The sequence below is a fragment of the Macaca fascicularis genome, chromosome 5, assembly GCF_037993035.2.
Source record: "Macaca fascicularis isolate 582-1 chromosome 5, T2T-MFA8v1.1".
Classification (NCBI taxonomy): domain Eukaryota; kingdom Metazoa; phylum Chordata; class Mammalia; order Primates; family Cercopithecidae; genus Macaca; species Macaca fascicularis.
This window is the reverse complement of record NC_088379.1, coordinates 79,145,584-79,289,762: the sequence shown is the minus strand read 5'-3', so window position 1 is coordinate 79,289,762 and position 144,179 is coordinate 79,145,584. Positions and strand designations below refer to the sequence as shown.

At 41.3% G+C, this 144,179-nt stretch overlaps 1 protein-coding gene across 13 annotated transcripts; it reads left to right on the top strand.

Moving 5' to 3' along the window:
• Positions 1–41,949: 41,949 nt before the first annotated feature.
• Positions 41,950–132,056, top strand: KIT (KIT proto-oncogene, receptor tyrosine kinase). Of its 13 annotated transcripts, none has more exons than XM_074040958.1 (21): positions 41,950–42,016; positions 80,484–80,753; positions 83,295–83,576; positions 84,643–84,779; positions 88,292–88,460; positions 91,679–91,868; positions 94,338–94,453; positions 108,414–108,528; positions 117,165–117,346; positions 118,572–118,678; positions 118,770–118,896; positions 119,177–119,281; positions 119,365–119,475; positions 120,689–120,839; positions 122,695–122,786; positions 123,239–123,366; positions 124,438–124,560; positions 127,846–127,957; positions 128,069–128,168; positions 128,522–128,627; positions 129,774–132,056. In XM_074040958.1, the coding sequence occupies exons 5-21, from the start codon at positions 88,400–88,402 to the stop codon at positions 129,900–129,902; spliced, it is 2,055 nt and encodes a 684-aa protein (XP_073897059.1). In that variant the 5' UTR covers positions 41,950–42,016; positions 80,484–80,753; positions 83,295–83,576; positions 84,643–84,779; positions 88,292–88,399; the 3' UTR covers positions 129,903–132,056. The 13 variants fall into 13 exon arrangements, with proteins under 13 accessions (XP_073897059.1, XP_073897058.1, XP_073897056.1 ...); XM_074040957.1 differs by having other exon boundaries at positions 117,165–117,358; positions 122,698–122,786; XM_074040955.1 differs by having other exon boundaries at positions 117,165–117,358.
• Positions 132,057–144,179: the final 12,123 nt, after the last annotated feature.

Here is a 144,179-nt window from a genome sequence, read left to right as displayed (position 1 = left end):
TGTCTACCTGCCTTCTCCCAACCAATTGTTTGAAGCCCTCATCCCCAGTGTGATGGGTATTAGAAGGCAGGGCTGGCCGGGCGCGGTGGCTCAAGCCTGTAATCCCAGCACTTTGGGAGGCCGAGACGGGCGGATCACGAGGTCAGGAGATCGAGACCATCCTGGCTAACACAGTGAAACCCCGTCTCTACTAAAAATACAAAAAATTAGCCGGGCGTGGTGGCAGCGCCTGTAGTCCCAGCTACACGGGAGGCTGAGGCGGGAGAATGGCGGGAACCCGGGAGGCGGAGCTTGCAGTGAGCTGAGATCCGGCCACTGCACTCAAGCCTGGGCGACAGAGCGAGACTCCGCCTTAAAAAAAAAAAAAAAAAAAAAGAAGGCAGGGCTTTTGGGAGGTGATGAGGATGGAGCCTTTGGAATTGAATTAGTGCCCTAATAAAAACAGACTCTGGAGAGCTCTCTCTCGCGCGCGCTCTCTCTCTCTCTCTCTCTGCCATGTGAGGATATAATGAGAAGGCAATTATCTGCAAGCTAGGATGTGGGCCCTCACCAGATACCAAATCTGTTGGCACCTTGACGTTGGACTTCCCAGCCTCCAGAACTGTGAGAAATAAATGTCTCTGTTTAAGCCGCTCATTCTATGGTATTTTGTTATAGCAGCTTGAGCTAAGACAGTGGCTGCAAATGGAAGAGGAAAGCCTGATGGTGACAATGGTAAGGGGTTTCAGGTGAGTGAAGACCAACCCCTGGGCCACGGAGGAAGGGTATCCAGAGCCCAGATGAGAAATTCAGCCCTGGAAAGGGGTAATGACAATTGTTCCCTGAAAGAGAGGAAAGAAGAGAAGAATGGATGGAAAACACTGGGAGATTTTGATGTAGAAGGAAGAAAATTAAGGGACTGTGAATTTGACCTAATCCAAATGGAAGGGAGAAAATTTTGCTGATGAAAATGGAAGGTGAGGTGCTGGGGGTAGAGGAAACTAGGAAAAGGGGGCCTGGCCTCCATGGTGGTTCAGGACCAGGAAAAGCGTGCACTCCAGATCTTCTGACACAGCTTTGACTTCTCTCCTATTGTCCCGCATACTACATGCATAGGCACTGGCTACTTATACCCATTTTGGGATCTGAACAAACTAGTTCTACCAGAGCTGACTGATGCCATCTTGGAGTCCTGGTCCTTTTCACTTCTTAATGCTTCTGGTAGACTAGTTTGTATTTAGGATCAGAATTGATAAATGCCAATAGCAAATTTAGTGGTCTTCTCTAAATCCTCTAGGTATCAGTAACGCAGCTCCCACCCACCCCATTCTATGAATGAGAGATAAGTGCTGGATATTAGAAGGCCTATTGGTCTAAAAGACAGAAGGTTTGGGTCCAGACTCCTCCACTTACTAGCTGTATGACTAAGGGCAAGCCAACTAACCTGTCTGAGCCACAGTGTTTTTTAATTATAAATTTAAAATGCATGTATCAGTTCCACCAAGACATCTGGTCCCAGGAAGCATTAGTGTCTCCTTCATCATTTCCCATAGACATGCTATTATCTTTCTTGGAGGATTCATCTCAGGAATGAATTGGCGTTGTTCAGATAGGTGAAAACAGGGTTCTGTTTTGGGGATGGGAGTGAGGGGAAGGAACCTAACTCAACAATCCTTCAAAGCCTCACACTGGAATAAGGCCATTTCATTGAGCCATCTCCCTTTCCTTTAAAGCTAATAGAAGGACCATTTCTTCCATAAACTTAGTACTTTTTTGTGTCATTTCCAAACCACTGATACCCTTTCTAAATTGATACTCATTTTATGTTTGAGCAAGTTTTTAAACTAAGGTTCAATGCATGACATAGACTTGGAGAACTGGATTATTCACAGAAAAATCAGTGAAGCTGGTGATATATCATGAAATAGAGGTATTTTTTATTCTCAAAGATATAGCAAAATTCGGGATAATTTCATATGTACTTGAATCAGTGATTATTTTTTGCATTAAGCATATAGTGCTAAATGAGAATATAGATAAATATTTAAATATTCCCGTGTCCTCAACCCTCCTAGTGGGAATTGAAAAAAAAAAAACTGGCAGGATAAAGTTATTGTACTACTATTGCATAGTTCTTTTCTCCCAAGAAATTCTAAGAGTTATGCTAATAATGCAACTTGTCCTGGACAAGGTGAAGTGATACCCAAAGTGTCTCAATTTAATAAATGGGAAAACTGAGGCCAGAAGAGGTATATGCCCAGCTTTCAAATATGCACAGAAAAGCCATACTGTAGGTTCAGATTTTCTGACTTCCATCCTGTAGCTTCTGTTTTGTTTATTCATTCACACTCACATCATTCATTCACTTATTACTCATTCAGTTGATACAATGGACATAGCAGTAAAAGGAGCTATAAAGAATACCAAAGAAATAGAAAATAATTCTTGGAGTTAAGGATCGTAATCTAGCTGAAGAGATAAAACCAACACAGCAAAAACAAAACACAACAAAGCAAAGCTAAAATGACAATGTGCCTGGTACTCTGGTTGGAAAAGTACTTTAAAAATTCAAAGAGTCCAGTACAGTGTGAAGCCTGCCTGTTAAGGTTTCGCAAAGAGGGCGGAACTTGATGTCAGAAGTGACAACAGTTTTCTTGCCATGGGAGTGGCAAGGTGAGGATGGTGACAGGGTAAGTCTTTTCAAAGAGAAAGTTATGGTCCGAATATCTGTGCCCCCTATGATTCATATGTTGAAATCCTAACCCCAGGCACTGATATTAGGAGGTGGGGCCTTTGGGAGGTGATTAGGTTATGGGAGATTAGTGACCTTATAAAAGAGACCCCAGGCCAGTCACAGTGACTCACGCCTTTAATCCCAGCACTTTGGCAGGCTGAGGTGGGCAGATCACCTGATGTCTGGAGTTCGAGACCAGCCTGGCCAACATGGTGAAACCCTGTCTCTACTAAAAATACAAAAATTAACCAGGCGTGGTGGTACATACCTGTAATCCCAGGTACCCAAGGGGCTGAGGCAGGAGAATAGCTTGAACCCAGGAGGTGGAGGTTGCAGTGAGCCGAGATTGTGCCACTACACTCCAGCCTGGGTGACAGAGCAAGACTCTGTCTCATGAAAAAATAAAAATAAAAGAGAGAGACCCCAGACAGATCCTTCATTCCTCCTGCCACACATAAGGTTACAAGGAGAAAATACCTGTTTATGGGGAATAGGCTCTCACCAGACACTGAATCCTCTGGCTCCTTGATATTGAACTTCCCAGTCTCTAGAACTTTGAGAAGTAAATTTCTGTAGTTTATAAGCCACACAATCTATGGTATTTTATTATAGCATTCTGAATGGACTAGACAGAGGAAAAGCATAAGCAAAATAGTAGGAAGGCAGAAATGAATATAGTTTATTTAAAAAAATAGTGGGGTTGTTTCGAAATGAACATTTCTTTTGGAAAAGAAGAAGGTGAAAGGAAGGAAAAAAAGCCAAAAGAAGAAAAGAAACCCTACAAGGGGAAAGGAGCTGAGGATCTGTTGCATATGCAATGGATTGGCATTCAGAATCTATTCCCCTTGCCCCTGGTATATGTACGTACTGCAGAAGCTAGATAGCAAAAAAAGACATTTTCCCAGCCCCCTTGAAGTAGGGATTGTGGATGTTAATTAGGTTCCACCAGTCAGGCCAGCTTCCAGGCACATAACCTGTGTTGCATAGACCCCTTGCTCAGAAGGGCCCCAGGTTTGTTTTAATGCTCTGCTGCTGCAGTCTTGAAATCCTGAATAATTTTAGCTTTGAATTCATGTTTTGTAAGTGAAGTCCAATGGAACAATGGAGCATGAGCAGAGGGAATATATGCAAGATGGGTGTCCACTGTGGTCCCTGCTGCCCCATTCCCATGCAGCTTCAGGGGTGCCCCCGAGCACAGAATGTGGTGGACCTAAGATGCAAGAGAGTTCAGCCAGGCTCAAAACCAGCACAGAGTAAGTGTATCAGAGAAACAACTGAGTCCACAGGCTGCTGAGGGCATGAGAGGCCACGCTCTCCATTTGAGACAGTATTTACTTGGAACACAAAAAGGTGAAGGTATTCTAAGACACGTGAACCACTGAGGTACCCTTATCATATGTTTTCCTACTTGTGTATTTCTTATCTCTCTGTATTAGGCAACCACTTACACTGAAAATAAAGACATAGAAGGAAAGCAAAAGATGGGGCAACGCGTAATTCCTTTCCCTTTCCCTTTCTGTCTTTCCTTATTCATAAGCAAAGCCAAAGGTAGAGAACATTAATGGACTGTCAGCATATCAAGAAATAAAATACAAATAGTTGAGTTTGTTTTATGCAGTGTTTTCGCTGTTCTGGTAAGAACAGAATATCTAAGTACGTGTACAAGCTACCAGGTACAAACTGTGTGCTTTTGATGATTCTACATATAAGTGAAATGCTATTATATTTGCTTCTGCAACTGGTATTGTACAATGTAAAAATGAATGTTAAAAGTCATACTAATAATTTTAATGTTTAATTTTTCCTTACTTAGAAAGACATTAATACCAAGTAAAAAACACCATGACAAGAGAAATACCACAGAAAAAAGGAAAAAGCTTTCTATTTTAGTACCTTCAGTGGCACTTTTTTCCTCCTTTGTGAGCAAGATGCCCCACATATTATGTAGCAAACCCTTTTCACAAGTTTGTTTCCCATGTGTGAGATCTGGAAGGCAACAATAGTGTGGGCACGACCTTTCTTTCTACCCACTACCTGCATCAAGGTCATTGCCACTGCCTGAGGCCAGCCATGTTTCATGATTTAAGACACTTTCATCACAAGATGAAAACAACGTGAATCCCAAAGTAATGTTTAAATTAATTTTGGGGTTCTTTTACTTATCCTAAAACTAATTCAGGGTTTTGAGAATAATATCATTTTTAAACTCATTTTAATTTTTATTGCGGTAATACTATTGTGTAATTTAACATTTCAAATAGCATATGATTTTTTAAATTTAGATATAATTCGCAAACCCTAAAATTCAGCTTTTCAAAGTATACAATTTAGTAGTTTTTAGTATACTCACAAAGTGATGCAACCATCACCACCATTCTAATTACAAATATTTTCATCATCCCAAAAAAGAAACCGTGTACCTTATTGGCAGTCACACCCCATTACCCCTCTCCCAAACTCCTGTCGATTACTAATCTATTTTCTCTCTCTGTGGATTTGTTTATTCTGAATATTTTATACAAATGGAATCAAACGATATGAGATCTTTTGTGTCTCGCTTCTTTCACTTAGCACAATGTTTTCAAGGTTTATTCTTGCTCTAACAGGTATCAATACATCATTCATTTTTAGGGTTAATACTCCATTGTATAGATATGCCACGTTTTGTTTATCCATTCATCCACTGAAGTATATAAAGTTTTGTGTTTTGTGATTTTGTGGCTTTTGTTTGTTTGTTTCTTGAGACAAGGTCTCATTCTGTTACCCTGGTTGAGCAGTGGTGCAATCATGGTTCACTGCAGCCTCCACTCCCCAGGTCAGGCCATTCTCCTACTTTAGTCTTCAGAGTAGCGAGGACTAAAGTCACACACCATCAGTCTTAGCTAATTAAAAAAAATTTTTTTGTAGAGACAGAATCCTGCTAAGTTGCCCAGGTTGGTCTCAAACCCCTGGGCTCAAGTGATCTCCCCGACCCCTACCCCACTTCAGACTCCCAAGGTGCTAGGATTATAAGCATGAGCCACCGTGCCTGGCCTGCAGTCCATCAGGTTTTAAGGAAATAAGAGTAGTTGGCCAGGTGCAGTGGCTCACGTCTATAATCCCAGCACTTTGGGAGGCCAAGGCAGGTGGATTACCTGAGGTCAAGAGTTCAAGACCAGCCTGGCCAACATGGCGAAACCCTGTCTCTACTAAAAATACAAAAAAAAAAAAAAAAAAAAAAAATAGCCAGACGTGGTGGCAGGTGCCTGTAATCCTAGCTATTCAGGAGGCTGAGGCAGGAGGATCGCTTGAACCTGGGAGGGAGAGGTTGCAGTGAGCCGAGATCTCGCCACTGCACTCCAGCTTGGGCGACAAGAGCAAAAACTCCATCTCAAAAAAAAAAAGAAAGAGTAGTCACTTGCTCCATTCTTTCCTACTTTTCCTACTCCCCAAAGGAAGTCACTTTCTAGGCTTTTGGTTATTTCTCCTGGTATTTACCTGTGTTTCTATATATCATCTTTATACTGCTATTTATTTATAATTTATATATATTTATTCTATTCTTACTTTGGAAGATGATCATGCATCATTTTTATACCTCTTTACATACTTATTCTTTCTTCTTCCTTTCTCTTAATATAGTTTCCTCGACAATTTTCGGTTAAATTACTATTTCGTGACCATGTCAAAGAATAGTCACTGCTGAGCCAAGAATTATATTCCTGTTACTTTTGCTTTTCTGAACCGGGAGAATCACCTCTTCTCCTAATCTCGCATGGGGAAATGCCACAGGGCCCAGGACTTGTGCTGCTGCTTTCCTCTGTCTACGCTCCCTCCCTAGCCATCCTCATGGCTCAAATAATAACCATGTGCTTTTGACTGCTAAATTCATACTGCCAGCCTGGTCTTCACCTGAATTCCAGTCCCTTCTTCCCTTGCCTGGTCTTCACCTGAATTCCAGTCCCTTCTTTCCTCCCTCCCTCCCTCCCTCCCTCCCTCCCTCCCTCCCTCCCTCCCTCCCTCTTCCTTCCTTCCTTCCTTCCTTCCTTCCTTCCTTCTTCTTCCTTTCTTTCTTTCTTTCTTTCTTTCTTTCTTTCTTTCTTTCTTTCTTTCTTTCTTTCTTTCTTTCTTTCTTTCTTTCTTTCTTTCTTTCTTTCTTTCTTTCTTTCTAAACAGAGTTTCTCTGTTGTTGCTCCAGCTGGAGTGCAATGGCGAGGCTTTGGCTCACTGCAGCCTCCACCTCCTGGGTGGAAGCGATTCACCTGCCTCAGCCTCCCAAGTAGTCTGGATAACAGGCGCCTGCCACCACGCCCAGCTCATTTTTGTATTTCTAGTAGAGAGGGTGTTTCACCATGTTGGCCAGGCTGGTCTCAAACTCATGACCTCAGGTGATCTGCCCTCCTTGGCCTCCCAAAATGCTGGGATTACAGGCGTGAGTCACTGAGCCAGGACTGAATTCCAGTCTCCATTGGTTTTGCCCAAAGCTGACTTGACATTTGCTCTTGGATGTCTAACAAGTATCACGTACTTAATTTGTCCAAAACAGACCCATCTCCCCTCCTGGTGAGCCACAGCCTTCACCATCTCAGCAAATGGCACTGCTATTTTTCCAGTTGGTTCATCTCCAAGCCTTGAAAAGATCCCTTGTTTTTCCTTTCATACTCCATATCCAATCCACAGAAAATTCTGTTAACTGTATTCTTAAAATATATCCAAAATCCAACCACTTCTCACCACCTCTACTAGTACCTTCTCAAAGCCAGAACAGCAGCATCATTCCTTACGGTTGTCACTGTGATAACCTTCTGACGGGTCTCCCTCCTGCCCTCCTGGCCCCCTGCAGTTTTAGACACCAGTCATTTTCACATGATCCCTATAGCCAAATCTCCCCAGTGATTTCCTATGTCACTCAGATAAAAGGTGGTGTAAGATCTGGCTCTGCTGTCTTCGACCTCATGTCCTTCCACTCTCCCCCTCCTCACTCTGTTCCAGCAGCACTGGCTTCTTAGACATACTTGGAAATTTCTAAGTTCATTCTTTTCCCCTTGCCATTCCTGCCTCTTGGAATGCTTTGCTCCCAAGTAGCAGCATGACTCGCTCCCTTTCTTCTCAAAAGTCCTACTTTTTTTGAAGTGGCTCAAATGTCACTTCACTGACGTGGTTGTCCCTGATTAGCTTGTATAAATGAACACCCTACTATGACTCTCTCTATACCTCTTATTCTGCTTTATTTCTCCCCATGATATCTATCACCTCCTGACATATTACTTATTTATCTACTGTCTGCCTTCTTCCCATGGAAGGCAGGGATGTTGTCTGTTGTGTGTGCTACCATATCTCTAGTTCTAGAATGTGCCTGGAATACAGTAAGCACTCAACAAATATTTGATGAGTAAATGAGTTAATAAGAAGTGTCAATGAATGCATGTATTCAATCTACAAGTTGAATTTAGAAGCAGAGTTTCATATTCTGCATTAAATTCCATGTAGCTTCTCCTCATAAATGCATCCTTAGTCAGTAGGACTCTGTGTTTAAGTATCTTTCTCTCCACTAGAATGAAGATTTTCAGAGGAATTCTCAATGCCTGCCTCAGAGGCCACCCTCAATAAAATGTTTGCGGGACTGTGCCACCTTAGAGATTTAAAGAATTAATGGACATAGCTGCTCATTAGAGTCACATGTTGCCCATCCCTAAAATATGTTTACGAGTGAGTGCAATACATCAAAGAAAGATGATTCCAAAACCTCATTCATCCATTCATTCGTTCATTCAACAGTTATTGATCACATATGTATTAAATACCTTCTCTGTGAAAGTTTCTAGTTCCTGAACACTTTCTATTCTTGTGTCTAAATTACCACTTGATTTTCCCCCTCCTAGTGATCTAAAACGTTGTTTCTTGTTCTGACCTCAGTGGAGCTAGGGAACAGCTGGGTACCAGCATCTACCTAATCACCCTTCATCCCTTGGAAATTGTTAAGACATGCCAGGATGCTCTTTGCTGATGCCTCTCAAATTTAAAATGGGAATACTGGGTATTCAATACAGAGGCCTTGACATTTAAAATACCTGACTCTTCTTTCTCAGCCTGAGAGAAATGCCTGGTTGTTGACATTCAGGGTCCAGCACAGGCCAGCCATCCTTCCTTGGGGCTGGTGTTTGGTTTGATGGGTTGAGTTCACAGATAATGGATACATTTTCCTAAGTCATCAAAGCAGGAGGAACCCACATCTTTGGAAGCAAATTATGGTAGCATGATAAAAGAGGGATAATATTTTATATGAAAATTGAATTCTTTTTTTTCTTTTTCTGTTTTTTTTTTTTTTTTTTTTTTTTTTTGAGATGGAGTCTCGCTCTGTCACCCGGGCTGGAGTGCAGTGGTGCAATCTCCACTCACTGCAACCTCCACCTCCCAGGTTCAAGCAATTCTCGTGCCTCAGCCTCCGTACTAGCTGGGACTACAGGTGCCTCCATGGTACTTGGCTAATTTATTTGTATTTTTAGTAAAGATGGGGTTTCACCATGTTGCCCAGGCTGGTCTCAAATTCCTGGCTTCAAGTGATCCACCCACCTTGGCCTCCCAAAGTTCTGGGATTACAGGCGTGAGCTACCGCACCAGCCCTGGAGCTTGAATTCTATTCAGCTGATATGGAGCAATTTTATTTTATTTATTTTTTCTTTTTCTTTTTTTCTTTTTTTTTTTTTTTTGAGACGGAGTCTCACTCTGTTGCCCAGGCTGGAGCATGGTGACGTGATCTTGGCTCACTGAAACCTCTGCCTCCCGGGTTCAAGCAATTCTTCTCCCTCAGCCTCCCGAGTAGCTGGGATTACAGGCATGAGTCACCATGTCCGGCTAATTTTTTTTGTATTTTTAGTAGAGATGGGGTTTCACCATGTTAGTCAGGCTGGTCTCGAACTCCTGATGTCAAATGATCCACCCGCCTTGGCTTCCCAAAGTGCTGGTATTACAGGCATAAGTCACCATGCGTGGCCACATGGAGCAGTTTTAAAATGTGGGGAAAGAAATGAGGCCAAATTGGAAACAAAGCTTCTAAGTCATATAGGAGGACTGTTTTGTTGTCAGGACTTTGCAATTTCTCTACAAAGTCCCTTGGCTCCTCACACATTCTTCCAAACTTCTTGCTTTAGTTGGAATGAAAAGGTGTCCTTGGAATGAGTTTCCTGAAACTCTGCTCACTGTGTTATGTAAACAAACCAGTTTTATAAGAAAGTGCCATGGGGGCCTTTTCCAGAGGGCCTTATTTGTAGGTCAGAGGTCAAGCAAGGAAGACAATTAACAGTATTTTGCAACATTTCTTCACTGTTTTTGTTAGCATCATTTTAAAAAGCTGAGTACTTGCAAGTTAAAGATATGTTTCACTTCAAGAAAACAAGAGACAAAAGTTTATTCTTCAGAAAAAATTTTTTTAAAACCCTCAGAGCCTAACTCAATTTTAAGTCAAGGAGGCAATCTGAAAAAGCAAGTTCCCCTGTTGTACTTGAGGGTTCAGTTTGCACATACGGGTTTACGTACACACACTCTCTCACACAATTTGATTTATACCCGGCTTTTTGTTTGTTTGTTTTTCTTCTGGTTCAAAGGTATTGTGTAAAAGGAAGCTATAGCCATTGATTTGCCTGTGGGACATTAGCAGGGGAAATGGGCTCATCTGCCTGGAAAGGTGAGCCGGGATTTCAGGCTATAGAACGGACTGGGACCTGATTCCTATCATATACATTTGCCCGTGAAATGACCCATTCAGCTGTAATGAGGTAGAGTTATTGCCCGTAGCCAGATTGTTGGGAGATCTCCCTGGAGCCGCTCAGGGACCTGCGGGTGAGATGAGTTGGATGGTTTCCCCACACAGCTTCTGGGTGAAACTGGGGTCTTTTGTTTTCCTCTGGGAAGTTGGCTTAAGCCTTCAGAACCCTGCATGTGGCCAGTTCCCCTGCCAAGTGACTCGTCCTTGGGAAGGAATGGGCTGTAAACACAGGGACAGCCCAGGTAGGACACATGGTTTGTAATTTTTAACTAACACTGTGCTTCTCCCAATATGCCCAGCCTTTCTTCAGAATCATTCTTTCCTTTTGGCTTCTTTCTTCTAGGAGTGACTGTCTTTTTCTCTCTTTAAAGTATTTTCAAAATCCAGTGTTCTTTATCCTGATTTTCCAAGTTTTACACTGTTCCCCATTATTTCAGGGAAGAACACCCTCAAACTGCATTTTTCCTCTGCTCTCAAACCACCACCACAGAAGACTTCTGTGATCAAACATGTGGGGGGTTTCCCCACACCCCAAGCAACAGATACCAGCTCGGCGGCCTCCAATTCAGTTCCGACACTATCTACCCAGAGATAATGTCAGATTCCACAGGTTGAGGGCTCAGTCCCACAAGACCTGTTCCCCCACTCCCCCAGTCTCAAGTCCAAGCCTCCAGCACTTCTGAGTGGCTTCAAGTTGGGGTTCCCACAACCCCCTCTTCAGGTTTAACTAATTTGCTAGAGCGGCTCACAGAACTCAGGGAAACACCTACTTATGTTTACCAGTTTCGTAAGAAGAATATTTTATTTTATTTTATTTTATTTTTTTAACAGATGGGGGTCTCACTATGTTGCCCAGGCTGGTCTCAAACTCCTGGCCTCAAGCGATCCCCTCCATCTCAGCCTCCCACAGTGCTGGGATTAAAAGCATGAGCCACTGTACCTGGCCCAAGAAGGATATTTTAAAAAGTACAAATAAACAGCCAGACAAAGAGATACATCAGAGAAGGTCTGGAAGGGCGCCAGGCACAGGAGCTTCTGTCCTCATGAATTTGGGGCGTGCCATCCGCCTGCGTGGATGAGTTCTGCTATGCCTTCCTGTCAGCCTCCACGTGTTCAGCTCTCCAGAAGCTCCCCAGACCCCGTCCTTTGGGCCTTTTATGGAGACTTCTTTTGTTGTCTGTGATGGAAGCATGGACAACTGTGAGGAAATGAGATTGGGCAAAAAGAGTATGATCTAAACCCAGCAAGACCTGTCTGTTCAGATTCTTCTTAGCCTCTTTGTGCAGGATTTCTTCCTCCAGAATATAGCGCAGGACCCTCTTTAAAATGAGGGTCGTAGGACCCATAATCAGGTTAGAGTTCTGCCTTGGGCAGGTGAAAGGAGGATAGGAGAAGGTCAGAGAGAGATATTTTGTTTCCTGAGCCTTGAAGTGCCCCCAACATTACAACAAAAGACTGTAACAATGGCTATGAGAGTTAGGAGCTAGCAACCGTGGACAAAAAACCATATATATTAATATTATCATAATATCCCATCCATCCTACCCACAAGTTCCAGATCAGAATGTTCCACCTGCCTTGTGCCCTCGATTTCTACTGGAATCACATTTCCTCTTAGCAAGAATGCAAACAGGTTGGGGATCTTCTGGACTGAGCCCTCCAAAGAACATGAGCAGTCAGGTCAGCCACTGATACCTGACTAGACAAGCATTGTTTTTGATGCAGACAAATAATAAAGACAACAAAAGCAGCACATCTTAGGGAGTTAAACAACAGAAACAGGTGGCTGCAAATTCCTTTCTTAACTCTACCATCAACTCCCTGTGTGACCTTGAGTTTCTCAGACTTATCATGAATATAGAGAACCTCAGATAATTTCCTAGGGCTATTTTGAACAATACATAATAATTAATTGGTTAAATAATGCAGTGATTACAAATCATTTTCTGTATGCAGAGCTTTCACTAAGTAATTCTGCATGACTTACTAAATGACTGAACTGAAAGCAATGAAAGCAATGGAGTGAAGTTCACATTGTTTTTTTTTTTTTTTTTTTTTTTTGCTATGTAATGAAAGCTAACAATTATTAAAAGGTTTATTATATACCAGGTGCTTAGCTTAGATGATCTCGTTTAATTTTTCCCAACAACCCTAAGTTGTCAATACTTTTGTTTTTCCCATTTTAGAGATGAGGACACTGAGGCACAAACAAGTTAAATAACTTCCCAAAGTCTTGCAGTCAAAAGGAGCCGGAACGAGGATGTGGACTCTCATAGTTCATTTTTAGAGTTGATGCTTTTACTCATTCTGCCATAATGCTCACATATGTCTGTAAGTCTCTCAAACCATTGCAGGAAAGTTTTGACAATTTTTTCTTTAAAACATTCAGTCCCACGGATGAAATAATGAATAACTAACACTTATTGAACAATTACTATGTACAACTGCACATATTAAACCATTTAATTTTGACATTAACCCTATGAAGTTGGCACCGATATTACTGCCAGTTTAAAGATGAGGCACAGAGATGTTAAGAAACTTGTCCAAGGTCCCACAGCTAGCAAGTGGCAGAGGTCACAGCTTTGAACCCTGGGCAGTCTAGGTTTCGAGTTCATGCTCTTTATCAAGAAATATGCCCAATAAATGACTGAAAGTGTAGGGAAGCATGTAGAGTGCTGTTAAGGACTCAAGGAGTAGACTTGGCCACCAAACTAACTGTGTGACCTTAGGCTTGAGTTTCTTCATCTGAAAAATAGATGTTCTCCCTAACCCTGCTAGCTTTATAATTCCATAACTTAACATGTATGCATTTATTTATCTTTTCTTTTTTCTTTTTTTAAATTTTCTATTATTTTTTTTAGACAGGGTCTCACTTTAATTGCCCAAGCTGGATTACAGTGGCACAATTTTGGCTCACTGCAACCTCTGCCTCCCAGTGTCAAGCGATCCTCCCGCCTCAGCCTCCCGAGTAGCTGGAATTAGGTGTGTGCATTACCACATCCAGTTAATTCTTCCATTTTTTGTAGAGACGGGGTTTTCCATTTTGCCCAGGCTGGTCCTGAATTCCTGAACTCAAGCAATCCACCTTCCTTGGTCTCCCAAAGTGTTGGGATTACAGGCATGAGCCATCACACCCAGCCACGTCTGCATTTAGTAATAAGAGTCTGGAGACAACCATTGCAGTTTCAGAAACAAATTGGGTAGAAAAGATCAGTTTTAGGAATTTGAAAAGAGGCAGGAAGGATACACAGGTTTAGAGTTTCATTCAGGAGCCCTGGGATGCCGGAATCCAGAAGTGCTAAGGAGACTTCAAGGAGATGAAGCCACTTGGCAGGAGAACAACATTTTGATTCCAGCAGGAGAGCCAGCTGGTGTGGCTTATGGAGATCTGAGCAGAGGGGCCCCACAGGATTCACCTAGAACAGAGGTGCCAATGGAGAGGAAAGGGAAAAAAATTACAGTTTAGTAGACAACACTGCCATTGTGTTTTGTGAACTGGGATGTAATATTGGGGAAAGAGTAGTCACAAATCCATTATTCTTAAAATTCAAGGTTTTATTTATTTTTATTTTATTTTATTTTTGAGACAAAGTCTTGCTCTGTTGCCCAGGCTGGCATGCAGTGGTGCTAACCCTAATCCTACTCCAGGTTCAAGCAATTCTCCTGCCTCAGCCTCCCAAGTAGCTGGGATTACAGGTGCACACCACCACGCCTGGCTAATTTTTGTATTTTTAGTAGAGACAGGTTTCGCCATGTTGGCCAGACTGGTCTCGAACTCCTGACCTCAGGTGATCCACCCGCCTTGGCCTCTCAAAGTTCTGGGATTACAGGCATGAGCCACTACGCCTGGCCTAAAATTCAAGTTTTATGGTCAAGGCAGCATATAAAGAGCGCCCCTGAGGGCTTTGCAGTGGGCGAGACATGGTTCGTATCCGTCCTCCACCACTTTTTAGCTTGGGATACTGAGAAAGTGCCTTAATATTCTCCTCGGTAAAATAAGGATCATACAGACACCAAAGAGGGACTCAATAAATGCTATTTTCCATCCCAGCAGGCCAGGATGGTTTCTATCCAACCCCACCATAAACCTAAGAAAATCAAAACCCAACTAACTCCTAGCAGTGAGGAAAATCTTTGATCTTGAAGAGGACTGAAGATGTTATGTTTACTCCTGTTGCTCTTTTCAAGTTGCTGTAGATTTCTCAGAGAGCTTAGCCCTGATCTCAAAGAGGCAGGGATGGGAATACAGTGATAGGCAGCAAAACAAGCAACCCAAAATTAAAAGAGATGAACTTACTCCCAAAGGTAAGTACAGGAGGGTTCTACCAACAGCGTCGGAACAGGGGTTTCCCTTCCTCAGTCCTGTTTCCTCACCGCCACCCCAGGTAGAATCAGCTAGGCAGATGCTGGCCAATGGCTGACCCACTTCAAGGGGCTATTCAGAGAATGATATTTGCTTATGCAACTTCTCAGGGTCCCCCAAATGGAAGAAACATCAGGCTTAACGTCACTCCAGGGCAAAAGTGGGGAGATGAGGTGTCATGTACATAGATGCGTGAGAGCAAGAGGGAGACAGTGGGAAAAGTCGACCTACATTTGCTTCCTATCGTTGCTACAACAAATTACCACAGACAGTGGCTTGAGACAACACACATTTATTATCTCATGGCTCTTGAGGTCAGAAAGCTAAAATGGGTTAGCAGGGCACCACTCCTTCTAGAGGCTCTAGTGGGTAACTCGTTTCTTTGCCTTTTCTAGCTATTAGAGGCTGCCTGTGTTCCTTGACTATGGTTTTCAACCATTCCTACCTCTACTTCCTCTTCACATCTCTGACTCTGACTCTGACTCTTCTGTTTCCCTCTTGCAAGAACCCTTGTGATTCCTTTGGGCCCACCTGGGTAATCCAAGATGTCTCCCTATCTCAAGATCCTGAATTAAATCACATCTGCGAACTTCCTTTTGCCATGTGAAGTTAACATGTTCACAGGTTCTGGGGATTAGGACACAGACATCTTCAGGGTACCATTATTCGGGCTACCACACTACCTACATTTTGGTATCCAAAAATTTGGTTCATCTCCCTATTAACTTTATGACCTCAAACAAGTCACTTCTCTCTAACCTTGCCATCTATATCAGTAGCAGTATTTTACTTGATTTCTTTACTTTGAGGGTTTATGGGGCAATCCATATAAAATGTCTACCACTGAGCCTTGCATGGTGTGAGTTCTACTTCCCCTTTCCCTTCTCTACCACATGAGTAGACATTGTGGAGATGATGGTTGGAAAAGAGCACTGGGATTCTTGCCAGCTGTCACAGGCTGAATTCCTGAGAAAATTGACTTTGCAATGGAGATACGCGTGCAGAAACTTTATTAAGACCTGGTCTTAAGATGGACACCTGTACAGGGATATGAAAGAAGCAGGTCTGGGCAGAGGGAGAAGTTGGGCTGCCATGAAAATGCAACAAAGGCCCATGGGGAACCCAGAGTTGACTCAAGTTAGGACAAGGGGCCAGGCCTTTTATATCCCTCCATGAACTAGTCATTATATGTGAGTTGCCCAGAGAGGGCCATGACATTGGCCAAGGTGGCTCTCTCCCATGGAGACAATCCTGGGTGGGGGGTCTCATCCGTGACTCACACTTCCAGCAGCTGGGGGAATGCATGCCCCAGTCATGCAGCAAAGACCTGGAGAGTGTCCCATGGCATCCACTACAGCAGCTAACCCTCTTGGCTCATTAAGTGCAGATCAGAGAGAAAACAGAAGGTAATGTCCTAGCAAGGCTATATACCTCAGAGGCTCAGCGGTTTTGATCCCAAGCAGGTAAACCTGAATTCAAATCCCTTCTTCCCATTGTATGAGTTGGGGCATGCCCTTTAACATCTTTGTGTCTCAGCTTCCTCATCTCTAAATTAGAGGATTTATCTCTTAGAATTATTGTGAGGATTAAAAGGATAGTCAGTATCTCTGCACCCATGAACAGGGTGTCCCGTACATGTTAGATTTTGTGGTTAATAATATTCTCAGAACCCCTTGCCTACTCATCCTTTTTGGCTCAAATCTAGATGTTTAAAATATGGACTGGAAAGAAAAAAGAAGACTCCTACAAGAACACTCATCATGATTTAAGACATGTATCAGTAAAGACAGGGATTGGGAGTTGGAAGGTGGGAGAGGGGGTGTTAAGAGCACACAACCTGGAGCCAAGCCGCCTAGGTGAGATTCCCAGATGTGCCACTAACTAGCTGGATGACCTCGCAGGTCATTGTGAGAACTAAATGAGAGAAAGCAAGTAAATCTAGTAAGACACTACCCGACACATACTAGGTGTCATATGTGTTGTAATAGTATTCTTAAACTACAATATAATCCACAAAGGCAACATTGAGGGAAGACTCCAACCTCAAAGATTCTCCAAGAAGTTTAAAACACTCCAGACACACAAAGTGGATTCCTAAAGTTGGCTACAGACCCTCTGTTTCATCTGTTACCAGGTTAATCCTTTGCTACACCAATTCTTTGGATTATGTATTTAGTCATTTACAATTACAACAGAACAGTCAAAGAGGATGATGTTTTCTACAGTTTCAGGGGGGTATTGAGTGAAGAAAAGAGGTTCAGGAAAAATGATTCCAGGTATCAGCTAAAGGAATTTGTATTCCTTGAGAATCCTGCCAGCCCCCACCCCCATAAAGGTAAAATAAAAGTGTGGTAAGGTAGGTTCAAGTCTCCATGCATTATGTATCTTTTCATAATTGTTTTTTTCTACGTGAAAAATTAAAACTTGTAGGCTGGGCGCAGTGGCTCACGCCTGTAATCCCAGCACTCTGGGAGGCCAAGACAGGTGGATCACCCGAGGTCAGGAGTTTGAAACCAGCTTGGCCAACATGGTAAAACTCCGTCTCTACTAAAAATACAAAAAATTAGCTGGGTATGGTGGTGCATGCCTGTAGTCCCAGCTACTTGGGAGGCTAAGGTGGGAGAATTGCTTGAACCCAGGAGGTGGAGGTTGAAGTGAGCTGAGATTGTGCCACTGCACCCCAGCCTGGGTGACAGAGTGAGGCTCCACCTCAAATAATAAAAAAAGAAAATTAAAACTTGAGGAACTGAATTCAAACACCCTTACAAACCTGCCATTTGCCCCAGTATTCGCTGTCTCCAATCTTTTTTCTCAATCCATCCCTGCCTGGCATACCCATGCTGGACAGGGCTGCAGAAGATATGAATTATCAGAATAGAGCTGGACCTATACTACTGGAATTGACAGACATAGAGAACGGATTTAAGAGAACACTCTCCTCACAGATGGCCCAGGCTCCAAGCTGAGAGCACTTGCCCTAGCCACTCTCCTCATCTTGCCCTTCGTTCTGCAACAAGTTGAAAAAAAAAAAATCAGATGTTCACTCTGATTTTCCTTTTCAAATGCTCTTAATTTTCAAGCCCAGCTTCTTTGGAATACTAGGCCCAGGCTGGCTTTGTGGACTTCCTACTCCACAGAGTGAAAAAACAAGTCACAGGAATCCCAAGTCACATAGCAAGTCAGTTTTTTTTTTGGACTCATTTAAACTTTGTTCAAGATTAACTTCTCATTCATTTTATTTGGTTAACATTTGCTATGAAGTTTCTTCTGCAACTATGGTGTCATTTTTTTTTTTTTTTAGCAAGTAGGTAGTAGAACGCATGCACTAAGTACTTTCTTAAGAGGGGCAACTATGCTGTTTCTATCTTTTATAATCTGAGTAACTCCTTGTGACACAGGGTTTGGACATTAAGGGAGATATTTAGCAGACAGGATCACACCCCTGACTTTCATCTGTATGGACTTAAACTCAGTGAAAGTCAGTTCACAGAGATGTTTTTATTAGGCTGGAGTGGACTGTTCATTTCCTGCACTGACTTTTCATATCAGAAGACATTGTTGACTTTAAATCTTGTGATTTTTATTTCCTAGAAAAAGTCAAGAACAGCCTAACAGAGAGTCATGGGACTTGAGGAAAAAGCTCCTAAACAAACTACATCTGACATCTGTGCCCTTCTCACTATCTGCAATGTCACCATCCTAGGGCAGTCAGCCTTACCTCTTCCTGAGGTCACTACTTATGATGGCCTCCTCATTGATCTCCCTGTGTCAATGATTGCCTGATTCCTGTGTGCCTTCTGCACACACAACAGCCAGGAGGATTTTTCAAAAAGTGTGAATTAGATCAAGTCATTCCCCAAGTAAAACTCTCTAGGAATTTCCCTTGTGCTTAGGGTAACCTGAAGTTCTTACTGTGGACACGTGGCCATGTGTGGTCTGGTTCCTGCTTGTCTCTCCATCTTCTAGCCCCACTGGATTTCAAGTCCTTGAGTAGCTCTTTCAGACCTCAGGACCTTCACGCATGCTGCTCTACTTGGAAACTTTTTCTCCACCCCATCCCTTTTCTCCAAGTGACTTTCTCCTTATTCTTGAGACTTCAGCTTAAATAACATTTTCTCAGGGAGAACTTGCCTGATTTCCTATTTCAACTAGACTTTTCATTCTTGTCATTAGTCTATTTTAGACTTTTTCAGAGCATTTATTATGATTGTCATCATTTTTACTTTTTCTTTTTTTCTGATTTATTTTCTGATTCCTGTGGTTGAATGTAGAGAGCCAAGATCATGATTTTGTCTTTTGCATTTGTACCCTTTTTGTCTAGGAAGTCACTTGGCACAAAGTTAGGGACTCACCAAATAATTGTTGAATAAAGAAACACTTTATTCTGATAGAGAAAACGGCTGCATTTTCCAAGAAGTAGTCTTATTTTTATTTATTTATTTAATTTTTATTCTTGGTTTTGTTGTTGTTTTTAGAGAGAAGATCTTGCTCTGTTGCCCAGGCTGGAGTGCAATGGTGCAATCATAGCTCATTACAGCCTCGAGCTCCTGGGCTCAAGCAATCCTCCTGCCTCAGCCTCCCAAGAAGCTAGGACTACAGGTGCGTGCCGCCATGCCCACCCATTTTTAAAAATTATTTTGTACAGACAGGGTCTTGCTATGTTACCATAGCTGGTCTTGAACTTCTCCTCTCAAGCAATCCTCCTGCCTTGACCTCCCTAAGTGATGGGATTACAGGTATGAACCATCACGCCTTGCCTGCTTTTAAAGCTTTAATTTTATTAAACTCTATATGACATTCTGAAGTGTCAAAATCGTCTAGTTATAACTTTCTTTGAGATTTTTCCCATCCAACTCCTTATGTTTTGTGGTCTTGTCTATTGTGAATTCTATGAATATGAATGTAAGCTTCATTTTGTCTGCCGTATCTCCAGTATCTATAACAGCGCTTGGCATATAGTAGGTGTTATATATGTACTGATGCTACAGAAAAGCTATCCAGGATGAAATTTCTAAATTGATTTAGCACTAGGACCACAAACTCACAGGGCAGTGATTCTTAGAGAATTTGTAAACTGGTAGCCTAACGGCTAGCAGTGTCCCAGAAAATTGTGTTATTTGACCTGGGTAATATTTTAACTTATATTCAATCAGTTGCCAATATATTAGAATTGGGAGACTTCATATAAAAATCCTGATGTGACTTTTCTTAAGAAGCCAGAAGATCTGGTCATATGGGGCCCTCTGTGCCATGTGCCACAGTGGAGTCCAGCTGCCCCTTTTGGAGGTGCATCTCCTCTTCATTTGCATTTTCTATCCATTTGTGTTGATGAAAGAATCATACCCTGTTACGATCATCCTGAAAATAATAGTGGGGGATTTTAAAACTAGGTAAATATAGAATTCCATCAGAAAATTCATCAGAAATGAAGAACTAACTCGGGGAATATTTGTGCAAGACTGAGATAGCGTCAGGCCTGATTAGCTCTTCAGAGATTTGTTCGAAGCGCTCTGCAAGTGGTGCAGTAGGTAGTGGCTGGAATAGAAATTATTTACCCTTGAGATCTTCTATCTTGTTAAATTCTGGGCATGGAGTAAGAAGTTAAACCAATTTCTTCCTCTCAGGAAAAAACTAACTTGGCTCATAATTATTCAAGGACACCACACCCCCAACTTCCAAAGAAAGGAGGAAACAATATAAAGGCAATATTCAAATCTACTCAAGGTCACATGCCTTGAAAGTTGTCAAACAACTAGTGCCTTGACGAGTCAAAGTGCACATTCCATCAACTGAGGATGAGTTAGCAGGAGCACAGAATCACCTTCGTCACCATCACCATCATCATCATCATTATCATTTTGGAAATCTGAGTTTTAATATGGACCTTTGGAAACAAGTTGCTATAAAAGGGGTGAAGTTTTGTTTGATCAGAAAATATTTTGGCCATGTGGGCAATAGGGTCAAAATAAGAAATGATCTATGAGAACTGGCGATGAGTTATTGGCTCAAGTAAATTTAGGCTGACTTCAAAATGATAATTAAGTTTATTATAATTTTGCTTTTAGAATTTTATTTTTTGTTTCCATTTACTTGTTTTGGTCATCGTGGGAAAAAAAATAGGCCTGATGAGGGTAAAAACATCCAGTAATGCTGAATTTGATTTGGCCTAGCAATTAGATACATTCTTATAAGTGCTACTAATTGTCCCTTAAAATAAACTGGAATGTCACAGTCTAAAATTACTCATCTATTTTGAAATATAATTCATAGCTTCCACTGAAATGTTTACAGATTATAGTAAAAAATAAGAACTATCAAAATTATAAAATGTTTAAGTATAACTTTGAGGAATTTATCATTCATGATTTAATTAAGCAGTTTTTTGCAGCTGTTCAGATTCATTCCTGGGTAAAAATATCTTGCTCCAGCAGTACTACTGAAAACCAGAATTTTTCCACAACAAGGTTTGCTCTTTTTTTTCTTTAAAAATGTAAGAAAACAAGAAGTTAGGAAATTAGAAAATAATTCTTTTTAAATGTGGAAAAAATTAGCTGGAATAGTAGCACACTGCACCACGTTAACGGACCACTACCTTGGATTGGGATTAATCTGCAATTTCTGGTCCACCTGGGCCCTTAGAGTAGAGCCGCTGAGCTTCAGAATCACTGATGGAGTTAATTAAAAGCATGTGTGTCCCTGGAGCCTCTGATTCCTTCATTCTAGGTTGAAACCTGAAAATCTGTATTTTTGTCAGGTGTATCTGAGGATCACCCATATTAGGCAAGTACTAGGCTAGTTTCAGAGGATTTCGAGACACTAGAGGGACCTGAAATGGATTTGTCAACTTGTTCTTCAAACTCAAGTGAGCCTGGAACCCATGATCTGAACCAGACAAGAGCCCCTCAGTCTGATTTGGTCCTTACATTCCAATAGTCTCGGATTCAAATGCTTAATCTGAGTTGAATGATTTCAGGGGATTGGCAATCAGAAGACTTGGTTCTAGGCATCTTTTTGCTTATAACTGGCGGTATGAAATCAATCTTTTCTTTGGCATTACCATCTTGTAACTGTTATAGGTTTGTTGGCCAACGTGCAGTGATTCAACACACTAAGACACCAGGGTTTGCAGCAGAGAAAGACTTTCATCGTCGTAGGGCAGCAAAATGAGGAGATGGGAGGCAACCTCAAATCCACCTCCCTGAGAGGCTGGGGTATGAAGGTTTTAAGGGGTCTGGGTGTGTAATGGGCTAAAGTGTAAGGATTGCTGATTGGTCACAAAGTAAGAGGTGAAACTGTTGGAGAGAGAGATATAGAATCTGCATTCTTATGCTGAGTCAGTTCCTTGGCAGGGTCTTCAGATGGGTTGGTGTTTGCTGGAATTCATAGTCTGAAAAGCAATTTTGGGGAAAAAGGTCCAGTCTAAGATTCCATCTATAGGAGCAATGAAGGACCAAGTGCTCAGCGAGCTACGTGACTCTTGATTAGTAGGCAGCTGCAAGGAAGTGGGTCAAAGTGTATCAGCACAGCCTGATCAATGCCTAACTAAATCTGCCTAAAGCCTGGATTGTAATTCTCATTAACCATGTGAGGGTAGTTTCAATCTGTAAAATGAAGAAGGTGGGATAAATGGTCCCTATGAAAAGGATTACAGAGCAGGGTCCCGAGGGCATATCCAACCTGCAGACTAATTCTAGTTGGGCCTACATGGTCTTTGAAAATGAATTTCAGTTATGTTCCAAATAGGGATATCTCACCCTCTAAAAATCTGGATTTTCAGATTCTCTTGGAAAATTTAAAATTCTGGGCAACACTGGGCCTCCTGTTCTTATCTTGTAACTATGCTGGGTAGAGTAGTGTTTGTTCCCTTGAAATAGGCCATGAGTTCTTATATTCCAACAGTAGCTTCCGCTCTTTCCCAGCAGCCTGCTCATCCATTTATGTTTCCTGCTCAGCGCCTGGAGCTGCTGGAACTATTGACTTGCCCCTAGGTCAATTTCAGGGTTAAGGTTTCTGGATTCTCCAGCTTACATCTAAGAGCTGGGTCCTTTAACCAGGCCTGGCCTGATTGGCACCCTCCTTAATTTTTGAGTCTGAAAAGCAATTTTTGCTGTTTCTTTTTCAGGGTACAGTGAGTCTTTAAAGAAGAGGTGGCCCTGTGCGGTGGTTCACACCTGTAATCCCAGCACTGTGGGAGGCCGGGGTGGGCGGATCATGAGGTCAAGAGATTGAGATCATCCTGCCCAACATGGTGAAATCCTGTCTCTACTAAAAATAGAAAAATTAACTGGGTGTGGTGGCACGCACCTGTAGTCCCAGCTACTCAGGAGACTGAGGCAGGAGAATTGCTTGAACCCTGGAGGTGGAGGTTGCAGTGAGCCGAGATTGTGCCACGGCACTCCAACCTGGAGACAGAATGAGACTCCGTCTCAAAAAAAAAAAAAAAAAAAAAAAAAAGCGGAGTTGGGGGGCAAGAGAGTAGAAGACTGAAGGAACGTGGTTGCTGCTTTTTCAGAAATGATCCAAAGAAACTAGAAAATTTCTACGTTTACAAATTCCTAAGTACAATATACCCAAGTGGGTCTTATTTGGGCCAAATGTTTGTACCATGGGTTATATGAAGTTCTAGCAAGAGCAAAGAGATTAGTTAATTGCCAGACTTTTGCAAGTTATAATGAAAATTGTATGTCACTGAGTCTAAAATCTTTGTACCAACATAATAATTGCTGGATGACTAGAATTACTGAAAGGAAGTGGCTTTTCTAGGGAAACAAAAAGTGGGAAATTTTTTTAGCTTTTTCAGAAGCATCTTAAGCCTAAAGGTGGGGCAGTTAGGGTTGAGGGATATGTGTCTGAGATGCTATTAAACTGATATAGACCTGCTTGTGAATTAATCAGATCTCAGAGTTATCAAAGGGACTGACTTACCAGGACGTGCCCTTCACACCACTTCCACTTAAACTCAAAATATGCCAAATGCAGAGTGGGTAGAGCAGATATTCTTAGCTTCCCCAAGGGAAAGTAGTGTCAAAAGTACACTTTCTGTCATCTCTTACCTCAAATGAAGCATCCCTGGTCCCCAGTAATGGGCATGATTCTGCATTACAAAAGATGGATACAATTTGAGCCCAGAGCTAGTGTATGTTACAGATACCTACGCACGTGACAAATTTTTTTTTTTTTTTTTTTTTTTTTTTGAGACAGAGTCTCACTCTGTCGCCCAGGCTGAAGTACAGTGACGGCATCTCGGCTCACTGCAAGCTCCACCTCCCGGGTTCACGCCATTCTCCTGCCTCAGCCTCCCAAGTAACTGGGACTACAGGCACCCGTCACCACGCCTGGCTAATTTTTTGTATTTTTTTTTAGTAGACATGGGTTTCACTGTGTTGGCCAGGATGGTCTGGATCTCCTGACCTCGTGATTCGCCTGCCTCGGCCTCCCAAAGTGCTGGGATTACAGGCGTGAGCCACTGCGCCCGGCCAACGGTTGAATGTTTTAAAGGAGCCCATTTTTGAGAAATAAACAATGTGTTATGTAAATAAGAGAAGGATATCATTTAGATTGGGCCTGGAAGGATGAGTTGGGTGGTGAAATGACAAGGAGCATTTAGGCAAAGGATCTGTCAATAGCAACATGTGTTTGGGGGACCCCGAGTGATCTGCTGTGATTGGAGTTGAAGCTTCTTGGATGATGAGAGAAATAAAAAGGAATGAGAATTGGCAAGAAACAAGGCTAGAAAGCTAATTTATAGCCAAATTGAGTACAGTCTTGAATGCCATACTATGGCATTGGAATAGTATTTTTAGGTAATAGTGGGTGTCATTGAATGTTTTTGAGATAGGCATCAGAAATACATTGTTTTTGTTTTTGAGGTGGGGTTTCAGTCTGTTGCCCAGGCTAGAGTGCAGTGTTGTGATCATGGCTAACCGCAGTCTTAACCTTCCAGGCTGAAGTGTTGCTCCCACCTTAGCCTTCTGAGTAGCTGGGACCACAGGTGTGTGACACCACACCTGGCTAATTTTTAAATTTTTTACGTAGAGACAAGGCCTCGCTATGTTCCCCAGGCTGGTCTTGAATTCCTGGGTTCAAGCAATCTTCTCACCTTGTCCCCACAAATTGCCGGGATTGCAGGTGTCAGTCACCATGCCCAGCCTGAAATATCATATTTTTATTTTAGAAAAATAACTCTCCCTGCAGTGTGCAGCATGGATTGGAGAGGCAGGTATGATGGAAGATGGGTGGGGCGAGGAAGAAGCAACGTTCTATTGAGGTTTCTGACTTGGGTTTGTCATTATCTTTTGCATTAAATCTAAAAAAAAAAAAAAAAAAAAAATTCATATTTCATTCATTAACATTTGCTAACTGTTAATTTAAGGTTAGATTTGAATAACAGTCCTTCCAGTAAATTGAATTATTCTGTTAAAATAAAAATATATATTATTTTATTCTAATATACTCTTTCATTAAAAGCATACATAAAAAATAAGCACAGCTTAATTATTTAGGGATTCCTCTCACCCCCTTTATGAATTTCCCCTTTATGTCTTTCACTGTAGTCTAAGCAATTTTTTGGTACTTTATGAGCAATACAACGAAGTTTGGCCACTGAATCAGTAATGGGAATTCGAGGTTTGGGCTGGGGAGCTGAATGATTCTGGATATCCCTTCTCTCATTTGCTGCCAAAGCTGCAAATGTTGTAAGACATATAGAATGGAAACTATTAAGTCATATGTGGTTATAAACCAATAAGCAAGAAATCTTATTATGACAAGAAGTAACAATGAAAAAGATGCATAACCCATTGAGAAGGGGATGAAACATACATATTACTATTTCCAGCATGTTTTACATTGGTCCATTATATATGGGACCTGTTTCAGCCTCATAGAAAATGGATGATTTTCAGCAAAATCTACCAATGGCAGGCCTTTGGGGACACTGGAGGGAAAGGGAGCCCTTGTGTATAAAATGCAATTATAACCATGCGAAATGGCTTATTGTTGGGTCTGGTATTATTGTACTGCTCTGGTAGAGACATACTTAAATGTTCTATTTCTATAAACTGTGGGAAATGATGGCTGATAAAGAACATAAGGCTGTTTCATGAATTTCACATAACTTCAGACACATTCTGCCCACCGATATGCATGGGAAGAAGAATTCCATGGAATGAGAAAAGACTGAATTTGTTATTTTTTACTTTGCTAATACTTTTATTATTTTGGAGAATTACTTATAAACTTTATGCACGCCTTTATTAAGTAGGAGTGTTACTAATTATAGATTAATATTATCTTAGTAAAAATAATACAATCTCAGAATATTTTGGTTGGAAAGATGGCAAAGAGCAATTAATACACTCATAGAAATTACACTTTGAGCTAAGAGAACAGATGGAGTTGAAGACACCTGCCTCCAAGTTCCTATACTGTGACAGTGATGGACTCTAGGAATTTATGGCAGCAATTCTCTGTCATGTAATCATAAAAGTCACAGTGTAGCACAAGATTATTTGCTGCTTTCCTGCCAATACAGGGCGGTCAAGGTTAAGACCTCCAGAGTCAGACAGGATTGCTCTGGAAACTGCTGTGCTGCTTACTAACTGTGTGGTCTGAAGCAACAGACCTACCTAGCCTTTCTGTAACTCAGTTTTCTCGTCTGTAAAATGGAAATGACACTATTCTAAGGTTGTTTTGGGTTTTAAATGAGATAGTTCATTGAAAGCAGGATTTATCAACTTCAGCACTATTGTGATGTGGGGCTGGATAATTCTTTGTTATGGGAGGTTGTCCTGTGCATTGTAAGATGTTTAGCAGCACCCTGGCCGCCATCCACTGAACGCCAGTTTCACCTCCCCACTCTCCTCCTCCTCTAGTTGTGACAACTGAAAATGTCTCCAGGCACTGCCAAATGTCCTCTGGTGTGCAAAACCACTCCTCCACGGTAACCAGTGATTTTAGGAATCTACCTGGCACACAGTAAATACACACAAAAAATTAGCTCTCACAATTATTATTATTTTGTATTCCTATTAAGGAGCAGTAATTTTGTACTTACAAAATCTTTGTTTCTTTTCTTGGCCTTCATGAAAATGTGTAGAAAAATGGTAAAATGCAAGGCATAGGGAAAAGATGAGCCACAAACTGTAGAACCAGCTTCTGAACAGTTTTGTTAAATGTAGTGATTATCTTTTTTTCTCATTCTCTAAGGAGAAGAAGGTGACCTCATACCTAACCCTTGGGTACTTTCTGATGTGTTCCAAATTTTACCATGCCCTGCAGATGCCTGAGTCAAGGGAATGTTGTCACCATACCAAGCCTGATGTATGAGGAAAAGAGAAAAAGATAACATGGTTAAATCACTTGCATGCTATTAATACAAGTTGCGCTCTGGTGAGCCAAGCCATCCCCGAATGTAATTTCTGTGTATTTCTTCACCTCTCACCTTCTACCATTGCTATTACTTAACCCACTGACCCAGATAGCTGCTTATTAACATTTAATACATGTTGAAGTGTTAGTGGGCTTTGAACAAAACATGAAGAAGTTTCTGATTTGCTTTTAGCTCATTGCCCTTGAACCATTACATGAGTCATTCTTTAAAGTCCTGCTCTGTCATTGCTATAACTGTGGGATGCATATTTTCTTTAAGATAAAAATGAACAATTATGAAAAAGAATTTCCTCCCTCCCCCATGCATGCAAGCTTTCATTCATTTAACAAATGTTGATGAGTTCCTATTATGCTAGACATTCTAGGCTGGAGAGGTCACAATGAACAGACATGGTGTTTATTTTCCAGTTGCTTGTAGTAGGGGAGGTTGGAGGCTGGGAGACAGGAGCACATAAGAGGGGGATTACAACACAGTGTGAGAAGTACAAAGACATTCAAGGTGTGTGTCTGTAAGCACACAGGGGACAAGTGGAACCTGTCCAAGGGCCCCTAACCAGTCTCAGGGGTTAGAAATATTTTCCCCATTTAAAAACAAATGAAAATAGAAGTATCCTCCCTCCCCTCCTAAATAAATAAATAGTCACACTGAGAAAAATACAGGATTCAATCATGTGGGAACCTGAAAGTCTGTGACATCTGAAGTGTGTAACCCTCATATATGCAAAATGCAAGAGCATTTGAGAATAGGAATGTTTAATTTGACATAAATATTTATTAATTCCTAAGTTCATTCCAGAAAATATTTGCCATAGCTAAATTGGGCAAATAGCAACTTATTTTTTTATTTCTTAAAACATAAAAGTAATACACGAACGTGTTTGAATAAAAGTTCAAACATTACAGAAACAAACAAAGGAAGAAGTGAACTCCTCTACCTAGCCCCCTCCCCCTCATTCCTTAATGTTACCCTCCTAGCCAAAATGAGCAATTAACAGTTTGGTTCATGTCTTTTCAGAGATATATAAAGTCACATTATCAGCATCTTGGTACGATTCAACCTAATATTTAATCTAATTCAAATTATCCTATGCATATTAATTTTGTGACTTTCTCTTTTCTTTCTTTTTGAGACAGAGTTTTGTTTTAGTCACCCAGGCTGGAGTGCAATAGCGCGATCTCGGCTCACTGCAACCTCTGCCTTCCAGGTTCAAGCGATTCTCTCGCCTGCCTCCCAAGTAGCTGGGATTACAGCTGTGTGCCACCATGCCTGGCTAATTTTTGTATTTTTAGTAGAGAGGGGTTTTCACCATGTTGGTCAGGCCAGTGTCAAACTCCTGACCTCAGGTGATCCGCCCGCCTCAGCCTCCCAAAGTGCTGGAATTACAGGCGTGAGCCACCTCACCTGGCTGACTTTCTCTTCTTCTTTAACAACATATCTTTAAACTTTGTGTGAAAAAATAGAGATTAATCTTATTTCTTTGGCACATAACATCTCTAAAAGCATTATTAAAAAATACTCTTGAGAAGATAGATTAGTGCTACAGCAGAGATGCCAATGATGGAAGAGCTGCTGGAAAAATTACGAATAATAAGGGACAATTTGAAAAATAATTCCTGGTCACCTGAGGTCAGCCCAGAGGCCCAGTTCTTTCCAAAAGGCCCAGTGTACATGGTTAAGAAGCTTTTCAGTATGCAAACAAAAGAATGCCCCTGTCCCCTTCTCCCTGCTGGGCTGGCTTTTGCTGGCTGGTGTAATTTACCTTCCAGCCACCCAGCGCTCTCCAACTGCACTGTGCCGGGCTCCAAGCTGTCTGGGAGCTCGGCTGGCTGGCTCCAGGACCCAGAAGCCGCAGTCTGAGACTCAGATGAAGTTTTTGTAGTTAACAACAAATGTTAACTTATTTTCTGATGACTGCTGGAGTCTTGGGATATTACCTGATCCTCCTAGATTGTTGTCTAGTATAATTTTTCATAATTTGCTATTTTTCATAATAATGCCCTAAGAGGGCAATTTGAGTAGAAGTAACATTGGATTTATGGTTTAAACATTGCGTTTAAACATCCACTCTCTCCACTGTTTATTAAAACAGATAGACTGGCTAAATCGCATATCCTCACTGAGCCACGATTAGTTTTAATAGCTATAAAACTAGAATAGTAAAAAAAAAAATGTATCTGTCATTTATTGGGTGCCTCCTATATGCCAGGCACTGCTTTTAGCACTTTACATATATTAACTCATGTAATAGTCATCATAGCCCTAGGAGGTGGTTATGACCCTATTCTCACCCTATTTTACAGATGAAAAAATTGAGGTACAGGGAGGTTAAATAACTTGCCCAAGGTCACACAGCTAGGGAGTGGAAGCAAAAGGTGCAGTGTTTGAAGAGGAATGAAGAGAAAATTAGGAGTGGTTTCAGTAGCTCCACTTGGCCACCAGAGCTAGCCAGGACAAAGAGGGAACTTTCTTTTTTCCTTTAACTTTTCTTTCTTTCTTTCTTTCTTTTTTTTCTTCTTTCTTTTCTTTTCTTTTTTTTTTTTTTTGAGACAGATTCTCACTCTGTTGCCCAGGCTAGAGGGCAATGGGGTGAGCTCAGCTCACTGCAACCTCTGATTCAAGCCATTTTCCTGCCTCAGCCTCAAGCCATTTTCCTGCCTCAGCCTCCTGAGCAGCTGGGACTACAGGAACATGCCACCATGCCTGGCTAATTTTTGTATCTTTAGTAGAGACGGGGTTTCACCATGTTGGCCAGGCTGGTCTTGAACTCCTGACCTCGGGTGATTCGCCTGCCTTGGCCTCCCAAAGTGCTGGGATTCCAGGCATGAGCCACCGCACCCTGCCTTTTCCTTTAACTATTGCCCTCATATCAGATAATTAAAATTTTAGAGCTGGATGGAACCTCAGAGATAAGAGATCGTCTGGGGCAAGCCTCTCATTTTAAGAGGGACAACAGTAAGTCCAGAACATTGAAGGGACTTGGACAAGGCTCAAACTTGCTGACATGAGTGCAGGGCAAAGATTTTGCTGACTATGGTCCTGTCATTCCCTTGGTTTTCTCCATCTGGTTAAATACGTCAACAATTTAAAACTACTGTTTATTGTGGAAAAAGTTAAACATCTAGAAAAGTATAACGAACCTCTGCCTCCTGCCTCCCAGGCTTCAGCAACCATTTGGCCAATCCTGCTTCATCTATCTTCCCTGTCACCCCTCATCCCTGCTACACTGGAAAATTTTGAAGTGACTCCCAGGCACCACAGGATTTCATCATAATTACTGAATATATCACCAAACTATAAAGACTCTATTTTTAATGTTAGTACAATGCTACTATCACACCTTAAAAATTATCTTGCTTAAAATTATCAAATATCCTGTCAGTGTTCAAATTACCCCATTTGCCACACGTATTTATTTTTATAGTTGGTCTGTAGGAAGCAAGTTTTGAACTTGTATTCAGTACAAGACACCGTAGAGGACACAGATATGGCTAAAAAAACAATCCCTTTGGTTCTAAACAGTAAAGTGTGAAGTTGAAAACCTACTATTAAAATGGAACAATAGTGCACTATAGTCCCATGGTGCAGAGGGAGGCAGCAGTGTGGAGGTTTGCCTGGGTCTATTCTATTCTTCTTCTTTTTTTTTTTTTTTTTTTTGAGATGAAGTTCCGCTCTGTCGCCCAGGCTGGAGTGCAGCGGCGTGATCTCTGCTCACTGCAAACTCCACCTCCTGGGTTCAAACAATTCTCCTGCCTCAGCCTCCTGAGTAGCTGGGATTACAGGTGCCCACGACAATACCCAGCTAATTTTTGTATTTTTAGTAGAGATGGAGTTTCACCATGTTGGGCAGGCTGGTCTCGAATTCCTGACCTCAAATGATCTGCTGGCCTCGGCCTCCCAAAGTGCTGGGATTGTAGGTGTGAGCCACGAAGCCCGGCCTATTTTACTTTATTTTATTTTTGAGATAGAATCTTGCTATGTTGTCCAGGCTGATCTAGAACTCCTGGGCTCAAGTGATTCTCCTGCCTCAGCCTTCTGAGTAGCTGAGACCACAAGCATGGTCCCAGCTGGCTACCTGGGTTCCAAACCTACCTCCACCACTTCCTAACCAGGTGACCTCAAGTAAGTCACTTGACCTTTCAGTGCTTTCCTTTCCTTATCTGTAAAATGGGGCTAATGATAGACCTACCTCAAAGGGTTGTTTGAAGGAGAAATGAGATAATACAAGGAAACACTTCCATCAGCACATGAACCATCAGGATTAATTAATAAACATTAGCTAGTATTATTTCTTGATATGGCTATGGCCCATAAATAAGTCTTAAAGTCACTTGTGTAGTAAAAAGATGGGTATTCTGATCATTATACCATGAATATACAATTACGTATTATTATAATGATAATGAGAATGATGATTATTTTGGCCAGGAATTTTATTTTTAATATGCAAGTCAATACTATGGTGTTTTTCTTTCTTTCCTTTCTCTCTCTCTCTCTCTCTTTTCCTGGAGAGAGTCTTGCTCTGTCGCCCAGGCTGGAGTGCAGTGGCATGATCTCGGCTCACCGCAACCTCCGCCTCCTGGGTTCAAGCGATTCTCCTGCCTCAGCCTCCCAAGTAGCTGGGACTACAGGCACGTGCCACCGCGCCCGGCTAATTTTTGTATTTTTAGTAGAGACAGGGTTTCACCATATTGGCCAGGCTGGTCTCGAACCCCTAACCTTGTGATCCGCCTGCCTCGGCCTCACGAAGTGCTGGGATAACAGGCGTGAGCCACCATGCCCGGCCCCCTATTGGTGTTTTTCCACTGGCTTAAGCTCTCTCTCTCTCCCTGACACCCCATAATCTTCACAACTTCCCCCCAAGCTGAGGTCAAAAGCATCAGTACTTGCAGCCACATTTCCAGGGCATTTCTGTCCTAAAGGGCCTTAGGGATAGAAGAGACCTGATTCCTAAATGAAAAGGGTGGCAGCAGAGAAGTTTCCACAACCCCTATCCTGAGGATAACCATTCATCTTGGAGTGCCTAGTTTATGCCTTTTGTTCTTTTTCACTACTAGAAGTGTCCTAGTATGGATGATAAATTATATGATCATCCTACTTATACACAACTCAAAATATCAGGAGTGTTTTAAAAAACACAGCTTGTAGAGTCAGCCTTTCCTTATTTATCTCCTTCATCTTGCCTCGGGGCCGTGCCAAGTAAATATCCCCATCTCGAGAATATCCCCATCTGGAGGCCTGTGGTCAAGCGATGATCAGAGACTCCTTCTGTCGCTGGGAATGGTTTATGCTACAGCACCTGTATAATAAAGGCCATGTTCCTAGCAGGAAGGGCTACCGAATTTTGTCAAAGGCCTTTTCTGCATCTATTGAGATAATCATGTGGTTTGTCTTTGGTTCTGTTTATTTATTGATTTGCATATGTTGAACCAGCCTTGCATCCCAGGGATGAAGCCCACTTGATCATGGTGGATAAGCTTTTTGATGTACTGCTGGATTCGGTTTGCCAGTATTTTATTGAGGATTTTTGCATCGATGTTCATCAGGGATATTGGTCTAAAATTCTCTTTTTGTGTGTATGTGTGTCTCTGCCAGGCTTTGGTATCAGGATGATGTTGGCCTCATAAAATGAGTTAGGGAGGATTCCCTCTTTTTCTATTGATTGGAATAGTTTCAGAAGGAATGGTACCAGCTCCTCCTTGTACCTCCGGTAGAATTCGGCTGTGAATTTGTCTGGTCCTGGATTTTTTTTGGTTGGTAGGCTATTAATTATTGCCTAAATTTCAGAGCCTGCTATTGGTCTATTCAGGGATTCAACTTCTTCCTGGTTTAGTCTTGGGAGAGTGTAAGTGTCCAGGAATTTATCCATTTCTTCTAGGTTTTCTAGTTTATTTGCGTAGAAGTGTTTACAGTATTCTCTGATGGTAGTTTGTATTTCTGTGGGGTTGGTGGTGATATCCCCTTTATCATTTTTTATTGCATCTATTTGATTCTTCTCTCTTTTCTTCTTTATTAGTCTTGCTAGTGGTCTATCAATTTTGGATCTAGAACTAGAAATATCATATGACCCAGCCATCCCATTACTGGGTATATACCCAAAGGATTATAAATCATGCGGCTATAAAGACACATGCACACGTATGTTTATTGCAGCAATTCACAATAGCAAAGACTTGGAATCAACCCAAATGTCCATCAGTGACAGACTAGATTAAGAAAATGTGGCACATATACACCACAGAATACTATGCAGTCATAAAAAAGGATGAGTTCATGTCCTTTGTAGGGACATGGATGCAGCTGGAAACCATCATTCTTAGCAAACTATCGCAAGAACAGAAAACCAAACACCGCATGTTCTCACTCATAGGTGGGAATTGAACAATGAGATCACTTGGACTTGGGAAGGGGAACATCACACACCGGGGCCTATTATGGGGAGAGGGCAGGGGGAAGAGATGGCATTGGGAGTTATACCTGATGTAAATGACGAGTTGATGGGTGCTGATGAGTTGATGGGTGCAGCACACCAACATGGCACAAGTACACATATGTAACAAACCTGCATGTTGTGTACACGTACCCTAAAACTTAAAGTACAATTAAAAAAAAAAGAAAATAAATGATTTGACATTTAAGAATTGCAGAAGAATTCATATGGGAAGAACCATAGACTAGAAATAGATAATGCTGGATGTGGAACTCTGCAAGACGCTATAAAAAATAGTGTGATAGGATACGTAAGGATTTGCTAATTGGACTGGGAATTTGTGAGAGAGAGGAGTTGATAACTCTGAAGTGATTTGGAAAAGAATATTATGTCAGCATTATAATAAAATGAAAAAAATGGGTCAAAAACAAAATAAATAAAGGCCATGTTCATGTTGCTATTTTTCCATTGTGTTAATAGTCTGTCAATCAACAATGAGGGACAGGTGGCTCATGCCTGTAATCCCAGCACTTTGGGAGGCTGAGGCAGGCAGATCATGAGGTCAGGAGTTCGAGACTAGCCTGGCCAACATGATGAAAGCCCATCTCTACTAAAAATACAGAAATTAGCTGGGTATTGTGGTGGGCGCCTGTAGTCCCAGCTACTCGGGTGGCTGAGGCAGGAGAATTGCCTGAACCTCGGAGGCGGAGGTTGCAGTGAGCCGAGATCACACCACTGCACTCTAGCCTGGGCGACAGAGCAAGACTCCGTATTAAAAAAAAAAAAAAAAAAAAAAAGAATGAGAGGCAGTCCCTAATCTGAGATCATTTAGTTGCAAATGTTAAGAATTGCATAGAGATTATAAATAGTTCTGTCTGCCCAGTCCCCCACCAATCAGGAAACTTGATTTATCTTTACTCTTTCTTGTGTTAAACACATATTTACTCCTTGTATTTACTCAATCACTTAAGACTTTTGTTCTTAAGAATAAAAAGAAGGGCTGGGTGAGGTGGCTCACACCTGTAATCCTAGCACTTTGGGAGGCCGAGGCAGGTGGATCACCTGAGGTCAGGAGTTTGAGACCAGCCTAATCAACATGCAGAAACCCCGTCTCTACTAAAAATACAATTAGCTGGGCGTGGTGGCACATGCCTGTAATTCCAGCTACTCAGGAGGCTGGAGGCTGAGACAGGAGAATCACTTGAACCTGGGAGGTGGAGGTTGCGGTGAGCCGAGATTATGACATTGCACTCCAGCATGGGCAACAAGAGCCAAACTCCGTCTCAAAAAAAAAAAAAAAAAAAAAAAAGAAAACAACAACAACAACAACAAAAAAACTAGAAAAAAAGAATAAAAAGAAGAAAATCAAGTTTTTCTCCTGCAGCAATGTAATATAACTTCTTTATCAGATCAGAAGGAAAATAATAAAAAGTAAAAAGAGTCATGGTGTTCACTACGAGATTAACATAGATTTGGATTATACAAATTTATGACAATAATAATAATATATTGGATTTCCTGGGGCCAAAACAAATCCTGATGAAGTAAAAACCACAGGGAAAAGCCTCCAGATGCATAATTTGTCAGTAATTATGGTTTTATAAACACAGTGCCTATTGGGTGCCTGGCTTGTCTGGCTGTGTTTTGGGCAAGCCCTTTGTTTGAGACTCACGGTTGACTTATAGTACAATTTCCTCAAATAATTTATTATTTAGTAAAGATGCTGTGACGAGATTACAAATAATTGTTATATAAGCCAAAAAAAGATATATGACTTAAAAGATGTCTGAACCATGTGCTAAGGAGATTTATGGAACTCTAAAGTTTAGAAATACTCCTAAATCTGGGAAGCAACACGGATTTAGATAAGATGCCCTATTACTTTACATATGTATGTATGTATGTATGTATGTATGTATTTCTGTGCAGTGCCTCTGTTGTAGGAAGTTCTCAGGAATGATTGTTGATAATTATGAAAAAGTTACCTATTAGTATCATATTTTAAATACTCATATATATATATATATATATATAAAATGGGACTCTAGGATTTTTAAATTCACCCTACACACTTCTCCCATTTCTCACTGGCCTTGTTCCTTCTGGTGTCTAATGTTCATTCTTCTATCTTGGCTTTAGATTGTGTTTCCATTTCCCTTTTCAAATCTCCTCCCCCCTTACCTAGATCTTCGAGATTCGTTTTTTTTTTTTTTTTTCCTTTTTCTTTTTCTTTTTTTTGAGACAGGGTGTCACTCTGTTGCCCCAGGCTCAATCAATTCTCCTACCTCAGCCTCCTGAGTAGCTGAGACTATCAGCACACGCCACCAAACTCAGCCAATTTTTGGATTTTTTTGTAGAGACGGGATTTCGCCATGTTACCCAGGCTGGTCTCAACTTTCAGGCTCAAGCCATCCTCCCACTTCAGCCTCTCAAAGTGCTGGGCTTATAGGAAAGAGCCACTGTGCCAGCCCAAGATCTCTTTTCTCTGGTGCTTTCAGTAGAGCCTACAAACGCACAGGGCTCCCCAATCTTCCCTTAACCTCTTTCCTCTTCCCCTCTTTCCTCATACCACCAAACTTGAAAACTTTCCAAGGAATAAATCCCTGGGCCTAACTCTTCACTTCTAACATATTGCTCAACCCCTTACATTCTGAATTCTGGCCCTACACACTGCGTATGTGTGTAGATGGGTATGTAGGTGTGACAATATGTGTTTAAAGTTACCAAAGACTTGTAGGTTTAGGGACGTGAGATATTACAGTAATTAAGCACAGGGGCTATGTCAAGGGTTCCAATCCTGGCATAGGATTCCAATTTTGTGCAAGTTACTTAACTTCCTTGTGCCTCAGTTTCCTCATTTGCAAAAGGGGAGAACAAGAGTATCTACCTGGTGGAGTTCTTGGGAAAATTAAATGAGTCAGTGTACATAAAAGAATTTAGAACTTTGGTAGACCTTGTCAGTTCTTATTACGATGACAAATTCCCACTGATGCTTTTCTGCCCTTATCTTATTTGACCTCCCTAAGAGATATGATACAGTTGAACACTCCAGCTTTCCTGAAAATCTCCTTTTGCCACAGCCCTTTTTTGCCTTTCTGACCCCTGCTTATTGGGATCCTTAAAGGAGTATTCTTTGTTTTTTTGAGACAAAGTCTTGCTTTGTCGCCCAGGCTGAAGTGCAGGGGTGCGATCTTGGCTCATTGCAACCTCTGCCTCCCAGACTCCAGTAGTTCTCCTGCCTCAGCTTCCCGAGTAGCTGGGACTACAGAGGCCTGCCACCACGCCCAGCTAACTTTCGTATTTTTAGTAAAGACAGGTTTCTGCCATGTTGGCCAGGCTGGTCTCAAAGTCCTGATGTCAAATGATCTGCCGCCTTGGCTTCCCAAAATGCTGGGATTACAGGTGTGAGCCACCATGCCTGGCCCCTTTATGGGGTACTCTTTGTCTGTCCCTTATGGGTATTTCCCAAGGAGAGGACATCTTTCCTCTGCTTTCTTTGTAATGTACATTTTATCCGGAGTGACCTTGTGCAAATCTGAGGCTGCAGTCTCCTCTCTGCAGCCTGGTCCAGTGCTGAGCCCCAGGCTTGCGGATCTAGTGTTAAGAAGTCTGGCCTGACCCAGTGGCTCATGTCTGTAATCCCAGCACTTTGGGAGGCTGAGGTGGGAGGATCACTTTAGCTCAGGAGTTTGAGGTCAGCCTGGGCAACACAGTGAGACCTCATCTCTTTAGAAAAATTAGCCGAGTGTGATGGCATGTATCTGTACTCCCAGCTACTCAGGAGGCTGAGGCAGGAGGATGGCTTGAGCCCAGGAGTTTGAGGCTACAGGGAGCTATGAGGGCACCACTGTACTCCAGCCTGGACAACAGAAGGAGATTTTGTCTCTGAAAAAGTCAGCTGGGCACAGTGGCTCATGCCTGTAATCCAAGCACTTTGGGAGGCCGGGCTCAGGAGACTGAGACCATCCTGTCTAACACGGTGAAACCCCATCTCTACTAAAAATACAAACACAAAATTAGCCGGGCATGGTGGCGGGCGCCTATAGTCCCAGCTACTCGGGAGGCTGAGGCAGGGGAATTGTGTGAATCCGGGAGGCAGAGCTTGCAGTGAGCCGTGATTGTGCCACTACACTCCAGCCTTGGTGATAGAGCGAGACTCCATCTCAAAAAAAAAAAAGGTCCATGAGCATCTCAAAACCAACAGGCTCAACTCCAAATCCTTGACTGTCCACTACCAACTACCTCCATGTCTTGCTGGATGGGAGCACATGTAGCTCTACAATACTTTTGGTCACACAGGCCTATTGAGTCTTCTTAACTTTCTTATTCATCCCCTTTCACTATTCTCACCTCTGTGGACTTAATTCAGTTCCCCGTTTCTCCCGTGGATCACTGCATTAGGCTCCTTACCGTTTTCTTCCTGCCTTAAGTTTTGCCCCCTTTCAAGTCACCCTTCACTGAGTTTCTTCACTGTCTTTCCAAAAACGTAAATCTTATCACAACAGGCCATAGCTTAAAGTCCTTTAGTGACTCCCCATAGCTCAGAGGATGAGGTTCTCATTTCCGAGTATTTACAGTTCTTGTCTGTGTCTGTGGCCTCGACTCTCCCCACTCCCCTCCAAGCCCCGTTTCCTTGACTGGGCAGCACTCCTTGTTCTTCCTATTCCTCACGCTGTTTCCGGCCTCTAGCCCTGTGAGTTTGTCCTTTCCACTGCTGGAACATTCTTCTCTCCTTTCCCTTTCCCCTACTCCTGATCCTTCAGAGTCTAATGGCCACCTCTCTGGGAGGCCACATGAGCTCACCGGACAGGTGCTCCTCTGTGTGCAAACATTACTGTGCATAGCTCTGTTAGAGTACTTCATGCCATGTAATTTTTGCCCCTTTATTAATCTCTCCCCTCATTTGCTGGAAATCCCATGAGGGCAGCATCTGTGTCTTGTCTAACTTGGTATCCCTGGCACCTAATATACTACATCTGACACAGAGATGTTCATTCAATTAATACTGAATGAAAGCTGGAATGAAGACCATACATTATCTCCTTTCAGACTCACAAACTGCGAAGTGGCTATTGTTAGTATAGAATCTAAACGGGGGATTGTATTAATCTATTCATTTCTTCAACTTTATGGACAAAAGACTTTCAGATGATTGCTGAAAACCAAGAAAAGCTATTAAAAAGCAAACTTGAAAAGGATTATACTCTTGGTGTAGTAATTCCAACCCTGGGTAGGAATGCATACTTAATAACTAATCAGGAGCAGGCAAGTTTTATTCACCAAGACATTAATCATCAAGTAATTTATGATAGTAAAAAAATTGGAAAAAAAAGAGAAATGATTAAACACCCAGAATTATGGTACATCCATACAACTGAACATTATACTGCCATTAAACAGTATGTTTCCAAAGGATTTTTAATGATCTGTAATAATGCTCATGTTATTTGTGAAAAAGCTGGATAGAAAACTGAAAATATACTAAGATCTTAAATTATGTAAAGGGAAAAAAACCTCACAAATAAATAGAGAAAAAAGAAAGGAACATATTAAACTCTTCAGTGATTGTATCTTGAGTGCTTTCTTTGTTTTTTATAATTTTTGATATTTTCCAAATTTTCTACAATAAGTATCTTTACTTATACTGTCAGAAATATAATAAAATATTTTCAAGTTCGAGATTTTAGCTGTGTTAGTTGTATTTGGGTGGCATTATTCCTCTTTCTTCTGTTGATGGTGCATCAGTTTTTCTTTGGGGATGCACCCCTCCCCATCTCAGGCCACTGGTGTGAAGTGGACCCCTGACCCTGGCTTCGGGGGTGGGCACATGACTCAGACATGGCCAATCAGCATACTCTATCCCTCTGGCTCCTTCCCAATGGGCACATGACTTAAGCCAGGTCAGTGAGACTCGGTTTCTCCCGTAAACTTTTATAGGAGATGTTTATGGGGGCAGGAAAGCTCTACTTCCGTTGGTACTAGTGAGCTGTAAGCCTAGAGCCGCCCTGAGTGTATACAAGGATGGCAAAACAACACAGGAAACTATTGTTGAGGATAAAGGAGGAAAGTGTACGTGCACTTGTGCACACATGCATCCACACACACTCACCCTTCAAGTCCTGAAAACTTTGAGTCCTTGGATCTAGGAAAGTCTGAAACACTATCATCCCTGGACTTTCTGGTTATAAGAGCCAATACATTTTAGGCTTCTTTGTTTGCTTGCTTAAGTTAATTTACGCTGCTTCTATAAGTTGCAATCGAGAGTCCTTGCTAAAAGAATTATGAAAACAATGAAATACATAAAGCACAATCCCTGAACATGCCCAGGACTATCACAAAATACAGTATAGAATTAATCCATACATCCTACCTGAGATATACATTTCCATCATTGCCCATGTTCCATTGGACACTGCTGATCTATAATATAGTTCCTTATATATTACAGCACATATGTCCACTCATAGTGCCTTATATATATGCTTCCTTTCTTTATGTAACAGGCAGGGGTTATTACTAAAAACAGCTAACAACCCTAAAGGTACAAGTACTGGAGGCTCTCTGTTGTGGCCAGCATTAAAATTTTAATTCCTGGATCTAAGGAGATGTAGTGTGTCTCAAGGTTGGGTTGGGAGATGTTTTAGGGGATGGTTTTTTTTTTTTTTTGTAATCAGTACACAAGGATTTCAATATTGTGTCAACCAATAAGGCCAAATTGGTGTGTACCGGCTGAACACAAATTCTGTTAGCAGATATTATAGTTTCTTATTTGAGTACCTATTTTCCCTGCTGGACTGTGAATTCCCCTAGGCAGAGACTTTGTCTTACTCATTTATGTAGGTCTTATGCCTACCTAGATGCTCAAAAGATATTTGCTGAATGAAAAACTGGAATGACAGTCCAACATTTTATAACTCCCTATTGAGGTTTTCTTTTTGTTTTTTTTTTTTTTCCTGATAGAAGTTTCTTGCCTAGAATTAAATTGCAATATGGTCTCTTTTCACCCACTCTTTTGAAGATGTTATCCTCTCCAATATCAGCTGATTGAAGAAGAAAATTGTAAATTTTCTCTCTCAGGCATAATGTTGATATTTTAACTCATAGTGATTTTTTCTCAATTCAAAATGGATTTTAGAAATAAATCAAGATCCCAGAAACTTATGATTGCTTTGAGTGGTATCTTTCATCTGTCATCCTAAGAAAAACATGAGATCTGATGGCCCAGAGCACAGAGACCTTTTGTATTTCAGTTCTCCTACAGCCACATGACTCGAACCTTTTGCTGGGAGACTGGGATGTAGGTCCCCATACTTGATTATAAGGACTGTGAGGGCAGGGGCCACATCTGCTTATCTGTCTATTAATAATAGTACTCCTGGTACCTAGCTCCTCGTTGCTCCACAGCAGACACTAAATAAATGCTTGCTGAGTGAATAAATACTTACATTTAAAGAGAGGCAATTATACACATTGATCATTTGATCATCCTCTAGTACTGATAATTTTTAAGTGATTAACTTTAAAAATCATTTTTCTTACGTCAACCTGGGTCCTCACACTATTAAACAACAGGAGAGCTTTCAACATTAAATGGAGTGGGGCAGCTGGGCAACTATAAATTTTGGATGATACTTCAGAGAAGAGTCTAGGTGTATCTGTTCTATCCCTTTTTCTCATGGGCATCTGCCACTTATTTTCCATTCTTAAGCTCTCAGGAGGGATGTCTTTTTAGTTTATCAGAATCCATAGGGAAAGCTCATCTTTCTTGGAGTAGGTCTTCAAATAAGGGTTCAAGCCCTGGGTCTTCCCTCACTACAATAATAAACATACCTGCTCTACCCTCCTCACAAAGCTGTTATGGTGAGCATGAAAAGAAGAGTCGGTGTGGGGAAGAACTATTAACCCCTATACAGATACCGTGTTGCTTTCCGTTCAAGGATCCACCATGAGACTGTGGATAAAGCACTTTCCGGGCAGTGAAATCTGGCTTAAGAGAATCATTGTACTTTTATTCTGCTCCTGGGACCGGCAAGGGCAGTTAAGAGGGACACAGGGATCCCTAGCCCTAAAACTGTCGTCTGATACAGAGGCAGATAAATCATTACTGGGGTTGGCAGCGTTGGGGGGAGAGGGGGAAATGTGTATGAAAACCTGGGCTCCCAGAGCAAACTTTGCAACGCGCCCCTCCCCACTTCACCGCCCCAATCTCCACACAAGTCCCGGCAGGGGCTTCTTGGGCGGAGGCCACGCCGACCAATAGGAACCCACTGTATTCTTACAGGTTACGAAGCAGGTGGAGAAACTGAGCAGAAACAATTAGCTAAGCCGGGCTCAGCCTTTACCGCGGTGCCACGCGCTCCTAACAGGCCTGGAGGGTAATGTCGGGGCTCAATTTCCTAACGCTCCCCTCCCCATCCCCGTGTCACCTCCACCAGCAGCGGCGTCCAGCCTCCTCCCGCCCGAACGTGCTCGAGGGACGGGCAGCCGTCCTTTATTGTCTGGGGAGCACCTGGCAGGTGGCGGGCCCGTGCCCTAACGTGCGCGTGGTGCCCAGCTTCACAAAGCGAGCGGGCAGCACCTCTTTGGTCCGGGAACGGCCTCGGGCGGGCCGACCACATCCCAGGGGTGGAGAGGTGGAGAGAGAAAGGGGCTCCGGGGTCAAGAGCTGGGAGCTAGGGCGCGCGCGCGCCCTCCTCCTCCCCGCGGGCACAGCCCCCCGGCATTAACACGTCGAAAGAGCAGGGGCCAGACGCCGCCGGGAAGGAGCGAGACCCGGGCGGGCGCGAGGGAGGGGAGGCGAGGAGGGGCGTGGCCGGCGCGCAGAGGGAGGGCGCTGGGAGGAGGGGCTGCTGCTCGGCGCTCACGGCTCTGGGGGCTCGGCTTTGCCGCGCTCGCTGCACTTGGGCGAGAGCTGGAACGTGGACCAGAGCTCGGATCCCAGCGCAGCCACCGCGATGAGAGGCGCTCGCGGCGCCTGGGATTTTCTCTGCGTTCTGCTCTTCCTGCTCCACGTCCAGACAGGTGGGTCACCGCGGCTGGCACCCCGACCGTGCGACTCCTCGGCGAAGCCTGTGCCCGGGAGGGTGGTACACGCCGGAGTGCATCCGGAGAGAGGACTGCGGGCCCTCAGTGCCTGTGCGTTCCAGTCTCCGGGGGAGACTCCAGGTGTCCCTCGGACTCTCCTGCGCCTTGCCTCGCTCACCTGCGCGAGGAGACCCCAGCTGCTAGTGGTGGGGACGCGAAGCCGGGGTTCCTCGGGAATGGGGACAGCGAGGGGAGGTTAGGCGTGAGCGAGGTTGCAGGCTGCGTGCGAGTTTGGGGTGGCTTTTGTGCCGAGGTTGCGCGGGGGGCGGAGGCGAGGGGCTCAGGGGTTCCCACCGAGCGCCTTCTCTCGCTGTGCGAGGCGCGGCCGCAGCTTCCTTTTGTTAAAAGTTGCGTGTGTGTGACCGGTGCCCAGGAGGACCTGCCTGCAGGTTCTCCGCCGCGCGGAGGGCAAAGTTAGAGAGCCCTTTCTCTCCTCTGCGGCTGCTGCCTTCCAACCGCAGGCGCTCTTTGTGCCCAGAGCTGGGGACCGACCCGCTGCCGCCTCTGCTCACGGCGCCACCCGTGGAGACGAATCGAAGCCTGCGGATTTCCCCGCCTCCGGGTTAGGGTTTTGCTCTGGGAGTGCGCGGCGTGTGGCTGTGGGGCCGGACTCCCGCGAGCCTGGAGGTGGTGTGTACGGGGACAACTTGGGCAGGGCGTGTGGAAAGCAGCCGCTAGGTTGCAGACTTTTTGCTTTCGTATATCCTGTGCTCGTCCCTTTCGGCCGCGGCGCCGTTTCATTCCTGCCACGCGCCCCGGGGCGGCTGGAGGCTGCGTTTGCCGCCTGCTCCGGGAAGGCAAGGGACAGCGTGCTGGGACTATGCGTGCCCTGATCCCGGCTGCCTAGCACGCCGGCCAGTGTGCCCGGCCTGCCTGGCGGGCTCTGGAAGCCCGTAGTCCCGGTATCTGCGACCTGTATTCGCAGGTCCTGTTTTCTTCGGAAATTTTTGAGATTAGTGACCGCCCGCCTCCCTGTCCCCGGGGAGGGGACATCTATACTTCAGGGCTGCCTGGGGGTGGGGTGGGAGATGGAGTGGAACTTTCTGCAAATCCTACTCAGTTCTTAAAGCTATAACAAAAAACCAGATATATCCGCGCGGGAACTTGGGTCTTAGGTGAAGGATTTGCCGGCTGCTGGAGCCCCTCGGTCAGATTTCTGCCTCTCGTTCCCTTTTTTCCAGGTGTCGCTGGTGCGCGCGAGTGCAGGTCGCCCAGCTCACTCCTGAAGCACTGCTCTCTCCCAGGTCATTTTTAAAACAAACCTTTAAGGTTACCTTGATGGTGTAAGGATAGAAAGTGAGTCTTAGCTGGAATCAAGCGCTTGAAAGGAAGCGGCGCAATGAACGGTTGTGAGACTGTCTACTACTGGTCAGTTTCTCTATAAAGTCTCCAGGCGCAGTCTCCCGCGTCCTGGTCTTGTAACTATTGTGAGGGCTTTCCTGTGGGGGCAGAGAGGCCTTGCATCTGGACCCCTGTGCAGCAGGAGGGGTCAGCAGGGGTCACGAGGGAGTGTTCAGATTCCCTGGAGGATTTGATCACCTAGCTTAAAACAACACATCTGGTCTTTATGTTTTTGTGCCTTGACCTTTTTAATATCAGTTAAGGTATGTGAACTAGACCCCAGTAGGAGACTAGAAAGACCACATCGAATATCTCCCTTTTACAAAATTAAAAGAATCAATGGTTTTCTTCTTCCCAAAAGATTTTTGGCAAAGGGAATTTTAAGTCTGTCTCCTGGGGGGGCAGTGTGGTGTAACGACAAAGCCTTGATCTGTCCCCTGGGTTCTCCTTTTCTCTGCCATTTCTTGGCTGCGTGCCCTTGGGCAGGTTGCTTAAGGCAGGTTGCTTAAATTCTGGGGAACCCAGTGTCCTCCAGAGTACAAGGAGGCATCTGCATCATGAAGGATCCTTTGGGTCCAGAATTTTCCAATGTGCTGAGTGTAGACTCAGCACTCTTTTCAACTATTCCCCTGGTCCCTGTCTGCCACCTTGAAATTCCTCTGCCTCTCCTGCTCACGGGGACCTCATGGAGTATGGGTGCATCTGACCGTCTGCCCCTGGCTGCAGCAAGGAGCTGTGGCTTATGCTTCCCACCCCTCAATTCCCATATATTTCTCTGTATTGCCCTTTGAGGGCTAGGAGGTGCCCACTTTGTCCTAACCGTCATTCTTCTCCCCCACCACCACCCCATTATTACAGCTCCTGTGCCTAACAGGATGAAGCTGCAAGGAATGGTGAATCATACCTTCCCCGCTTCATTCCTGCAGGTGTGAGGCTGGAGTCATTCTCAGCAGCTGGACGCAAGGCAGTCTAAATTATTTTCCTGCTGGAAATATCCCAAATAAATATCCCAGATAATTCATTTATCCCTATTCTGTTTTTTCCCCCACTCATCCCCATATTTTTTCCTCATGACTCTCTAAATCATGTATGCTGTGCATTTATAACATGCTTTCTAATGGGCCTTAAATTTTGTATGACATGTGTGTTATACATAGTTGTTGCTCTTCAGTTGGAAACTGTGTGCCAGGCCTGTTGCTTGGGGCTTTACCTGCTATTTCCGCTAGTCTCAATGAGCCTAGGAAGTAGTATTATTATTACCCCTAACATTTTACAGCTGGAGAAACTGGCTAAGGATAAGCGCCAAGTCATCAGTGGTGAAGCCTGATGAGATTGGCTCTATGTGCCCAGCTCTATAACCATTCACATGATTCACCGGAATCTGTAGTAAGACTCATTCAAAAATATTTAATGAGTTTTTACTATGTGCCAGGGATTGTTGGAAGTTCTGGGAATGCAGAATGGCCAATGTCACTGCCTTCCCAATTTTGGTGAAAAATATTTAGAATTGGGTGTCTTATGAAAGGGGAGTATTTGTGGAGGGAGGATTAATTAAATTTTAGCTTGGAGGAAGGGTTGTAGGCATTTGACCCTGTGGTATGCTGGCCTTAGTTGTTAGCTGTCTCATTCTAGTTAGCGTCCCTCAGAAATGAAGGTAAGCTATTTCTAAAATGATGATGCAAGCCAGTTAAAAATTCATCTCCCACTCCAAAACATAAAAATGGTCTTGTGCATAGGTGTAAAAGAGAACACCCCCAATAATGGCTGATGCCATTGGCTATTTACCCTGGACAGCATGGTGAGAAATAACGACAATATACCATCCAAAGCCATTTTTTCTCCCAAAAGAAATTCTCGTCAGAAATGTGCCAAGTATTGTGCAGGCTTCCCTTGGAGCACATTTATGTACAGATGTTGTTGTGGTGATGAATTGTGCTGCTGTTGTTGACAGCCCTTCGAAGTTACCCTTAGGGTTTTGACTCATTTCCTCAAGTCTCTTCCAGCTGATTAAAGAAGGACACAAGGAAATGAACCTCGGTGTCTCTAGCGGAATTCTCAGAGCTAGACTGCAGTGTGGGGACCCCTTCAAAGTAGTGGTCAAGGCTGTGGCAGCATTTTCTTCAGAATGAATTTAGTTTAAGAGTTGGCAGGCTAGGATGTGGGAAGTGCTTTCTTTTGCTGCATTAATGTGTGGTAACTTTTAAAAGTTGAGATTAAATGACATTTGCAGGAATCCAAATATGCAGATTTCATGTGCAGTTTTGGTAACTTGAATAGATATTGCCACAGCTGTAAGTCCAGAATGAGGAAGGCCTGGGGGTGAGTTAGAGGAGGTAAAAGTTTGCCTGGAGGGCAAATCCAGTGTAAATGTTTGTTGTATATAGAGAGGAATTGAGTTGAGTCAGCTTGGCGCAGCAGCTCTGATTTCTGACATTTTTTGGACATGATCATGTAGCTCATCTTTTGACCTAAGACTCTTAATAAGTAAAGAGCAGTTGTAATCTGATAGCCCGCGGAGACATGTTTTCTTTGGCCTACATGATGCTTTTCAGAAAACATTGAGGCAGTATTAAGCAATCTAGAGATTTTTTAAAATCAAAATCTCTATTTATGTCTCCTCTTTAAGAATTATAGGTCATGGCTCCTGCAGATGAGGCCTGTGCTCTTCAGGTTGCATTAGGCTCTAGGGCCTGCCATCCCTTAGGCATTTCTCACTGGGCAATGGTGAGTGCAGGAATCCAAATATGCCCCTGGAACCAGGCAGATGACAAGTGGGAGGAGCACAGGCCTGCCTACCTTGTGTTGGTCTGATGGCTTCATGACTAACAGCTCGGTGGCCTTAGAGCAAATTGCTTAATCTTTTTGAGCTTTCATTGTCCATCCTAGTTTTGCCACTTATTAGCTCTGTGACTTTTGACAAATTACTTAATCTCTCTGTGCTGGTCAATGTGTTGCTACATGTAAAACTTTTGGAATGGTGCCTCATAGTAGAGGCTCAATATGTGTTAGCCGTAATTATCATCTGTAAAACAGGAATTATTATTGTCCCTAAAATGGGAATAATGCCCCCTCTTTTAAGATGATTGCCCTAAAAATTAGAGATTTTTTTTTTTTTTTTTTTTTTTTTTTTTTTTATTTAAGAAAATGTCTCGCCCTGTTGCCCAGGCTGGAGTGCAATGGCGCAATCTTGACTCACTGTAACCTCCGCCTCCCGGGTTCAAGCGATTCTCTTGCCTCAGCCTCCTGAGTAGCTGGGATTACAGGCACCTGCCACCGTGCTCGGCTAATGTTTGTATTTTTAGTAGAAATGGGGTTTCACCATGTTGGCCAGGCTGGTCTTGAACTCCTGACCTCAGGTGATCTGCCCACCTCTGCCTCCCAAAGTGCTAGGATTACAGGCATGAGCCACTGCACCTGGCCTTACAGATATTTGTAAAGGTTCTTAGCACAGGGTTTGGGATGGGATAGGCACCTAATAAATGAGTGAATGCCTCAGGTATATATAGAACTTGACTACTTCTCTATGATTCTTGAGCATGGGTAGCAGTAAATATGAACTTGACAGTTTTTTTGTTTGTTTTCGAGATTGAGTTTTGCTCTTGTCACCCAGGCTGGAGTGCAATGACGCAATCTCTGCTCACTGCAAACCGCCACCTCCCGGGTTCAAGTGATTCTCCTGCCTCAGCCTCCCTAGTAGCTGGGAGTACAGGCACCCACTACCATGCCTGGCTAATTTTTGTGTTTTTAGTAGAGGCAGGGTTTCACCATTTTGGCCAGGCTGGTCTCGAACTCCTGACCTCAGGTGATCCACCTACCTCGGCCTCTTAAAGTGCTGGGATTACAGGCATGAGCCACCATGCCCAGCCGACAGTTTTTAAAATAAACTTTAATTTTTTTCGTCTTGTTTTATTTAGCTTTTGATAAGAGGAAATCTCTAGTCTTAGAGATTGAATAGATCTTGAACTTTTCTTTCTCTGGGGGGGAAAAGAAACAAACTACACATCTTATAAGATTTCTTCAACACAAACATTTGTGTCTGGTACTTTTCCCATTCATCTTATGTTTTAACTGTCATGCTTACATTTTGGTTATGACACACTTGTTAGACATCTTCCCATGCATACCTTTCTGACAGGTTTTCAACATTTTTGCAAAATTTAAGGTTTAAGCCAAATTATTATTCAGGACATGTGGCATCAGTTAATTTTGAGCTTGGGCTCTGAAATTGACACCCTGGATTTTTATTCCAGTTCTGCCTCTTCCCTGCTGTGTGCTCTGGGACAAGACACTTAACCTCTCCTTAAGCTTCATTTCCTCATCTGTAAAATGGAGATGATGACATAGGGCCCCTGTGAGGATTAAATGAGATTCTGCATGTAATGTGTTTAGCACAGTGCCCCTCATAGAGGAAGTGTGTGGACTCCACTATCGGGCTGATTTTCTTATGTTCCCCTTTCAGCTTTGCCTCTTAGAAAACGTTGAAAATGTGTAAATAGAATATGTAGAGTGTTTTTTTTTTTCCATATTAAGATGAAGTTGTTACATTTAATTAATATACTGCAATTAGTGGTAATGCATATTTATATGCTTGGCCCTTTGTTTAGCTGTATTCTTGGGTTACTTTCCACCAAAAGAGATACAAATTTCTTGATAAAAGTTTAGATGGGGGGAATATCTGCAAGTGGCCATTTTCTCTAGGTGAATAAGTTCATGTAGGCAGTCGAGGAGCTTTTCCTTGACTGCTCTGTCTAGGAGTTCAAGGACCAAGCTGAACTTGGCCATTGCCCCAGGCTAGACACAGTGGTTGGTGTTCAGTAAGTATTAGTTTAACATCTTTTCTATTCTCCAGCACTTATACTAAGTTTTGAACATAATAAATGCTCAGTAAACATTTTGGATTCAGTTTAACAGGCTTATCAATCCCCATGCCTTGGTCCTCCGTTACAGGCTGGGGGTGGAGGAGGGCCAGGGCAAGAGCACAGCCCCTGATTTGAGGTAGAATTTGGTTGTCTTACGTGCAAAGTGCTCTGGGCAGGATTTTCAAGGAGATGAGCTTAAATCTTGATGGGCAGGTAATAGAGATCAGGAATCAGTAAAAACATCCACATAGGAGATAATATTTGAGATTAATTTCTGAACCTTAAAGGAAGAGGGCAGTGTAGTTGTGGCTTCAGCTGGAAAAAACTGCAGTACATGGAGCAAGGCATTAGGATCTTACTTGAGGATTATCAAACCTTTCTTTTGGTATGATGGCTGGAGGTAGGGAATTGGCTGGGAAGGTAAGACTCCTCTTATTAGCCTCAAGGAGCATGGAGGGAATGTGTATTTAGTGCTGAGTTTGGTCTAGGTTATGAAGAAGGCTTTGAAGTCAAGGCTAAGGTGAACTTGACGGAGGAGTGGCCCCCCAGGCTTTGCTTACTAGTCCAGGGCTGCCTATTCCACCATTCTGTCCAGTTAGACACACTCCCCAACCTGTTTCAATAGTCTGACGAGGCCAGAGGCCACGCCCTGCCTTAAAACTTGGACACTCCCTTGCTGTGGGCAACCAAGACTAAGGGAGAGTCTGTTTTTATTATTCATTTATTTATTTATGAGACAGGGTCTTGCTCTGTTGCCAGGCTGGAGTGCAGTGGCACAATCATGGTTCACTGCAGCCTCCACCTCCTGAACTCAAATGACCCTCTCATCTCAGCCTCCTGAGTAGCTGGGACCCCAGGCGTGTGCCACCACATCCGGCTAATTTTTTAAATTTATTTTTTGTAGAGAGTAGTCTCGAACTTCTGAGCTCAAGCGATCCCCCAGCCTCAGCCTCCCAAAATGCTGGGGTTACAGGTGTAAGCCACCACACCTGGCCTGTTTTTTTTTTTTTTTTTTTTTCTTAAATAGTAAAACATACATAATGTGAAATTTACTACCTTAATCATCTTTAAATGTATAGTTCAATAGTGTTAAGTACATTCACATTGTTGAACACTTTCATCTTGCAAAACTGAAATTCTGTACCTATTGAAGAGCAGCTCCCTGCTCCCTCCCCCAGCTTCTGGAAACCACCATTCTACTTTCTATCTCTGAATTTGACTATTCCAGGTACCTCGCAAATGCAGAACCATACTGAATTTGTCTGTTTTTTTTTGACTGGTTTATTTCACATACCGTACCATAACATCCTCAAGGTTCATCCCTGTTGTAGTATAAGTCAGAATTTTCTTCGTTTTTAAGACTGAAAAATATTCCATTGTATGTATAGATCACATTCTGTTTACCTATTCCTCCTTTGATGGACATTTGGGTTGCAAACAATGCTGTAATGAACATTTGCATACAAGTATCTAAGGGAGATTTTTTGTGGAGACTGTTTAGGAGCGTTAAATTCACGGCTACGAGTTATGTGTTGGGGAGCTGGGGAGAAGATGGGCTCTTTAGATTATCTCTGGGTGAAGGGGTATAGGACCTGGGTATTAGGGTGCATGCTTTGGAAAGAAAGTGCCTTTAAGACACAAGAGGAGGATAAAGGTGCAGGTCTTCACTCACTCGGACTATTTATGGGCACCTTCATCAGGCACTGTTGAGACTGAGGGGAAGGAGAACTGGAATTATCATGGGTGTAGGTAACTGAGAGTAATGTTGGTACTATGGAATTAGTGGAAATAAAGCCAAGAGGAGTGGCCTATTTGAGGGAGAGAATATGATGTTGGACTCTGCTGTTTGTTCATTGATTATTTGTGAGCTGCATTTTCTTGAAACTCAGTTTCACAGACACGGAGGGAAGATGTCAGTGAAATTCTTCTTAGGGTCAGGTCTCTGTAAGAAATAAAACTAAACCCCAAAGTCACAGAACATGGCTCTATAATATTATGGTAGCATTGGGGATTATAAAGAATGGTGTGTTAACTGTGAACCAGTCATACGGTGAAAAGTAAGTTTTCATGAAAAGAAGTGTATACTAGGAAGAGAATCCTGGATTCTTCTCTGCATTAGGCCATGTTGAAGGTATGTTTTTTGTTTTTCTCAGAATAAAATGGCCATATTGGGTATAGAGGAGGACATAGAATTGATGAAAGCTTTGGAAAATAGGTCCTTTGAAGGCAACTTAAAGAAATTGGATTTATTAAGCCTGGAGAAGTTAAGGTGAGGGAAGTTTTAGTGAATGACAGTCTTAAAATATTTTTAGTGTGTGAGTGAAGAGCAGAACAAAATGAGAGTCATTTAAATTGCCCCAGAAGGAAATTGAAATTTTTTGTTTGTTTGTTTGTTTGTTTGTTTTTGAGACAGAGTCTCACTCTGTCGCCAGGCTGGAATGCAGTGGTGTGATCTCGGCTCACTGCAGCCTCCACCTCCCGGGTTCAAGTGATTCTCCTGCCTCAGCCTCCCGAGTAGCTGGGACTACAGGCTCACGCCACCATGCCCAGCTAATTTTTGTATTTTTAGTAGAGACAGGGTTTCACCATGTTGGCCAGGATGGTCTCAATCTCTTGACCTTGTGATCCACCCGCCTCGGCCTCCCAAAGTGCTGGGATTACAGGCGTGAGCCACTCCGTCCAGAAATTTTTTTTTTTAATGGGAAAATTCTTTCATTGGAAGAGTTGGCAGAGACTTTATTCGGTTATAGGGCCTTTGCTGGAGCTGTGAGGAAAACCAAGTAATTGTCATTTTGAAATGGTTCTTAGGTCCTCCCCAACTCAGTTGGTTTGATGGCCCTTTAAGGGCCTGCCTGAAATCGTTTGGGAATAATTCAGAAATGGGAAAATAACCAATCGTTTTTCTTTCCTCACTGCCTTGGCTGTGGAGCAGAGTTTCTCATAAATGCTGACTAGATTCTAACATAATCCACTACTATAGTCACAATTTCGGCTATATTGAGAACAGCCAGTAAAGAACCCACAGCCTCAAAATGGGTTATCGATCTGTTAGGTGTGGCGGGATCTAACCACAGAAGAAATTGTACTGTGTGATAGCTTAAACTGAGTGTCAAAATAAGACAAATAAAAGGAAGCTCAAGGTCTACAGAAATCCATGATTAATCACTTAGCCCTACCCTAAGAATCGCTGTGCTGGAACGCAGCACGTAGCCAGAAAGTCTGTAAGGATGAAGGACGGCTCCCAAAGTCCTTTTCTCTTGATTACTCAGGGGTGGATTGGTTACCCACCACTCTTGACTACCCTTTCCATCTGTCCTTTCCCTCTGGTCATTTTGTGGTCATGGCTCAGTGGCACGTTTGAGATCAGCCCGTGGTCCAGTGGGGAAGGTGGTAGAAATGAAATTGCAATTCAGCAGCTACTGGTTGATAACATTTTATTAATACCTGTCACTTCGAAATTGATATCTAAGATGGGATCCCTGCCTTTAAGGAGCCTAGGACCTATAGGAAGATGGTCCTGGGTAGGCGCCAATGTTACAGGATTTGTAATAAGATTTAAATGAACAATTCGGTCCTATTCATTACCATTGGTTTGGAGGACATAGGCATCACTTCTTGAATTGAATGGCCAATTCAAAGGAAGATGGGGGCCTGAATTAAATCTTAGAAGAGTGGGGTGGAATTTGGTCAAGATGTGAAGAAGAGAAGCAAAGGTTAGAGGTAGCCAGAAGGCTCTGCTCCCACTGACGGAACGTCTGTAGAGACTAGTGGGAGATGAGATGGGATAATTTTTAGAGCACCTGGATTTTTATTCTTCAATAATTGAAGTCTTTTCTGCAGTGCTATATGTGATGAGAGTTTTGTAAATCTAATCTGGCTAAGTAGTTGCCTATTCAGAGAAATAACTTAAAAATGGAAAAGTATGGATATCACTTTCGCATGTATTACCTATTCAATGTGTTCAATGTACATCCAGTATAGATATGTATTTTTAGTTGTTTTTAAGTCCAAGGCTAATTCTGCTCCCTTCTCCCTACCCACCTTCTCCACCCCAGCCAAGATTAGAGATTTTGTGGGCTCAACTTCTGATTGTGGCAGTAGATGACCTTTCATTTGCTTATTAACATATTTTAAATATTTAGCAAAATAATACACCTTATTTATGTCAGTTCATTCATTGAAGCAAAGACAGCAATAAACAAGCCTGCAAACCTTGATAAGGGGCCTGTGTGGTTTGGAACATTTTGAGATTCTTCCCCGGATCCCCCCAGTCCTGTTTTAGAAAGCTATTAGGGACACACTGGTGGCCGCCCTCCCCAACCCAGGGAGTCTGGGGAGGGAGGAGGAGGCGGCTGTTTGTGGTGGGCAGAACTCTGTCACTTAAGGAAAAGGCGTGTCTGATAGCACTTGCCAGTAGTGAATGCCTCATTCTTGACCGAGAAGAAAAAGATAAGAGGGAAAATGAAAAAGGTGAAACGGTTCTCCTTTACCTTGTATTTTTAAATTGCTTAGTGAGGCAAAATATCTACCTTCATTTGGCTTTACCCCAGGTAACTCATTTCTGAGGGTGTTAGAAAATTCTTCCAAACAACTCCGGGACTCCAAGTAATTTAAATATAATGGCCTACGTAGGTTCTTAAGCAGAGGAATTAGTTGACAGAGTTAGAACAAAGGAGAGCATTATCACAAAGAGCTCTGGAAGTTAATGTGTCTCTTTTTATTGGAAAAGAAGTATTTCTAGAACGGGATTCAATTGGCTTCTGGGGAAAATATTTACTGGAGATTTTAGAAGTGTGAAAGGTGGCAGGAGACGTTGGCTGTCTATTATTCTACCTGGCTAGTGCATGCTTAAAAATAAGACTATGTTAAAAAGATCTTGAGAATTCTACTTGGAAAGACTGAAGTAAAGATAGTACAGGTACTTTTCAAAGGATATAAATTTTGGCTCATAAAGTATTTTGAATGCAATTCTATCCTAACTTTCACAATGCAGACTTTCTTTTTGTGGCTGATGTTGAGAGAAGGTACCTGAGAAAGATTTTCAGTTCAAGAAATGGGTGATATTTATTTGGTTAATAAAACACCACAGGGACTGGTTTTTAGAATTTTTGTCATTGTTAAGCCAGTATTCTTAACCTAAAATATATTAGGATAGTTAATGAAAATACTTAATTGGAATGTTTAAATGTTTCTCTACTTATTTTAGTATAGTCTGTATATGTGCTGCTGGGAAATAGTATATACATTTTTAGCCAAACCAAAAAGCATCACTTTGATAAAAGAGGACCCCCCTCCCTTTGCTTTTTTAAAATAAACCAGCATATGTAGAAGGGTTTGTGAGTTTTTTTAGTAGATCTGAATGTGTTGCCCAATTTACATTCCAGCATTTTCAAGGGATATTATTTAACAAGATCATCTTGGTTTCAGAACCACTGCCTTTCAAAGAGGCTGGCTCAGAGCATGTGTGTGTGCCTGCAAGTGAGGGGGGTCCCCCACGGGGGCTAGTGGCTTTGCACCATCCTGGCCACTGGGAACACCAGCTCTGGCCGTACAGCGGGGGCACTTAACATTACAGCGTCATTCTCCATTCTTTTGGTCCCGTCTCATATGTTTAATCTGACCTTATACCAGAAATCCATAGATTTATTCACAAATGAATAAATTTGAAGCATCAGAGGTGTAGCAGTGAACATACCAGGCAAAAGTCTTTGTCCTCTCTTGAGGCTTATGTTTTAGTGAATTATTTTTCTCTCCAGGAGAGAGAAAAGTCCAGGAGTCCAGAAAGAAAAAAAAAAAAAAAAAAAAAAAGAAAGATGTAATTTGAGGTGCTCTCATAGAAAGCAGTTTAATTTAGACTTATTTCAGTTCCACATTATGGTTAGTTAAGGAAGAAAGAGAAAAGAAAGGTTATGCAGAAGGTCCAAGGGCACCAGTTCAACAAAGAGGAAAGCCAGAGAAGGCAACTAGAACAACAGGAAAAGGAGATTCAGGGGCTGGGGGAGATGGGCAGGAGTGGAGTCAGGGAAGCTTTGTGAGGCGCTTTTCACTACCTGCCACCAGTCCTGCCCTCCAGAGGGCTGAGCACCAGCTCCATCCCAGCATGTCCCTGCCCCAGTTTCTGTAACTTCAGAGCAGCAGGCCTCTTGATTCAACAGGTGTTTTTGATGGAGGATTTACCAAAGAGGATTGACTAGTGACAGGTGTCTTCACTTTCAGGACCTTTGGCGCCTTTAATGTGTTTTAGTCTGCCGGTTTGGAACTGTTTGTTCTGGAATGTGCTGGAATGCTCTTTCACAGCTGAGAGAGATGCTTCAGGGTCCAGGCTAGATGCTCTTTGGTATCTCTCCAAGGACTGGAGGTTCTGCACCTCTTTTTAAAATTCATTCATGTTTTTCTTAAAATATGACCGAACTCCTAACTCTTGCTAACCTTACCTCTGGGATTCTTAGGCCCTCAGCTGAAGAACTTGATGAATTTCAACTTTAAAGAGGTTCTTCTAACACTTGGCCATTTCAACCAGGCTTTGCTATAAAGTCCTGTGGAATTTGGGGACTGAAAGCCAATTACTTAGATCACAACTTTCCTGTGAAAACTGCAAGGACCGGCTGTCAGGGCTCATTAAACCCCAAAGCATGGCACCCTGGCATGCAGACTACCCTGACCAAGAAGAGACTGGAAGCCAGGTCTTTGTCCTCTCCTGGTTCCTGCACCCTTTTCTCCCCCAGAGTGAGTCACAGAAACCAGAATTCTTTTTACCCAAGGCAGGTCATAGAAACTAGAACTCCTTTCTCCCAAAGCCAGGCATAAAACCTAGCAAGGTCCCTCTCTCCCTTCTCCCTGGAAGACCCTCATTCCCGAGGGGTCCTGCCCCATCCCTGGGGGAGGGGGAATTGTCCAGAGCAGTCTTGCCGGGTTTCCCCACTCCATCCATCACCTTTAGGCCAGATCCTTTGTGTCCAATCACATTTCTGCATGGCTGGTCATTCATCAAACCTAAATATAAAAATAAAGGTTTTCCCTGGGGGAAAAATATGACAGACTTCGGTTTTAATCATAACTGTTGTAGTAACTGTCGGTCTGTTTGACACGGTGCTGTTTAGCCACCATCAGCCCTACTGCATGTCAAGTTTCGATGCTTCTGTTACTGTAGCTGGCCTGGGTGAGGTGCCCGCAGAGAGGTGACGGGGTGACTTCATCCGACTTTTTGCATTTTCGCTTTAGGGTGGCCTTTCACAATTCCATGAAGTGATAAACTCTCCAGTTTCAAATGAAGGACGCCTCAAATTGAGAACTGACAGCATTGCATTCCTCAGGAAGGGAAAGTTCCTTCTCTGTCAATTCTTGGGCACTGGAGTAGGACTCTTGCTGCAGACGGTGTTGTTCTGGTTCTCAGGAAGGAATCCAAGATGAAGTCTGTCTGGGGATAGAAAGTGGTACCCTCTTGGAATATGGGCAGGAAGGCATCCCCAGTGACCATAGCCTTGGTTGAAGGTATTAAAGAGGAATCTTGAGGTGCTTGGCAGGGTGTCAGTTGACAAGTTCAGTGAAATGAGCAGCATTAGGTCTGTAGGTGGCTGCTTAACTAATTATGAACTCAGCTGCTTAACTGTATTTGCTCCAGGTTTCACAATTCCTTTTGTCTACAGTAATTATCACTGGTTAGCACCTATTGTTTTGGGTGAGAATTTCAGGGTCTACCTTTAAGTAGACCCTATTTAAATTTATTATCAGTTGACTAGGGAAGGGTTAAAGAAGCAGTAGGGAGTCTATGACTTCTAGAATATTCCCTGGCTTGTTTGAAAATGTGTTAGCAGCCATTTTATTTCAATATGAAAGAACTGAACTTTAAAAAAAAGTGTATTTTTATTTATGGCAACATTTCAAATAGGATAGTGTAATGAACCCTCATATAACCATCTAGCTTCAACACTTACCAATACGGCCTCTACCCACTTTATCTCCCATTATTGGGAAGCATGTCTCAAGCATCATAGAATTTCATATATAAATATTTTCAGTATGTAGTCCTCAACTACAAAGACCTTCTTTTCTGAACATAATGATGATGCCAATATCAAACCTTTCCAAATAAATACAATTACATAATGTCATTGAATATCTAGTATTCACATTTTCCTATTGAAGGTAAATAAAAATATAAACAAATGTTTGCACGTTTAAAAGAAAGCAAACAAGATCTACACATTGTACTTAGTTGATATGTCCTTTAAGTCATTTCTTTTCTGTAGGTGTTAGCTCCTTTTTTGTTAAGGAAACTGCGGTTGTCCTGTGCACCTTTTCATTCTGATTGCATTCCTTGGTCTTCACCTGTACCATTTTGAATATGTCCTGTAAATTAGTGACTTAGACGTTTGATCATATTCAGTTTTTTTTTTTTGTTTTTTTTTTTTAATGAGGGTACTGCGTAAGTGGTGTGTTCTCTTGTTTTGCTTTCTCTTTTTGGTGTACCTTTGGTTATTTGTGAAGATTCATATTTTTTGTTAGATTTGTATTTTTGGTTTTAATGATTGCCTTCAGACTGATGCCTTTCAATAATATCCTTGTCTGCTCTTTCTGAGGGGGCTATTTTTCACTGGTTTGCTACCATAACATTTAAATTAGCCAGCGTTTGTTCTTTGCTCTCTCTTTACTCTCCTGAGCTGGGGATTGGAAGTAATATTCTTTCACTTCCAGTTAATATCTAAAAGGCAATCAGCAAGCATATTCTACTTTTCGGAACTTCACCTATTCTCCATTTTTCTGATGGCTGTACTCATTTTTCAGAGCATACAGCAGTTATATATTCTGCTATCTCCCTTGTTACCATCATTTAGTTTTAGCTGTACAGGTAAATATCTGTTTAATGCTGGGGGCCAGTCCTCATATCATGGCTTTCCTGGCATTTTCGTTTTCTGAAACGCACCCTCTAATAGATGCCTTATGGGAAGTAGTTCCTGAATTATATGTCCACAACGGCGAGTGTGTGGTCTCTATATTTAAAGGTCAGGTTGGCTAGTATAAAATTGCTGGCCCATCTTATCTTTGCTCAGATACCTTTATTATTTTACTGTATTGCCTTTTGCCATAAAGTGGTGTCAAAAATCTGATGATGATCTTATTTTCTTTCCCTCACATTTAACTTGGTGTGTTTGCCTAGATACCCAAAGGAATGTTTTTCCACCTTTATTCTTTAAAGTCCACTAGTTAGTTTTATAGTACTGGCTGCTGTAGGTTGATTTTTTTTCCCTGTAGACACAATGTGCTGCTTTAACGTGTAATTTTAAGAGTTCTTTTTTATTTCCTCTCCAGTAAAGATTTCATTTACGATTTGTTCTGTTCTTTGTTGGCTTTAGGAACTCCCGTTATTCATGTTAGACCTTCTTTGCCTGTATTCTGTATCTGCCACTTTCTCTCAAATCCTTCCAATCTCATCATAATTCGTTTGAATTAAAAAATTTTCCTCCTTTGTGTCTTCTGGTTCATTTAAGGCACTGTTCATATTTATTTGCTCTCGTGTTATCTTTACCTGTCATTTCTGAAATGATTATTTTCTTTATTTTTAATTCTTAGTTCTTTTGCCTCCATTTTTAAATCTTCATTTTCTTCAATCATTTCTGAGTTTTAAAAATTCTGATTTATGCTGTTCTTCATGGCATCTTTCATTTAGTTAATTTCTCTTAGCTTCTTCTGAAATATTAGGTCATAGCTTTCCTTTGTGCCCTTCTGGCCTGATTTTATTGTTTACACGATGGATGTCATTCTGCTCCTTAATTTTTCTTTAAAAATAACTATGTGGAATTCAACTGTGATTCTTTTCTGTTGTTAACTGAGTTTTTCTATACTTTTAGGAGAGCCAGTGTAGATTTCCTAGCATCAGAGATCTAGGAGACTCTTAGTTGTTTTCATTTTATTTTATTTTATTTTTGAGACAGAGTCTTGCTCTGCCTCCCTGGTTCAAGAGATTCTCCTGCCTCAGCCTCCCGAGTAGCATGCGCCACCACGCCCAGCTAATTTTTTGTATTTTTAGTAGAGATGGGGTTTCACCATATTGGCCAGTCTGGTCTTGAACTCCTGAGCTCAGGCAATTCGGCCGCCTTGGCCTCCCAAAGTGCTAGGATTACAGGCATGAGCCACCGCGCCCGACCTCATAGTTGTTTTCATAAAGTGGTAATAAAAATATGAACTCTACTTTCCTATATCCTAAGACTTTTTTTTTTTTGGTCCCTACCCACACTGCTCACCTGAGCAGACTTTCCCTTACCGTGCCCCTATTTCCTCATCTTAGATCTCATCCCCAGGAGCTTCTCCCCAGGGTGGGGCTTTGCCTTGGCTTGTTAATTCATAGGAATCGGACCTCTCCCACTCCAGAACATTCTGGCACATTGGACATACAGGTGGCACAGCCCTCTCCACACTCACTAATTAAACTGGACCTTTTTTCTCCGTCTGCTCTCAGGACGAGCCTCTGAGCTTTCCAGTGAGTGCCTGACGGTGGTTCCTGCAGCTGATGGTAGTTTGTCATCTAGAGTTGTTGTGGATGTTGTCCATGGTTTTTGAGTCTGCTCTTTGTCAGTTTTTATGGTTGGGGAGAGTCAATAATTATACTGCCACCACCATCTTCCCAGAATCTATATTGACATTTTAACATAAAATTTGGCAACCTTTGGGTCGACCAAATCTGGACTGAAGTCCTGTCTTGAAATCTCAGCTCACAAGTAGCTGTTTTTCAAAATAATTTGCTTCCAAAATAAGTTATTAAAAATTTCTAACTATCTGAAAACTGATTACCATGGAAATGAACACTGTATGGCCTACCTAACATTAGCTTTCTAAGCTTATTGTTTATGACAAAATATAGTGGCTGAAATCATCCGAGTGCCAGGAAACTCACTGCTGAGCTATTATTTCTGAGGAAAATTTGTAAGAACTGACATGCTTTTGTCATCATTTGTTTGGTGTGAGATTCCTTGAGTTCTGAAGGAGAGAGTGCTGTTTTACAGTTTTAAAAGTATTAAACCACATTTATACTTAATGCCATCTAATAAAGATAACAGCATTTCTTAATTAGGTGTATTTTTCTCTGATTTTTTTTTTCCCCACTGAAAAATTTGCATATCTCTAATTATAATCATTTCTGGAAAAAATGCTGCTAGGGATTGACATAATATTAATTTAGATTTCCAAAAATACTAAATTTCCTTCCTCCAACTTGAGTTTTCCTCCAATTGGCCATTGATTTAAATTACCTACTAAAAGGTTACAGTTTTAGAATTGACCTCTTTACCCCTTGGCCATATAAAGAATAAGGAAAGATTTCTCAGTAGAAATAGTGGAAACTTTTGTTATTTAAATTCTGGAAAATAGAGCAAGATTGTTTTTAGACATTTCCTCTTGTTTTCCACAAAGAGATTGAGAAGAAATCATTTCAAACACAGGGCTGGTCGTTAAGAATTCTTTGCAAAGGGAAACAGGCTTAATGTATTGCTCTAAGTGAATGTCACCCAAGAAAAATTAAGGGAAAAGTGAATACTCATTAAGCAAATTGACCAGCAAGCGTTCTGATGAATGTTGAAACAAATTTGAATAAACTAATTTTGTCCATTAGTGTGCTTTTAAACCAATGTGATTGTTTGGCCTAATTATTTTCTATTTTGCTTATTCAAATGTAGAATGGTTGCAGAATTAACTATTGCAGCAATTATCTGATTAGCAATTTGGAAAATTGGTGAATGGTATCTGACTACTCACCAAGAAATATCTGGTATTTCATAGGGCTGTGTGGAAGAACAGACTGTCCAAGGAGGATGGTTGCTGTTTTTCACTCACTACAAATGGCAGCTCAGAGACTCTTGCTGGATTAGTATGGACTGTGGATGTGGGCTCCGGGCTCTCAGATGTAGTGCACCAGATTGAGGTCTGATGTGCTGCAGAAGTTGTATTTGCCACCCGGTGTCACTATTCTGGAGTCCCGTAGCTGTGACTGGAGAATTCTGCAACATTTCCCACTTCTAAAGCTTGGGGATTCGAGAAATCTGTGCCCGACTGGCTGCCAAAGCTTGTCAGGGGGACCCAGTGCTAGGCCGATTTCTAGGTGTAAAAGCCAGGCAGATTTGCTCACTCAAGAAAATCTGTTTTTGCAGGTTTGCTTTGAGTTCCAAGATACAGATCCTGGTAAAATTGTTTGCTGCGTTAATGCCCTGGGTTTCTTCTGGTAACCGGGTTCCCGAGTGTGGTCAGGACCAGCAGCATCAGGGTCACCTGGGACTTGTTAGAAATGCAAACTCTCCGCCCCTACCCAAGACCCGTTGAGTTGGAGACTCTGAGAGCAGGGCCCAGCAATCTGTTTTAACAAGCTCTCCAGGTGATTCTGCTGCAGGCGAAAGTTTGAGAACCACTGGCCTTGAGTATAAAAATTACTGGGCTTTGTCACAGCTGTCAGCCGTGCTAGTTAAAAAGTTAAAGCCCTCGTGGATTCTTCAATCCTCTTAATGTCAGAACGTCAGACCAGGGTGCAATTCTCAGCTCTCCTCCTGTCAGACGGAGAAAGATAGATATGCGTTTCGGTTAGTCCAGACAGGACAACAGACAATTGGAGTACTGTAGGACTGCGCTGCAGTAGAGGCTTCGAGAAACCTGCATGGGTGGAGGGAGCAGGGGAAGAGTGGTATTTTAAGAGGACAAATACAATAGTGTCCCACTCTGATTAAAACCTTTCAGAGACTGCCCAGTGCTCTTGGAATAAAGTCTGACCCCATAGATCCCTTTCAAGCCTCCAGCATCTCCTTTTGATCTCCATTTTGCACACAGCACCTGCCTCATTCTTGGCTCTAAGTGCACCCTCCACCCCCGAAGGTGTCCAGCTCCTATCCACCCATCTGTGGCCTCTGCAGGAGCTGCCCTTCTGTCCGCTGTCAGAGGCCCCATGCTTCTCCCTGGCCTCCTAGTGCACTTCACAGCCCAGCTCCCACCCCTCCTTTGCAATCTTCTCTGACCTCCCAGGGTAGGTCAGATCAGTTCTCATTGTACAGTGTGCTTGTTCGAACGCATCACATTGTAATTATCTAATTGTAAAATTATTGGTTTATTGCTGATGTGGAGTTAAATATAAACTCGATGGGTGAGGGGTGGGGAAGTCTTGCCCTCTTGACTATCCCAAGGGTCCAGCACACAGCAAGCTTTATTATTGGATGAATGAATGGTGGGGCAGTCCCCATCTTTGTTCTTAGGACACATGGGCTGGTTAATATATTAAATTTTGAAGTGTCACCTGAGGTTTAGACCTCTCCATCCCTCCCACCCCCGTCCCCACCCTCGTTCTGGGAGCGTTTGCCACCACCATTTCATTCTATGGGAAAGGCAGGTCCCTGGCACAGTGGCAGTGAAATTTCATAACTTGGTTCTAACTTGGGGTCTGCCCTGTGGGACACCAGAGAGAAGTTCTTGAGTGTCAGTATTTCAGGGATATGGGGAAGGAAGAACTCCTTTGCTTTTGCAGACATTTATAATACATGGATCAGAAGCCAGCAGCCTGAAGAGTAAAGGTGGCCCCTGGAAGGTTTTCAGGGAGAATGACTGTTGCCTCCTCTTTCCTCAGGGCTTCCAAGAAGTGCTGCCTCCTTCGCTCACAGAAGTTGATGGCAGGCAGGGGGTTGTGGGTTGTGTTTCTTCCCACCCACTTCCACATCTATTTGATAGAAGATATGCACTCCTTTGCCTATTTTAGTCAATTTACTTTGGCCTGGTTAAAGCCAGTGTTTTTTATTCCTGTTCTAGAAGGTAAAGGCATGGAAGTTGTCCTTCAGAAGCAACAGCTGTGCAACATTGGGACATTTGTCTAAAATAAGAAACTCAGCCTTGCTGATTTAATAGAAAGCTTGACAATAGCTTATAAAAATACATACATTGAGAATGAGGGCTCATTTTTTGTGAAAGATTGGGGTTTCAAGACCTAGAGGGTAAAGAGGCTGATGTGTTTATGGGAATCTTGCTTTTGATGGAGGAACTGGTAATCTGTTGACTATTTACACGTTGATTGATTGTTGTGTGGTTTTTGTTTTTTACATTTGAGGCTCAACATACTCTCTCATACCTATTGTAAATTAGATTAAGTAAATGTAATAAAACAGTAAATTTGGGAAAAATTATAAACACAATTCCTCAGTCACTGTCAGAATACTGTAGCTACCATCTGCCAGCAGTGTTGATAGCAGGAAGAACTATAATTTTGTGCTTTGTTATCTGTTTCCTTTATCTTCATCGGGTGCCATTTTTCTTCATAGCTTCAATGCATTCCATGGCTGGCTCGCTCCTTCCTTTCTTCCTTCCTTCCTTCCATCCCTCCCCCAATCCCTGTGAGGCAGTCTCCCTTGCTCCTTCATGTTGCCTCACCCCCTTCTCTTCTTGCTGTAATTATAGTACAGTAATTATAGTAGTAGTAACAACAGGACCATTTTATTTTAGTATAAAGCATTTTATTTTGAAGCATGGATTTGAAGGTGACGTGAAGATTCCAACCTATTTTACCCCCATAGATGTCAAAACTGAAGTTTGTAGAGGTCAAATGAGTTTTCCCAAAGTCTCACATTGCTTAAATTGGAATCCATGCATGTCTGACTCCAAAACCCACACCTGTTTTCATAATATTCCTGTTGTTTTCACCTGCTCACCCAAGCTCAGAGAGACACCATAATTTCCAGTGTCTGATCCTCCTCCTAGACTTTCCAATATTGCTGAATAAAGTTACAAAGCTGGACCCACTTTTTGTTTTAAAGCTCCTTTTTTGGAAATAATTTCAAACTTACAGGAAAATTGCAAGATTAGTACAGAGAACTCCAGTACACCAGTTGTTAACATCTTACCACATTTATTTTGTTTTATATACATATTTTTTTCTGAACCATTTGAGAGTAAGTTGCTAGCATGACCCCCTCCCCCACCTTCCCTGTGCCCCTTTGAAGACCCACCAAAGGAGACAGCCTTGTGTTCCATGAGAACACTGAGACCACCCAGGGTGAGTTCCTCTGTCTCCACCCAAGTGCAGCCTTTACCCTGTCCCTCTAGAGCTGAGGGCCCTGCTCCAAGGAGTGACATTGTGAGCTGCTCACTTGTGAGCCCTTTAAATTAAACTCATATTCTAAAACACGTGCACTGCCTTCCTGGAATTGGCTCTCTTTAGCACTTAAAAAACAGATCCTCCTCTATGGCAAGGTAACACAAAGGCAAGTGAAAAGGGGCTCCCTGAACGTTTCTACCAACTCCAGAAGGAGGGGAGAAAGGACAGTCGCCTCTGCTTGTTATCCGGAGCTGTAGGTAAACTGTTCTGCTGCTGATAATACAAGTCTGTTTGCAGAACAGTTATCAAGGGCAGTAACCTTTTTTCTAGCAACGGCCTCAGATAAAACTTGTTTTTCTTATTAATAATTTTGTTTTTACTTCCTTTGGTATAAACCATCCCTGTGGCTATAAAGTGACAGTTTTGAAAGTGGAAATAGACGGAAAAATGTCCTCTCTGTTCAGTGTGTGGGATGGAGGGGAAGGTGCAATTTTCCCTATTTGACAGGCCCATTAAAAGCAGGATTTCAGAGTATATTCACTAGCAAAATGTACTGATTTATCCATTATAATGAAAATTAGCTGAAGTATCTAAGTCAAGTATAATTTCTAGCATTTTTAAGAGCTAGAAAATCAGGCCTTTCCAAAACGTAGATCATAATTGAAGACAGGTTTTAAAAATGCCTTAGGGAAATAAAATGTCAAGACGAATAGATAAACAAAAATATAGCATCCACACAATGGAATATTATTCAGCCTTAAAAGGGAAGTCAACTTTTACAAATGATACAACATAGATGAATCTTGCAGACATTATATTGAGTTAAATAAGCAAAGAAAAGGACAAATACTATATGATTCCACTTATATGAGGTACCTAGAATAATGAAATCGTCCAGACAGAAAGTAGAATCATGGTGATCAGGGGTTGGAGGGTGTAGAGAATGGTGAGTCATTATGCAATGGGTACAATGTTTCTGTTTGGGATGATGAAAAGGTTCTGGAAATGGATAATGGTGATGGCCGTACAGCAACATGAATGTACTTAATGCCCCTGAACTGTATACTTGCAAGGTTAAAATGGTAAATTTTATGTCATGTATATTTTACTATAGTAAAAAATTTCTTAAATGCCCCAGTTGCCAGATATATGTGTATATATACATGTGCACACAAATACGCATATGTGTATGTATAAATGTTAATCAGTCTCTCACTTATCTATATTTCATTTGATATCATTCAAATTAGATGCCATACGTTAGAACTAGAGTTTAGGATTGTCACACTTTTTTATGTCTTGAAGTTTTCATTCATTCGTCCTTTTTTGTTGTTGAGAAGGAGTTTCGTTCTTGTCGCCCAGGCTAGAGTGCAGTGGCGCGATCTCGTCTCACTGCAACCTCTGCCTCCCGGGTTCAAGCAATTCTCCTGCCTCAGCCTGCCGAGTAACTGGGACTACAGGTGCCCGCCACCAAGCTTGGCTAATTTTTTTGTATTTTTGGTAGAGATGAGGTTTTGCCATGTTGGGCAGGCTGGTCTCGAACTCCTGACCTCAGGTGATCCACCTGCCTCGGCCTCCCAAAGTGCTGGCATTACAGGTATGAGCCACCGCGCCAGCCTTACTTGTCTTCCTCAAAACCCCGTTTTCCCTCCTGAGTCTGCCGGGAATTGACATTTTGCAGAAGTCTGCGTTGCCTGATAGGAGGAAATTTGGTGATTAGTGAATATTGGAGCTCACACTCGCTCACACCCGCACACGTCCAGGACAGTGCTAACATGAAGGCAGTTTGCATTTGACAGGTCCTCCTGCAGGATCTTCTTGCGAGGATCCGGCTACCCCCATCTGTTTGTAAAGCGTGCAGCCAGGAGGATCTGCTGGGAGGTGAGACTGCACCAGGGCTCCCTTATTGTATGTCCTAGGTCTGGGGCGGGGGTGAAGCCTTTGACTAGTGTGACTGACCTCTGCCATGCTCTTTTGACCTGTTTCTTTTTACTTTGTTCTGAATTGTTCTTTAAGTGAAGGAAGCGAATGTTCAAAGAAGGGACGAGCTCTCTACCCCCACCCCAAATTTCACAGATGGTGAGGGCCTTGTTCTGGTGTTTATTGGATTCCAATCCTTAGTGCTTTTCTGGTTCACGTTTCAATATGTGCTTTCCAGAAATCAAAACACAGAAATCTACGTATTTACGGCGGCAGCGGGCAGGTAGAGAAGACTGTGCTAGGCTCGGAGCGGGAAGAACCCGCTGGAAATGGGAAGGTTCCTCCTTTCTACTTGGGTGGATCCCAGCATGTTTTCCTTGTCACATCCAGACCTTATGCAACTCCCCAAAGACTGACTTCATAACGGCAGAGAAAGGTTTCTTCTTAGTCTGTCTCTGAGATCAAAAGGGAAGGTCTTTCCTCAAGCCTTAGGTTGTATTTTTGTTAGGATGAGTGAGTGAGAAGAGAATATATTTAGTAGTCCTACGAAGGTCTTTGCTGCTGGTAATGTGTGCGTATCTAGGAGAAGTTTGACCACATAATTAGCTGAGAAAGGTACGTCTTTGAGTGTCGAATGATACTTGCATCTTCACAGTTAATTATAAGATGTCAGAGCCATAAGTCAAATTTCATGTTTAGGTCCTTATTCTAATTTTGTGTCCAAAGAGTAGTGTAAAAACAAAGTAGGCCTGGCATGGTGGCTCACATCTGTAATCCTAGCACTTTGAGAGGCCGAGGCGGGTGGATCACCTGAGGCCAGGAGTTCGAGATCAGCCTGGCCAACATGGCGAAAATCTGGCTCTACTAAAGATACAAAAATTAGCTGGGCATGGTGGCGGGTGCCTGTAATCCCACCTACTCGGGAGGCTGAGACAGGAGAATTGTTTGAACCTAGTGGGGACGGAGGTTGCAGTGAGCGGAGATCATGCTACTTCACTCCAGCCTGGGAGACAGAACAAGACTCTGTCTCAAAAACAAACAAGTTATATATTTTATATATATATTATAAGAAATGTAAAAAAATTTATATATTATAAACACATATATATTTAGCTGTATGTTTATATTATAAGGGAATCACTGCTACTCATTCTTGCCACAAACATTTCAGTGCTTTCTATGTACAAGAACTGAATTTTCTTTTCTTTTTCTTTTTTTTTTTTTTTGAGACTGGGTCTATCTTTGTTTCCCAGGCTGAAGTGTAGTGGCATGATCACAGCTCACTGCAGCCTCAACTTCCTGGGCTCAAGCGATCCTCCCACCTCAGCCTCCCAAGGAGCTGGGAGTACAGGCACATGCCACCATGCCTGACTAATTTTTGTATTTTTTGCAGAGATGATGTTTAGCCATATTGCACAAGCTGGTCTCAAGCTCCTGGGTAAGCAGTCCTCCTGCCTTGACCTCCCAAAGTTCTGGGATTATGGGCGTGGGCCACCATGCCTGGCCCAAGCACTGAATTTGTATTAATGTAAGAGATTTATCTGTTTTTTTTCTTTTTTTTTTTTTGAAATGGAGTCTCACTCTGTTGCCCAGGCTAGAGTGAAGTGGCACGATCTTGGCTCACTGCAACCTCCACCTCCCAGGTTCAAGTGATTCTCCTCCCTCAGCCTCCTAAACTGAGATTACAGGCACATGTCACCATATCCAGCTAATTTTTTTGTTTTTTTTAGTAGAGATGGAGTTTCTGTGTTGGTCAAGATTGGTCTTGAACTCCTAACCTCAAGTGATCCATCTGCCTCGGCCTCTTAAAGTGCTGGGATTACAGGTGTGAGCCACTGTGCCTGGCTGATATTTCTTTATCTTGATGGTTTTTTTTTTTTTTTTTTTTTTTTTTTTTAAGACAGAGTCTTGCCCTGTCATCCAAGCTGGAGTGCAGTGGTACAATCTCGGCTCACTGCAACCTCCGCCTCCCTGCAACCTCCGCCACCCTGGTTGAAACAATTCTTGTGCCTCGGCCTCCTGAGTAGCTGGGATTACAGGCATGTGACACCACACTTGGCTAATTTTTATATTTTTAGTAGAGACAAGGTTTTGCCATGTTGGCCATGATGGTCTCAAACTTCTCAAGTGATCCTCCTGCCTCAGCCTCCCACAGTGCTGGGATTACAGGTATGAGCTACTGTGCCCAGCCTATCTTAACCTTCCTATGGCCTATATGTTAAATTCCAAACATACAATGTAGAATGATTAAATCAGGATAATTGGGGTTATCCCATCACCTCAGCATTTATTTCTCCTAAGCATTTAATTACAGATCTTAGAATTGTTGGTGGCTTTAGACTAAATATTTACTTCGTCAGATGAGAAAAATGAGGCCTAGATAACCTAAGTAACTTGCCTAATGATTTAGAATCCAGAACTGCTATGTCTCTACCAGTATATTTTTCCCCTTCACATCCTTCACTAATTGCTTAAAATTGTGCAGTTATGACCGGGCACGGTGGCTCACACCTGTAATTCCAGCACATAGGAAGGCAGAGGCAGGAGAATAGCGTGAGCCCAGGAGTTCGAGATCTGCTTGGGCAACATAGCGAGACCTCATTCTCCACAAAAAGGCAGGGGGCGGCAGCGGGGGGAGGACAAAAACCCCCAAAACCCAAGTGTAACTACCTGCAAAAGTATGCTGTTATATATTTCATCTAATATATACAGATATTAAATATTTACCAGACTCCAAGCATTTAATAATTTTGCTTGTCTTCTCCAGCCTGAGAAAAGCTGTGACAGATGTCCTGTCTCTAAAACTCACTCATTGGAAGCTTGAGTCCTTGCTGCTGGGTCCTCTTAGTAAGTTTCCTTAGAAGCACACAGAACATTTAACATGTTCTCTCTCTTGGGAGTGCTGTTCAAAAAGCAGAAGCAGCCTGAGGGCATCTTCTCTTGCCACCAGGTGGCACGCTTGTGAATTGGGAACTGGTGGAAGGAATGAGTCAAGGTGAGGGTTGCACTAAAATGAATATCCTAGCTGGGCAATTTTGAGGAATCTGAGTGGGAAAATGCTTCATTGCAGAGAATGAAGTCCATCTGATTTGCCCAGAGATCACAAAAATAAAAGACAGAAAAGCACAACATGAAAATGCTATAGGAAAGGTGGGATCGACACAAACGATACCTTGGCACTATGTCCGTGTGGTTTAAGGCAGAAAATTGAAGGGCTGACTTGGCCCTTCAAAAAGCCCTGAGGAGGAAACTACTCAGTAGCAGAGGCAGGAAGGGCCCAAACCACACGTGAATCCACCCAGGTTGAACGCCCACGCAGAGGTGCGCGGGTGGGGTGGGGTGGTGCAGCCTGACTGCCTCCACTGCAAAGGATGTGCCTTTGTGTGCAGTGCGACATCCCTCTCTAGCCTTGGGGAGCCTGCGAACCATTTCCTCTCACATGTCCTTGGAAACGTGGGACCCACATGTACCATGGGCTCCTTTGTACCACTGAGAGTCTCCTGAAAAGAGTAGGTCCAAAAAAAGGGGGTCTTGAGCCCAAAATGAGCTTCTGCACCTTATGGACACATGCATCAGCTCCTGAGGCTAGCTGCAGCAGCCTGGGTCTTGGGCAGGTCATCTTAGGAGCCCTTCTAGTCACCCCTCTGGCTATCCCTCCCCTCAGTTCCTTCTTTCTTTATTGCCATCTTTCTCTGTGGATGTTCATCTCCCTAACTCTTCATTCTGAGCCCTCTGGGAGCACCCTGTGTCTTCATGCCACCACCAGGCACTGTCCCCCACACTCACTGATTTTGAGGGTCCTCCCTCTACCTCTTCCCCCAACCTCTTCCCTGACACCAGCCAGCCCCCGCGGTTGCCGCTCCCCCAGCAGCACGACAAAGCTTCCTTCTTCCATGTCCCACTTCTGCCATCCCAACGGCCAGGCCTGATTCTACTGTACCAATCGCCACGCCCTGCATCTAGAGATCCTGGTGTGACTACTGTAGGCAAAACTCTGGTGGTTCTGACATGCAGCTGGGGTTGCTAATGAGTGTATGAGTTCTGTGATTGTCTGTCCTCACTGCTGTCAATGGCCAGTCCTGTGCCCTGGAGACTTGGGGGTGGGTTCGCCATCCTTCTCTGCTCCCCCACCTGCTGCCTTGTCCTCAGAGATTCTAGTGTCCATCTGTTTTGCCATTAAAAGTAATGGCAAAAACCGTAATTACTTTTGCACCAACCTAACAGAAGGCCCTGTGCACTGTCTGATCTTGAATTTCCTGGTTCTCCTTTAGCAATGTAGTCATTGTCATCTCTACCCTACTTCAGCCACCCTGGGCCTTGTCATTTCCCTCTGGCCCCTCTGTTCTTTGTAGTCTCCACTCCCTCCCTGGGGGATTTCACGGACACCACTACCACCCTCTGTGTGCCAGTAAGACTCCAGAGTATATCTGTGGCCTCGACCTATCCCCACCTCCTGCCTCCAGTTTCCAGAACCTTTATGCTGCTGCCTGCTGGGCCAAATGCCTCAAAATCTGTTTTACCCCTCCAGTCTATTGGCACCCCATCTCCCCATCATGTAAGACAAAACCGGGGATATTTTTCTCCTTCTTCCTTTTTCACTGTCCAGGGCCAGCCCAACCAAGGTCCTAGGCTCACCTGGCATATAGCCACCCTTCCCCTTCACCCCACTGCCTCTGGTTGATGCCCTTGTCAGCTCTTTTCTGGATCACTGACTGGTTGTCTCTGACTGACCTTGTCTCCGGTTCTTTTCCCCTTGCACTGTCCTTCACTGCTCCCAGAGGAGTCCTCCCAAAATGTACATCTGCAGCTCACCCCCTTACCATGGTGGAGGAGGCCTCCGGGGGTCCTGCCCTCCGTCCCTCTCTGGCCTCACACCTGCAGCAACTCTGAATGATTTTGTGACTCCTAGGCACTGACTCTACTAGTTCTGTGATATTTGGTCTTGAATGTCTCTCCCTTCTCCCCCAACCCAAGTGATAGACTTTTCTCCTCTTCTACCCCTCAGCCTGGCCACATGCATCACTTGTTTTGAGCCCTAGGAATCTTTTTCTGAGCCCTCTCCACTTGCCCACTGCCTTAGGTTCCCAGCTCAGTTCTCCATAATACTCTGCCCTGTGTTTTAGCCTATACTTGCTTTATTGTATGGTAATCAGATGAGTCTGTCTTCCCCACTGGGCTGTGAGCCCCTTCTTTGTACTCCCAGGCCAAATGATAGGAGCTCAATTCCCATTTCATCAATGAGGACATGTTACAGAAGTGCTTGCTTTGTTACTGATCCAGCCTTGTTTGCCATTAATTACTGACACTCTAGGTTTAGCTTTATTTCTCTGTTCTGTGATTCCCCTGTGTCAATTAGTTCATCATCTTTAGACCAACCTTGAAATATACTTAAGGAGCTATTTAAAAAAAAAAAAAACTAAGTATGCTGTAATGAAGTCTGTTATTTTGTGAATTTTAAATGGCTAATCATTTTAAAATGGTATAGTGCTATTGCTTGAAACCTTAAACTGTCCAAATTCTGTAAAATCACTAAATATCATGTACATAATACAGTACTGAGACCTGGCATGCAGATAGAACATTTCTTTAATTTTTAACAGCTAAACAGAAATTTGCTTTGTCTAAGGGAACTGGTTTCTCAGGCCTGGACGTGGGAGTATTACAATGAAAGGTAAGGAGGAAATGATGTCCAACAGTTACCTATCATTCACCTCATGACTAAACCTGAGAAGGTTTTTTGTTTTTCTTGAAATGGGGCCTTACTCTGCTCCTCAGGCTGGAGTGCAGTGGCACAATCTCAGCTCACTGTAGCCTCGACCTCTTGGGCTCAGGTGATCCACCAACGTCAGCCTCCTGAGTACCTGCAACTACAGGAGTGTGCCACCACACCCGGCTAATTTTTGTATTTTTTGTAGAAATGGGGTCTCACCATATTGCCTAGGCTGGTCTATAACTCCTGGACTCAAGTGATCTGCCTGCCTCCGCCTCCCAAAGTGCTAGGATTACAGGTGTCAGCCACCACGCCTGGCCCTAAGCAGATTGTAATCATGAGTTCTGCCTATATACGTGCTTTAATCTCTGTGTTACTGGATTAAAGATAGATCTGAACTTTCTCTTACCCAGAAAAATCTTTGGAAATAGAAAGTGTGATCCATCCAGGCATGCTCTCAAACTTTTCCATGGAATACTTTTAAAGATTGGAGGGACCAGGGGTTTGAGTGGGACCTTTGGGAATGTGTAGTTGTAAAGTAATTCAATTTCTTCGAAAACTCATGTATTTCCTCCTGAAAAAAATATATTTGATTTTACCTTCTATATTACAATATGTAAAACAATATGAAAGACTGTTTAAAATTATTTACCACTGAGTGAAATCGACCTTCAAGAAGTCTCATAATCAACTTTGGGAGGCCGAGGCGGGTGGATTACCTGAAGTCAAAAGTTCAAGACCAGACTGGCCAACATGGTGAAACCGCATTGCTACTAAAAATGCAAAAATTAACCGGGTGTGGTGGTGCACCCCTGTAATCCCAACTACTTGAGAGGCTGAGGTGGGAGAATTGCTTGAGCCCAGGAGGCAGAGGCTGCAGTGAGCCGAGATCGCGCCACTCACTCCAGCCTCGGCAACGACAGAGCAAGACCCCGTCTCCAAAAAAAAAAATAAATAAAAAATAAACATCCTCAGTGAAAAAGCATTGCTCTGTAGGGTGATGCCACAAATTATTTAACCATTCTTTCCTTTCTGCCCCTTTGCATTTTCTGTACTGTAGGAGATTCCTTCCCTCTGCACTTACTGAGCACGTGCCATATTCCTGGCACTGGACAGAGACCTTACTTTGGATTGTGAGAGCTCAAAGCTTGGTTGGGTTGGCATCCCCATAGGACTAGCTTTTCCTGAAGCACTGCACCCGTTCATGCTTTGAGAACTTTGTCTTTGCCTTCCTTTTCCTTGAATACACGTAGAAACACATACACATGCAAATACATATACAAAGTCTTCCTGGCTCAGCTCTCCCCTCCACCCTTTCATGATTCTTCTGGGCAGCACAGGCCTGTAGCATGTGCATCACCTCTTGATATTTTTATTTCATTAGCAGTTTGTCTTTGCACAAGGCTGTGAGTTCCCCCATGAGCACTCGTTCCGGTTACACAGTACATGCATGTTGAAAGGTCACACTTTAATGATGATGGTGGAGTGGGCTCCCCACAGTAGAACAGGGACAGTTTTGGGACTCTGTTGCATGACTTCCTTTGGTTCGTGTGGGTGATCCAGAGTTGATTTAGTCTCCTCACTTCTGGGCAAGAGCATTTTGAGGACTCGTGTGGTTTTCACTGAGTTCATACTCCCCCTCCCCCATCTGCACGCTATTTCCAGTATCATCTCTTTGTTTGTAAAGCCTCATGGGAGTTGTGGGCGATTACTGGGATCCTTCCATCTTGGTTTTCATCCAGTTTATTCCTATGGGGATATAAAAGTATATCAGAAACAGTATGATATACAAATCATTAGCTTTTTTATTACGAATTGTGGTTAAACACTATGTGAACCAAAGAGTAGTTGAACTGCAATGCACAGGCTGTGCCCTAGTCACAGTTCTTCCTGCTCTACTTCCCCAAAACTAGAATAGGTCTCTCTAATGTAGTGGATTTTCTTTTCTTCCCCACCATTATTTTATCTAGTTCCTTATATCTGTGTCTAAAGGAAGACAGGTTTAGAAAGGACTTCCTTACTTTTAACCTCAGCTATCAATCCAGTTGTTGGAGCTTTAGCCTTTTGTGAAGGATAGAAAGACCTTGCAGTCATGGTTGACCTGGGCCAGCCACTGCTGAAATTGCCTGGGAGCACCCTTGGGCTCCATCAACAGGTCTCTCCTACTTCCACAGATCACTGCGCCCAGAATTGCAGTCTCAACTACTCTAGGAATTGACGTGTTAAAAAAATACTACAGGTATGCTTGAATATTTTATTTTTACTTAAAAACAGAAGATGGACAGTTGCCTATCTTTTGATGGAGGTCCAAAGCCGCCTCTTTGAGTTTTGGTTGAGCGATGGTCTTTCTCAGGAAAGTTCTGAGCTGCCATTCTTTCCATACACCACACCCACAGTGCAGGATTTGTGATTCCTTATTTTTGTGTCCTTAAATGGAGTACTTGTGAAACAATCCAAATGCAGAACCCCCGCTAAGGAGGCCCTCCCCTGATTTGCTAATGTTTGCCACATTAATTCAATAGTAGGCTTTCTTCAGTTGAGCGACCCGTAGAAAGCCTTTCTTAGTTATGGAAGAATTAGCAGCCTTCTCCCCGTAAGCACACGCTCATTTTTTACCCATTTCTTTAATGTGCACTTTATACATACAATTTATACATAATAAAATATCAAATACAACTTCCATAAGCAGGTTTGGGGATAAAACCACATGACTCATGGTATGAGTAGAAGAGCAAAGATACACTAGAGAAGAAATTAAGAGCATTGGACATTAAAAATGCCTTGGGCAGCGTCAGTGTGGTTTAAAATAAGAGCTAGGTCTTTCCGCTCAGAGAGTTAAAAGACCTTCCCCTGCCAATGCTTATTTAGTATAAGCTCAACTGTATAGAAAAACTAAATAAAAATAGTGAAGCAATTAATTTTTTAATGACATGATTTAAAACAACATTGAGGTGTTCACAGAGGCTAATAATAGAGGCCAGTGTGATGAGATAAAAAAAAGCGTCCAGATACCTGAGGCAAGTTTTAGGTTTAGCTGGGCATTAAAGAATTGTTGAGTTTTAAAAAAGCTAATTGCGGTAAAATACATGTAACTTAAGATGTACTATTTTTAAGTGCCCCAATTCTGTGTGTCACCAAGTATCTTCACAATGTTGTGTAACCATCACCACTAACCATTTCCAGAACTTCTTCATATCCCAAACAGAAACTTATTAAATAATAACTGTCCATCCCCCTCTGTACTCCCTCCCCACACCTTGGTAACCTGTTCTACTTTCTGTCTCTGTGAATTAGCCTATCCTAGGTACGTCATATAACTGGTATCATACAATATGCCTTTGTGTCTGGCACATTTGACCTAGCATACTGTTTGCAAGGTTCATTCATGTGCGGCATGTATAGAGTGCTACTTTTTTTTTTTTGGCTGAGTAACATTCCATTGTATGTATATGCCACACTTTATCCATTCATAAGTTATTGGACCACATTTGGGTTGTTTCCACCTTTTGGCTATGGTAAATAATACTGCTGGGAACATTGGTGTACAAGTACGGGTTTGAGTTTCTGCTTTCAGTTATTTTGGTTGAATTTTATACTACTAGTGATGAGGGAGACATAGCAAGTATCTGAAGAGGTTATAAGCAGAGGGTTTGTTGGCATTTCTTTTTTTTGAACTACCACTAAAATCTTGCATTGTTGACTGTTCTTAAGTGTCCCCTTCCTCCTTAAAGCTCTTTGAAAGCAAAGGCCATTTTCTAGGTTCAGCACTTATCAAGTACCTGTATTTACTGAATAAGTATTTATGGAATAGTTTCTGGAGTTCCTAGCTTAGAGCCATCATTCCTTATAGTACTAGCTGGTCTCCAGAGTGTTGGGTTTTGCCAGCTATCCTTTTTTTGGGTTCATTAATTAACCTATGTTCAGGGAACATAAAACAAACCTTAATATTAGCCTCAGCCAAACATAATTGGGGAAGTACATTTGCTAATGCAAAAAGTCCTGATGCAGATAAAACACAATTCAACAAACATTTGTTAAGAACTTGCTGTCTACCACACACTTTTCAAAATTTGGAATTTCAGAGCAATTTCAAAGCTAAGTTGGAATACCTTTTTGAAAGGCATTCTCTTAATATGAAGCTCTACTCTTTTAAACAAATCTTTACAGTTTTTAACAATTGTGAGACTACTATAACAATATTAAACACAATTTAAAAAAGAGAATAAACATTGCAGTCCCACCCTAATAAAAGCCCTATTTTCATTTTATAATGTGAGTTTATAAATCGTTTATTTTGAAAATAAAACCCTGAATACTTCTGGTGGCAATTAATTATTTTTTAAAACTCTAGAAGTGAAGCATGAACTCATGATCTTGAATTTAGAGGGCCCTATTTGGAGGTATGCATGGCTTTTTGATTTAATGAAGCCAGGCTTTTCTTGGTGGAGCAGCAGAATTGACATGGGTCATCTTTTGGGGATAGATCTGTAGACTGTTGACATCTGTTACAGGGACTGGGTGTTTAGGAGCCTGTCCTCTCTTTGTTTTTTCATATGTTCAGGATTGAAGAGAATGTTTGTATTACTGTGCTAGAGGGAAAAGTAAGATTTAGGATCCTTACCTGCAGGATCTAAGACCTTGGAGTGAGTGTAGGAGATATGGATACAGTTGAACATCAGTACAAGGCAAATGAGTGATGGACTGCCTTTGTTAGTGAGATTTAGTGAGGACAGGTTATGGCGACATGGAGTGGCTAGGGAACAACATCCATGAAGAGGCTGTCTTCAGCGAGGCTTTACGCAAGATAAGACGTGTCCAAGGGACACAGGCAGAAAGAATGATGGGCATGACAATGGATGAAGAATATTCTCAGGATCCTTAGCCAGTCAGCCTAAGGAGAGGCAGGTTGGGTCTGGGGAAATCAGCTAGAAGTTCACCCCATAGCAGTTCCTTTAAAGTTGTAAGAGCTGCTACTGTTAGCTGCTGCTGCCTCTGTTGTGGTATAGAGGCTGGGGGTGGAGTTGTTTTTAAAAAAAAAAAAAAAAAAAAAGGATATTGTTTTAGGCTGGACCTCAGCTTTGAGGGAGGATGAGTTGGGGTGGGGTGGGTGGTGGCTGGCGAGGAGTCTTTTAGGAGAGGATGTTAGCTCTGTGAAGTAGTTGGCTGGTCTCGGGTAGGACAGCAGGAATGGAAGGGATACAGGGTGTGTGGAGGAGGCTCTGAAGGAAAGAATGCTAGGATGTGCTGCCCGAGATGGGGAAGTCAGGTAGGAACGTGTTTGGCAGATGATGGGAACTCGTCCCATACATAGGAAGTGGGTGAGTCTGGACTGATTTGGAGGGCCAATAAGAAGTTCCATTTCTGGAATAAGTGTGCCTGACATTATGTGTTTTCCATGTACCCAAGCATAGTTCTAAGAGCTTTACATAACAGCCTTATAAAATAAGTACTGTTACTATCCCCACTTTACAGATGAGAAACTGAGGGCAGAGTTGAGTAGGAACTTGCCCCAGGGTTACGCACTTAGTATCAGAGCCCAGATGCAAGTCTAGACAGTCCTAACTCAAGAGCCAAGCTCTCACTTGGTATGCTGAAAGGCTTTCCTGCTTTTCTATGATAGCATGTATTAAAAACTGTCCAGTCCTGTTTTAATCTCCTTGCATGTGTTACTTCACCTGATTCTCAGAAGAATTCTATGAGATGAGGGTATTTTTATCCTCATTTTCCAGGTGTGGAAAGTTGGACACAGAGTTAGGGTGATTTGCCTGTGTCACACAGCTAGACTTAGCTGCATTGGCCTGGTGTGTCTCAGGAAGTCAAGGATGTTTCCTTGACTGGATTGTAATTATCTATATCCATCAGATCAACCCATGAGAAAATGGAATTGATTGAAATAGATTGCAGTATAAATCTTTAAGAATTATTGGGTCAAATTTGCTATCAATATCATGCACATTCATTGGGAACTGTTCCTTTTTTAAAAGGAATAAATAATAGAAATAACGTCTCTATTTATTGCTGCCTCTGTTTTTATTATTTAGTGCTCTGGACAACTCTGAAAATAATCCTGGCCACTGCGTGTCCATATTCTTGCTGCCACATTTAGATGCTGCACCTAGCAGACTCAACGTCTCACTCTATAGCCTTTATCACGTTGTTGGTGCCTAATAATATTTAGTGTTTGTAATTGGCCTTATTGTCTTTTGATCTGGGGTGTACTTTGCTTGACATAATGGGCCTACAGTGGATGCCACCACAGGCAATATTTGGCTAACAAACAGGAATTGAGACTGGTCATCTATACACACACCTGCAGGAAGCAATTTCCACCCTCCTATAAAGCACCTTCAGTCTGTCCCTACCCATAAGTGCTCTTCTTTCTATCTCACATGTGAGAAGGTCTCCTGTTTTCTTTACCTTTAAGCCTGGTTCGGCTGCAGATCTCTATTTCCATCTTATACTGCCAGAACTACCCAAGGGAGAGCTCTGCATTTGCAGCCTGTAACCCTGGAGCAAATGACACTTCCCACTCAACTGAAATTGTACTTTAGAATTTCCAGCGGTCTCTTTGTAACCAGATTAGGGGTCTTTTGTTCATTTCCTGCCATCTTACTGTGGCATCTGCCCTTAGAGCCACCACCCTCTCTTTGAAACTTTGTACTGCATTGACTTCTTTGCCACTTAGCCTCTCTCCCCTTTCTTCCTGGTGGTTCTTTTTCTTAAATCTCTCATGATCCTTTCCTACCCCCTCTTGGCTGGAAGATCCCTTTAAGATCAGTGCTTGGTTGGTTCCTCAAACCCGTTTCTTTAATGATCTGATCTTGTTTTTTAACTTCACAAGGTGTCACTGGACCACCATCATCTGAATTCCAGGTTATAAGCAACCCACTGCTGAGAAGTCCCATTACCAGCCAGGTTGTACCTGTGAGCAAATTACACCTCTCACGTCCCCTCCCCTCAGACTATGCCCCCATCCCCTATCCTCAGCCATGCTGAACTTGTGTGGCTCACTCAGATCAGTCGTCATCTGCAACGTTGCATATGGTGGCAGGGGACATAAATCTGATGTGCATGAACGGTTCCCTGAACCATTCCCCTCACCATTCTGCAAGAGGTCACTGAGAGCCCCCAGGGAGTCTTGTTATCACACTGCCCCAGCCCACCTCACCTGGAGACCTTGCCTTCTGCCTCCTCACTGAGGTCCTCCCTGAGTCAACCTTTTGCTTTTTCATCCCACTGACATGTCCTTCCTCTGACAATCTATGGTGTCTTTTCCTCTTTATTCTGAATTCCTTACTGTAGGTTCTCATTACTTCTGCCTGCGACTAGCACTTTTCACTCACTTCTTTGAATCTAGTTGATTCTCTGGGATTTCACTGTGCATGTCACTTCTCTGCTGAAAAACCTGGAGTGAATCTACAGGGTCCCGAGGTACATTCCCAGAATTTACACCCAGAAGTTCAGAACCCTTGGTGGATCTGGTTTCACTCCATGTAGTCTCACCTGTCACGTGCTCCACAAGGTACCGTTTTTTAGCCAGGCCAGTTTCTGAATGACTCTAGAGGCTCTGTGCTCACCTCACTGCCAGCCCTTTCTTCATGCTGTCGTCTTCTCCTTCTCCTCCTTTGCCGTTATGATATGGTTACACTCCAGCCCACCTCTTCTTTTTCTTCAGATTGACAGCAAATCTCATAGCTATGTTTTACTTCAGTAGTTTGTTCTGTTTTTTTTTTTTTTTTTTTTTTTTTTTTTTAGAGAGACAGAGTCTCACTCTGTCACTCAGGCTGGAGTGCAGTGTCGCAATCACAGTTTGCTGCAGCCTCGACCTCCTGGGCTTAAGTGATCTACCGCCTCAGCCTCCCATGTAGCTGGGAATACAGGTGCCCACTACCATGTCCAGCTAATGTTTTTTCTAGTTTTTGTAGATGTGTTGGGGGGGCGGTCTCACTGTGTTGCCCAGGCTGGTCTCGAACTCCTGAGCTCAAGCAGTCTTCCCACCTCAGCTTCCCAAAGTGCTGGGATTACAGGCGTGAGCCACGGCACCTGGCCAGCAGTTTGTTCTTTAAACCCTGAAATATATGTGAGGATCATGCCTCACACTAGCATGAACTTTTCCCCAGCATCTATCATGGTGCTTTTGTAGATGATAATGAATAGGTATTTGATTACATGGCGGCATGCATGACTGGATGAATTGGCTGTTGTAAAATTTCTAGAGTTCAGGTTTCATATTCAGAGCCTAAAGTTTGCATCTTTATAAACTAAATAGTTTCCTATCTAGGAAACCTATTTAGGCATTAGGGTGTTAAAACAGGTGTATCATTTTCTGCCTTAGTATTTAGAGATTTGTGAATGGTTCTCCTTTTGCTGAACATTGCCATGTAAAGGGAATTATATAGAAATCACTGAATTCACACAGTTTTAAGGAAAAGCTATTCTATGTCATGGTCATGTACGTTCTGCCAAAGAGAGTGACAGGCCAGTAGTTCCCCGCCCCCCATAGTGTGAGGTTTTGTTTCTGTTGTTTTCTAAGCTAGGTGTCTGCATGGCCACACTGCGAAGATGGCCCATATTCAGAATGAAAACTTGACCCAGTTGTATGTTTAACCCAGAGAAGGCTGTGGCATCCAGCACATCCTGGCTTGGGGACCAAATGTGACCCTCAGGATTCATTGAGGGTTGGAGAAAATAACTTAATTTTCCAGATGAACTTAAGAAATTTTAGGCAGAACTCTCTTTTCAACCATAAATAGCAGGGCAGCTTTGTCCTATTTTTATTGTAGAGTACACAGAAGATGGAACTCAGTATTGGAAGAAGTGCTTTATTTCGCCAAGGAAGACGATCATACTCAACACGATTCTGTTTTTCTTGGCAGGCTCTTCTCAACCATCTGTGAGTCCAGGGGAACCGTCTCCACCATCCATCCATCCAGCAAAATCAGAGTTAATAGTCCGCGTGGGCAACGAGATTAGGCTGTTGTGCATTGATCCAGGCTTTGTCAAATGGACTTTTGAGATCCTGGATGAAACGAATGAGAATAAGCAGAATGAATGGATCACAGAAAAGGCAGAGGCCACCAACACCGGCAAATACACGTGCACCAACAAACACGGCTTAAGCAGTTCCATTTATGTGTTTGTTAGAGGTAAATGCTTGGCTTTCTGCGATGCTGTGCTTTCGAGAATTTAATATCCTGCTCTTAATTTTGGATGACATATGGATCACTGAGCCATAGATAAAATATTTCTGGCTGGGTCTAGGAAGCCTAAAACACATGTTTCTTTACTGTTCTCCCCCATCTTTTGATATGATACATAGTGGCTTTGGGTATGACCCCAGCTGGAGGACTGCAGGACTGTAGGACTGTGATACTTTTCCTAATGAGATTACAGTAGGTTTAGCCCATTTGTGCTGGTGCTTTGAGTAAACCCTGAGAATCAATTAGGCCCTTTGGGAGAGCTGCATTTTAATGCCTTGAGATACTAGATACTCCCACTTAGTAAAAACACTTCAGGGAACCAAAGGCCTCTCAAGGCCTAACCAGACCGACACTTCAAAAGATGTGGCCCACTCTTAAGGAGTAAATTTCAGAAAAATAACTTGGTCAGCTAAACATCCCATGTCTGTCATGGGTTCTTTGTAGAGTTATCCATAGAAAACATTGTGACCTCTTATAAACAAAAGAAAAATAAATATGGTAGTTGGAGTTCTATGCCTCATTTCCTATGACAAGTTCAGTGATTTGTCTATGATTTTAATAGGCTTGTCAAGAATGGGCATGCTGGGCAGCAGTGTATCTTGTAGTTGATGTAAAAACTGATCCACTGACAGTTTATGGGGCATATCCAAGTGACGGGAGGAGAAATAGAGTCCTGTTTTCTAGTTCTCAGTGTCCCTAGACTAGGGCTGTCTTTGAAACAGGCCGGAGTGAGAGGCCTTATCCATGGTATTACGAATGAATAATGGATACTTTTATTCTAGATTGGAGATCGTAGGTGCCTCCTGAGTTCAGTTCCTTACTACAGTATTTGCATAAGATGATCCATTCTGTCTTGTCTTCCTTACATAATTGTTAGGGAGTCCGGATGGTACAAATTCTAACATGCTCCATCAGGAGCGAATAAAGCTGACTCTAAAGCTTGACTGTGCCTCTCCGCTTTATCAGTTGTTCTTTCCTAAGTAGGTAGCTGCAAAGAGATATACCTTGGTAAGTCACCACTTCGCCTCAGGGCATGCTTCTGTAATTGCTGAGCTAACCCATGTGCTGTCCTTTACATTCAGGAAGGCATTCTGCAATTTCCAGGTGGTGATGAAGTAGCATGACAGTTGAGTAAATGAGGAAAACTGTTGAATTAGTTAAATCACTCTAACAGGGCTCACAGACTTTCTTCATAGGGAAAGTCATCTTCTGTGTCTTGGAACTATCCTTAATTATAACAAATGTAAGATGTTTGAATATTTAAGTAATCTGTGTTAAGGCAATGAAGGAAGGTGGAGCATCGTTGTAGGAGCTAGACTCAAGTGACCTACAAAGAGTAGATAGAACAGTAACTAGCTATGGCCTGGGACCATACATAGTTCAACCATCATGAAGTCATTTATTTGCAGAATAAATTCGTAAGGCTGGGAGATGCGTAATTTATCTTGGAAAACTTTTTTTCAAAATTGGTCAAGGTTAAGGATAAAACACAAACCTATTTCAATGATGTCAAGTTCATGTTTGTGAAACACCTGATTTTCAGATGGAAAGGATAGTTTAAAAACAGATTTTAAATGTAATCTGTGGGCCTAAACATGTATCTGTATTATCATTACACTGTAGAGGGTGGCAGCATATTGTGTATACGGAATTAGGTTTGTCTGGCTTCTGTGAGGCCCCAGTCAGCCTGAGCCACTCCCAGTCTGTGCCTGGTGTCCTGTCATAAAGACTGATAGTGTTCACTTTCACTCACAAGCGTCCTGGCGGGCTACGGTATTTGTCACAGCATTCCTGAAACTCACAAGCTCCCCTTGTGCATTTGAAATCATTTGATTTCCAGAAGTTACATTTGCATGTTTCTTCAGAGGAATATCAATCGAGTGAGGCTCACCTATCATGGGTACTAGGTGGCCTGGTGAGAGTTTTCTGGATTCTCTTTAGAATCTGAAAGACTCTGGAGACGGGAAACCCTGGAAAGGGCCCTGCACCGAGGGGTTAGAAGGAGGAAGCCTTTCCTGCTCTCACTAGGAATCATCACACTGGCTTATTGGCGGATGATCCCTGGAGTTGTAATAAAGTTTTCCCAAAGTTTTAAGAGCTCAAATGCTGCTCTCTGTTGGACCTGGGTTTGAGTTCCAATCAGCCATTTCCAGGTCATGTCACTTTAGGAGGGTTGCTTTTATGACGGTGCAGTTTCATCTATGAAATGGCAATAATGATAGTACTGATCACGGGAGGGGCAATTTGAAGATTAAATGAGATTAAGTGTAATGGTGTCCAAGCTTAGTGTGTGATACATGGAAAGCGTTTAATAAATGTTAATTCTCAATAGTACTAGATGGATAAATTTTGCTTTTGTTTACACAGAAAAAAGCAGCCATTTGCGCCACTAGTCATGAAAGGCAACATATTAGATCTTTTACAAAGTGTTTTCAGTGTCTGTGACCAGCCATTCCAACTACTAATTTTGGATATGCGCTTCTACAGATCCTGCCAAGCTTTTCCTTGTTGACCGCTCCTTGTATGGGAAAGAAGACAATGACACACTGGTCCGCTGTCCTCTCACAGACCCAGAAGTGACCAGTTATTCCCTCAAGGGGTGCCAGGGGAAGCCTCTTCCCAAGGACTTGAGGTTTGTTCCTGACCCCAAGGCTGGCATCACGATCAAAAGTGTGAAACGCGCCTACCATCGGCTCTGTCTGCATTGTTCCGCGGACCAGGAGGGCAAGTCAGTGCTGTCGGACAAGTTCATCCTGAAAGTGAGGCCAGGTACTGGCTGTTTCGTATCTGCTTCTGGGAGTTGAGAACTCACTTACCTAAGGAAGACTTCTCTTCTCGTTGGTCCACCTTAGTGTAGTCAGTCAGGGAGCTGGCTCTTCATAGTTCCCCCAGCTTCAAAAAATGTCATCTGCTTTTGAGTTTGTTTATTTCATGGTCCTGACCCTGTGTGGCGGTTCCACAACTGCCTCTCATAGAGGCGAATGTATCTGCCATCGATTGGCATTTAGACTGGACTGACTTAAGTCAGCCCAAAGTTTCATAATTGCATCAAGTATTCCTTCCAAGAGAAACCCATTGGGCAGCTTCAATTATGTTGGTTGAAAAGATTAGCATGCAGATGATTCATTCTTTGATTTACTATTGACATGTGAATTGGCTTTCCCTTCAGCTGATCAATTGCAATGCATTCTCAAACTGTTTGAGATCTGAGAAGGAAAATTCCAGTTGACTGTGGAACTTGTTATTGTTGTGCCATTATGTAGAATATTTCGTTAGCTGGAAGATAATCTAGGTTTTAAATCTCAGGGATCATCTAATTCAACACCAGCTGACATTCAGCTATTGAGTACAGTTTTTACTAAGGCTTTTGAAAAAGTATACTTATTGAAATTAGGGAAAATTTGATTATTTAAAGCCTGGGATTTCCAGAAGTGAGCAGGGTAGGATTTGCATGAGAAAGATGCCTGTTTGCTTGAAAGAATATAAGTAGTTGTTGGTCACATCCTCATGACACCATCAAGGTTGTCTGAAGTAAAGATTAAAGCAGCTTCCCTATGCTAGGGCTTCTCTTGGTTTTGAAAAAGCATTTTCCAGAAGCATTATAATCTCACAGTGGGCATTTCTGTTATTTTCACTCAATGTACTTGAAGGAGGCATGATTTAATTGCTGATACCTTCAGATATGCAAGTAGTACAGATAGGTTAGCACCATGCTTTGTATTTTATTTAAAAGATGACAAAGTAAGCTGTACACATTTGAGGAGAAATGGTGAATCAAAATTTCATGCTATAATACAACAAATTATTTGAGGGGCCCCATTTCTTTTCATTCTAGCCTTCAAAGCTGTGCCTGTTGTGTCTGTTTCCAAAGCAAGCTATCTTCTTAGGGAAGGGGAAGAATTCACAGTGACATGCACAATAAAAGATGTGTCTAGTTCTGTGTACTCAACGTGGAAAAGAGAAAACAGTCAGGTGAGTGAATTGCTTCATTCTTCTCAACATAGTGTTCTGTCTCTGTGGGAGATGATAAGGTTTCTCTTTAAGAAAGGTCTGTCCTGGAACTACCTCGATTAGTGTAGTGGATTGTCTGGGAGAGTGTTGGGATTGCATATTTCCCCCTTTCATACCTCCACATGGAGATATATACATTTATTATTAGTAACAAATTAATTTTATACATTTATTTTGAGAAACTTGAGGGAACTTCAGATTCGTGTTATTACTTCATGCTGTTTCTTTGAAAAACTCTGTTAGGGACTTAAAAAACATGGTTAACTTCATGAATACTTTGATTTAAACTATTATTGATACTGTTTAGGCCAGACTATTTAAAATATTGAAAAGCGTTGCCACTTCCATACTTAAAAAGAATAGACAGTCTCAGATATTCACCAGAAAACTGTATTTTCTTTCTCTTCCTCTTCCTCCTCCTGCCCCATATTCAACATTGGCAACTTTATACCTGTTTAAAAAACTCTTTGCTAAACAAATAACCATGGTGATTACCATAATGCAAAGACATTGTGATGATATTCATGTAGACCTGTGATGGATGATATCTTGCTAAATGAAGCCTGCCATTGACTGGAAGAATGGATTGTACCGTAGACTATTCTTTCAAACCAATGACTCAGAGAAACATTTTAGTTTTTGTATCATATAATGTAATAAAAACAATAGCTTAGGTATGGATTTTTGGCTAACCTTACAGAATACAATCCCGTATTAATTGGCTTTCTATAATCCTTGATTTCAGATGAGAGAACAATTTAGACTGGGTATGCATTTGAGCCTCTGTATAACTTGAACATTACCCTTTTTTGAGATGAGAAATTAAATTGCCCCAGGCAGTTTTGTTCTGAACCATTTTTCCCAGGAGCCCTGCATGCCATTCCCAATTAATCCACTGGTGTTGGTAGATAAGCCTTCAGTGTTAGGAGCTCTTTGGGGAAATCCCAGTGTGCACCTCCAAGGGTTAAGGAAAACCAAATCACGTGCAAACAATATGTAATATGTGACTTGCAGATGGGGCTCATGGCTGTCTGCCAAGTTTCATCCATGAATCTTTTATTGATATCTTTTGGCTTAATTTGGAATACTATTAGCACTATCAAATTATTCAAAAATCCATAATATTTTATTCTGACCCTTTGGAATAAGTTTAACTCACAATGTAATTTAGGGTAAAATGACTTTTTAGCATTGTTGCCATTGTTTGTTTCAGCGCAGGGGAATCCTGGAGTTTGTTCAATACTGTTAATCTTGGTTGGTTAGCTTTCTTAATGCCTCTAAACCCTCGCATTTTTACTTACTTATAATTAGAATCTTTGACAGTATCCTAAGTTATGGGCTTTGGGTTTGGATGTTCAGGCTGCATCTCTTGTGACTGCACTATTCCTTTGGGCGCTGACAAGTTCAGTGTTCCTGTTTGAGTTCTGCTGTGGACTCTTGGGCTCTTGAAAGAACTAGAAGGAAGATACCTTAAATCGAGACTTTAGTATGTTATCTGTCCATTGTCACTCTGCCTTTGTAGAGAAGTCTGTAAAACTATGAACTGGGAAAAGCCAGTTTGAAAATGTTGCTTCACCTTGCTTTTACATCTTCTTGACAATTGATCTTATGCTGTGAAATGGTACATTTCTGCCAGTTATTAGAAGACTCTCTTAGAAGGGGGTAGTAGGAAATCTACAAAGTGTTACACACTGGAAAAGTCTTTAAAGATAGTTTTGTTCCCAAATACCCTTTTGGAAACAAAAGTCAAGCCTAGTGATGCTCTTGACTTACCTAAGATCTCACAATTAGTTAACAGCAAAGCAGGTTTCTGTTCTTTTTAAAAAGTTTGAAACATTCAGCTTTAGCAGTCAACTTTTATGTGTGGTTACTTCAATGTAAAAATATTTGTACAACCATAATAACATTAAAAAATAGGTATAATCCCATCATCATAGATAGCAATGCTGTGTAATAGAAATACATGAACCTTATATGTAATTTTAAATTTTCTAGTAGGCACATTACAAAAAATAAAGGTAAAATTGATTTTAATAATATATTTTATTTGACCCAGTGTGTCTAAAATATTATTCCATAATGTAATGAACATAAAAATTATTAATGAGATGTTTTACATTTTTTTTAATACTAAGGCTTCAAAATCCAGGACATATTTTATATTTACAGCACAACTTACTTTGGACTACCAGATTTCAACTGCTCAGTAGTCCCAAGTGTCTAGTCCTTATAAATGCTATATAGTCTGCATTTTTTCATATTTTTTTCTCTTTTCCCCTATGCATATATATTATCACGTGATTGCAATTTTAAGGTACATTCAATTTGTGCTTTTTAAATAGGTAAACACCTCTCTTACAGTCATAATGCTATAGTTGATATACATTTAGGTCGTTTCTGAGTTTTTACCACAACCAACATGTTGGAGCTTTTATTTTCTGTTGAGCAATTTCCTCAAGTTAAATTTGCTAGAGTTGATCAGAGGGTATGAACATCCTGGCACGCTCCTTTCCAGAAGGATTTTTCTGATTTATAATACTGTCAGATGCTTTATTAGGTTTACCAAAGCCTCGCCAAGGAATCACTCTTGGTCTCATTCCATGTCAATATTAACTCCTTTTACTTTACTTAGTTGTTTTTTTTTTTTTTTTCCCATTGTGATAGGAGTGTGTGTACATTACAGAAAATTTGGAAGATGCAGAAAGCTATATTTGACTTTCTTTAATCTTTTCAGAAAGCTGTTGTAGCTTACGTTATGGTTTCCCCCATGACTTTTTAAATACGAGAAATCTCTCCATGTCTCGTCTGCAGACAAATAATGAGTGAGATGGTGTTATCACAAGGGTAAATGCACAACCTTTTCTTTTCAGCTCATGCTTAAATAATTTGGGCCTTGTTCTTAGATGTCTGTTATACCTTGAAACTCCCATCAGTGGTTCACAAGATTCTGCTGGGTGAGAACTGCAGGATGAGTTTCCAAGCTAGTTGTTGATATTGTGATTCTGTTTTCATTCTTGCAAATAATAAATTTTAATAAAATAGAACATTATTGTTATTAGCAGTGTGTTTGCTCTCAGTTGTTGGGACATAGAATAGAAAAAGATATAACAGGACATGACAAAAATATGTTGACTCATATTACAAAATATCAGTATCCCATAATATTTCATATATAGCAACTTTTAAAATTTAACGTTGCATAGAATTTGGAATTATACATACTAGGGTTAAGAAATGAATTTTCATTTTTTCCCCAATCATTAATAATGACTGTCTTTCAATATAATCCTGTAATATGAAGTGTTCCAATGACAGACTTGTCATGACGCTTTATTATTCTTACTTAAGTAGTGTATAATGAAAGCTAATATGGAGAAGTTAATTGCTGCTATTTTTAATTTATCTAGGAAAGATTCTGAATATAAATTATATGGTAATCTTTATTTTTTTTTCTCCTTTTCTGAAACCAGCAGACTAAACTACAGGAGAAATATAATAGCTGGCATCACGGTGACTTCAATTATGAACGTCAGGCAACGTTGACTATCAGTTCAGCGAGAGTTAATGATTCTGGAGTGTTCATGTGTTATGCCAATAATACTTTTGGATCAGCAAATGTCACAACAACCTTGGAAGTAGTAGGTAAATACCTCTATGGGAATGTTTAAATTACTGGCAGTAGTGAAAGAAGAAATTACTAGATAGTTTCCTTTTTATGTAAATGGAATGTTGAACAGATTCTTAGAATTTTGTTATCACTGAATGAATGAATGAAAATTATTGTAGCCTCTTGCAATGAAAGCACAAAACCAAATTCTACCAGTTTATTGGAGGAAAGTGGAAAGCTGTTACTAAAATTGTTCAAACCTATTATTCTCTGTGCACCCCACCCTCCTTTCCCCACCAAACAAACAAAAGTTGAGGTTTTTCAAAAAAGCTAGTGCTCGCTGAATGACTTGAGTTTGGAAATGGATGTAGAATTTATCAAGGATCACAAATGCTTAGAGCCTGAAGTATTTCTCAGAAACTTTTGGTAGGGGCTCTGCCCCTTGGTTTATTGTTTTGCCACTCATCAGCTCTAGTTCCTTGTAGTAAGGACTGAATTGGACTTTTCCTCCCTAGTATGCCCTACCTCCTTATCTCACCTGTTCTCTAAGCATAAAGATAATAGCATAAACCTTCAGGAAGGAGTGACATTGGGACACAGGTCATTGGTTCTACAAAGCATAAACTACAACATGGTAATCTGTCCCCAGGCCCCATCATATCTGGTATGTACAATTGGTTTAGCCTTATCTTCTTTACTCTAGAAATTTCACTAAATATTTATTTTCTAGTTAAAGAGAGCAGAGCATAGTGAGTTTCTTCATGCTTTTGATTTACTGAGATTAATAAGTATTTTTAAATTACTTTGTTTACAATTTTTTTTGTCTTTTGAGTATTGTTTGAATTTAATCCATTTTTCTGTCTTTTTAGTACAGCCATGTTCCTAGTGCTTGACTTTCATTAAATGCTTCTAGGGTGACAAAATTCTTTATCAAAAACAATAATAAAGTGATGCAGTATTTGTTTTCATCTCTTTCCTCGCCTCACCAAATTTCTTCAATAATTTATGTGGCAGTATTAAAGCTTTATGATTATCCCACAATAATCTCGTAAAATTTTGGCGTTTCTGCCCATGTTATAATGGACAGTTTCTCCCCAGACTGAACATGGAAAAGATACTTTACTTGCAATTATAGTCAGCACACAGAAAGTGTACTACTTTGTTCCTAAACATGATTGTGAACCATTTATTAATTTGAATAGAAGGCTATGCTTTTAAAATATTAAACTCCATAAGCACTAATTTGCTAAGTTGATTAGGGAGCATGTTGATATATCAGCTTCAGCTCCAGAAAGCAATTAGTAAGGATGTTTTGAGAACATTGTTGTATGTAATCGGATTTTTAAAATCCATTCATCACTTTCCAAGAATTATCACTGTATGACTGGAAGGACTTGTGGCTGTGAAACCTGAATCTGGTTTTGTATTGTTTTGAGAATGGTTTGGGGTGGAACAGGAACAGGAGGAGACAAAGAGAAAAGTAATTTTTTAGTGGCTGGGAGGAGGATTTGGATCCATCATGGAGTGATGAAGAAAACAAGGCTTTGGGATCACTCTTTTTTAAAGAAATAATTTTTTTAATTATATATTTTTAAGATACACAACATGATGTTATGGGGTACATATAGATAGTAAAAAGATTACTGTAGTATGAAGCAAATTAACATATTCATCATCTCACAAAGTTACCCTTTCTTTGTTTTTGGTTTTGTGATAAGAGCTGTTAACATTTTACCTGGTTTTGAATTGGGGCCTCTGCCTGTAATCCCAGCACTTTGAGAGGCTGAGGCGGGCAGATCTCTTGAGCCCAGGAGTTTGAAACCAGCCTGGGCAACATGGCGAAACCCCATTTCTACCAAAAATACAAAAATTAGCCAGGCATGGTGACACATGCCTGGGTTGCAGCTACTTGGGAGGCTGAGGCAGGAGGATTGCTTGAACTCAGGAGGTCGAGGCTTTAGTGAGCTGTGATTGTGCCACTGTGCTCCGGCCTGGGCAACAGAGGGATACCCTGTTTCAAACAAAACAAAACAAAACAAAAAAACAAAAGACTAAGTGTCACAATTATTAAGTAAAAGGTATGCTAAAGTACTTAAAGCAGTTCTTAGGACATAGTAAGCACATAAATGGTGGCCACAAAGATAATGTTAGCAATTACTTTATTGCCTTCTTTTTCAAGATCTTTTTAATATTATTATATAACCTTTTCTAAGGACTCCATTACTTATTTAACTAGTTCTCTGTTTTGCCAGTTTAAAAATTATAATAGTGTATGATAGTGTAAATAGCACTTTTTTTTTTTTGGCCTATAGCTATCTATCTCATTTTAGGAAGAGTTCTCATATGGAAATTACAAGATTTAATCAAGGAATAGATAATTTTAAAAAATCTATATTGCTAAATGCTTCCTAAAAGAATTGTGCCAATTTACAGTGTGTAATTCAGCATGCTACTTTTACCACACTGGCAAAATTATTGAGTTTAGTTAAAATTAGTTTTGCTATTTTTAATAAGTGAAAAGTGATGTCTTATTTTAATTACTAGTTTAGCTAAACATTTTTTCTACATTTTTATTCTCCTCTTTTTCCTGTTACATTATTTTACTATATAGACATTTAAAAATATTTATAGATTTAAATTTGTCTTTTATGATGTTTTTCTTCTGTTGCTTCTAAAATGCCTAGAAAACTGCCCGCTCTGTAGAAGTTTCATAGGAGTCAATTCTGTTATTAAGTTAAAAATATCATTTTATTGTTAAAATGCTCTTTGATTTATCTGTGATATATGGTAAGAAGACCTAAGGTTATTTTTCTTCAAATACTAAAGAACATTCTTTGAACATGTTTATTAAACATTAGGGGTCCCTTTTTTTCCCTTGATTTATGATACCTTATCACATATACAATTATGTCGGGTCTGTGTATGAACTCTCTATTTATTCCAAATATTTTTTAACCTAATAAACATCAAGACTAGTAGATTTAGAAGACTTTTAAGATGGTAACAATCTTTAAGAGGATTGCTTAAGAGATGGAGATGGGAGAATCAGTATTTCAAATGTGTATCCTTTCTCACTTGTGACAGTGATTCTACAAGAGCAGAATAAAATGGAAAACGGCTAGTTAAAATGCTTTTACTGCCAGTTAATACTGGAAATCAATCAATTATCTTTGTAATTCCAAGATGAGGTTCTGTTTTTTTGTCCAGTAGTTGTAGGTAATGGTTTCTTTCTGTCTTATTTCATTCTAATTAGATAAAGGATTCATTAATATCTTCCCCATGATAAACACTACAGTATTTGTAAACGATGGAGAAAATGTAGATTTGATTGTTGAATATGAGGCATTCCCCAAACCTGAACACCAGCAGTGGATCTATATGAACAGAACCTTCACTGATAAATGGGAAGATTATCCCAAGTCTGAGAATGAAAGTAATATCAGGTAAGAAACAGACCTTGCCCTAGGGGATTACACATTACCCCCTTTTCCACTGGGCTTATCAGATTATTTCTGTAACCCGTAAATCCACAAGAAGATACCTGGTAAAGAAGAAATTCTGGGGCTGCTTCCTGTGTCCTCATCCTAGTATTCCATTTTGTTGTGTGTTTAGAGCATGCACATGTGTGCACACATACACACCTGTGGGCCTCAGTTTTCTCACTTGTAAAATGGAGGACAGTTTTCTAGAGATCTGAGCTTAGCTCAAAGCGGTAACTGGCATGTACCCAGGATACAGCAAGTCTCTTAAGAGAAAAAGGGAAGTTAATACTTATAATTCTTTTTTTTTTTTTTTTTTTTTTTTTGAGACGGAGTCTTGCTCTGTCACCCAGGCTGGAGTGCAGTGGCCGGATCTCAGCTCACTGCAAGCTCCGCCTCCCGGGTTTATGCCGTTCTCCTGCCTCAGCCTCCCGAGTAGCTGGGACTACAGGCGCCCGCCACCTCGCCCGGCTAGTTTTTTTGTATTTTTTAGTAGAGACGGGGTTTCACCGTGTTAGCCGGGATCGTCTCTCGATCTCCTGGCCTCGTGATCCGCCCGTCTCGGCCTCCCAAAGTGCTGGGATTACAGGCTTGAGCCACCGCGCCCGGCCATAATTGTTTCTTAAAGCTCTAAGAAAACTAAGAGCCAAATAGCTTCGCTTCAGGCAATGAACCCGTGTTCTTTTACATTAGACCTCTCATTTGATCCTCAAAACATTATAGTAATTATAGTAATTACTATATAGTAATTATAGTAAAAATAGTAGCAATAGTAATACTTCAGGTAAGACATAAGTGCTTTTTTCTGAAGCATGGTTCTAAGTACTTTACATATATTCACCCACTGACCTGAAGCCTCACAGACGTTGTGAGTAGCCATTCTTATTTCCCACCATTTTTATAGAAGAGGAGACAGAGGTACAGAGGGGTGAAGTAACTTGACCAAGACGGAATGGCTAATAAGGGCTAAGTACCTGGATAGGGTTTTGCTCTCTTTTTCCAGTCAGGACTGTTGACTGTTGGAAAAATATGGGTGAGAGATGATAGCGTCCCGGGCCAAGGGCTAAAGGTTGGAGGGAAGAGGATAGATTTGGGAGGTCTCCGGGTGATTGAGAGGGCAGGAGAGGCAGGGAGGAGTTGAAGATGGCTTTAGGTTGGGTGGTGAGAGACCATACCATTCAGGGAGAGGAGGAGAAGGCAGAGGGGCAAATTTCTGAGGAAAGACAGTGACTTCAGTTTGCGGTTTGTTGGATTTCAGATTGATAGTGGGATCTTGAGTGGGATTGTTCATGTAGGAAGTATATTAGGTCAAACGCCCTAGAAGCAGAGCCTGAGACAGGGATTCTGAGACAAGTGACTTATGCAGGGAGAGAGAGACTGACCAGGGAGTAGGGGAGGAGGGGTGGGGGGGAAGGGAGGCAAATAAGGATGTGGCTCAGATGACCCCAAACCTCAGTCTTATCCAGGAGCTGAGCGGGGCTTTTGCACCTCTCTGGCTGTCAGTCACTTACTGGCTGTAGACCTGGCTGTACAGTCAGCTTCTTCCAAGGACCGCGCAAGGGCAATCCTTGGGAGAAAGCTGCAGTCAAGGGTTTGGGGCCGTGAAAGTAGCTCTGTAGAGGAGACATGGTACAGAGAACCCCGCACTGGAGGTAAAGACGTGAAGCCTGTGGGCCAGCAGCAAGCAGCTCAGTGTGAGAGAGTGGGCTGCCCAGGGAGCTCACACAGTGTGAGAATCGGAACACCGCCTATGGCAAGTTGGTGTTGTGGCCCATGTGGATCGTGTGTGTCATGGGCTGCCCAGGGTGACACATGTACATCGGAGCCCCTGCCAGTAACCCCGACAGGATGGTAGGGTGCTCAGTGTACACAGCCCTATATGGCAGCCTTGCAAGAAGTCAGAAGCTTGAGCAGCAAATACTACCAGGAGCACTGAGAATCTCCGGGGTGGAGGAAAACCAGGAGATGGGGGTGTTGCAAGAAGGAAGGTGAGCAGCGTGGACCTCGCTGAGGGCCCAGAGTGTCTGTATGAGGGCAGTGAGCATGTGCGTGCAGAGCAGGCAAGTTCAGGACACTGTGGAGAGCAGGCTCCTGCAGCACCATGGGCAGGGGAGGAAGTGGTATGGGGACAGCCCGGAGTGGTGGGGGAAGGGGGGAGGTGGTGGGCCAGTGGAGAGACTGCAGCCTCTGTCAGGTTGCCTTTGTGCTTAACTTTCTTCACTCTGTGTTCTCTCACAACAGGCGTTTGTCCCAGATGGAATATGTGTGTGCGTGTGTGTGTATTTGTTAATGTGGATTTTGCTAATATTTACTGAATTAAATGAGTTATATTTTTCCTCAAACAGGCATAGATTTCCAGGTAGAAACTGAAAAAGACATGCCTTCCAAGGCAGACTATCCACAGGTGATTGATTAATTGTCTTTTCTTTGTAGATACGTAAGTGAACTTCATCTAACCAGATTAAAAGGCACTGAAGGAGGCACTTACACATTCCTAGTGTCCAATTCTGACGTCAATGCTTCCATAGCATTTAATGTTTATGTGAATAGTAAGTAACATGAAGGGCTCCTTATCTTTTAATTCTTTATTCTTTTAAAGTTGTGGCTCGTGTTTGTAACAGCTGCAAGGACTCAACTTGTGTTCTATGTAAATAACGTTTCATGATAATCTTGACCTTCACAGAGACTTTGTGGTTTGGTGGTTAGAGTGTGTCAAAAAACCAGTTCCTTGTCCTACATTTCACTGACCACAGGACCTTGTAGAAGTTGCTCAAATTCTGTGTGCTGCCTTTGAAGTAAACAAAGGAGCCATAGAAGTTGACCATAACAGTTGTTTGAGGGAAAATGTATTATTATTGATTGTTGGAATGGGGGGCTAGTGGTTGAATAGGAGCTGAATTACTGTATTAGGAAGGAGATGCTATCGAGCCCTGACATGATTTCTTTGTTACAGTGCCATCTCTTTTGAGGCTGTGATGTTATTTGTGTTTAGATTGTTCTTCCACTGAGACAAATGCAATATTGACAGGCCCATGGCTCGCTACTGAGTACCATGTGGTATGTGGGAGAAGGTAGCAGATGGTTTAAGATGGGAGATGGGCATGGCCATGGGCATCTGTGGGGTCCCACCCACCCCACTCCTACAGCCCACCACTTCTTAGAGAAATGTCTGCTCTGAAGTTGAGGCCAAGGGAGCCCGATTATGAGCTAGAGCTTTTGCCAAGTGCAGGGCTTCTTCCTGGCTCCACTCTGGGCCCTGTGTGCATTTCCAAGGAAGGTGCCTGCCACACCATACCTGCTAGGGCAGGGGAGGCCCCCAAAGACTAGGAATTCCAAGGAGTGGCCCAACAAATGACTCTCAGAATTGGTTTTCCTGGGTGTGTGGAGGATGAGGAGACACCTGGAATATTTCCTAGAGAAGAGCTTAGGAGCTGGGCACTTTATGTGTGTTGGGCTATAGGGAGTTGTGGGAACAAAGGACTGGGGCCAATTCCTTGTCTTAAAGGAGCTTACTTTCTGTACAAAGTGTTGTGGTTTTGGTTTTTTTGGTTTTTGAAACAGAGTCTCTTGCTCCGTCTCCCCAGCTGGAGTGCAGTGACATGATCTCGGCTCACTACAACCTCCACCTCCCAGGTTCAAGTGATTCTCCTGCCACAGCTTCCTGAGTAGCTGGGAGTATAGGCGTGCCACCACACCCAGCTGATTTCTGTATTTTTAATAGAAATGGGGTTTCACCATGTTGGCCAGGATGGTCTTGAACTCCTGACCACAAGTGATCACTTGCTTTGGCCTCCCAAAATGCTGGGATCATAGGCATGAGCCACCGCTCTCAGCTAGATGTTTTGTTTGTTTGTTTGATTTTGAGACAAACATGTTTTTGTTTTCAAACATGTTGACAAACATGTTGAGCCAGCATCTGTCTCTGTCACCCAGGGTGGAGTGATCATAGCTCACTATATCCTTGTACTCCTGGGCACAAGAGATCCTCCTGCTTCAGCCTACCAAATAGCTGGGAGTACAGGCATGCACCACCACACACAGCTAATTTTTAAATGTTTTTTAGAGATGGGGATCTTGCTTTGTTGCCTACACTGGTCTTGTCCTCCTGGACTAAAGCGATCCTTCTGCCTTGTCCTCCCAAAGCACTGGGATTATGGGAGTGAGCCACAATGCTCAACCTGTATGAAGTGATTTTACATAATTGTCTTATTTGATGCTACAGCTCAGGAAAGATGGTAGGGTGGGTGGTGTGAACCATTTATAAATGAAGAAAAGAAATAACTGGACAGATTTTTGATTGCTAATCCAGAGTCTTTTGACTATATGAGCATTTCAAAATTTGTGTTTTCTGAATAAGACATTCATACGAGTTTAGATGAAGAAGGTCACATTCATGTAATTAAACACATACCTTTATTACTGGCCTTCCCAGAATCCTAATATGCTGATGTGACTTTGCCGGAGGGGGCCATGGGATAGGAAGTATATATCCCAAACTTATTTGATCACACAGTTCTCCCTTTTCAAGGGAAACATTAATTATTATCTGAGTTCCAGCAAACAGTTTTGATTACATAGCATTTCACTGGCCCTCAATTCAAGTATCTCTAGATTAATTTCAATGTGAATCAGAAAGTAATAGTATATAGAGGCTGAACGTGGTGGCTCGCACCTGTAATCCCAGCACTTTGGGAGGCCGAAACAGGTGGATAACCTGAGGTTGGGAGTTCGAGACCAGCCTGGCCAACATGGTGAAACCCCTTCTCTACTAAAAATACAAAAATTTAGCTGGGTGTGGTGATGAGTGCATGTGATCCCAGCTACTTGGGAGGCTGAGGCAGGAGAATCACTTGAACCCTGGAGACAGAGGTTGCAGTGAGCTGAGATCGCACCATTGCACTCCAGCCTGGGCGACAGAATGAGAGTCCGTCTCAAAAAAAAAAAGTTATAGTATACAGAGCTTAGTATATTACCCATGGACAAAATTACTTGCTTCTGAAAAGTCTTAATGTTCATCTCGTTTAAGAGATGACTGGAGGTAAATCCATATCCTTGCAAGCATAATATGCATATTCATACAGAATTTTATTGTGGCTGCTCTTGTGTGATGCATCTCAACCTTTCTATGGTAAAAGACTTTTCTAAGATTCCCAATTCATTGTGGATCAATACTTCTTGTAAAATATAGTAAAAACCAATTACTAGAAAAGTGAAATGAAAAAGAACAGCGATATACAAAATACAGGCTCGGGTTTTTCTATGTTTTAGATTCAATAGATGTAAAAATTACTCTCTGTCAAATTGCTCCTCCTCAGGGCTTCTTCTGAGTTTCTTATTTATCTCCTATGCACCAGCAACAGCAGACCGTGGGTGGGGCCCACTCCACAGACCTCACTTTGAGAGCTCAGTGGTTGGGAATTTTATAAAGCAAGGTGCTTTGTGTTATCGCTGTTTCCCTGGCTTTAAGTCCAAAGGGGCGTTTAGATGTGTCTCTTTTCCTCCTTTTTCATGCTTCCATTTGCCAGTGTGTGGTCTGCCAGTTGGTCATGAGATACTGACCTCAGGAAGGTGTTTCTGACTTTTCTGTGGCGGGGATAAAATTGCTACCATTTTACTTACCAGGCTAATTTGCCATTCCCACAGTCTCAGTTTTAATCAGTGCTGCTGGTGAACCCGTGCCTATTTGAAACTAGATAGGATATGTTGTTAACCTTCCAAAAGGATATCTTCTTGGATTCCCTGTAGGTAGGAGGCCTTTTCTGCATTCTGGAGTGTGGTTCTCTTAATACCCACCCAGCACTTCCTGAGGTCCCACTGTATTTCACTGGATATACAGATGAGGATCATGTTGGTCCTGACCTCAAGTTAAGCTCTTCAGAAAGTCTCTTCCTTGATGTCAGTTTGTTACAAATAGCAAACTGACAAAGGCATTTATTTCACTTACTTAACACGTTGGATTTCTTGATTGCCAAACGTTTGGACAGAGGTAGTAGCATTTACGTTTGAGCTTTAAACTGTCTCTGAGGTATGTCGCAGTTGCTCTTCACAGATATGGTTAGCTGATTTGTTTGTTGATTTTTTAATTGAAAAAAATTTTAGTTAACATTATTATGTGGTAGTATTCTTTTAAATTTTATTTCAATAGTTTTTGGGTTTTAGTTACATAGATAAGTACTTTCATGGTGATTTGTGAGATTTTGGTGCATCTGTCACCCAAGCAGTGTACACTGTACCCACGTATAGTCTTTTATCCCTCACCCTCCTTCCACCCTTCTTCCCAGGTCCCCAGAGTTCATTCTATCATTCTCATGATTTTGCATCCTCATCGCTTAGCTCTTGAGGTAGGATTTTTTTCATGTTAAATTTTAAAATCAAAAGCTAAAATAATTTTACAGTTTTAAACTTAGGATAGTTGTGGCCTTTTTGGCATCATGTTAGCTGAGCCAGTTACATATGTGGGTGTACTGTATGGTTTATTTTGTGAATAAGCTCAGCCTCAAGGACAAAAGGGATTGTGCTCTGCAAAAATCAGAATTGATAAAAATCAGAATAATGAATGCATAGTGTTAGTGCCGAAATTCAGCCTACTTTTACTCTGTGACACTAATGCATAATTGCTTAATAGATTCATCTGCAAGAAATGCTAGTGAAATCCTTGATTTGGCCTGGTTAAATGTTTGGCGGTTAAAAAATCTATTTGTTTTGAAAATTCCACATGAAAATTTCAGTATATTGAATGTGGGGAAGGGGCATGTTTTAATTGCTTATATGGTAGACTTTAAAAAAATATTGTGCTCTGACAATTTATGTTAAGAAAACCAGTATATAACAACTTGTTAAGCTTAAATGTTCTAATACTGTTTCTAACCTCTCTAATCAAGCCATGATTTACATGGACATGTTGAACTGACTCAGTGACATTTAAGGTGGTTTATAATGGCCAAGAGCTATAACATGGTTGCCATTTTTGAGAACTTCTAGTGGAAACTGATAGGAATTTTCATTAAAAAACAAAGCAAAACCAAAAATTAGTGATTATATCTGCATTGAATTTGCATTACTCTAATTACTTTTGGAATTGCTTATCCAAGATGTGTATAGAAATCAAGTTCTTAGATCTGAAATGTTTGATATCCTTCAGTGAAAATGGTGATTTGTTTTTCTTGGAAGTGAAAATCAGGAAAAAAGTAGAGTTTTGAAACCTTACCTCAAAGTGCTTTCTTAATAGGCATTACCCTTTCCAAAATTATTGGAAATATTAGAAAAAATGACATTGCCAAGATGCTATGGGTAGCTTATGCTACTTATTTAGGAACTGATGGCCTCTTTGGTTATATTAAATGTCACACAATGAGGTTTTTTGCCAGATCCAGGACAAATAAAAGGCCAAATATGCACTTTAATCCTAATATAGCCATTTGGCCTGTTTTCCCACTCCATCTCGTATTTCTTGAATAAATAACAAACTTTATAGTGGACTGAAAGGATAATCAGTAAAGTAAATATTTTGTAGGTTTATTTTGGCTTTAATTTTAAATACCCATGTGAATCCCGAAGTAATTTACATAATTGTAGAAATAAATTATGATTGATATGATAAGCCAGTTGTTTTTCAAACCTTTGGAATGATTTTAAGAAGATCCTGTAACCTCAAAGTGGATAGTTCAAAACATGATTTGGTAGCATTTCCAGGGCGGTATTATGCATTTAAAATATGTGGTAAATGGTATTTAGGGATCATAAGTAGATCTCTTTCCCATCTTAAAGGCTTATCCTTTAATGACGATTTCAGCCAGGGCAGTGGGAGTACTGTGATCCTCACGTGGTAGTGACGGGGAGGCAGACATTGAGAACTGAAGGGCTCCCTTTGATCATTAGCCTTACATAGGATGCATTTAACGTTGAGCTAGATTGAAACCCAAATGGCTGCTGAAGTGCACCAAATTAACTCAGAAGTCACCAATTTCACTGAATTTATGGAAGGGTATTAACAGGGAGTTGAGAAACAATTTAAGGAAATGTTAAATAATGTATTATTTCTAAATCACTGCATCATATAATTAACATCCTATCTGTTGTTAGCAATTATTTATAGGTCATACAGTATACCAAAATCAGCCAAAGCAATAAATCACCCAGAATAAGGCCTCTTGATGAGAAAGATCTCCCCTTTGACCATGTTTGCAAAGTCTGGGCTGCCTTTTAGTGTTTTCGGATATAGTTAAATCCAGTTATGGATGGCTGAACCAATTCTAGTGAGAAACTCCTGCAGATAAAGCACATAGCCAACTAGCTTTTGGCCAGCCTACCAGAAGTGATCACAGGTAGACTACTGTCAGTGCATTTGTATTGCTGTTAAAAAACAAAACAAAACAAAACAAAAACCCGAGGCTGGGTGATTTATAAAGAGAAGAGGTTTATTTGGCTCAGAGTTCTGCAGGCTGTAAGAAACATCTGCTTCTGGTGAGGGCTTCAGGAAGCTTCCACTCGTGGTGGAAGGGGAAGGGGAGCAGGCATCACATGGCGAGAGAGCGAGAGAGGAGAAGAAGGGTGCCAGGTTGTTTTTAAAACTCAGATCTCGAGGGAACTAATAGTGCGATAAGTCACTCATTCCCTCTAGGACAGCACCAAGCTAATCATGAAAGAAAGATCTGTCCCCATGACACAGACACCACCCATCAGGCCCCACCTCCAGTATTCAGGATCAGTTTTTAAACATGAGATTTGAAGGAGACAAATATTCAAACTGTATCATAGACCTGGGAAGCCAGCCATATAGATGACTTCACCTGTTTGCCAGCTCTCCGGGTCACCCACCTGACTGGAATCTCCAAGTACCCTTATCCAGAGTAAAATAATAATGGCAGTCTTGCCTGCAAGGACTGCTCAGATTTGGTCCTTAAGGCCACTGTGCTGTTCAGGAAGATCCTCACAAAAAAGAGCGAAGTTACTAGAACTTCAACTTTTTTGGAAGATGGAAATGTCTTCCCACCACTTAACCTATTAGCTTTTTATTTCCATTTTTTAAAAAAATGGTAGGACCTTTCAAAAACATGTGTGTCCAAACCATACTTGTGTTAGAGGCCACAAATTTGAAGACTTGATGTTGATTTTTGCTTGAAAGTCTTTGCTTTTCAGTGTTTTCCCCCATTAGGTGGATTCTGTTAGAGTGACTTCCTCTTATATTAAATAATTAGAATTTTTAAACATTAAATAAAGTGCTGAATAGGACTCCTTTCTGATTTATTTACTTGCTTTTGAGAGTTTGCTCTAAGGCTGCAACAGTAACTGGAACATAGCTTGGTTTGTGTGAACATTTGTATACTGCATATGTTTTTAAATTAAAACAATTTTTTCTTATTACAAAAGCATTATGTGAAGGGTAGAACAATTAGAAAATGTAAATAAGTAAAAATAAAAATCATTTTAAGTTTATTTTTACTTTTTATGTTTCTTTACTTTTTATGGATTACCATTACTAATATTGTTTATTATATATTCCTCCAGACCATTTTTTTAATAAAAATGAGATCATATTGCTTTATAACCTAGATTTTTGGCGCTGCACAACAAAAGCATTGTGAATGTCTTTCTATAACATCATTTTGGCATCTCAGTGTATGGATCTTTTATAATTTCTCTAGCCCATGCGTGATGCAATTTTGAGACATCCGGGAGTGAGGTGGGACTTTGAAATGATGTGACTGAATTTTAAAAGAAACCCGTCAGATGATTATTTAAAGTTTATAATTATCTTGTTTAATCTCTAATGAGTGACCTTGCTTAAGTGGCTAGAAGTTAATAAGGTTATCATCTGTCGTTATTTTTCATGCTCTGTGTCTTCAATATATGATATGGTAGATATACTGTGCTATCTTTCAGGATAGTTTTAAATTAAGGAATAATTTTCAGATCTTCTTAGTGTGGTAACTAATCTATGTAAAAATCATTGCTTGTCTTTTCACATTAATCTTTTTATAGATAATGTGTGTTCATTTGAGATATCTGACAGTGTTTGAACTCTGTTTTTATTTCCTCTTCCTGAACTTGAAATGAGATTTTGTTCTCAAATTGCTTGGGAATTATGAATGTTGTTTTTGATGTGACACTCTAATATCTCTTTCTCCTTATAAAGAGGATCTCTGTGGAGGCAAGAATTGTTATAGATGTTTAAATTGGAAAAAAAAAAAGATATAATGGCAACCTACTTTTAAAGTAGAACTTGATTCTCTTCTGTTCTGAAAAAATGTAGCAGATGTAGCTCTGAACTAAGCTAAACATCTTCCCCTCCTCAAAGGTTGGTGTCATTACTGTTCCTCCCTATCTCATAAGAAAGTTGGTCTGGTGGATGTGTTGCTAATTTAGGGGCCCTGATGTAAACACTGAACCTGTAAGAGAACCAGGTAACCTGTCTGGATCCATAGCCCTTGGTTGCCCCCGTTTGTGTGGTTTGGCTATTTTTTTATATTGATGGTGGAAAAGCAAGAGAAACAGGTTTAGGTATGTAGCCATATAAACTGCTGGAATTGACTCTAAACTTGGATACATAGACTTTGCTAAAAGCATTGAGTGGCCCCTTTTATATTGTGGAACTTCCACTTTGTGGAGATTTTCTTTTCAATTGAGCCACTTGTTTTTACATCAGATTAGCTTCCTTCATTTACAGGTGTATGCAAGGTCACCTGTAATGTAGTGAAATTTAAATTAATCCAAGAATAGGGACTTAATGTTTCCATGGGCATTCTGTCAATACTCGTCTTCTCCACTTCTGAATTATGTGGCAAAGTGAATTAGCTACTTTTCCAGAGTAGGAAAAAGGAGACTTTGTCCCATGCCTGCACTGCTCGGCAGCAAGCAGAGTGGAATTGTGATGTGTGTACAGGTCTTCTTCCCCACGGCTGGGTGATACAGCAACAGTGCTCCTGTAAATTGAACAGTGATTCTGGCTGAAGAAATCTCTGTCCAAGTAGTTTCATCATTTTTCAACATAATCTCGCAATTGGGATATCTTTTTGATTGCTGTTTAGAACAGGGGTTGGTAGAACTATAGTCTGCTGGCCAAAATTGGCCTGTAGCTTGTTTTTGTTTTGTTTTGTTTTTTTGCTTTTGAGACAGAGTCTTGCTCTGTCGCCTGAGCTGAAGTACAGTGGCACAATCTTGGCTCACTGCAACCTCCACTTCCCAGGTTCAAGCAGTTCTCCTGCCTCAGCCTCCTGAGTAGCTGGTATTACAGGCACCCGCCACCATGCCTGGCTTATTTTTGTATTTTTAGTAGAGACAAGGTTTCACCATGTTGGCCAGGCTGGTCTTGAACTCCTGACCTCAAGTGATCCTCCTGCCTTGGCCTCCCAAAGTGCTGGGATTACAGGCGTGAGCCACTATACCCAGCCTATAACCTGTTTTTGAATGGCTCACAAACTAAGAAGGTTATTGAATTTATTTTTGAGTAGTTGAAAAAAATCAGGAGATTTCATGAGACATGAGAGTACAACTCAAATGTTAGTGCCCACGAGGAAAGTTTTATTGAAAACAGCCATGCCTATTTGATTATATGTTGTCTATGAGCACATTTGTCCTACAGCTGCAGAGCTGAGTTGCAGGAAAGACCTGATGACCCACAAATCTAAAATAGTCACCTGGAATATTTATCTCACCCCTTTAGAGTAAAACTTTGTTGAGCCCTAGTTGAGAACATCACTTCATTAAGAGAATGATTTTTTCTTTTTAAAATGACAGTCACTGTTAAAGTAAATAGGTACAGGAGATTGTAGTTGAGTTTTATTTTGTTTGTTAAATAAACTTCTGTTAGTGTCCATATGCCAGTTTCTGGATATCTTTAAGAATGTATAAGACACAGTGTATGTCTAAAATATCTATTCTGGGAATTTTTTAAAAAGTGTAATATTCCTTTTATAAGTAAAGTTGAGTTATTTTTATACTCCAATTTTAGCTGACTTAAATTTCTTTATTATAATGGTATTATGGCATAAGTGTAGGTTTTACACAGACCCCAAGACTGGGATAGTGACAAATTCTGGAAAAGCACTGCTTCATTGCCATTAAACACCAGCAAACCTCAAACTTTAAAAACAGAAATTCATTCTTATGATCCCTCTTCATTTAGTCTTTTATTATTTGGATACTTAAGTGTTTGTGTTTTTTGTCCTGCTGATTATAAAATGTGGTCAAATGCTCATTTATAGCGGAAGTTGGTTAAAGTGGCTGGGGTGAGAGAACTCTACTCAAAAAATGCCTCCCTGCATTTAGATGAAGAAAGGAAGACCCCTTCTACCACTGGCTTGTGTATTCCCTTTCAGCCACCAGCCCTCAGCTTTGTTATCTGTATTGTGTTCTTAAAATTCATTTTGTTCTTGCTTTCCACATGGACTGGATGGTGATGAAAAGGAGTATTTTCCAAGATCACAAATCTGTGGGGTAAATCACTGGATGTGTAGGAGTTTTAATTGCAAGAGCAATAAATTCTCAGCAGAGTTACAAGCATCTGAAATCTGCCTACAAGCTGATCGGTGTTGTTGGAGATATCCGAATGACTCAGGTCCACAATGTTTTTAAAGGCAAAAAGGCTATTTTTTTTTTTTTTATCTCCACAGTAAATGCATAACTTATATACCTCTTAGGCTTATCTAAACCTCCAACTTGGGAGGAATTAGGGAATGTGTCATTTGCTATACTGCTTATTGCAGAATATCTAAGAAGCCACAGCTCAGATTTAACCTGGAGAACTGCAGAGTTATGTATCTTTAAAAGCAAGATGTATATTTAATGCCAAACACGGTGCATTGAGGCACTTACAAAATGCAAATGAGCTGAGATTTTCATTTTTAGGAATTAGATTTCTACCTGGCTCATTCTTTATGGATTAAATATTTTCATAATGCAACTTGCCATATACAGCTCATGCCGTACTAGTATGTCTCATCCTTTTCAGAAGGAGGTCTCTTAGCACCAATGTTAGGGAGAGGGTTGGACCGAGGTGAGGCAAGAAAGGCACCTAGAGTGTGAAATGTAAGGAGGTACTCGCACAGGTACCCACTCGTAGGCCTTTTAGGGTTAGTGCCCTTCTTATTTTTATGCTCGGGGTGCTTCTCTTGCCCTACTCTAGTCCTGGCTTTGATAAGGGTTCCTTAAAGGCCCTTTAAAAAAGTACATTGCTGGCTCATATCCTCAGCTTACCAGATCTCTGGAGGTGTGGCCCAGGAATGTGCATTTATCCTCTTCCCTTAGAGAGTCTAAGGCATATTGAAGATTTAGGACCCTGTGAGCTTGGTTGGCCAACCTCAGGCCAACAGGACAAAAGCTGCTCAATTAGCCTTCGGTTATGACCCACCTGGGATAGGAACTTAACAAAACTGCTTAATTAACCGGCACATGGGAACAAGTAGGCCAGCCAGACCACACCGTTGGCAGCCATGGCTGTTGTATAACTGCTACCAGGTGTCACGCTAGAAGGCTTGGATGTTAGAGCACACTTGTAACCAAAGCTAAATGGAATTGATTATGTAATTTTGAGCTGTTCCAATTTTTTAATTAAACAATGTCTTATAGGTTCACTTTCAGCTACCCATTCATTGAAAAATAAAATTAGAAATAAAAGAATAAAATAGAAACTTTTCATAACCCTACTACCCAGAGATAATCATTGTTGACATCATCTTAAAGTGTGCTTTCAGCCCTTCCTCCGCCTATTGAGTTAATATTTAATTCCACTAATTTACCATGTAGTGTTATAAGCATTAGGAAGTATGAGTGTTAAGGGAATATAGGTATGAGTACATCTGTTTGTGAACTTAGCTCCTATTTGAGTCCTATTCAGTTATCTCTACCATCTTAGTGTAGACTGATCCGACTCATCATTCATCTCAGTGTTATAAAGAATTCATGTGGTCAGCCACTAGGATTTCTTATCTCATGGCCCTCTATTGCAAAAATAATAGAAATAGTGCCGTATTTACAAAAGTCACCATTAGGCTGTTCTCACAGTTCTCTTCCTGTGATTCTATAATTGAATGCCTTTGGAATCTTAGAGACTTGTTCCTTTGGGTGGGGTCTTCATCATTCAACAGCTCTTACTGTGCGCCTGCTGTGGGTCACACTGAGCTAGGAGTTACAAGTATACTCAATCCATAAGATGTCATTTCTGCCCTCGAGAACATCGAGTCTGATGGAGGAGGCAGACCAAGATCTTGCATACCAGCATCAGGTGTTCATAAATGCTTTGGGAATAAGGAAAGGAGAGAGACCAACTTGGCATCAGAGAGTTTAGGCTTGCTTAGAAAAGGAGGTGACACTTAAACTGAGTCCGGAGAGACCCACAGTATGGCACCTAGAGTCCCCAGCAAATAGCATTATCCTAAGGGTCTGCTGATTTTTTGTGTTGTGTCCTACTTTTCAGCTTGATCACACAGTTGCCCATGATAATTAAATGAAACTTGCCAGATGGATGCTTTCGCAAGACGATGGCTTGTCTTCTTGCTCTATTTGTGAAAGCTGGCACTGGATCCAAACTCTCAAGGATGCCCCTACCTTGAGATTGTTTTGGAGAGTTTCTCTTTTGTGTATATTAGCCAAATGGCCTGCTCATCAGCAGGGCCAGGTTGAGTGACAGGTGGGTGTGTCATGCATGTGGATACTCTGATCTCTGCCTACTCATTTGCCTCCAGGGAGGTGAGATGCTGAGAGGTTGTTCTACAAAGATGTCATTTATCAGTGTTACCTTCCTTTGGGGAAATAAACTTCCTAAGTTTCTGATCTGTCAATCTTTCCTTCTCACTGCTTTTATTTTCCCTATCAGTTGTAACATAATTGATGTTGAATTCCCTGTGCATTGGGTTAAAATATATACCTTATCAGACTGTTTTAAAAAAGGAATTTTTAGATTATTGAGGAGAATGGAGTGGCAAATACAGTTCATTTCATCATTTCATTTGTAGTGAAATTAATTATCCAAGAAAGGTAGATATTCTGATTATAAAAGAATAACTCAGGAATAATAGTAATAAAAAATTTTCTTTTTGAGATGGAGTCCTACTCTGTCACCCAGGGCTGGAGTGCAGTGGTGGTCATTGCAACCTCTGCCTCCCAGGTTCAAGCCATCCTCCTGCCTCAGCCTACCGAGTAGCTGGGACTACAGGCGCATGCCATCATGCCCAGCTAATTTTTGTGTTTTTAGTAGAGATGCAGTTTCACCGTGTTGCCCAGGCTAGTCTCCAACTCCGGACCTCAGGTAATCCACTGCCTCAGCCTCCCAAAGTGTGCTGAGATTGTAGGCTTGAGCCACCGTGCCCAGCAATAATAATAATAAATAACTGTTTCATTTCTATAAGTCATTCTTAGCTCTCTCTATGTGCCATCTCATTTAATTGTCTCAATATCCCTATGAGACGGGCACAGTTATTATTCCCATTTTACACATAAGGAAACAAAAATTTAGAGAGATGTAGAAACTTACTCAAGTTCAAAGACCTGAGAAATGTAAGAGCTGGTATTCAGATGTGTCCACTATGCATGGGGCTCCCGTAATTCTGTGCTTAGACTTGGCACAATCAGTGCTGTACTCCAAGTACAGGGTGAGCATATCACCATCCCTGCCATCCTGATGCTTCTGTTGAGCTTATTTATTCTCAAAGGGTTAGAATCCTTCAGATGTATTGCTATCGAAACCACCGAGTGCATCTTCCTTTCACTTTGTAAATAACTTCAAAAATTAGAAATTCTTGAGTATCAGCTGGTTATTGTAGTTACATAGAAATACCAAATTAGAGCATTTCTGCTGTTACAGTGAATATATTCAGATATATATATATATATTCAGGTTCATATATACATAAATACATAAATCTTGGGCTGGTTTTCTCTTCTAGTTTTCTGTTCATATTTTGCATTTGAAACAAAGATTTGAAGTAAAGCCCATATTGTATTTTACTCTTTATGTTCTAGCTTCTGTGTAAATAGAGTGATGCAGCTTTTAATCAGCACCACCCTTCCACCCCAGAAAAGGAGACAATTCTTGTAAGAGCAAAGAGTGGGGCTTATCTTTTCCTCTAACAACTCCTAATTTCATCCATTCCAGTTCCCACAATAACTTGAAATTCCTAGGGCAGGTACAGTTGCTTGAAATCCCATTGGCAGGAATCCTTTAAAGTGGATTTTTACCTATACAGCCCTTTGGAGTCCTGGAGTCTTGATTAGAAGCAGTCTTTCAGATCCCCACTCCCTGAAAGCAGAAACTCTGCAGTTGGCCCTGCGACCTCTGCCTCAGCCATCTGCTCTGGCGCTGGGCCACTGTCGCTGGGAAAGCCTTTCTGGGTTGGACCCTGACAGCCGCCTCCTTGTACCTTCCACTCCCTGGTTCAGATTCTGCCCTTTGAACATGCTCCCTCAGCCTCCTCAGCAGCCTCAGGAAGGTTGTAGGGATTAGACAGGGAGTGAAGTGAATGTCGCTGAGGTTTTTCAGCACTCTGACATATGGCCACTTCTGTTTTCCTGCAGCAAAACCAGAAATCCTGACTTACGACAGGCTCGTGAATGGCATGCTCCAATGTGTGGCAGCAGGATTCCCAGAACCCACAATAGATTGGTATTTTTGTCCGGGAACTGAGCAGAGGTGAGATGATTATTTTTGGCACTGTTTATAATGCAGAGAGGAAGGACTGTAGTTCACTTGAATTTCAAATATGTTTTCTGATTTTTTTTTTTTTAAAAAAAAAGCTTTGTTTTGATTATTTTTTTTTTTTTTCTAGCCATGTGGCTTTTTAGAAGGGATAATTGCTGTATTTTTCTTGGTAGACATTAATTTTGTTTGCTGAAAAATGATTACTGAATGACTTCTCTATTTTGGTGGTTATCTTTCTGGATTTATCATGCAATTTCTAGCCTGCAGGTAGATAAAGCAATTTTGCAGGACAGAGTAATTAGATTTCCATTCTATACACAGGAGGTAATGTGTGTGGGAAATGTGACTGTAGTTATCATGAAAAAATTACCTCAGTAGTTAATTGCCAAGTTACCAAAAAGTAATGATCGCACAATTACAACATACATATGGCGTTTGCAAGCGACCGCTTTTAAAAAGGGTTTCTTCTTGATTAGGTGCCCAGCCCCTGAACAGAGAACATCTGGCACTGTGCTGCTTGCCCCTCACCATCCACACTTAAGCCTTAAATTGTCCTTTTGCATTACCTGAAGACGAAAATGGGGTCACTATAGCTGTTTTCATCCATCAATTGCTATTTTATGCTCAGGCTTTAAAAGCCCAGGTTAACGTCACAATTGAATAGTCAGTATGATCGCGGAAATTTTATTTTTCATGGAATAAGCCTCTTTATCACAATAAGTTGGAAGGGGTTACATCAGATTGCTGTTTTCAGCTGGATTTTAGGAGAGTGTTTTCTTTTCTTTTTTTTTTTTTTTTAATTTATTTATTATTATTATACTTTAAGTTGCAGGGTACATGTGCATAACGTGCAGGTTTGTTACATATGTATACTTGTGCCATGTTGGTGTGCTGCACCCATCAACTCATCATTTACATCAGGTATAACTCCCAGTGCAATCCCTCCCCCCTCCCCCCTCCCCGTGATAGGCCCCTGTGTGTGATGTTCCCCTTCCTGAGTCCAAGTGATCTTATTGTTCAGTTCCCACCTATGAGTGAGAACATGTGGTGTTTGGTTTTCTGTTCTTGTGATAGTTTGCTAAGAATGATGGTTTCCAGCTGCATCCATGTCCCTACAAAGGACGCAAACTCATCCTTTTTGATGGCTGCATAGTATTCCATGGTGTATATGTGCCACATTTTCTTAATCCAATCTGTCACTGATGGACATTTGGGTTGATTCCAAGTCTTTGCTATTGTGAATAGTGCTGCAATAAACATACGTGTGTATGTGTCTTTATAGCAGCATAATTTATAATCCTTTGGGTATATACCCAGTAATGGGATGGCTGGGTCATATGGTACATCTAGTTCTAGATCCTTGAGGAATCGCCATACTGTTTTCCATAATGGTTGAACTAGTTTACAATCCCACCAACAGTGTAAAAGTGTCCCTATTTCTCCACATCCTCTCCAGCACCTGTTGTTTCCTGACTTTTTAATGATCGCCATTCTAACTGGTGTGAGATGGTATCTCATTGTGGTTTTGATTTGCATTTCTCTGATGGCCAGTGATGATGAGCATTTTTTCATGTGTCTGTTGGCTGTATGAATGTCTTCTTTTGAGAAATGTCTTTTCATATCCTTTGCCCACTTTTTGATGGGGTTGTTTGTTTTTTTCTTGTAAATTTGTTTGAGTTCTTTGTAGGTTCTGGATATTAGCCCTTTGTCAGATGAGTAGATTGCAAAAATTGTCTCCCATTCTGTAGGTTGCCTGTTCACTCTGATGGTAGTTTCTTTTGCTGTGCAGAAGCTCTTTAATTTAATGAGATGCCATTTGTCAATTTTGGCTTTTGCTGCCGTTGCTTTTGGTGTTTTAGACATGAAGTCTTTGCCCATGCCTATGTCCTGAATGGTACTACCTAGGTTTTCCTCTAGGATTTTTATGGTATTAGGTCTAACATTTAAGTCTCTAATCCATCTTGAATTAATTTTCGTATAAGGAGTAAGGAAAGGATCCAGTTTCAGCTTTCTACTTATGGCTAGCCAATTTTCCCAGCACCATTTATTAAATAGGGAATCCTTTCCCCATTTCTTGTTTCTCTCAGGTTTGTCAAAGATCAGATGGCTGTAGATGTGTGATATTATTTCTGAGGACTCTGTTCTGTTCCATTGGTCTATATCTCTGTTTTGGTACCAGTACCATGCTGTTTTGGTTACTGTAGCCTTGTAGTATAGTTTGAAGTCAGGGAGCGTGATGCCTCCAGCTTTGTTCTTTTGACTTAGGATTGTCTTGGAGATGCGGGCTCTTTTTTGGTTCCATATGAACTTTAAAGCAGTTTTTTCCAATTCTGTGAAGAAACTCATTGGTAGCTTGATGGGGATGGCATTGAATCTATAAATAACCTTGGGCAGTATGGCCATTTTCACGATATTGATTCTTCCTATCCATGAGCATGGTATGTTCTTCCATTTGTTTGTGTCCTCTTTTATTTCACTGAGCAGTGGTTTGTAGTTCTCCTTGAAGAGGTCCTTTACATCCCTTGTAAGTTGGATTCCTAGGTATTTTATTCTCTTTGAAGCAATTGTGAATGGAAGTTCATTCCTGATTTGGCTCTCTGTTTGTCTGTTCCTGGTGTATAAGAATGCTTGTGATTTTTGCACATTAATTTTGTATCCTGAGACTTTGCTGAAGTTGCTTATCAGCTTAAGGAGATTTTGGGCTGAGACAATGGGGTTTTCTAAATATACAATCATGTCATCTGCAAACAGGGACAGTTTGACTTCTTCTTTTCCTAACTGAATACCCTTGATTTCTTTCTCTTGCCTAATTGCCCTAGCCAGAACTTCCAACACTATGTTGAATAGGAGTGGTGAGAGAGGGCATCCCTGTCTTGTGCCAGTTTTCAAAGGGAATTTTTCCAGTTTTTGCCCATTCAGTATGATATTGGCTGTGGGTTTGTCATAAATAGCTCTTATGATTTTGAGGTACGTTCCATCAATACCGAATTTATTGAGCGTTTTTAGCATGAAGGGCTGTTGAATTTTGTCAAAAGCCTTTTCTGTATCTATTGAGATAATCATGTGGTTCTTGTCTTTGGTTCTGTTTATATGCTGGATTATGTTTATTGATTTGCGAATGTTGAACCAGCCTTGCATCCCAGGGATGAAGCCCACTTGATCATGGTGGATAAGCTTTTTGATGTGTTGCTGAATCCGGTTTGCCAGTATTTTATTGAGGATTTTTGCATCGATGTTCATCAGGGATATTGGTCTAAAATTCTCTTTTTTTGTTGTGTCTCTGCCAGGCTTTGGTATCAGGATGATGTTGGCCTCATAAAATGAGTTAGGGAGGATTCCCTCTTTTTCTATTGATTGGAATAGTTTCAGAAGGAATGGTACCAACTCCTCCTTGTACCTCTGGTAGAATTCAGCTGTGAATCCATCTGGTCCTGGACTTTTTTTGGTTGGTAGGCTATTAATTATTGCCTCAATTTCAGAGCCTGCTATTGGTCTATTCAGGGATTCAACTTCTTCCTGGTTTAGTCTTGGAAGAGTGTAAGTGTCCAGGAAATTATCCATTTCTTCTAGATTTTCCAGTTTATTTGCGTAGAGGTGTTTATAGTATTCTCTGATGGTAGTTTGTATTTCTGTGGGGTCGGTGGTGATATCCCCTTTATCATTTTTAATTGCGTCGATTTGATTCTTCTCTCTTTTCTTCTTTATTAGTCTTGCTAGTGGTCTGTCAATTTTGTTGATCTTTTCAAAAAACCAACTCCTGGATTCATTGATTTTTTGGAGAGTTTTTTGTGTCTCCATCTCCTTCAGTTCTGCTCTGATCTTAGTTATTTCTAGCCTTCTGCTAGCTTTCGAATGTGTTTGCTCTTGCTTCTCTAGTTCTTTTAATTGCGATGTTAGAGTGTCAATTTTAGATCTTTCCTGCTTTCTCTTGTGGGCATTTAGTGCTATAAATTTCCCTCTACACACTACTTTAAATGTGTCCCAGAGATTCTGGTATGTTGTATCTTTGTTCTCATTGGTTTCAAAGAACATCTTTATTTCTGCCTTCATTTCGTTATGTACCCAGTAGTCATTCAGGAGCAGGTTGTTCAGTTTCCATGTAGTTGAGCGGTTTTGATTGAGTTTCTTAGTCCTGAGTTCTAGTTTGATTGCACTGTGGTCTGAGAGACAGTTTGTTATAATTTCTGTTCTTGTACATTTGCTGAGGAGTGCTTTACTTCCAATTACGTGGTCAATTTTGGAGTAAGTACGATGTGGTGCTGAGAAGAATGTATATTCTGTTGATTTGGGGTGGAGACTTCTATAGATGTCTATTAGGTCTGCTTGCTGCAGAGATGAGTTCAATTCCTGGATATCCTTGTTAACTTTCTGTCTCGTTGATCTGTCTAATGTTGACAGTGGAGTGTTGAAGTCTCCCATTATTATTGTATGGGAGTCTAAGTCTCTTTGTAAGTCTCTAAGGACTTGCTTTATGAATCTGGGTGCTCCTGTATTGGGTGCATATATATTTAGGATAGTTAGCTCTTCCTGTTGAATTGATCCCTTTACCATTATGTAATGGCCTTCTTTGTCTCTTTTGATCTTTGATGGTTTAAAGTCTTGTTTTATCAGAGACTAGTATTGCAACCCCCGCTTTTTTTTGTTCTCCATTTGCTTGGTAAATCTTCCTCCATCCCTTTATTTTGAGCCTATGTATGTCTCTGCGTGTGAGATGGGTCTCCTGAATACAGCAGACTGATGGGTCTTGACTCTTTATCCAGTTTGCCAGTCTGTGTCTTTTAATTGGAGCATTTAGTCCATTTACATTTAAGGTTAAGATTGTTATGTGTGAACTTGATCCTGCCATTATGATATTAACTGGTTATTTTGCTCGTTAGTTGATGCAGTTTCTTCCTAGCCTCGATGGTCTTTACATTTTGGCATGTTTTTGCAATGGCTGGTACCAGTTGTTCCTTTCCATGTTTAGTGCTTCCTTCAGGGTCTCTTGTAAGGCAGGCCTAGTGGTGACAAAATCTCTAAGCATTTGCTTATCTGTAAAGGATTTTATTTCTCCTTCACTTATGAAACTTAGTTTGGCTGGATATGAAATTCTGGGTTTAAAATTCTTTTCTTTAAGAATGTTGAATATTGGCCCCCACTCTCTTCTGGCTTGGAGAGTTTCTGCCAAGAGATCTGCTGTTAGTCTGATGGGCTTCCCTTTGTGGGTAACCCGACCTTTCTCTCTGGCTGCCCTTAAGATTTTTTCCTTCATTTCAACTTTGGTGAATCTGGCAATTATGTGTCTTGGAGTTGCTCTTCTCGAGGAGTATCTTTGTGGCGTTCTCTGTATTTCCTGGATTTGAATGTTGGCCTGCCCTACTAGGTTGGGGAAGTTCTCCTGGATGATATCCTGAAGAGTGTTTTCCAACTTGGTTCCATTTTCCCCCTCACTTTCAGGCACCCCAATCAGACGTAGATTTGGTCTTTTTACATAATCCCATACTTCTTGCAGGCTTTGTTCATTTCTTTTTCTTCTTTTTCTTTTGGTTTCTCTTCTCGCTTCATTTCATTCATTTGATCCTCAATCGCAGATACTCTTTATTCCAGTTGATCGAGTCGGTTACTGAAGCTTGTGCATTTGTCACGTATTTCTCGTGTCATGGTTTTCATCTCTTTCATTTCGTTTATGACCTTCTCTGCATTAATTACTCTAGCCATCAATTCTTCCACTTTTTTTTCAAGATTTTTAGTTTCTTTGCGCTGGGTACGTAATTCCTCCTTTAGCTCTGAGAAATTTGATGGACTGAAGCCTTCTTCTCTCATCTCGTCAAAGTCATTCTCCGTCCAGCTTTGATCCGTTGCTGGCGATGAGCTGCGCTCCTTTGCCGGGGGAGATGCGCTCTTATTTTTTGAATTTCCAGCTTTTCTGCCCTGCTTTTTCCCCATCTTTGTGGTTTTATCTGCCTCTGGTCTTTGATGATGGTGATGTACTGATGGGGTTTTGGTGTAGGTGTCCTTCCTGTTTGATAGTTTTCCTTCTAACAGTCAGGACCCTCAGCTGTAGGTCTGTTGGAGATTGCTTGAGGTCCACTCCAGACCCTGTTTGCCTGGGTATCAGCAGCAGAGGCTGCAGAAGATAGAATATTTCTGAACAGCGAGTGTACCTGTCTGGTTCTTGCTTTGGAAGCTTCCTCTCAGGGGTGTACTCCACCCTGTGAGGTGTGGGGTGTCAGACTGCCCCTAGTGGGGGATGTCTCCCAGTTAGGCTACTCAGGGGTCAGGGACCCACTTGAGCAGGCAGTCTGTCCCTTCTCAGATCTCAACCTCCGTGTTGGGAGATCCACTGCTCTCTTCAAAGCTGTCAGACAGAGTCGTTTGCGTCTGCAGAGGTTTGGGCTGTGTTTGTTATTGCCCTGTCCCCAGAGGTGGAGTCTACAGAGACAGGCAGGTTTCCTTGAGCTGCTGTGAGCTCCACCCAGTTCGAGCTTCCCAGCAGCTTTGTTTACCTACTTAAGCCTCAGCAATGGCGGGTGCCCCTCCCCCAGCCTCGCTGCTGCCTTGCCGGTAGATCACAGACTGCTGTGCTAGCAATGAGGGAGGCTCCGTGGGTGTGGGACCCTCCCGGCCAGGTGTGGGATATGATCTCCTGGTGTGCCTGTTTGCTTAAAGCGCAGTATTGGGGTGGGAGTTACCCGATTTTCCAGGTGTTGTGTGTCTCAGTTCCCCTGGCTAGGAAAAGGGATTCCCTTCCCCCTTGAGCTTCCCAGGTGAGGCAATGCCTCGCCCTGTTTCAGCTCTCGCTGGTCGGGCTGCAGCAGCTGACCAGCACCGATCGTCCGGCACTCCCCAGTGAGATGAACCCAGTACCTCAGTTGAAAATGGCCGGGCGCGGTGGCTCAAGCCTGTAATCCCAGCACTTTGGGAGGCCGAGACGGGCGGATCACAAGGTCAGGAGATCGAGACCATCCTGGCTAACACGGTGAAACCCCGTCTCTACTAAAAAATACAAAAACCTAGCCGGGCGAGGTGTCGGGCATCTGTAGTCCCAGCTACTCGGGAGGCTGAGGCAGGAGAATGGCGTGAACCCGGGAGGCGGAGCTTGCAGTGAGCTGAGATCCGGCCACTGCACTCCAGTCTGGGCGACAAAGCGAGACTCTGTCTCAACAAAAAAAAAAAAAAAAAAAAAAAAAAAAAAAAAAGAAAATGCAGAAATCACCGGTCTTCTGTGTCGCTCGCGCTGGGAGTTGGAGACTGGAGCTGTTCCTATTCGGCCATCTTGCTCCGAGAGTGTTTTCTTTTGGGGAATACTAAGGAGCCCCTGGGAGGAATGACCACAGCGGAAGCAAGCCCTGTAGTTACAGGCATTAATTCAGTAGATACACAGGGAGTGGCGAGTGTGTACCAGACACTATTCTAATGGACAGACACTATTCCAAGTCTTTTTGCCTTTATGAGTTTATATTCTAGTGCAGGGGTGTTCAATCTTTTGGCTTCCCTGGGCCACATAGGAAGAAAACGACTGTCTTAGGCCGCACATAAAAAACAGTAACACTAATGATAGCTGATGAGCTAAAACAAAAATTGCAAACAAAACTCATAATGTTTTAAGCTTTATGAATTTGTGTTGGGTCGCATTCAAAGCTGTCGTGAGCCACATGTGGGCTGCAGGTGGGACAAGCTTGTTCTAGTGGGTAGAGACACATAATAGATGGAATAAACAGTGAATGTATGTAGGTGTTAAGAAGGGAAACAGGAAATAGCTAGGTGTTTAGAATAGGGAAGTTGGGGTCTGGCTCATGAAAAGATCCCTTGCAGTGGTGGTCTCAGCCACTGGCAGTACAACTAGGCCTTCCTGCTTAGAACTCACACTTCGGTCATCACTCTATTTCCTGGTCTACATTCTTGATTTTTTTGTTGTTGTTGAGACGGAGTCTCACTCTGTTGCCCAGGCTGGAGTACAGTGGAGTGATCTTGGCTCACTGCAACCTCTGCCTCCTGGGTTCAAGTGATTCTCCTGCCTCAGCCTCTGAGTAGCTGGGATTACAGGTGCCTGCCACCACGCCCAACTAATTTCTGTATTTTTAGTAGAGACAGAGTTTCACTGTGTTGGCCAGTCTGGTCTCGAACTCCTGACTTCAGGTGATCTGCCCGCCTCGGCCTTCTAAAGTGCTGAGATTATAGGTGTGAGCTACTGCGCCGAGTCCCTTGAAGATTTTTTATGATTTCCTCCTCTATGCTATTTATTTTCAACCATTCATGTACCCTTTCGAAGCTTGTTTATTTTAGGGATCTGCTGTGTACCAGCATATATGACTGCCATTTTATTGAATTCCTTTCCAGTCCTTTCAGTAACCCTCTGCAATGGGTATTACCATCCCCGTTTTACAGTGGTAGAAACTCAGTCTTTAACTCATCAGGATTCAAACCCACATCTGACTCCAAAGCCTCCTCTGCCCTTTCTTCTCTTCCCCAGTGCTTTTTTCACTCACTAGGTCACCAAAGTGCTTATTCTTAGACACTTGTAAAAGGACATTTTCTGTTGATTATGAACCTCTAACTTTGTTTTAAAAGTGTGCCACGTCCCAAGGGTCTTATGTATTTATTTATTTTCCTAGAGTAAACCTGGGCTTTTGTTTTCTTCCCTTTAGATGCTCTGCTTCTGTACTGCCAGTGGATGTGCAGACACTAAACGCATCTGGGCCACCGTTTGGAAAACTAGTGGTTCAGAGTTCCATAGATTCTAGTGCATTCAAGCACAATGGCACGGTTGAATGTAAGGCTTACAACGATGTGGGCAAGACTTCTGCCTATTTTAACTTTGCATTTAAAGGTAACAACAAAGGTATATTTCTTTTTAATCCAATTTAAGGGGATGTTTAGGCTCTGTCTACCATATCAATCATGATTTTAAGTTCATTCCAACATTGACCATGTCATTTCTGGTAATACGTACATCACACCATACTGTCATCAAACTCGCTATGTTTCATTTTGTACTAGCTTGTTAAGTATATGTTTTTACCAGAGCACTTTTAACCATGCTACTTTATATATTTTATATGTATGTGCGCCTCTTTTATATTAGTTGTATATTTACAATTGTCTCCATTAAAAAGGGGTAGAGAAAGCAAATGGGGGGGAATATATTTACCTTACACCCAAACAGAATTAGAACAATCTAACATTTAAATTCAATTAAAAATTTCAATTATTTAAAGTGAATTATTTTAACACTTTGCCAGACACTGTATCCAAAAGTTAACACTGCCTTTATGAAGTCATGTTAGCAAGTTATTTCTTTAAAATATTTAAAATTTGATTCATGTGTGACTAACTCTCTTAACGTAAGTTAAAAGTTCCTTGTGGGCAAATTGCTGAATTGGTACAAAGTGGGAAGACAAAGAAAGTGGGCACTTACTTTTTAGGCCTTCTTGGGTTTTGTTTGTTTTTTGTGTTTTTTTTGTTTGTTTTGTTTGTTTGTTTGTTTGTTTGTTTGTTTGAGTGAGCAAAGACTAGTGCCAAAAAGTGGCGTATTTTCTCAGGTTTTGAGTAATGAGGGGAAGAATCTTCCATTGTTCTACATCATCGATTTTTCAGACGGGGCAACGAAAAGCATACCTTAAAAATGGTGGGTTTTTTTTGTTGTGAAAGACCTTCATGCTCAGTGTAGAAAATTTAGAAAATACAGGAAAGTGTAAAGAAGAAAATATAAACCATCCATAAAGGAAGCTTCTTTTTAAAAGTTGTACAAGGCAGGGATTTGATTGAAGTACAAAGTGCATTCAGATGTTGCTTTTCATTGAAAAACAGCATAAATTATTCCTTTTCTACAGAAATCTCAACTTCTATTCTGCAGTATTCTGGTTTCAAGTTATATTTTTAAAGATTCATTTGAATAACAAGAGTACGATGTAACCAAGGTGAAGCTCTGAGAGTCACATAGCTTTGCTTCCTGCCATGGGCTGTGAGTTGGGAGGTCAGTTTGGGAATGAGTGGCTGTGGTAGAGATCCCATCCTGCCAAAGTTTGTGATTCCACATTTCTGTTTGATTTTAGAGCAAATCCATCCCCACACCCTGTTCACTCCTTTGCTGATTGGTTTTGTAATCGTAGCTGGCATGATGTGCATTATTGTGATGATTCTCACCTACAAATATTTACAGGTAACCATTTATTTGTTCTCTCTCCAGAGTGCTCTAATGACTCCAACAATAATTCTTAAAAGGTGATCTATTTTCCCCTTTCTCCCCACAGAAACCCATGTATGAAGTACAGTGGAAGGTTGTTGAGGAGATAAATGGAAACAATTACGTTTACATAGACCCAACACAACTTCCTTATGATCACAAATGGGAGTTTCCCAGAAACAGGCTGAGTTTTGGTCAGTATGAAACAGGGGCTTTCCATGTCACCTTTTTGGGTACACATAACAATGACTTTAAGGAACTCCAGTAGCTTCCTTTGTTTTGTTCCACCTGAAACAATGAGTTTTCTGTGAAATTGCACCCCTTTTGATAGGTTTGGCATAGAGAACATTGTAGGAAAATGTCTCTAGACAAAATTGTTTTTAATTCCTTTATTGATTTTGGAACTACATAAATGATCCTTCAATTCCACCACCAGCACCACCACCACTTACCTTGTTGTCTTCCTTCCTACAGGGAAAACCCTGGGTGCTGGCGCTTTTGGGAAGGTTGTTGAGGCAACTGCTTATGGCTTAATTAAGTCGGACGCGGCCATGACTGTCGCTGTAAAGATGCTCAAACGTAAGTTCCTGTATGGTACTGTGTGCGCTTGACATCAGTTTGCCAATTGTGCTTTTTGCTAAAATGCATGTTTCCTATTTTAGCAAGTGCCCATTTAACAGAACGAGAAGCCCTCATGTCTGAACTCAAAGTCCTGAGTTACCTTGGTAATCATATGAATATTGTGAATCTTCTTGGAGCCTGCACCATTGGAGGTAAAGCCATGTCCAAACTGCCTTTTATTGTCTGTCAAGTTATCAGAACATGACATTTTAATATGATTTTGGCAATGCTAGGTTATAAAGTGCTTGGAAGATTTTTTACCCAGACTATTGTTCTCTCTTGCTAGATTTTGTTTTCCTTATTGTTCTTAAGAATGCAGGTTTTAATTTTATCATTATGGGGTAGAACAGCCCAGGACATATACTAGTTATTGTCGTGTTTGTAACATCAACAACATTGGCCTCTTGTATATCTTATCCCGACCAGAAGGCTTCTCTTATCTTGTAAGCTTTATATATTTCTTGATCATATTTAGCCACTGAAAGGGTTAATATTAATTTGCATACTATAATTTAAAATAGGCCCCTAAGCCTACTGGTTCTCAAATATACACCAAATGAGGCAAACATTTCACTTCTGTAAAAAATAAGTTTCCAATTCGAAGCCTTAGTTGAGGTTCCCATCGAGGATGTCTGTGATGTTCGCAGAAAGTATTTCAGTTGAAAGAAACAAAGATGTGTAAAATGAGCTGTTTCTAGAGATCCATGGTAAAGTTGACAGCTTTATATAATGTCTTCAAACAACCCCCATAAATGTTGCTTCACCACATCATGAATTGTTCATGAGAAAATTTCTTTCCTAAGTTAATTAGTTGCCTGTTACTTCCAAATTACAGTTTTAAACATTCATAACACCAAAATTTTTTTCAACTAGTAGTGCTCAGAACACAGGTCATTTTAGGTTTTCACTCACTTTCCAGTCTCGTCCCAGCTGGCTGCTCCATGTGACTGATTTTCCCACTATGCCGCAGTTTGTGCCTTCGTTATTTCCATAATAACGTTACAGCGAGTGTGTGAAGCCCTGCTGTAAACAGAAGTGAATCAAAGGATTCACGTAGGAAGCTTGATAATAGTAGAACCTTTGAAAGCAGTAACTTCTGTCTGTCAAATCAGCAATCACGCTTGGCCCCAAATACTAATGTCATTTGGAAATTCAGGTTAAAAGAGACTTGCTTGTTTTATGTTACTCCACATAATGCTGCTTTTTTGATAAGCAGTGTTAATATATAGGATTGTATTGGGACTAAGTAGGCTTATCCACTGAAGCTGAATATTAATGGCCATGACTACTCTTGGGTATTTTTATGGGAGGCAGAATTAATCTATATATCTCACCTCTTTCTAACCTTTTCTTATGTGCTTTTAGGGCCCACCCTGGTCATTACAGAATATTGTTGCTATGGTGATCTTTTGAATTTTTTGAGAAGAAAACGTGATTCTTTTATTTGTTCAAAGCAGGAAGATCATGCAGAATCTGCACTTTATAAGAATCTTCTGCATTCAAAGGAGTCTTCCTGGTAAGACTGATTTACATAAATAGTTAGCTGTTGACAGGCAGTTCATGGGGTCATAAGGGTTTGCAATCAAGGCTGATTCTTTAAAAAATGAACTGAGGTACTCTGAGGTATGAAATCAAAATTATTAAATCATTTAAATGTGATTAACAGTTTAGAAAGTTCAAATTGTGTTTTTAAAGATTCAAACTGTGTTAAACCTAGATTTTTGCTGATTTTTAAAAAATGCATTTTTAGTTTTTTTCTACACTTTAGTTTCACGCAACTGAATGAATTCTATTTCTGTTTCTCTTACGGTTCTGTCCTGCATGTATTTCCATTTATACCGTTGAGCTTGGTACTGTATGCATGTTTCCAGTGAGATACTGTTTATAGGGGAAATGCTAAAGCCTCTCAAGTTGCCACAATAAAGTCCCTTTAAAACCTTTAGCAGAATGACAAAGAGCTCTGAACTTATCTCTACATGTAGGCTTTTTGCTATTGACCTCTGGATTATTCCTATATACCTTGCCTCTTGCCCCTTTTAATTCATCATGCTATTAAAAGTCGTAACTATTCCAGCACGTTTTTAAAAATTCTGGACATTATTTTCATCTCTTTCGTCATTGATGCCATTCTGAATTTGAATCATGTATAAAGAGCTTCGAGTTTGATTTACAACCAGAGAAGAATTCTTCTCATACCTTGCCTATTCTTTCTTTGGAAATGCTGTTAAGAGCCACCATTTGAGAAGACTTCCTGGATGTACCCAGTCCAACAGAAGTCATGGTTATTTCACCCAGTCCCCTATACTGTATATTGCTGCAGTTGTGTGGTAGATTTTTCCTAACCTTTTTATGCACTTTATATCCACTGCATCTTGCGATGACAAGACATTGCCTCCTGAACTCTTAACACCAGGCCCTCAAGGAGACCTCAGTAAATGTTATTGATGGGCAATTACCTCTTAAAGCCATTTTCTGTACCTCTGACTGAAGTTTAAAACCACAGGTGAAACTTTTATGTTTTTTTAATCCTATAAACTTGAGTAATGTAAAGTGGTAGTAGAAACTGTACAAAACCACTTTTTGTTAGTTTCTCCTGGGCATGTGCTCATTATATGAAGAAACCCAATGAGCCATTTTGCTTCTTTCCGAAACCTTGGCCCTATATATATCCTTTAACTTTCTGATATAATGGCCTAAATTGTTCAATCCTGTGTGATGTTCTTTGTGCTTTGGGATCCCATATGGGATTGGAACCACCAGCACACTCTGAAGGAGATTGTTGTCATGGTGTTTCTATGCTAATCAGAAGCAGGAAGTACTAGAAATCTTGAAGAGTCTCCAGCCAAATGTTGCAGACTGAAGAGGTCCAGATGGTTCAGAAAATCATCCAAATTATTGGTGTTTATCTGAACCAACTTGATTTTTTTTTAAAACCTTTTTCCATCAGTCACTATATGTTAACGATCTCTGCCTCCCCCATAACACATCTTGGAAGCTCTTCTTTGTCTTTCTTTCATCTTGTCTCCTGGGGCTCATTTAGAGAGTCTGAGGTGATACAGGATAGCATATTTGGCTCTCTGTCTCCCATTAAATTCATTGTGTCAAGAGATGGGAAATTTCTAACCTGAGTCCTCTATATGATTAAACACAAAAAGGACACCTAGTTTCTGGGCATGGACCCCAATATCAAATATTAAAAAGTCATATCTTACAGAATAAGATTTTCAAACTCTATTCAAACTTTACATGGCTTTCTTCAAATTGGTCCAGTCTATTATGTAGCAAAGGGGATGAGGAGGTAGAGCCTGACCCATGAGTGCCCTTCTGCATGTCCCACTTGATTCAGTCATGACTTGTTTCATCTCTCCCAGCAGCGATAGTACTAATGAGTACATGGACATGAAACCTGGAGTTTCTTATGTTGTCCCAACCAAGGCTGACAAAAGGAGATCTGCGAGAATAGGTGAGTACCTACCTATCAAGCAACAAGAGCAACTTTATTTACAAAGAGTATATGTATCATGCTAATGTGGAATATAACATCATTCCCAGTAGCAACGATGCAGACCAGTTCTGCTTTACGGTAGCAATGCCAATGGTCAATGGCAGTTAGGGTTGTAAGTGGGAATTTGGGGTCAGAGCATTTGTTTTTGTGCCTGAGCATCTTACTATAGATATGGGATCTTTGTATTAATTCGCCATCCCTCTCTACGGATTTTGTAACTCAGCCTAGGATTGTTGAATATTAACTTTGTGATTCAGCATCTACCTTTGCTGGACACGAGGGAAGTGATCTGCCTGCAAGTTCACATTAGTTCATTCATGACCAGCCTTTGGTATTGTCATTGCCACTGTCTTTTCCTGTCCTAACCTTTATGGTTTTAATCGCTAAGAAAAATCCTCTCTTCCTCACAGGCTCATATATAGAAAGAGATGTGACACCCGCCATCATGGAGGATGACGAGTTGGCTTTAGACTTAGAAGACTTGCTGAGCTTTTCTTACCAGGTGGCAAAGGGCATGGCTTTCCTTGCCTCCAAGAATGTAAGTGGGAGTGATTCTCAAAAGAGTTTTGTGTTTTGGTTTTTTGATTTTTTTGATTTTTTTTTTTCTTGAGAACAGAGCATTTTAGAGCCATAGTTAGAATGCAGAGTGTCATTTTGAAGTGTGGTAACCAAAAGCAGAGGAAATTTAGTTTCTTCATGTTCCAACGGCTGTCTCTTTGGAATTCCTGTTCTAATTTGTAAGCTTTAAAGTGCAAGCCTGTCTAAATGAGTTTTTCTATGAATATTCTTTTATATGCATTGAAATTCATTTAAAACTTTTGGCTTTTAGGATATAGGATATGTTCCTAGAGAACAGAATCATTTTATCAGTAAAAGCAGAGGGCACCTCATAGTTACAAGGCTTAGGGTGAACCATAGGCTTGAGTTTTATTGAAGTTAGATCCAAATATTATATGTGTGGCTTATGAAGTATCAGGAAATAAGGGGTCAGAGAGAATAATAAACACTTGGGAGAAGGATAGGAATGGAAAGAGAATGATGGGATGAAAACAAGGAGCATGGTCTGTGGAAGGGTGAGAGGGTTCCTTAGGAAGTAAGATTAACCAAACAGAATGAGGTTACCAGTCCTACCCTTAAATGTCATGGGTGACATTTCCCAACAATTACCAAACTAAGAAAGGATATAGGATGGCTGAAATAAAGACCTTCTTCCTTGTGTCCTTGGGAGATGTTAGATTGAAGTTGCAAAGGCATGTTAGGAACTCTGTGAAAGGACATTCAAAGAAATGCATGCAAAATGAATTTTCAGTTTAAACAGTATGATATGACTATTTCTTATGTATTTCCCTATGAATGAAAGCAGTCCTGAGAAGAAAATAGCATTTATTAGAATTGCTTTTGAAAGAGATTATAGTAATTAGACTCTTGATTATGTGAACATCATTCAAGGCATACTTTTGATTTTTATTTTTGGTGTACTGAGTACTTTAAAACAAAAGTGTTGGATTTTTTATAATATAAGCAACACTCTAATATTAAAAAGTTAGTTTTCACTCTTTACAAGTTAAAATGAATTTAAATGGTTTTCTTTTCTCCTCCAACCTAATAGTGTATTCACAGAGACTTGGCAGCCAGAAATATCCTCCTTACTCATGGTCGGATCACAAAGATTTGTGATTTTGGTCTAGCCAGAGACATCAAGAATGATTCTAATTATGTGGTTAAAGGAAACGTGAGTACCCATTCTCTGCTTGACAGTCCTGCAAAGGATTTTTAGTTTCAACTTTCGATAAAAATTGTTTCCTATGATTTTCATAATGTAAATCCTGTCCAGGGATATCACACATTTTAGCAGTCAAATTAAGTGTACTTCAGCAAAATTTGCATGGTATGCTGAACATTACTACAACTAACAGTCAATAATAGAATTCCTAATTCTAATTGTGTAATTATGGGGCATGGGAAGGAAACAGAAATAGCCTTAATTTTCATTATAGCCTGAGAATGGCAATGAACTTGATTTTGCTCAAGTGTAACAAATGTAGGTCATTGAAGGTCACAGCAGGATAAATTTTGGCGGGATTGACATGCCGTGTGAAGAATACTAAAATCTAAGATCGTGTTCAGAGTTAGCCATATAGAATGTTGGATCCTAGAATACACGGAGAGCTATTAAATAGGTTCATAAGTAATAGCGGGTTTGTAGAACATAGTAAATGTTTTTCAAAGTGCTGTATTTCATTGCCAATTACTGAATCCTCAGAACAAACCCTCGTCCTATAATTGCAGCACCTTCCTATTTTAAAAGTTGGAGAAACTAAGGCATAGCATATTTTAGTGCTTTTTATCTGAGGTGACACAGGGCAGTAGAGACTGAAACCAGAGCCTGTGATTTCCAGACTGGCATCTCATCGCCATGGAAAACCATATCGCCCTTTATATTCTTCTGTGCCTGTCTTCCTGGGCTCATTTCTACAGTCAGATTTATTCCTGGAGGTGGAATTGGGCCCCTTATGAAAATGTAGTGTCCCCCTCATCACTGCAGTGTCTCTATTGGTAGCCTGTACCCGACTTGGTTTTGTAAGAGTGTTGCTGTGTTTATCTCCTGGCCAAAGCATGAATTCTGAAAAGGCTGCCCTGAAGCTAGATATTATCATCAGGAGTGGTAATAAAAACAACTTCTCTTCATCCTTGTGCAATTTTGGAAGGAAGAATGATAAGTCGTTAATTATCCAGTCCTCTGAATATTGACCAAAGGGAGGAGGAGGAAGGTGGCAGTCTCCAGGCCCAGTCTTGATGAATTCTGTAATCTGTCTCCATTATTTCCTGGCTGTGTAATTTTGTCAAGAGTTATCCAATAACTCTGAATCTTTGTTTTTCTCCCCTTGGGAATAATAGTGATTCCTGACTGAGAAAGTTATGAGTTAATATATGTAAAGTGCTCAGGACAGTGCCAGACATATTGTTACTATTCTTTATAGATGTCTTATTTGCGATCTGAATAATCGTGATGATGGTTATATACTGTCTTGTTATTAGTTAGTGACCTTAGTTTGAATTGACAGAGGGGTTGGCTCCATCAGGCTTCCAGACTGTAGAGTCCAGTTCAAGTCAGTTGAACTAACCAATCACAGACGTCGCTTTCACCTGTCTAGTGGGTAAGGAGAATTTCTGGAACAAGATAAGAAACTCAAACATGTTACTGCCCTGCATTTATGTCATCATCATTTGAGATCTCCTTGTTACGTCAGGTTCTCTGAAGTTCTTTCCTTTCACGTGAGTTCTTCATCATTTTTCATGTCATGGCCCCTTTTAGAGTGTGGTAAAGCCTATGGAACCCTTATCAGAACACTGTTTTCGACGCCTATGATGAAATATGTAGGATTACCAAGGAAAACAGTTAAACCGAAATAACTATCACGTTATTAAGTAAATTTGTGATATGTCAGTACATGTGTTTACTACAGAGAGTAACAGGCTCTGTTAGGTTGGTGCAAAAGTAATTGTGGGTTTTGCTATTACTTTTTTCTAAAAACCACTGTAATTTTAGAGTGGTGATTAATGTAAATATGATTTTGAGATGCCTGTAAAGACTTAATAGGATATGAAGATGTTCATGAGAAAGTCGCAGGTACAGCTAATACTACTGTGGTTTATCACCTTTCTTAGTAATTTGAAGAAATGCTAAATTTCATCTAGAAATTAGCAAAAGTAAGGATGTCATTTTTCCTTTCCAAGTTCACAGGCCCCTGAATTTGACACCCATAGATCTCAGGTTAGGAGTCCTCATAGGAACTTTAGCACAACATCTAGGAAGAGAAGGGATATTGGAAGTTTGTTTTGTCTTGTTTTGTTTTTTTAAACTGACTAAAATAACTTTAACACCAAAAAAAAAAAAAAAAAGCTGTCCCAGATTTCAATCTTAAATGGATTAAGAGAAGGATTGATTTAGCTTTTTATGGCAGATTAAGATTGGGAATCCAGAATGCATCTAAGAGGAATAGTTACAGAAAGTTCATCTCAACTTTAATGGAGAGAGTTCTCCAAAGAGTCATGATCACAAGCCACTACTGTTTATTGGGTACTTGCCTTTATTCTAGGCAGTTTTTCAGATAGCACTGAGTCAGGTGGTGCTAAGCATTTTTACCCACATTGTCTTATTTAATGGGACAATTCACAAAATTCATAAAGGACAATTCATAAAATTAAAAGTGTTCATTTTGTTTTACAGAAGATACGGAGGTTTAATTACAGATATTTTAATGACTTCCCCAGTGTATTAGAGTTTTGGGTTTTGACAGAAAACCCAAAATAAAAGAAGTCTAAGGGTAGCAGGCCAGGATTGGTATAAAGATTCCATGGAGTACCTGGGCCAAGTCTTTCCCTTCCATGCTTAGCAATTCCTGGGTGTAACCCCCATGTCCATGGTCCAAGATGACCACCAGGTAGATAGCCAGCCATCACATCCAGAAGGCAGGGGGCCCTTGCACTACAGAAGAGAGGGCAGAGGGCACATGCTAGCTATATTATAAGGAGGTATTCCTGAAGCTGCCATATAGCACTTACAACTTGGTGGCCAAAACCGAGTCACCTGACTACAGCTAGCTAGCTGCAAAGGAGGCTGGGAAATGTAGTCCTAATTGTGAGAGGCCATGTTTCTGTTTTTAAGGAAGGAGAGGGACATATTCAGTGGAAACTAACAAATCTCTGCATTACCTAAGGCCCATGATAGAGCCAGAGCTAAAATGTCTGGCTGTCTCTGATGTTTGTGCTCTTAATCTCCATGCCGTACTGACATAGTGTTCACATCTTAAAATGGGGATAATGAACTTGTGAGCCATGTATTTCAGAGGTGATTGGGATCATCTGAGATTATATAGGTAGAAGGTTTTTGTGAGATGGTACTTAAGTTATCATCTCACATTTCAGCAACAGCAGCATCTATAAGAATATCTTCTGTTCAGTTTTGTTGAGCTTCTGAATTAACATTGTTGACTCTGTTGTGCTTCCATTACAGGCTCGACTACCTGTGAAGTGGATGGCACCTGAAAGCATTTTCAACTGTGTGTACACATTTGAAAGTGACGTCTGGTCCTATGGGATTTTTCTTTGGGAGCTATTCTCTTTAGGTAAAATGATCCTTGCCAAAGACACCCTCATTAGACTCAGAGCATCTTCTTGAGGTTTCATTAGTGTCCTGCTTCCTTGTGATTAACACTGCTTTGCAAACTGTGTCTCAGGAAGCAGCCCCTATCCTGGAATGCCAGTCGATTCTAAATTCTACAAGATGATCAAGGAAGGCTTCCGGATGCTCAGCCCTGAACATGCACCTGCTGAAATGTAAGGGTCGAAAAATTTTTCCTTTAGATCACATTTTCCCTTTTATTTTTCTTTTTAAAGACAGAAACCCAGATGTTGAGGGTTTTCATAACACAGTTTGAAATGTCACTTGGTTTCTTTATGACACGCTGGTCAAATGTCATTTCTGTAGTTTATTTTCATAATCTCTTGTCACCAAAAATACAGAAAGTTTCAGCAGCATTTCATACATGCAGTGTTTTATGTTATCCATATGTCAGTCCGTATGTCCAGTTGCATAGCCCTGGAATTATTACTGAAGTTGCTGGATGCCATACATTTGAAAACAGACTGAGGGTGTTGAGGAGGGATAGTAAATGGCCCTTGTCTCGCAGGTATGACATAATGAAGACTTGCTGGGATGCGGATCCCCTAAAAAGACCAACATTCAAGCAAATTGTTCAGCTAATTGAGAAGCAGATTTCAGAAAGCACCAATCATGTGAGTATACTCTGGCCGAATCCCCCTTCTCCCAGTTCCAGGTGTGTCCTCCTCCTCAGGTTTTCAAGGTGAGGACTAACCTCCCAACCCCTTCTCTCCTCATCTTAGGTTGCAAATTGGGCTTCAGGTAGGGGAAGTAAAGCAATGGAAACCAGTTCTTTCTGCCCAGCCCTCCTCTTCTGAGCCAAAGAAGGATGTGAGATGGAGGGGGAAGGGTGGAGAGTTTTGTGCTCAGTGGAAGTAGAAGTTTCCGTAAGGATTTGCCATGTTTCCTCCCCTATCTCAAATGCTGGTCATGGGGTCAGTATTTTCTCCCTCTCACGTGTCAGGGCCATTCATCCTTTGGAGGGTTGGGGTGATGTGAATAGAATAAACGCATAGAAAAGACAGCTTGTTACTGCAGTGAAATAAGCCTTCTGATCAAACAAGCATAGCCAGAAAATGGCAGATAGCTGTCATGCCCACAAGCCATATAGAATGAAGAGCTGTTTGAAGTTGGGAGATCCCTCCCAGTGATTTGGGAAGTGGGGGGGAATGAAAACTCAAATCTATTATTTCCTCTCTTGCTTTTAAGGAAGAATTAGTGATACTTTGACTCTGATTTTTTTAAGCTGCTTTCTTTACTGGGCTGTGTGCTTGGAGCTATCTTTTCTTTCCTAATAGCACACCACTGATAATTTTTGGGTTAAAGCTTGTTCTTCTGGGTTTCAAAGCGTGTTTCAACTTAAACAGCATTTTTCACCCAGTTACTTTGATTCTTGACAGGAGACCCCTGGAAGGGCCATGGGTTTCTCGGCAAATTACATTGGTTGTTGGGTTGTAGTTGGCTGTAGAGATTTACAAGCCTTTTTAGATAGGTTTGATAGTGCTTGCTCCCTGGTGTGCCCCATTAGAAGAGCTAAGCTTGTGCATGTTTTGTCCCTACTTCTTGTATGAAGTTATTTCCTTTGGAAAAATGAAGGGGAAAACAAAGCTTATATTTGTTTTGTCAGTATGACTTGGGTTTTGGCCATAAAGTTCTTGTAAACCACTTCTCTCTTAAGAGTTTCCATCAGTTAGTGGTGATCTTGACACTGTAAGTATGCCTTTTGTTGCTGTGTTCATTGTAGGGACCTGGTGTATTGACTATGCGCTTGTTTTCCCCAGATTTACTCCAACTTAGCAAACTGCAGCCCCAACCGACAGAAGCCTGTAGTGGACCATTCCGTGCGGATCAATTCTGTCGGCAGCACCGCTTCCTCCTCCCAACCTCTGCTTGTGCACGACGACGTCTGAGCAGAATGAGTGTTTGGGTCACCCCTCCAGGAATGATCTCCTCTTCTATTGGCTTCCATGATGGTTATTTTGTTTTCTTTTGACTTGCATCCAACTCCAGGATAGTGGGCACCCCACTGCAATCCTGTCTTTCTGAGCACACTTTAGTGGTTGATGATTTTTGTCATCAGCCACCATCCTATTGCAAAGGTTCGAACTGTATATATTCCTAATAGCAAAGTAGCTCCTACCATGAACAGAAAACATTCTGATTTGGAAAAAGAGAGGGAGGTATGGGCTGGGGGCCAGAGTCCTTTCCAAGGCTCCTCCAATTCTGCCCAAAAATATGGTTGATAGTTTACCTGAATAAATGGTAGTAATCACATTTGGCCTTCAGAACCATCCATAGTAGTATGATGATGCAACAAGATTAGAAGCGGAAAACCTAAGTCCTTTATGTGGAAAACAGAACATCATTAGAACAAAGGACAGAATATGAACACCTGGGCTTAAGAAATCTAGTATTTCATGCTGGGAATGAGACATAGGCCATGAAAAAAATGATCCCCAAGTGTGAACAAAAGATGCTCTTCTGTGGACCACTGCATGAGCTTTTATACTACTGACCTGGTTTTTAAACAGAGTTTGCTATTAGAGCGTTGAATTGGAGAGAAGGCCTCCCTAGCCAGAACTTGTATATACGCATCTATAAATTGTCCGTGTTCATACATTTGAGGGGAAAACACCATAAGGTTTCGTTTCTGTATACAACCCTGGCATTATGTCCACTTGTGTATAGAAGTAGATTAAGAGCCATATAAGTTTGAAGGAAATAGTTTATACCATTTTTTAAGGAAACAGTGTAACCACAAAGCACAGTCTAAAAATCTCCTCTTTTAGCTGATGAACTTACTCTATAGATTCTGCGGAACAAGTCTATCAGCTTCAGAATGGCATTGTACTCAATGGATTTGATGCTGTTTGACAAAGTTACTGATTCACTGCATGGCTCCCACAGGAGTGAGAAAACACTGCCGTCTTAGTTTCGATTCTTATGTAGCAGGAAATAAAGTTTAGGTTCAGCCTCCTTCACAGGCATGTCCTGGACGCCGGGCCAGTATCTATATATGTGTGTGTACGTTTGTATGCGTGTAGACAAATATTTGGAGGGGTATTTTTGCCCTGAGTCCAAGAGGGTCTTTTAGTACCCAAAAAGTAACTTGGCTTTCATTATTAGTACTGCTCTTGTTTCTTTTCACATAGCTATCTAGAGTAGCCTACCAGAAGCTTCCATAGTGGTGCGGAGGAAGTGGAAGGCATAAGTCCCTGTGTATTTGCAGTCCACCTGCACTTAAGGCACTCTGTTATTTAGACTCATCTTACTGTACCTGTTCCTTAGACCTTCCATAATGCTACTGTCTCACTGAAACATTTAAATTTTACCCTTTAGACTGTAGCCTGGACATTATTACTGTAGTTTACCTCTTTTAAAAAACAAAACAAAAAACTCTCCTTCCTCACTGCCCAATATAAAAGGCAAATGTGTACATGGCAGAGTTTGTGTGTTGTCTTGAAAGATTCAGGTATGTTGCCTTTATGGTTTCCCCCTTCTATGTTTCTTAGACTACATTTAGAGAACTGTGGCCATTATCTGGAAGTAATCATTTGCACTGGAGTTCTATGCTCTCGCACCTTTCCAAAGTTAACAGATTTTGGGGTTGTGTTGTCACCCAAGAGATTGTTGTTTGCCATACTTTGTCTGAAAAATTCCTTTGTGTTTCTATTGACTTCAATTATAGTAAGAAAAGTGGTTGTTAGTTATAGATGTCTAGGTACTTCAGGGGCACTTCATTGAGAGTTTTGTCTTGGATATTCTTGAAAGTTTATATTTTTATAATTTTTTCTTACATCAGATGTTTCTTTGCAGTGGCTTAACGTTTGAAATTATTTTGTGGCTTTTTTTGTAAATATTGAAATGTAGCAATAATGTCTTTTGAATATTCTGAAGCCCATGAGTCCTTGAAAATATTTTTTATATATACAGTAACTTTATGTGTAAATACATAAGCGGCGTAAGTTTAAAGGATGTTGGTGTTCCACGTGCTTTATTCCTGTATGTTGTCCAATTGTTGACAGTTCTGAAGAATTCTAATAAAATGTACATATATAAATCAAGTGGAATCATTTGATTGTTGAGATTCGTGAGATTAAACTTTAAAGCATTAAAGTGCATTCATCCTGACAACATTTTGTACTCAGTTTTCATAAAATATGTGCAAGACTATCAGATCATACTAGGATTTACATACTTAGAGATTGAACAGATATTAAGAATTTTCATCCGTGTGATATTTTCTCATTTTAGTCTTACAACCTGAGGTCTCTATTTAAATTGAAAAATAGATACAGTGAACATTCTAAGAATTTTACACATAGCTATGATTACTATTAGATTGATTCATGTGAATTTTTGGTATTCACGTGAATTTGCTGCCATTTTTGGCAGCAAAATAATGGTCAAATAACAGCAACTTCATGTGGCTTAATTTAATATGACTGGCATGTTTCCTCCCAGAAGAGACCGTCTAAAAACATGAACAGTAAAATAATAGACCAAGCTAACATGAGGAATCCCAAGAAAGTGGCTTGTATTCTTGTTGGCTTGGGTTTTGAAGACAGGTCATTTCAAAATGAGATATTCATGCTCCACCTGAAGTCCTTATTCTTACTTGCTTCTGGAACAGAGTTAGGTTCCACTTCGACTTGGAGGGAGGTGCTTAGTATGTATGAACTGGGTGCCGTCATGCGGGTGAAACATTCTGCATGCCCAAGTGATACCGTCCAGACCACTGGAACCCAAACAGAGGCTGAGAGTCCTTCAGCTTGAAACAAAGGAGGCACCCTGAATCACATAATCCTATTAAGAATGAATTAGGCACCCACACACTCTCAGTCATGACTGCCTTTATTGATGTGACATCTACACCTGCAGAAATGTCTCCTGAGAGGAAAGGGAAGGAGTGAAAAGTGACCTGTAATGAAAAGGAATCCTTTTAAAATCAAGAGGGAATTGTGTGGCAAAGAATGCGTCAATAATCAGTGAAAAACACCCACATTTCAGTCAGGCGATTCCCATTATTTTATTACAGACAGGAATGAATGCTAATTGACCACAAAACAAAGAAGTCTTTTCTTTCCAAATGTTTTCGCTGTCATTTAGCCTTTGTCATGTGTGAGGAATTTGCGTTAGAAGCGGTTGACAGGCCCCTGTGTTAGGAGTCTAGCTAATTTTCCTCACCAGCCTAGCTTTTCAAAGGAAAGTAATACCAGGTCTTGGTGCCCAGGCTCAAACTTGGTTCAAATCTCAGTGCCACCCCTGTCTCTACCACTTACTGATGTGTGACATTAGGCAGATTAGCTCTTGAAATCTCAGTTCGTGGGAGTAGTGTCTACCTTGATGTATTAATGTGAAGCTGTCGAGACCAGCTCGTTCATATGCCTAATAAGTTTTGCCATGGCCAATTCACCTTATTAAGCAGGGAGGGTGGTGCTTCTGTACTGACACAACTCATATAAAATTATACAATCAAAAACTTGCTTCTAATTTTCTTAGGTGCAAACAGTATTGTACAAGTGTGCTGCAAAACTTGACGTTGCTATAAAGATTTCTGGGTGGTGGTGGTTTTTTTTTTTTTCTTAAATCCCGGTGTTTGGCCAGGAATTCAAAACTCTCTATTCTTGCTCCAGCCTTCCTTCCTACTTCTCTCCCATTATCTAAGGCCCATGAGTGTGCCCCATGCTCTTCTCTGCTTCCATTCTCAGACTGCATACTGTCCCTTCTCTCCAAGAAGACAGACCCGCAAAATCATCTCGATGGGAAGTTGTCGCTGAACTCCCACAGCACTCTTTACTTTTTATGGCTCTTACAATTGATTTTCCAATTATTTTGGCTCTTGTCTTGTCCCCATCCCCACTATATCCAGACTTAAAATCAGTTAACATAAAATTCCCGTATGTGCCAGGGTTACTGCATTTACTTGTTTAAATATTGAATTGTCCAGACACTCAGGGGTTAAATTGCCCAAGAGGTTGCAAGAGTTTACGTTTTGCCCAAGTTCACTGAGCAGTACATGAAGCCAGACTTAGAATCCAGATCTGTACCTCAGTGATGGCAAATACCTGGTCTTCCCACGCTGGTGTCTCCAACCACCCTGGCCATGCAGACATCACTCATCTGCCACCACACCCTCCAACTGAGCCCAGGTGCCTTAGAAGTCACAGTCTTCTCCAACAAGCTGATATGAATCAATTGGTGTTAGCCTGCAGAGAGACTTACCTGTCCCCTTTAAATGATGACCAAGTTTCCATCTTCCTGAGGGACAGATGTTCTTCATCTCAGACACCCCCAAAGCTGCTAGCACAGTACTTCAAGAGTGGTTCTTTTTGAACAAATAATTGAACATCCCATCAGTGTTTGGAGTGGGAGAGAGCCATTTGGGAGGAAATGGGCCCAAGAAAGAGGGGAAATAGAAGAAGACAGAAGGCAGTGAAGTTAGCTTAATTTCACATGATGGGGTGGCACTTTGGGGAGAAGGGAAGGGGAACTAGAAACATTCCTTTGGACAGCCTTACTGAGGCCTATACAGAGGCTTTGTGGGAACAAGGAGAAGAGAAGAAAAGGAAGGCGTTGGTAGACTGGGAAGGGTGGAGAGGAAGGGAAAGTGGCAGGAGTGCTCTTCCTTATTCAGAAGCAGGGAGAGGAGCTGAAGCTGACAAGCAGTTTCTGGGCTTGAGGTGCAGAAGCTGAAGACAGGAAGACCGTGCCGCCCCACACTTGGTCTTGGAGAAGGTCAGCAGCACTGGCGTCTGCATGAGAAAACGCCCCACGGGAGAGGTCTCGGGATGAGCAAGGCTTCAGGAAGCACCAGCTGGGCAGCCTTTGAGTGAACCTTTATGAAGAAAAGTGTATGGGTTTGCTAGGGCTGCCATAATAAAGCAGTTGAAACTGGCTGGCTTCCGTATGGAAACTGATTGTCCCACAGTCCTGGAGGCTAGAAGTCTGAGATCAGGGTGTTGGCAGGGTCAGTTCTTTCTGAGCACTGTGAGACTCTGCCCCATGCCTCTGCCAGCTTCTGGTGCTTTGTCGGCAGTCTTTGGCATTCTTTGTACATCTCTGTCTTCAACTTCAACTTCACATGGTGCTCTCCCTGTGTGTGTGTCTGTGTCCAAGTTCCCCCTTTTGGTGAAGACACTAGTCATATTGGATTAGGGGTTCAACCTATTCCAGTACAAGTTCATTTTAACTAATTACATCTCCCAAGACCTTATTTCCAGTAAGGCCATATTCTCAAGTACTAGGAGTTATGGATATGACTTCAACATAGGAATTTGGAAGACACAATTCAACCCAGAACAAAAAAATCTCAAAACCCTCTTGATTGCAGGTGACCTGGTCTTCCCTAGAGTACTGAAATGGGCTCTCTAAAAACTCTTGAATGATCTCCAAAGTTCCAATTTCAGAGCCCTCTGTTCAATCATTGCATTACCTAGAGCAGTGTTTAGAACAGAGTCTGGTCTGTAGCAACCACTCAATTGTCAAATAAATGAAGCTTTATGCATTGAAATACTCCTCCTTGTAACTTGCCTTCTTGCCTGCATTCTCTGCTCCTCCTCTTTGTCTTCCTCCAGCACCCTTTTAAAAGTGGCAGTTTCAGCGTTTGGTCCTTTCTTATTTCAGCTGATACGTTCTCCAATCTCTGGTCAATCTCATCTAATCCCTGAGATGTGGCTGCCATCTACCAACCTACAATTTCCAACTCTGTCTCTGGCTCTGACATCTCTCCCTTTGTGTAGACTAGAATTGCCAGATAAAATAGAGGACATCCAGTTAAATTTGAATTTCAACATTTAATATAAGTATGTACCCTTAAGTATTTAGAACATATGGATCCTAAAAAATTATTGTGCACTTGAAGTTCAAAGTGAAACTGATGACCAGTATTTTGTTTACTAAATCTGATAACCCTTGTCTAGATTGTGAGACTCTTGAAATTAAGGACGGCACTTAATTAATTATTGGATATTCTAAGTCCAGCACATGGAAGAAATGCAGTTTCAAAGACACTAAAATATGGAAAAGGAACTTTATTTTATTGAAGATCTGCAAGTGGCAAACCCTTTACTTTTTGATGTCTAAATTGTCATTTCACCTTCATTCTTAAAAAAATATTTGCACTAGATATAGAACTCAAGGATGGCAGTTATATTTTTCAGCACATTCGTTTCCACCCTCTTCGAGTTTCCATTTTTTTGCTATTGAGAAGTCTGTTCAGATTGTCATTCTCCTGAAGATATTATTTTTTTGTTTTCATTATTGCCTCTAACATTTTCTCTTTGTCTTTGGTCTTTACAGTTTCACTATGATATGTCTAAGCTTGAATTTCTCTTTACTTATTTTATTTGAAATTATTTGGACTTCTTGAATCTATAGATTGGTGTCTTTAATCAATACTGGAAAAATCTCAGTCCTTTTAAAATTGTTCAATCTTTAAAAAATCTTTCTTCTCCATCTTATTTCTCGTCTTCTTCTGGTACTCCAATTCAATGCATCTTAAAGTCTCACTGCATCCTCCATATCTCTTAATCTGGCTTTCGTATTTTCCTTCTTTTTGTCTTTCTGTGCTACACGCAAGGTAATAACTGTTCTTCCTGTTATCCGAATTCCCCTTCAGCTCCTGTCCATGGAGAACCATTTTAGTATCTTTACTGAGGTATAATGAACATAGCATAGACTCCACTGGCCATTGTAAGTATAAAATTCAATGATTATATTAAATTACAGAATTGTGCAACTATTCCCACAATTCAGCTTTAGAACATTGCTGTTATCCCCAAAATTTCCCTTATGCCTGTTTGCAGTTAAAAGGTATTCAAATAATTTTAATGGATTAATTTTCAGTTACTTTTGCCCTGTGAGATGATACCACATATTTGACTTTCTCTTATATTACTCACTCATTGAGTCATTTATTATCTCTAGGCTCTTTCTAGATGTTTTGGTCATATAAATAACAGTGATAATCAACAGGTTGCCTTGGTTGGAGAATTACCAGTGGTGATAATACTGATGATAATGAGAGCTACCATTTATGTAATGCCTATTATGTCCCTGGATCTTTATTGGGTGTGTTATACGCATTACTTTATTTGAGCCTCACAACAATCCTGGAAGGTAGGTATTATTTGTCTCCATTTAAAGGTGAGAAAACTTGGCCTCTGAGAGACTTGCTATCTTGCCCTAAACTTCACGGTTATGGGCAATGGAATTGAGAGGTAAGCTCTAGTTTGACCCTTGAGTCATAGGATTTTAAGCAGCAACTTCACCAAAATGAGCAAGCCCTTTCTTTTTCTCAGTGTTGGATGATCTTTTAGCCATTTCATTTCACTTTTAAAAATACAAGAGAAGGCTGAGCATGGTGGTTCACACCTATAATCGCAACACTTTGGGAGGCTTTTGCTTCAGCCCAGAAGTATGAGACAAGCCTGGGCAACACAACGAGACCGCATCTCTATAAAAAATAAAAGTAAGATAAATAAAAATACAAGAGAAGGTAAGGAAATCAAATCAGCCACTTTGCTACGTACTACTAATTCCTCTAAAATGCTGGTGAGAATGTAGTTGAAGTAAATGCTAATATAGGCTCCAGAATTATCTGTTGATGTCACAGGTTTGTGATCTGCCCACTTCCTGGTGTGTCATGTGAACTTCCCCATGTCCTTCAGGGACATTTATCCCTCTGTTTCAAAGAATAATCTTTTTCATTTGAGCCTAGTGAGAAAAACAAAATGCTGGATTTACAGAGGGGTATGGAGTCTGAAGTGTGGAGAGGAGCACTAGATAGAGCCAATCAAGAATTTCAGATCAACGAGAGTGTGGGTGAAAATACCGCCTTTCTCTCGATCCAACAGTTGTTATTGTTGATTATAAATTAACAAGCTGTTACCCATATGTCTCCTCCACTGTCGATTCCATGTTCATTGGTTGAACGCGGCTTCTATGATGTGGGTTCTTCTATGAAGGGTTTAACTTCACAAGGGCTAAGTCCTCAGGGTAAATGCTCCTAGTTGAAATCAATGTTCTCAAGTGACTCAGCTGTGTGTCTCCATCCGTGGCTGACTTTGAAGTGTGCGTGCCTTTTTGAGCACATCAGCAGGACTATGGTGTATTTTATGATACTGACCTTTTTCTTTGTGGTCTGTGGCTTAGCAGCCACTTTTGTTCTATAGCAAATGAAGAATGAGGACAGGCAAAAGGACTTTCTTCATGGCTGCTTGTCTCAGGATATGAATAGGCATCCTAGGGAAACTGAAAACACTTGTGTCCACACAACAGGCCACCTGGGTGGCCTGAGTGCCAAACCCTCTTATGTGGCATAATTTGCTTCTAATCAGGGTGCATTTTACTCCTATGGAGTGTTTGGTATAGAAAGCGGGTATGTGTGAACTGAATTTCTCTATTGCTACATTCAGATAATCCAGCTGGCATGATAGCATGATGTGACAATAGTTTTTATTGAATGACCTGGTTCATTAGCAAAGACATGAAGTGACTTTGTTGACAAGGATACAGAGGCTTCCAACAGGTTCAGTGAGAAAGAATGCTGTGGTTAAGTTCTGTCTGCTTGGACATAGGCATGGGGAATTGTATTTTGTGTGCTAACTCTTACATAGCACCCATGTATAGCTCGTATGTTCTCAGTGCTTTACATACATTCATTAGTCTAATCCTCTCAAAAACCATATGTAATAGTTATTATTTTACAGATGAGGAAAATAAGGCACAGAGAAGTCAAACAGCCTGCCAAATGTTACAAAGCTAGTAAGTGGCCAAGACAGGACTGGAATCCAAGGAACCTGGCTTCAGAGTTTGGGTTCTGAACCACTATGTCAAACTGCCTCTCTATGTACTTATTTTTCCATTCTAATCAAGACAGACTACCTAGGTCAGCCGGATTCCATACAGGCCTCATATTTTTCCCTGGCCTAGGATGCAAGAGGGGGTCTTCTCCACACGGATGCCTCCTACACATGAGTTTCATGGGACTTGAATGCCCTTCTTTTCTCCTAGGCTGACAAGGATTTAGATTCCTGACTTTGCAAAATGAGATGGCTTTTTCAGGCAGACAATGAGGAAGCTCCAAGGATAAATAGGCACCCAGAGCACATGTTGGTGACAATTGAACTGTCTCTGAAATGCATGATATCTAAGGATGACAGGGAAAGTAGAAGACAATGGTACAGTGTAAGGCAGCAGTCCTTAACCTTTTTAGCACCAGGGACCAATTTTGTGGAAGACAATATTTTCATGGATGGGGTGAGGAGAATGGTTTCAGGATGAAACTGTTCCACCTCAGATCATCAGGCATTAGATTCTCATAAGAATTGGGCAGCCTAGATCCCTCGCATGTACTGGTTAACAATAGGGTTCATGCTCCTATGAGAATCTAAAGTTGCTGCTGATCTGACAGGAAGCTGAGCTCAGGCAGTAATGTTCCCTTGCCCTTGCAATGCAGCCTGGTTTCTAACAGGTCATGGACCAGTACTGGTCCCTGTTGGGGACCCAGGTTGTAAGAAGTTCCAAGCCCATCCTCTTGCCCTAGTTGTGCTACTATTTACCACTTACCTGACCTCCTTTCTTAAGCAACCATTTATTAAGCATTAAACACTTAACTTGCATTATTTCATCCCATCCTCACAACAGCCCTAGGAGATAGGGAGTTATCTGTATTGCAAAGATGAGGAAACTAAGACTCAAGGAGTTTAAGTAAATTTTGTTTAACTCCAAATTCCCTCTCAATGGAAGCAGAAAATTTCCACTGTTGTTACTGCTGAACCCCAAATTAAGTCCCAATAAGCAAAATAGACAATAGCAATAGGGGTCCCTGAAGTCCACTTGCCCGCCCAGCTCTTCCTCCACAGCTACCCCTCAGACTCTAGTCTTTCACAGACCACATTTGGGAAACCACTGGAAGTTCCCTGCAGTTCAGCAGCTTAAAATCCCACCTTGTAGTGATGTGGTTGACTGTGGCTGAGGTCTCCTCTTACTGAAAGACCTCCAGTCCCTGGGGCACCTTGGGGGAATTCCCCAGTCTCTTAAACTCAGCCTCTTCTATTGACTCAAACAGGAAGACATGGAAGGAAGCACACCTTCCCTGTCTACAAGTTTCCGAGATTTCTCCAGCACTAAGGCTCTTGTTTTTAAATTTCTTTTTAATTTTTATGTAATATGCTATTATATTCAAAATATCTGCTCAGCTCTTATTTTCCTTTAGGTAATCAATGTTAACTTTGATATAATATCTTTCTGTTCTTGTGCATATATTTATATCTATTATTTAAAGAAATGGGATTATTCTATTAAGGAAGGCAAAGAATTTTTATCTGAGGAATGTGAGTCCTTTCTAACTTTTAGGCCTAAAAAGTCATTAAAATGAGAAACAATCACATCCTACTTCCCTGCTTTGTGAGCTATGCATTCATCCACTGAACCTGCTTGCTATTGCCTATAAATTAATCTAATAATGCCACATCAAACACTATAACCCACACTCTATAGTTTAACAATGTATAGCCAATCACTAATCAATGTTATTTCTGTAAACCAATGAGAATTCCTGACAAACTGAGTGTCCTGTCAGCCCACTCCCTGTCTCTCTTTTTTTCTTTTTCCTTTAAAAATCCATTTGTAACTTCCACTAATTGAAGTATACATTCATGGCAACTTGAATCTATGCTTCCGAGTTGCAGTCCTCAACCTTGGCCCAAATAAATTATCTGCTTATATTAATTTTGCCTCAGTTTCTTCCTTTCCTTTTATGTCAACATTATATATATATGTTATATATATACACACATATATATGCAACTAACATTGCATTGCATATATATATGCATTGCATGTATATATTCTGCAACTAGCATTTTAACTTACATTGTATTATGATTATCACTCCATATCATCACATATAAATTAAATTTACAATTTTCCACAGTATGGATCTACCACAAACCTGATATTTTCAGGTAAGAACTTGTCACATTGGCTATTGGCAGTCTAAGATCTTATCATTTTTGGTCCACTTCTACCAAATGCAGAGGATGGCATACATTTGTTTGTATGGACTAAAAGCTAAGTTAGGGGGAAGTATGTGATATTCTATTTTGGTCAGTTTAGTAAGTAAAGATAATTTATATGAGAGGGCCTAGTGCAGTGCCAGTTGAGGCACATGTGCTCATTAAATGTTAATTAAATCTCAAAATACAATATGCTTTGGTAAGTAAGAATAACTGAGAAAGTAGAAGGAATATTAGTGTGCCTGGACTGATTTTTATTGAATGTATTTTAGAAGTAAGATTATTAGTTTTTGTAGATGTCTAAAGGAAATGGGAAGAAAAGGAGTTATTTTCCCATCACACACATACTTCTATAGATTGTCTGCCTATGATTAAAATAGAGCCAAACCACACCAGGGTTGTATTAGACATTCACCCTTCAGATAACAATAGGTTATCACTTTCCTTTTGAACTGCTCTCCAATGAATGCAACCCCCCTCCTCCCAAGAATGTCAATCAATCCTTACTCCAGTTTGGGCTGATTGGTAAAGCATTAGCCTGCTCTTAACCACAGTGAAAATAGCTGCACTCCAGGTACTTGTCTGGCAGTATAAGCTCCAACTCCCTGGCATTCAGAATCCATCAAAAGCCTGGTTGATAGAAACAATACTTATGCACAATTGTCTAAAGAATAATCAGTTCATCTGCCCTCTCTTTTGAAATTCAAGTTCCATTCATGAATGTAAGAAAGCTGTGTGTATGGATTGGGTTATATTGTACCATAACCCCAGAAATGCTTTTGCCAAATTATGCTTTGGGTTTAATCCATCAGCTTTCACCACAGATTAAAGAAATTGTTGAAGAAGAGCATTATTATGATTAATGTTTATTGTTTGGAGTCCAGAAGAGTTGAGTTTTCATTCCACCTCTGCCATCTATTAGCCATAAGTCTTTAAGGAAGTCATATAATTCTCTAATATACAGAATTTAAAAGGAACAACAACAACAACAACACAAATAATCACATTCACAAATGGGCAAAGGACATGAATAGACATTTTTCAAAAGAAAACAAATAAATGGACAAGAATATGAAAAAATATTCAATATCACTAGTCATCAGAGAAATGCAAATTAAAACTACAATGAGACATCATCTTATACTAATCAGAATGACTATTACAAAAATGACAAAAAATAACAGATGTCAGTGAGGATGTAGAGAAAAGGGAACTCATACACTGTTGGTGGGAATGTAAATTAGTACAACATCTATGGAAAACAGTATGGAGATTTCTCAAAGAACTAAAAAGAGAACTTTCATTCTATCCAGCAATCCCACTACTGGGTATCTAATCAAAGAAAAGGAAATCAGGCCAGACTTGGTGGCTAATGCCTGTAATCCCAGCACTTTGGGAGGCTGAGGCACGTGAACTGCTTGAGTTCAGGAGTTCAAGATCAGCCTGGACAACATGGTGAGACCCCCATCTCTACAAAAAATTCAAAAATTAGCCACATGGTGGCTCTCACCTGTGGTCCCAGCTACTTGGGAGGCTGAGGTGGGAGGATCACTTGAGCCCAGGAAACGGAGGTTGCAGTGAGCCGAGATCATGCTACTGTACCTCAACCTACACTGAATGAGACTGTTTCAAAGAAAGAAAAAGAAAAAGAGATTACATCAAAAGATACCTGTACTCATATGTTTATCTCATCACTATTCACAATAGCAAAGATAAGTAATCAATCTAAGTGTCCATCAACAGAAGACTGGATAAAGAAAACATGGTATATATACACAATTGAATACTATTGCACCACAAAAAAATAAAATCACATGTTTTGCAGCAATGTGGATGGAACTGGAGGCCATTATCTTAAGTGAAACAGCTCAGACACAGAAAGACAAATACCGCATGTTCTCACCTGTAAGTGGGAGCTAAGTAATGTGTATACATGGAAGCAGAGTGTGAAATGACAGACAATGAAGACTTGGAGGGGTTGGGGTTTGAGGGGGTGGATAGTAGGAGGTTGCTTTGGGGGATACAATGCACATTGCTCCAGTAATGGATGCACTGAAGGTCCTAACTTCACTGCAATGCAACACATCAATGTAGCAAATTGTACCTGTACTCCATGCATATATACAAATAAAAAAATTTTTAATGAGGAAAATACTATTTAAAAGCCTAGAAGAAATATATAATCAAAATGCTTCACAAATTATGTAATTTCACACTTCAATTTAAATAAACTGAAATTCAAAATCATAGATGATGTATTGTGGATGTGATGTATACAAGAAAAATGGCACCATAGTTCAAATCAGAGGACTTTTAATCAAAGAAAGGGCATTGAAAGACTGGAAAATGAATGTATGTTCATAGAATTAATTTAAATAAAAGGTTTAAGGTATTACTGAGTGTTTTTTTTTTTTTTTTTGGCTTTTGTTTTTGTTTTCAATTAGTCAGTGAGTTACTAGACCCAGATAATTTTTATTGTATTATTTTCACTAACAGCACTTTTAAGACTCATGAAAGAAATCTCATGAAACCGAATGTTTTGGCTTATTGGATTTCGTGAATCAAATAATGTTTTTTTCTCTTTGTAGTTACTCCTAGAAAGCTTGGAGCCAAATGAGCGATTTACCCCTTGCAAATGGAGACCATTTGATGATACACATTTTGTATTAATCTTGTTTCCTCCCTCATTTCATTTTCCTTTATTTGTTTTAAAGATTTATGTTATTTTATGTAACTCTATGTATCATGCAAGATACAGATATCAAACCTGCGACCTTTCTATCTCAAGCAGAGAGGGATTCAGTGTAGAATTAGGTGCTTAATCAGGGGCTGGAATGGTGGGCTCTAGGCTGGTTCTCCAAGAATATCTTCCGGAAAAACACTGCTAAACTGACCACAAGGGCTGCTGCTGCCTCTGACACAGTCAGGATATGAAAATTGGGAGGCCACCACTGGAATCGTTGATCTCAAAAGCTCACCTCATAGCTGTATCCCAAAGGTGAGGAAACTACTGTTGCTTAGGTTGCTGCCTGCTTTCTCATGCCCATAAAACCAAGAGCTGGGCAATGTAATACAAAAAAACTCCCTTCCCAGTGCCCGTGTTTCCCAGCAACAGCAGCTGAAGCAGGAGGGGAATTACCGCCTCGCCCTCACTTCCTCCTGCTA

Coding starts and splice junctions, on each gene's coding strand:
- KIT (XM_005555272.4), top strand. CDS start 42,596: ATGAGAGGCGCTCGCGGCGCCTGGGATTTTCTCTGCGTTCTGCTCTTC. Junction 80,754..83,294: donor CATTTATGTGTTTGTTAGAG/GTAAATGCTTGG, acceptor GCGCTTCTACAG/ATCCTGCCAAGCTTTTCCTT. Junction 84,780..88,288: donor GGAAAAGAGAAAACAGTCAG/GTGAGTGAATTG, acceptor TTCTGAAACCAG/CAGACTAAACTACAGGAGAA.